At 49.4% G+C, this 140,886-nt stretch overlaps 4 protein-coding genes across 6 annotated transcripts in view; 2 read left to right on the top strand and 2 right to left on the bottom strand.

The window, feature by feature from the left end:
• Nucleotides 1–7,334: 7,334 nt before the first annotated feature.
• LOC101607795 (sodium/potassium-transporting ATPase subunit alpha-2) lies at nucleotides 7,335–41,734 on the bottom strand. The gene is made up of 23 exons (XM_004671109.2): nucleotides 41,602–41,734; nucleotides 37,142–37,246; nucleotides 36,885–36,944; nucleotides 30,859–31,062; nucleotides 30,287–30,400; nucleotides 29,887–30,021; nucleotides 28,542–28,659; nucleotides 26,600–26,868; nucleotides 25,093–25,291; nucleotides 24,887–24,996; nucleotides 24,565–24,699; nucleotides 21,865–22,054; nucleotides 21,554–21,729; nucleotides 16,523–16,659; nucleotides 15,885–16,035; nucleotides 15,622–15,790; nucleotides 15,251–15,405; nucleotides 14,755–14,878; nucleotides 14,406–14,551; nucleotides 14,083–14,213; nucleotides 10,676–10,777; nucleotides 10,447–10,538; nucleotides 7,335–9,290 (listed from the first exon to the last, which is right to left on the bottom strand). The coding sequence occupies exons 1-23, from the start codon at nucleotides 41,611–41,613 to the stop codon at nucleotides 9,262–9,264; spliced, it is 3,063 nt and encodes a 1,020-aa protein (XP_004671166.1). The 5' UTR covers nucleotides 41,614–41,734; the 3' UTR covers nucleotides 7,335–9,261.
• Nucleotides 41,735–57,903: 16,169 nt separating this feature from the next.
• On the top strand, nucleotides 57,904–76,891 carry Igsf8 (immunoglobulin superfamily member 8). The gene is made up of 7 exons (XM_045137754.1): nucleotides 57,904–58,006; nucleotides 72,306–72,683; nucleotides 74,395–74,856; nucleotides 75,202–75,609; nucleotides 75,717–76,130; nucleotides 76,376–76,515; nucleotides 76,645–76,891. The coding sequence occupies exons 1-6, from the start codon at nucleotides 57,946–57,948 to the stop codon at nucleotides 76,498–76,500; spliced, it is 1,848 nt and encodes a 615-aa protein (XP_044993689.1). The 5' UTR covers nucleotides 57,904–57,945; the 3' UTR covers nucleotides 76,501–76,515; nucleotides 76,645–76,891.
• A 632-nt stretch (nucleotides 76,892–77,523) lies between these two features.
• On the bottom strand, nucleotides 77,524–86,400 carry Kcnj9 (potassium inwardly rectifying channel subfamily J member 9). Of its 3 annotated transcripts, none has more exons than XM_045137766.1 (5): nucleotides 86,258–86,400; nucleotides 85,169–85,268; nucleotides 84,324–84,615; nucleotides 82,537–83,409; nucleotides 77,524–80,066 (listed from the first exon to the last, which is right to left on the bottom strand). In XM_045137766.1, the coding sequence occupies exons 4-5, from the start codon at nucleotides 83,384–83,386 to the stop codon at nucleotides 79,735–79,737; spliced, it is 1,182 nt and encodes a 393-aa protein (XP_044993701.1). In that variant the 5' UTR covers nucleotides 83,387–83,409; nucleotides 84,324–84,615; nucleotides 85,169–85,268; nucleotides 86,258–86,400; the 3' UTR covers nucleotides 77,524–79,734. The 3 variants fall into 3 exon arrangements, with proteins under 3 accessions (XP_044993701.1, XP_044993695.1, XP_012807309.1); XM_045137760.1 differs by having other exon boundaries at nucleotides 84,324–84,893; XM_012951855.2 differs by lacking the exon at nucleotides 84,324–84,615.
• A 21,506-nt stretch (nucleotides 86,401–107,906) lies between these two features.
• Kcnj10 (potassium inwardly rectifying channel subfamily J member 10) overlaps nucleotides 107,907–140,886 on the top strand; it is a 35,512-nt gene continuing 2,532 nt past the window's right edge. Inside the window, exons 1-2 of the mRNA XM_004671108.2 lie at nucleotides 107,907–108,097; nucleotides 138,541–140,886. The exon at nucleotides 138,541–140,886 is cut by the window's right edge and continues 2,532 nt beyond it. Coding sequence (XP_004671165.1) covers nucleotides 138,541–139,680 — 1,140 coding nt within the window. The 5' untranslated portion in view covers nucleotides 107,907–108,097 and the 3' untranslated portion in view covers nucleotides 139,681–140,886. The remainder of the gene's footprint in view (nucleotides 108,098–138,540) is intronic.

Below are 140,886 nucleotides of genomic sequence, written 5' to 3' on the forward strand. Positions count from 1 at the left end.
CCAGCCCTGTTTTTTTTTTTTTAAATATATTTTGTTTGTGGGGGGAGAGAGAGGGAAAAATGGGTACTTCAGGTCCTCTTGCTTCTGGGAGCAAATACATGCACCATTTTGTGGCTTTCTGTGGGTACCAGAGAAACAACTCTGGCTGGCAGACTTTGTGATGAAGCACATTATCCATTGAGCCATTCCTGAGCCCTGAATTGTTACCATGTGTTCAATTTCCCATTGTTTCTCTCTCTCTCTCTTCTAGGTAGGGTCTCACTGTAGCCCAGGCTGACCTGGAATTCAGCATGTAGTCTCAGGCCGGCCTCAAACTTGCAATGATCCTTCTACCTTGGTCTCCCAAGTGCTGGAACTAAATTCCTATGCCATCATGCTGTTTTCTCTTTTAATTGACTCGTAGGAACCTCTTGTCATATACATTGCGCATGTTGTGTTTAATGTTGCTCCTAAGAACTTAAAGAGCAAGGTTAGAAATAAAATTACAGACTTTATGTATCATCGCTGTGACACTACTTAGCCTTGTCAATGGGAGGTCCCCAGAAGAGAATCTGTGGAGTCATAATCAAGTGGAATTGTTTTTGGAAATCTCATTAAAAATTTTTTTTTGTTCATTATTTATTTGTTTATTTGAGAGCAACAGACACAAAGACAAATAGAGAGAGAGAGAGAGAGAGAGAGAGAATGGGCGCTCCAGGCCTCCAGCTACTGCAAACGAACTCCAGATGTATGCGCCTCCTTGTGCATCTGGCTAATGTGGGTCCTGGCGAATCGAGCCTCAAACCGGGGTCCTTAGGCTTCACCGGCAAGCGCTTAACCGCTAAGCCATCTCTCCAGCCCTGGAAATCTCATTTTAATGCACAGTTCTTATCTCAAAAGCTCAATTTTTCAGAGAGACTTTCTCTGATGGCCAAGTGCAAACTACTGCCTCTGGCTAACTCTATCCATTGCTTCGCTACATTTTCCACCTTCTGAAATTATCCTGTCCATTCATCTGCCACCTTGCCCATCATCTCATTCCCCGTGACCTTTCTTGGCTTATCATGGCTAAATACCCAGCTCCTGGAATGGTGCCTGACACACAGCAGCTGGGCCCCAAATAGTTCCTTAAATCAATGTCAAGTGAATGATGAGTTTTCAGATTTTCTCTTAATGTTACAAGGCTTTGATAATAAAGTCATTTGGCTCTAAAGTGTTTTAAAATCTATTAGGATAAATAGGCTAGCATCACAGTTATCCATTTATTTCACAATTACCTATTTTGAAAATTCAGATTCTGTTTTTTTTTTTTGGTTTTTCGAGGTAGGGTCTCACTTTGGCTCAGGCTGACCTGGAATTCACTATGTAGTCTCAGGGTGGCCTCGAACTCACGGCGATCCTCCTACCTCTGCCTCCCGAGTGCTGGGATTAAAGGCGTGCGCCACCACTCCTGGCTGAAAATTCAGAATCTTGTCTGATTACCCTTACAGATGAATACCACAACCAACATATGCTTTCTAAAAATGTAATAGCTGGGCATGGTGGCACATACCTTTAATCTCAGCACTTGGAAGGAAGAGGTAGAAAGGTCACTATAAGTTTGAGGCCGCCCTGAGTCTACATAGTGAATTCTAGGTCAGCCTGTTAGCCTAGGCCTAACAAAACAAAAACAAAAAGCAAATAAGCAAGCAAACAAAAAATATATATGGAGAGAGAAAGGCTGGAGAGATTGCTCAGTTAAAGGTACTTGCTTGCAAAGACTGAAGGCCTGGGTTTGATTCCTCAGTACCTACATAAAGCCAGATGCACAAAGTGGTGCATGTGTCTAGAGTTGCAGTGGCAGGAGGCCCGTCATGTCCATTCTCTCTCTCTGTTTCATAAACAAATAAATATTTAAAAATATTTAATAAAGATTTTGATTGAAACTGGATTGATTTTTACAATAACTTACTTTTATCTTTTCTTACATTCTGTCTTCCCAACAGCAGTCAAGTTTAGCTATGTACTTATGATTTTATTTCTCTTTTCCTGTTGTTCAATTTTCCTTAATTTCATACACTCAAGTGAATTTGTTTTGATTCTGATGCAAATGGAAGCCCTTTGTGTTCTATTTTCTTCCTTTTGTTTTTTTGAGGTAGGGTCTCACTTTAGTCCAGGCTAACCTGGAATTCACTATGTAGTCTCAGGCTGGCCTTGAATTTACAGCGATCCTACTACCTCTGTCTCCCAAGTGCTGGGATTAAAGGCATGTGCCACCCATGAACACGCCCAGCCTGTGTTCTATTTTCTGTCACTAATATTTAGGAATATATTTGATTGTTTAAACTGTATGTTTGTATCCTGTAATGTTGACATTATTTTTTCCAGGACTTTTGTGGTTGCTGTTCATTTGTTTTGGATGTCATATTTTTATTTTACAGGGCAGTTGTGTCTCTTTATTTCAACATTTTTTCTTCAAAGGAGGGTCTCACTCTAGCCTAGGCTGACTGGAATTCACTATGTAGTTTCAGGCTGGCTTTGAACTCACAGCCATCCTCCTACCTCTGCCTCCCAGTGAGTGCTGGGATTAAAGATGTTTGCCACAACGTGGACCTTTTTTTTTTTTTTTGAGAATCTTACTATGTGGCTTCAAACTTGTGGTCCAACCTCCTCAGCCTCCTGAATGCTAGGGTTTACAGGCATGTGTCACCACTCCTGGCTTATTTCAGCTCTTTAAATGTTAACTCCTGATTTAAAATTTTGAATGTTGTTAGTATTTTTTTCCTCTGTGTGTGTGTGTGCACATGCATGTGTGTGAACGTGCATGAGAAGCCAGAGGTCTGTGTTGGGTGCCTTCCTCAATTGCTCACTACTGTGTTTTATTATTATTATTATTACCATCATTTTAATTTATGACAGAGAGAGAATGGGCATGCCAGGGCCTTAGGCACCGCAAATGAACTGCAGACACATGCGCCAGTTTGCGTGCACGCACCTGCTGCACACATGCACGTGGGTTCTGGGGAGTCAAACTTGGGTCCTTAACCATCTCTTCAGCCCCTGTAGTTTTTAGACAGGGTCTCTCACTGAACCTGGACCTCACCAATTCACCTAGACTAGCTAGCCATCGAGCCCCGGGCATCCTCCTGTCCACCTCCAGCACTTGGGTAACAGGTGCCCGCCACCACACCCAGCATTTTGTGCGGTCTTTGGGGATTTAACTCGGGTCCTCAGGCTTGTGTGGCAGGTGCTTTTTCTCATGGAGCCATCTCCCTGATTCCTTTGCTATTGTTTCTGTTGTAGCTCCTCTTATTATGTGTTTCTAGCCAGCATCCCTTCCTTTCTTCTCTGAATGCGATTACATTTTCATGTGTTTTTTTCCTCCAAAATTTAACCAGAAATAAATGAGCTTTACTTATAGTCTTCTCAACACTGTTTACAATGATCAATCATTTTTCTAATCAATGTTACTAATATTTTTCTTATAATAAATTTTCCTTATATTCTGTGCAGTTATATGTATTATAAAATTTTATTATACTGGTACTTGTGTCTATACTATATTCTAGTAGAGTTTAAATAATATCAGGATGTCCTTTGAGGAATCTGGGAAAACAATGTTCATTAAATTTGCTGGAGCTAAGGATATTTGAGTTATTTATTTATTTATTTATTTATTTATTATTTGAGAGAGAGAGAGAGAATATGGGTGCCCCAGGGCCTTCTGATGCTACAGACAAACCTTGTGTGTCTGGCTTTATGGCTTTATGTGGGTACTGGATAATCAAACCCACGTTAGCAGGCTTTGCAAGCAAGTACCTTTAACCACTGTTTGTTTATTTATTTATTTATTTTTCTTTTTATTAATGTCTTTTTATTTATTTATTTGAGAAAGAGAAACAGGAAGATAGAGAAAGAGATAACAGGCATGCCATGGCCTCCAGCCACTGTAAACAAACTCCACATGTAGGCACTGCCTCATGCATCCGGCTTTGTTTGTTTATTTTTGAAGCTGGCTTTGAACTCATATCCTCCTGCTTCAGCCTTCCAAATGCTGGCATTACTGGCATATGCCATCAGGGCTCACCCAAGGATGGTGAAAGACTCACTTTGTGCTCGAAGTCTTCCTTTGAGATTGATCTAATAATTCTCACCTACTTGTTGTTGCATTCATCGTAGTTGAATCTGAAGCTTATCATTGTGGCTGGTGAATTATCACATGTGCAGAATGTGCTGCGCTTTTCCCAGGGGAGAGGTTGGCTGGCTTCACTTTTAGCATCACACCCGGTCCATTCTCTTATCTGCTGGCAGGACCCTCAAGCAGGAAGTTGAGTCTTTACATGTTTTTTTTTTAAATCCTCCCACCCCAACAGAGAAAGAGAAAGAGGGAGAGAGAGAGAGAGGCACCCAACAGGGTCTCTTGCCACTGCAAACAAACTGCAGATGCATGCACTGCTTTGCACAGCTGGTTTAGTGCTGAAGATTCGAATCTGGGCCAGGAGGTTCTGCAAGGAAGTGCCTTTAACCATTGAGCTATCTCCCCAGTCCCCTTTAAAAAAATCTTATGTTGTGTGTGTATGTATGTATGTTGTGTGTATATGTATGCATGCTGTGTGTGTATGTATGCATGTGTTAGTGTGAGTGTAGGTACATCCAAGCCACAGTGCACATGTGGAGGTCAAAGGACAACGCTGGGCATTGGTCCTCGCCTCCCATCTTGTTTGAGACAGGGTCTCTTGTCCATTGCTGTAATCACCAGCTGAGCTGGCCCGTGAGCTTCTGGGGAATCTCTGTCTCTGCCTCCCATCTCACCTGAGGAGGGCTGGGATTACAGATGCATGCACACTACCATGTCTGGTTTAACATGGGTTCTGGGGATCTGAATTCAGGTCTTCAGGCTTGCGCAGCACATGCCTTCCCAATGGAGTCATCGCCCAGGCCTACTCCTTTTAACGGCTTCCTGCATTGGTAAGTCTAGATGTTCTCTCTCCTTTGGTTCTAATTGCCCATATGCCCAGCTCCTGCGGCTCAGACGGTCTTTGTCCACGCATTCCTCACTTCCTTGCAGCTGCCATACTTCACTAAGCCACGTGGCTGGTCAGACCCCTCACCGCCCAGGGCCTTCTACGCCTGCTGGTGGAGAAGAGTGTGGCATGATGGCTCACTGGGCTGGCCCGGGGAACCACACTAGCCTGGGCTACATCCTGCTTCTGATGCTTGCTACCTTTGAGACTCTGAGCACATGATTTGGCCTTTCTGAGGCAGAGGGAGAGAGAGAGAATGGGCGCGCCAGGGCTTCCAGCCTCTGCAAACAAACTCCAGACGCGTGCGCCCCCTTGTGCATCTGGCTAACGTGGGTCCTGGGGAATCGAACCTCGAACCGGGGTCCTTAGGCTTCATAGGCAAGCACTGAACCACTAAACCATCTCTCCAGCCCCCTTTTTTTTCTTTTTTTTTGAGGCAGGGTCTTACTCTAGCCCAGGCTGACCTGGAATGCACTATGTAGTCTCAGGATGGCCTTGAACTCACGGCGATCCTCCTACCTCTGCCTCCTGAGTGCTGAGATTAAAGGTGTGCGCCACCACGCCTGGCTTTGTATTCTTATCTCTCAGTGGGAGATAATAACCATCATTATACTGTATGGCTGTGAGCATTCTTTCAGTCACCTAGCAAATCTTTACCAACGCCTAGTATGTGTCAGACATCGCCTTTGGTGTAAAGGATAAAGGCGGCGAACGAAAGAGAAGGACAGCGGCAGTGGTGGCATGCATCTGTACATGTCAGCTCTTGGGAAGCCAGCCAGAGCAGCAGAGTGAGACCCTGCAGCCAAAACAACAGCAAGCGACACCAAGGCAAGAGAACCGTGGAATTGACTCTGGAAGGCTCAAAGAGTAAACAAATCAAGTGGGGCTAGACATGTTCAAGGCCAGTGTTTCAGCACGGAGGTGCGCCCCCAGCCCTCACGACTATATTTTAGTATATTCCAGCTATCTATTCATCTGCATATCTGAATTAGGACTTAGGAATAAAAAGTGCCTGGCATGATCTGTGGGCTGTGAAGTGTTTCTGAAGGAAGGTACCATTTAAGCAGGGATCCGAGGAAAGGGAGAAGCGAGTGGGGGGGGGGGGGGAGGGAAGTGTTCTTGAAAGAGGATCTAACAGGATCAAAGGATACCTTTTGGTTTGGTTTGTTTTTTCCAAGGTAGGGTCTCGTTCTAGCCCAGGCTGACCAGGAATTCACTACGTAGTCTCAGGGAGGCCTTGAACTCAAAGGCGATCCTCCTACCTCTGCCTCCTGAGTGCTGGGATTAAAGGCGTGTGCCACCACACCCGGCTCAAAGGGTATCTTTATGGTTCAAAGTACACTGCAGTTACTGCTGCAACCTCTGGGATGATATCTACCGACACCATCACCATGAGAGGTGCAATAAAGGGGTCAGAATACGGCATGGGCAGGAACTGGCTTCTCCTGTTAATGTGAGATGCTGGTATAGGTGGTAAGAGTTGAGGTCTCCCTGTCTTCCATTCCCAGGAGGAATGCGTACCACCCAACTCCTCAGCCATCTCCAGTACCTAATGTCTCTTCCTACTGCCCATCACATAAAATTCTTTTTAGGAAGGTTCCAACATCACCTGCTATGTAGATATCAAGGCTTTCATGCCCTTTGCCCTCATACCCTAAAGATGCCCAGAGCAAAGCTCTGTATACCATCTACACTGTTCCGTGATGCCCACTGACTGTTGTGGGCCTCAGCCCACCAGCTCCACTTGCCACTCCTCAGACTAAGAGTGACCGATTTTGGTCTTGAACAGTCCAAGCGGAAATGGTCATGAAGTTCAAGACCTCACTCAGGCCCTTCACAGTGGACAAACCCTTCTGGCTCTCAGTGGACTGGCTATGGGGAAGGGAGCACCTCCTATATTTTCCTCTAGGTTATGTTTAAACCTAACTTCTTCCCCTCTAGCTTTCTCCACCAGCACCATCGGCTGCCAGATCACCTCTGGCCTGTTCCTGACACTTGCCCTCTCTGTTGTTCCTCTACAAGTCCAGTCCTGCCTCAGCAGCAATCAATACCACAGTTTAAGGGAGAGGTTAGTATGAAAGTGTAGAAATCAAATATGGGAGTCTAGAAGGTGGCTCAGTGGTTAAAGGCACTTGCTTGCAAAACCTGATGGCCCTGGTTCAATTTCCCAGTATCCATGTAAAGTTAGATGCACAAAGTGACACATGTATCTGGAATTTGTTTTGCAGTGTCAAGAGGCCCTGGTATGCCCACACTCACTCTCTTTCTGTCTGCTTCTTTCTCTCTTTCAAGTAAATAAATAAAAATATTTTTAAAATAATTAAAAAAGAAATCAATTATGGGAGAAATTTCTCTTTTTTCAAAAAGAAATGCAACTTTATTATTTTCAAGTACATATGTAGTACCTCAAGCTAATGTCTTACAGAAAGTCACCAGTAAAGAGTCTGGAGCCGTTTCTTTAACACGTACGTCAGGACTGATGATACTAGCCTATGCATCTGCTGTTCTAAGGGGATGTTCTTAGAGCACCTGGGAAGAACCATTTGAGATAGACTAAATATGCAACCCTTAGCAATATCGCCTATGCTCTTGATTTACTAATCAAATGCCATTTTCATTGACTGTGTAAAGATAAACTTTTTGTCTACAATTAATGATCTCTATTGAGGCGCAAATAAATATGGTATCCCATTTAGATTTCCACCCTGAAGGCCATGACTCACATATTTCAAAGTACTTCTGATGAAGCAAAATTCCAGGGCAGTGAAATAATTAATAGCCACTGGAATGCTGTTTATGGCCTGACCTAAGGCTTGACTTTTGTCCTTCCTTCTCTCTGCCTTAAGCCTCCCATTTCCCTTAGGTGTCTCCCTCACGTGTGTGACTCATCGAGGTCCATCTGGGCAATGAAGCTGAGAGAATGGGTAGTGCTATCTGCAGAGCAAAAACGTGAAGTGAGGGGGGAGTAGGGAAGACACATATTCCATAGGAACCTGAAGCCACTCCCCACGTCAAGGAAAGTGGACATGGCTGTCAAGAGCATGCAGGGAACTCTCTGGGGAGGAGTGGACTTCACATTTGAGAGGTCAAAGGCAGGGCTTAGGATTTTCCTACTTGTCCACAGTTTCCGAGCATGTCATGACCTAAGCTCACTTTGCAAGGCCTTGGAAGGCAGGAATGTCTGGGAACTTCTCCATCCTAATTCCTGCCCATGGTTAGGAACTCCTTTTTCCAGGGCCAGCTTGGGGGAATGGCATAAGTTCATCAGGATGGGCATGAAGGGGAGGGAACTGGGGAGTTGGGTGAGAAATGGCAGCTGACTGGGGTCTCAGAATAACACAGAGCACCAGAGGATATTCTAGTGTGTGTGTGTGTGTGGGGTTGTGTTCCCAAGAGCATGTGCTGAGATGCAGTTTCTGTGACATGTAGGTCTTGTGGAACCAGACGGCAACTAGCCAAGAGCCAGTGGGATACTTGGTGGCACACTGTGGCACTGGTGGAGTCCCCACACATTGCCTGCTGGTCTTGCCTCTGCTGCTAGTCTAATGAGAGATGGATTTAGTCAGCTAGTAGGCTATTCTAAAAAGGCATGAGAGAGTTGAACCTATCCCATGTACCTGGAGACTCAAGACATTTCAAACTTCAGGTCAGCGCCTGCCTCTCTTCTTTCATTATCTCTAGCAAGCAAACGTCAACTTCCCACCTGCCGGCCCAGCTCTTCTCTCTTGGTCCCTAACTGGCCTTGACTAGGGGACAGGCCTAACCTCTCCAACCAGTTTCCGTTTCTGGCCTTAGGCTCTTGCATTCCTGGAAGGAGCCTTTGTGATTTCAAGGTCTGAAGGGGAACAGAGGGGCCAGAGCCAGGCAGGCAGTCAGGGGGGTAAAAGCAGGAAGAGCGAGGCTGGAGACAAAGGGTCACTTGTGACCAGAGAGGACTTTCTTCTGGATTACACAGGTGCCTTTGATGTTGATCTATGTGAGCAGAAGGTGGGGGTGAAAGGCTAGGCACGGCGAGGGCAACCCTCAATTCCTCAGGCAAGGCAGACAACATGGTGGAGTGGGGTGGAAAAGGGGATGGGGAGGGGACCCTAACATTCAGTGTCTGAGTCAGATGGGCCTATGGCACAGTCACCCCAAGCTTACTTATCTATTCCTACCAACTTAACCCGCTCAGTTGCATCTAAAATATCACCCCAGTTTTTTCCATCCCTTCCCGCCACCATCCTTGTAACACCTCCAGAGCACCCCGTCTCTCCCACGCTCTCTTCTTCCAGTGCGCTCAGTAGTATGTCTCCTTCTCCACCCAGCCTGTGGGAGAGATGGAGGTTAGGGTTGCAGCAGGAGCTCAAGGGAAGGCAAGAGATCAGCGCCCTTGAATAGCTGGAGTCGGGTGGAAGAGGCCCCGGGCAAAGGGCTGAGGGAGGCAGCCAGCCGCTGGGGGTGAGAGGCGGGGAAGGGAGGGTCCTGGGCCTGGTGGGGGGCTGTAGCTTAGAGGTTAGGAGAGGGCCGCCGGCCCCCGGGAGGCCAGTGTGCAGCACGGTGGAGGCCGAAGGTGCAAACGCCTGCAGGACCTGAAGAGCAGCCAGAGGGTGTTGAGTGTCTAAGGGAGCAGCTGCCCCACTGGTGCTGGGAAGAAATGCGGCCTGAGGAGTAACAACTCTGAGTCTTTTTTAAGGTCAGAAATTCAGATTACATGTGAATACTCCAAAGTTTTAGATATTGGGTCAATTACACACACACACACTCACACACACACACACACACACACACACACACACACGAGTATCGGGCACATTAACCATATACTTGTTTATGGACCATATTCGGTTTGTAGGTAATTTTTAACCTAGCAAGTGATCAAAAATGCTTGTTGAGGGGCTGGAGGGACGGCTTAGCAGTTAAGGCATTTGCCTGCAAAGCCAAAGGACCTAGGTTCGATTCCCCAGGACCCACGTTAGCCAGATACACAAGGGGGCGCCTGTGTCTGAAGTTAGTTTGCAGTGGCTGGAGGCCCTGGCATGCCCATTCGCTCTCTGTCAAATAAATAAATAAAAATAAAATATTAAAAAAAAGAAAAAAATGCTGTTGGAAAAGTAAGCTCTTGATTATTGCCTGGGAATTAGAAAACCCAGGTTCTGGTACTAGGTTGACTCCTTATGTAAAATTCACCTATGCCTTTCCTTGTCTACAAAATATGGACTCTCAAAGGACCCACTTATCCTCATTTGGTGATTCCAGGGGACTGCAGAGATCTCAGAGAACTCTGGAGGGCTGGGAGGATGTAGAATCTTAGAGGAAGAGGCCAGGGAAGGCTTCTGGGGCTTGGGACCTCAGCAGGGGAAGACAGGAGGTGGGGGGGGGGGAAGGGGCTGAAGAGCTGGCTGGGGGGTTAAAGAAGGTGGCAGTGGAGTGTGGGGGTGCAATCCCGGAGGGGCTGCCTGCCTGGGCGGGTGGAGGTGCTTACCCCCGGGATAGCGCCGCAGGATGAGCTTCCGGACTTCATCGTAGATGAAGATGAGGAGGCTGTAGGGGAAGGCGCAGAACCACCACGTGACCCTGAAAGCAGCGGAAGGGACTGTCAGAAGCCTCGGTGGCTGCCGTGGAGTCACAGAAAGCAGGAGTCAGGTGGCTCTTAGAGGCTGAGCCAAGGGCCATCTGAGCTACTCACTCGCCCCCCCTGAATAGACACTCACTTTAGTGGGTACATGCGGAGAGCCACCCCCATGCCCGGACAGTAGGACAGAAAGGCAGCCAAGGCCGTCTCCTCCAGGAGTCCAAAAATCAGGATCTTGTTCCTGGAAAGGAAAGAAAGGATGGTACATGGCATTGGAAGGGGGATCAGAAGGGACAAGACCAGGGACACCTCTGGGGGGCAGAAAGGGAGGGAGGAGAGGGGAGCGCGGTGAGAGGAGGGTATCCTCCAGCTTCCTTATGCTGTAGGTATTTAGAAAAGCAGTTTCTTTTTTCCTACTCACTGAGTTTACATCTCATTATTATCTATCACACACATACATTCATTATCAAATAACTCTTCCTGGGCTAGAGAGATAGCTTAGTGGTTAAGGCACTTGCCTGTGAAGTTTAAGGACCCACGTTTGGTTCCCCAGTTCCCACATAAGCCAGATGCACAAGGTGGTGCATGCTTCTGGAGTTCATTTGCAGTGGCTGGAGCACCCCCCTTAATATAAATAAATAAATAAATAAGATATTTTAAAATAATAGTAATAGTTCTTCCTTGTATACTCTGTGTGGAGATGCTCTGGTCAACAGGAGCCAGCCCTCCTATAATCCTATTTCTCTAGCCATCATTTTCCCATAAAGGTGCTTTGAAAGCGCCTTCAGCGCAGAACCTACGATGCCTTCTGCTCACAGACCCCGGGGGCTGCTGTGCACAGGTAGGGAATGAAGGGAAGGGTGTTTGCAGAGTTCTTGGCTGGGGGCGCTCCCTCTGTGTCACTGCATAGCAGGTGGTTAATGTATATTCACCGGACCAGAACTGAAAAGCTGGACAGAGCAAGGTCCTGAGGAGAGTTATGGGACAGAACTAGTGAGGTCTATTCCCAGCGCAGCCGCTTCCTGGCCTTGAGTGGTAAATAATGCTTAGCTTCTTGGGTCCTCATGTTCCTTCTCTATAAAGCAGATATTTGTGCCTATTATGGGGTTGCTGCAGAAATTTCAGGAGATTGTGCATGGAAAGTTCTGGATCATTGAAAGTGCTCAATCATATTATGACTCCATCTTTTGTAATCTTAGCACAGTACCTCTTATGCTTAAGCAGGTGGTTCCCCAACTTTTCACTCTCTAAAAGCCTAGTTAGTCTTTCATAAAGTCTACATTTGAATTATTTTTGTCTTTCAAGCCATACTTGTTAATAAGTGATGAATATATTCCCCATTTAAGCCAGGAATGGTGGTGAATGCCTTTAAGCCCAGGACTTGGGAGGCAGAGGTAGGAGGATCACTGTGAATATGAGGCCAGTCTGGGACTACAGAGTGAGTGCCAGATCAGCCTGGGCTAAGGTGAAACCCGACCTCAAAAAACCCAATATATGGGGCTGGAGAAATGGCTTAGTGGTTAAGCACTTGCCTGTGAAGCCTAAGGACCCTGGTTTGAGGCTCAATTCTCCAGGACCCACATTAGCCAGATGCACAAGAGGGCGCACATGTCTGGAGTTCATTTGCAGTGGCTGGAAGCCCTGGCGCGCCCATTCTCTCTCTCTCTCTCTGTCTGCCTCTTTCTGTCTCTGTCACTCTCAAATAAATAAAAAAAATGAACAAAAAAATTTTAAAACCCCCTATATATATTTTTTTCCCATTTAAAGTCTATTAGAAACATTCCTGGTTTCCAAGCGGAACTGTGGGGCAATATAACACCACTGTGCATTATATTTTCTTGGGTTTTGCCTAAGAATGGCTTGTTGGCAAACCTAGTGGCTTTCTTGCGGGCAAGTGCTAGATTTCATACAGCTTTTTAGAACTATTGCTGATAGTATCACTGAGTACTCTCAATGGCTTGGGGACCAAAGGTGAGGCCCAGGGGCAGCAGGGCTGCCTCTGGCCAGGTTTTTCATTGGCATTGGTACGTCTTTCCTGTACCCAGCTGGACCTGTTTTCTTTCTTTCCAGTTTATCCCTCAGGTGGGCTGGGCTTAGCCAGTGGCTATATTTCCACCATCTTGTCAGTCACACAGTGTTGTAAGTGCCTGGTTCTAGGATTGTGCCCAACTCTTGAAGTTCTCTGGGACAAAACTCTGTTGGGAAATAGCAGCCACTGTTCATGGCAGGAGGAAATAAAAGGAACCAGCCTGCCGTCTTCGACACCCCGTTCCCATCCAGAGTAGACTGTGGAGCTTGGTGGATGGCAGGTGAGGCACCACAGCGTGGAGTGGGAGCCAGAGCTCAGACTTCAGAGGCCTGCTGGACCCTGACTGCTAGCTGACCCGAGGCAGACAGTTAACCTCTGAGTGGCTTCCCCCTTACCACCAGGTGGGGTGTCATGTTAGCCCAGGCTGACCTGGAGCTCACTCTGTAGCCCTAAGTTGGCCTCCGACTTAGGGTCATCCTCCTACCTCGGCTTCTCCAGTGCTGGAGTTAAAGGCATGTATCACCACACCCAGCCAGTTCCAGGCTTCTTAATTGTTTTTTTTTTTTCAATTTATTTGAGAAATCGGGTGTGGTGGCACATGCCTTTAATCCCAGCACTTGGGAGGCAGAGGTAGGGGGATCACCATGAGTTCAAGGCCACTCTGAGACTCCATAGTTAATTGCAGGTCAGTCTGGGCTAGAGCAAGACTCTACTTCCAAAAACCAAATAAATAAATAAATAAAATTTATTTGAGAGAGATAACAATAGAGGGAGAGAAAGAGAGAGAGAGAGAAAGAGGATGGATGGCACACAAGAGCCTCCTACCTCTGCAAATGAACTCCAGATGCTGGCAACACTCCGTATCTGGCTTTATGTGGGTGCTGGAGAGTTGAACCTAGACCATCAGGCTTTACAAGCAAGTGCCTTTAACCACTGAGCCCCTCAGTTCCAGGCTTCCTGTTCACACCATATGCAATGCTACCCATGTAGTACAGCTATTGTGAGGTGAGAGTGTCTGTGGGCACTTAGATTAGTGCCTACCATGTGGTGCCATACTATAGGAAGTCCTGAATTATGCCCATGGGCAGATGTAGACACAGGGCAAGTGCAGGGCTACCTATTGAACATAGGAGATTCTGGATTTAGGAGTTAGGGGATAAGTGACATGAGTAAAAGATGGAAGAGGAAAGAAGAAAGGAAAGGAAGGAGGAAGGAAGGAAGGAAGGAAGGAAGGAAGGAAGGAAGGGGAAATGGAAGCTAGGAGACCATACAAAGACCACGTTAGGAGCTGTGTAGAGCTAACTCATTAGGAAGAGTCCTACCATTCCTTCCCTATCCTTTGTCTGTGTCAAACCTGGCTATGGACGGACAACTGCCTAAGTGCAATCAGATGCCTCCTGGCAGACCTGAGCCAAGTGGTTGAGTTGCTCTGGTAGGAAGCCTGGCCCGTGTGGGACGGTGACCACATCCAGAGGACTCGGCCTGGGTGGCAGTTGCTGGTAAGGGTGAGTGCTCACTTCATGCCCTGCTGGAAGACTGAGTTGCGGCGGGTCTTGCAGATGATGAGGTCAGCCCACTGCACTACCACGATGCTGGCAAAGAAGGCCGTGTGGCACGTGAACTCCACCACCTTGCGCTGCTCATAGGTCTGGGGAGAGGGTAGGTAGAGAGGCGTGAAGAGTGTCAGAAGAAGGGGTGGCACCATCATACAGCATGATTTGGGCCAGGTGTTACACCTGGCACCTAATCCACACTCCGTCCCCAATCCCCGTGGGCCCCTCCTGTCAGGCCTTGAGCCCCCACCCTGCTCACGTGCCCACACCTACAGAACCCCACTCACCCACTCCTGCCCGTAGCTGTCCTCTAGATCGTTCGTGGTGCGGTCATCCCAGTCAAGGCGGATTCCCAGCAGCCGTGATGGCAGGAAACCATTCTCTGCCAGGATCACAAAGTAGGTGAAAAAGCCACCCAGAGCCTGGATCATACCTGGAAGCGGTTGGCAAAAGGGCAAGGCCCGGTCAAAGAGGGAAGCAGAAGGGGGCCCGTCCACAGGTGCTAGAGATGGCAGTCCCTGACTCTTGGAGACTTGGCCCCCGCCATGGCATTTAGCTTGGGGGCTCATCTCTCCCAAGCACTAGAAGAAGCAGCGTTTGGGGGTTCCCCTCCCCCGAGACCCCGGCATGGCGCACCGATCTGTCCGTAAGCCATGCTGATCAGCCGCTCATTCACCAGCTTGTCCGTCTGTGAGTTTCGTGGCTGCCGCTTCATGATGTCACTCTCAGCTGCTTCATAGGCCAAGGAGATGGCAGGGACCTGGGTGCATAGGACATGGAGAAAGAGAGAGAGAGAGAGCATTGGAGGGGGTGTGGGAGGTGACAGGAGCAACAGCTGATCAGTGGTGAAGACTCTGGCACAATTCAATGCATGCACCAAGATCCATTACCGCTGGGGATCGAGCTCAGGGCTAGAATGTCTGCCTGGCATGAACGAGGCCTGGGTTCGATCCTTAGCATCACACAATAAAGGGGAAAATTTTTAAGAAAATAGTTTTCCAGGCCTATGTTTGTCTATTCTCCAATGACCATGATCTGCTCTGCCACCCTGGTGAGGCCCGTCACCTACTGCCCATGCCGCCCAGTCTCCATGACTGCCTCGCCTGCCCCTCACTCCACCCTCTGGCCTCACCATATCTGTGCCCAGGTCAATGCAGAGGATGGTCACGGTGCCCAGAGGCAGAGGGATGTTGGCGATGATGAAGAGCAGGAAGGGGGTGATCTCGGGGATGTTGCTGGTCAGAGTGTATGCGATGGACTTCTTCAAGTTGTCAAAGATCAGGCGGCCTGTGGGGAGGTTCTGAGGGCATCAGCGAGATTGGAGGGACCCTCCCCACCCCTAGTCCTTGAGATGTGGCTGCCAGTTTTTTTCTTTTTCTTTTGTGGTGAGAAGGAAGATTTTATGTCTGTCTGTGGGAAGCTAATGGTGGGCTCTTCCACTGGGGGTAAAAATCATAAGAAGTGGGGTGCTGATTCCAGACCCAAACGTTGCAGCCCCCTCACCCTCCTCCACGCCCGTCACGATGGAGGCAAAGTTGTCATCCAGCAGGATCATGTCCGCTGCCTGCTTAGAGACATCAGAGCCAGAGATGCCCATGGCAATGCCGATGTCAGCCTTCTTCAGGGCGGGGGAGTCGTTCACCCCATCACCTGTCACTGCCACGATGGCTCCCTGGGGAGAAGACACCGCACGTGCTTGAGGACCAAGGCCCTGCCCGTTGGGCCCGGACTCTGCCCCGCCCCTGCCTCCCCGCTGCCCTGCTCACCTGCCTCTGGCACCCCTCCACTATGATGAGCTTCTGCTGAGGGGACGTCCGGGCGAACACGATCTCCGTGTGGTCTCTCAGGATGTCATCCAGCTGCTCTGACGTCATGTCCTTCAGGTCTGAGCCATGCACCACGCATGCCTTGGCTTCCCTGGAGGATAGAGGCGGCAGCAGCTGACTACCTACTTCGCTGCCAGCTCCACAGCCACTCCTCAGCACCTGTGGGTCTCAGTCCATGTATTTAGTGGGGCCTCCCCATTGTTTCAGTGCCCCCTTCCTTGATGCCCAGCTCCTCATTTCTCTGTGAGGAAGCACCACTGTATTTCCATCATGTGACATCACCACAGGGGTAAATACAGTTCACGTCCTTCATGCACGCCCCGTGTTTAGCGGCATCTCTGCTACCCGACAGCTTCTTCATGTCACAGCTGAGAAAACAGAGGTCCAGGAAGCTCAAGTGACATCTCCAAGATTACACAGCTCATTCGTGGCACAGTCTGGGCACAAACTCAGGACTGAGGAACCAGTCACGGAGGTGTCTGAGACCCCAAAAATGAAAAAAATAAAACATCCCCAGGGGACACTCGGAGCCTCTATGGGAGAGGATGTGTTGGTCAGGGGTCCTGCAAAGGCCTCACCTGGGGTTGACTTGACTCACTGGAATGTTGAGCCGGGCTGCAATGTCCTCCACAGTCTCGTTACCCTCTGATATAATGCCCACACCTTTAGCAATGGCCTTGGCAGTGATAGGGTGATCCCCAGTCACCATGATCACCTGATGGAAGAAGAGAGAGAAGACAAGCAGCATTGAGATATTCTTTTATTCCCCTCCTACAATTTTCTTTAAATTGGGTAAGGCTACACCACTAAATGCTTGAGGCTGGTGTGTGTGTGTGTGTGTGTGTGTGTGTGTGTGTGTGTGTGTAAGGGGAAAGACAGTGACGCTGTGTTCAAAGTGCGGTGGCTCAGAGATGGCGGAAAGGATCAATGACAGAATGACAAGCTAGTCTTAGCAGAGAAGCTTAGATTCTTTAGGACTGTTTGGATTTCTCTTTTCTCCTTTTCTCATCTCCTTTCTTCTTTTTTTATGAGAGAGAGAGGGAGAATTGGTATGCTGGGGCCTCCACCTGTGACAAGTGAACTCTAGACATGTGCACCATCTTGTGCACATGTGCAACCTTGCATCACGTTGTGCTGGCTTAAGCAGGACCTGGAGAATCAAACATGCATCCTTGGGCTTCGCAGGCAGGCACCTTAACCATTAAGCCATCTCTTTAGCCCCCTTTCTTTGTTTCTTTCTTTCCTTCTTTCTTAAAATATATTTTATTTAAGAGAGAGCAAGAGGCGAGGGAGAGAGAGAGAGAAAGAGAGACAGAGAGAGAGAGAGACACAGAGAGAGACTGGGCATGCCAGGGCCTCCAGCCACTGCAAATGAACTCCAGATGCATGCGCCCCCAGTGCCTCTGGCTTACATGGGTCCTGAAGAGTCAAACTGGGATCCTTTGGCTTTGCACACAAACACTTTAACCACTAAGCTATCTCTCCAGACCTCCTTTCTTTCTTTCTTTCTTTCTTTCTTTCTTTCTTTCTTTCTTTCTTTCTTTCTTTTTTTCTTTCTTTCCTTCTTTCTTCCTTCCTTCCTTCCTTCCTTCCTTCCTTCCTTCCTTCCTTCCTTCCTTTCTTTCTTTCCTTCCTTCCTTCCTTCCTACCTTCTTTCCTTCCTTCCTTCCTTCCTTCCTTCCTTCCTTCCTTCCTTCCTTCTTTCCTTCCTTCCTTCCTTCCTTCCTCTCTCTTTTGTAGCTCAGGCTGTCCTCAAACTCATGATTCTTCTACTGTCTGTCAAGTGCTGAGATTCTGGGCACATGCCAGTGAACCTTCATACTCAGCTTGTCTAGGGGTTTGGATATCTCGGGATATGAGGCAGTCAGAGGTAGAAGGGGACTTCCTTCAACAACTCCTTTTTTATATAGACAAGAAAACCAAGAAGTCGCAGGGATCTAGCAGGAGGGTGTGATTGTCTTGGTGGCACATGTGGTCACAATCTAACTAGGCAGAGTGACAATAAGATGGAGACAGTTTCCTACTGCTGCCAGCCCACTCTCTCATCTGCATCCAACAGCCTTACGCAGTGTGGGAAGAAAGTGATCACTGGCTTCTCTGGGACAGTGTTCCTTGCTATTGCAGAATGGATAGAAGGGAATGGAATGGGCAGAAGGTCGGTCTGGGAAGGGGCTATAGTCACCATTAAATGACCAACTGTGGGTTAGGACACCATTTGCCTATGGGGAAATCTCACAGATACTGAGAAGGAAGCCCCTTTGGGCCCACTGCCTTCTTCCTACCCCAGCACTCCACTGAAACGATCCCCCAAGGCCATTTGGGCCTTCCAATTGAGAAACAAAAGCATCTTTGCAAACCTCACTGTTCTTGATCCTCTGAGGAGCTGAAAGCTTACACTGGCCTGGTTTCTGCACCGTCTTTACCCCTGGCGCCCTCCACCCCCCTGCATGCTCTTCCCATCCTCCCCTGGGTGGCAGCTTAGCAGAATGGAGCGAGCACTGCCTTTGAACTTGAACAGGAGCCGGAGCTTCAACACTGACCTTCTCCAGCTGCCGGTCTTAGACAAGTCAGTCAAGTCCATGTCTCAGCCCAGTGGAGGGGGGATCCCCACCTTTCTGTATTGGCATGGAGGCTAATGCACTAGGTGGGTGCTCAGTAGATTTTGCCTGGGTCCTACCACCCTCTCTCCCCTCAGTGCTTCATTCCCCACTTGCCCAGAAATGGTGTGGCCCAGGGCTTCATTCCCCTCCTTTCTTTTCTCTTAATTAATTAATTAATTAATTAATTTTTTGTTTGTTTGTTTTGCTTTTTGAGGTAGGGTCTCACTCTAGCCCAGGCTGACCTGGAATTCACTCTGTAGTCTCAGGGTGGCCTCAATCTCAGTGATCCTCCTACCTCTGCCTCTGAGTGATGAGATTAAAGGCGTGGATTGTTTATGTGGGTGCTAATGATTGAGCTCAGGCTCTCTTACTTGCATAGTAAGTGCTCTTAAGCACTGATCTATCCCTCCAGCTCCCTGGGTTTCTTTTTTTTTTTTAATTTTTATTAACATTTTCCATGATTATAAAATATATCCCATGGTAATTCCCTCCCTCCCCACCCCCACACTTTCCCATTTGAAACCTGGGTTTCTTATATAGGCTTTAAGCTTAAGGTCTAAGATGAACCCTTATTTCTACTCTCTTCATCTGCCAAGGCTGCTCCTCTGTTCCTTCCCTTCGACACCATTTACTCTCTTCGTTTGTATTGTCCTCTCCTCTGGCTTTGTCATACTTCGCATCCAGTTTTGTCGTGAAGTTCTAAAAACATTTCCCAAATGCAGCCATGTCTGTCCACTCCTTTTGCTGCTGTCCTGCAGCTCACCCCCCCTTGCCTGGACTATTGCATAGCCTCTTGTCTCGTGGACTTCAGCTCTTCCCTACATCCAGCTTCTCCTCTGTCCAGCTAGCCTTAAAGCTAAACGGTGACATCTGGGGTCCTCTGTGACATGCAGGATAAAGCCCAAGCCTGGCACTTGAGTGAAATCTTTCCAGCTGGCCCTGACCCAACATTCCAGTTTCAATCACAGTGTCCCCTGCCCCCTGCTACCATCTATCCCCTGCTGACCCACACACCCTGGTCCAGGGTGGCTTTGTCTGGGGACATGCTGTTCCCTGAGTTTTCCATGCCTTCCCTGATCACTGGCCCTTCAAGGCCCAGATCAACTACCATCCCGTGTGTCAAGCCGTGCCCAGTTTCCTGAGGCAGAATTAACTGCTCCCTGCTGATTCCCAGAGCCCTGGCCCAGCCTCTGTGCTAGTTCCATGACGCCAAGAGGCACATCCTCCCGAGAGGCACATCCCCACGCCTGCGGACAGCCAGCTGCGCTTCCCGTTCCCACCCGCCTCTCACCAGCACTTCTGTCCTGGGGAAGCTCTGACCCACTCTTGAGTTTCCATTTGTTTTACTTTTCAGTGGGGGTAATGATGCCTACCTTACAGACTGAGTGCTTTAAAATTCATACACAGGGCTGGAGAGATGGCTTAGTGGTTAAGGTGCTTGCTGGCAAAGCCAAAGGAATCAGGTTCGATTCCCCAGGACCCACGTAAAGCCAGATACACAAGGAGGTGCATGCGTCTGGTGTTCATTTGCAGTGGCTAGAGGCCCCAAGATGACCATGCTCTTTCTCTCTGTCCCTCTCATAAATAAATAAATAAAATTAAATATTTTAAAAAATTGTACACACACAGGGCACCAAGTCCTCTGGAGTAATGGTTAAGAAGCCAAACTGCCTTGGCTCAAATACTGGTTATGTGGTCTTGAGTATGTTACTTCGAGCCTTAGTTTCTCTCTCTGCAGAAATGGGGAAAGACTGATGCTTACTCTGAAAGCAGCTGAAAGGGTAAAAGAGACCACACAGGCTTGGTGCCTCAGAGTGCTGCTGCCTGGTTCGTGTGAAAGGGGTTGGAAATGGTGAGTGCTGGGCAGCTCATGCAGCTCAGCGCTGGAGTGGGTCTAGTCTGCACGAAGCCCTGGGTTTGGCCCAGGTACCGCATCAAACTGGGCACCGTGGGGAGCTCCTGTGACTGCGGCAGGAAGGTCAAAACTCAGTGTCATCCTTAGCTACCTATCAACTTCCAGCCCTTTCCCCCCAAAAGGAAAAGAATAAAAGATCAATTACTAGAGTATCTGTCTGATAGTAGGTACTTGATGACTCTAACTATAATGTAATGGATTTAGAGCTTTTTTTTTTTTTTTTTTCTCAAGGTAGGGTCTCACTCTAGCCCAGGCTGACCTGGAATTCACTATGTTATCAGGGTGGCCTCGAACTCACGGTGATCCTTTTACCTCTGCCTCCCAGTGCTGGGATTAAAGGTAAGTGCCACCACGCCTGGCTACAGCATTTTTTTTTTTTTCTGAAAGACCATGAGATGTAAAGGTAAGGCCCAGTGTCTCATTCATCTTTGTATGCCCAGAGCCTAACACAAGACACGGACAAGCTGCACGGCTTTGGGAGTAGGTGAGATGCTGGAAGGAAGAGCAGGCGATGGCGCCGGAACTGGTGACCAAGAAAGGAGGCCGGCAGAGAGCTGTTCTGGAAATAGGAGCGTGAGGTCCAAGAGAATTGATTTGTTTGCTAATGTCAGCACCGTACACAGTGCCTGACACACAGTTGTAAGCAATAAATATTTGTTGAATGCTAACAAACCTAGCAAAGAGGAGAGAGTGGTCAGTGAGAAGTGATAGCAACTGGACAAGAGAGCCTCGGAGAGTTGTGCTTTCAGGGGGAGCAGTCTATGGGGGTGATGGAGTGGGCCAGTAGAGGCAGACCAGAGCTTGCAATCCCATTCCAAATGGAGAGAGAGGGTGGGCAGAGGTTGGGCATAGTCAGCTAACCAAGCCTGCAGCTGGTGTGGAAGGGAAGGTGGCATGCGCAGATGAGACAAAGAGCTGGGTCAGGGAGGGTGAGCAGAGGTGAGAGCTCTCGGCTGGCATCCATTTCCCCCTGCAGATGGACAGCTCATCTGAGTCAGTGGGAAGGAGTCTCCTCAGGACAGCAGCTGCTGCTGCAGTCCCCTGACCTCTGGCATGGGGGATCAAGGGCAGAGGGATGGGTGGGAGGCCCGTACCTTGATGCCCGCACTTCGGCACTTGCCCACAGCATCTGGCACAGCTGCCCGGGGTGGGTCAATCATCGACATGAGCCCCACAAAGCAGAGCTTCTCAGTGGGAAAGTTCAGCTCATCTGTGTCGAATTTGAAGCCCCGGGGAAACTTTGCGGGCGGCAGGTTCAGTTGACAGAACCCTGAGGAGGAGCAGGAGGGAGGGGTGAGAGCCGCAGAGAGGCTGCCTGGTCGCCCCCACAGCCTTCCACTCCAGGGGTGCCAGCCAGGCTGAGGAGTCCCTCCTCCAGCCCCACTCTCTGGTTCTGTCTCCTCACCCAGCACGCGCTCTCCAAGCCCTCCCAGCTCCATGTAGGCATTCTGGAAGGCGTCCTGCATCTCCTTGTCCAGGGGGATCTCCTTGCCCTGTACCAGAATGGTGGAGCACCGATCCAAGATGCGCTCGGGGGCCCCTTTCATCACCAGCACATGGCTCTGGGGGCTGTCTTCTCTCTCGTGGATGGATAACTGAGATGGAGAAAGGCAGTTACAGAGGGGACCATACTTGTTTTGGTGGCTCTATGCCCAACACAGGGTCTGATAGAAGGCAGCTGAGGGTAATAAAAATTTCCTGAATAAAGTAATCCTGGGGCCTGAGGAGATGGCTCAGTGAGTCAAGTGCTTACCATACAAGCATGAGGACCTGAGTTTGGATGTCCAGTAATCATGTAAAAACCAGGTATGGTGGCACACGCCTGTGATCCCAGCATGGGGGAGGCTGTGGGCTCAGTGGATGGCTAGTCTGCCTGAGTCAGTGAGCTCTAGGCCCAATGTCAGACCCTGTCTTGAAAATTAAGGCAATGAGTGACTGAGAAAAAACACCTGATGTGGACCCTGGCCTCCACATGCATGTGCATACATGTGCATGTGAATCTGCACACACGTATGAACACACATCATATACATATACACATGCAAAAAATAAAGTATGGGGGCTGGAGAAATGGCTTACTGGCTAAGATGCTTGCCTGTGAAACCTAAGGACCCCGGTTCGATTCCCTAGGACCAGAGCACAAGGTAGTGCAAGCATCTGGAGGTCGTCTGCAGTAACCAGAGGCCCTGGCACACCCATTTTTTCTCTCTCTCTCAAATAAATAAAAATAAAATATATAAAAAATAAAGTATAGGGCTGGAGAGATGGTTTAGATGGATAACTGAGATGGAGAAAGGCAGTTACAGAGGGGACCATACTTGTTTTGGTGGCTCTATGCCCAACACAGGGTCTGATAGAAGGCAGCTGAGGATAATAAAAATTTCCTGAATAAAGTAATCCTGGGGCCTGAGGAGATGGCTCAGTGAGTCAAGTGCTTACCATACAAGCATGAGGACCTGAGTTTGGATGTCCAGTAATCATGTAAAAACCAGGTATGGTGGCACACGCCTGTGATCCCAGCATGGGGGAGGCTGTGGGCTCAGTGGATGGCTAGTCTGCCTGAGTCAGTGAGCTCTAGGCCCAATGTCAGACCCTGTCTTGAAAATTAAGGCAATGAGTGACTGAGAAAAAACACCTGATGTGGACCCTGGCCTCCACATGCATGTGCATACATGTGCATGTGAATCTGCACACACGTATGAACACACATCATATACATATACACATGCAAAAAATAAAGTATGGGGGCTGGAGAAATGGCTTACTGGCTAAGATGCTTGCCTGTGAAACCTAAGGACCCCGGTTCGATTCCCTAGGACCAGAGCACAAGGTAGTGCAAGCATCTGGAGGTCGTCTGCAGTAACCAGAGGCCCTGGCACACCCATTTTTTCTCTCTCTCTCAAATAAATAAAAATAAAATATATAAAAAATAAAGTATAGGGCTGGAGAGATGGTTTAGTGGTTAAGGCATTTGCCTATGAAGCCTGAGGACCCAGGTTTGGTTCTCCAGTGCCCATGTAAGCCAGATGCACAGGGTGGCACTATGTGACTGGTACGCCCATTCTCTCTATATCTGCTTCTTTCTCTCTCTCAAATATGTAAATAAGTAAATAAAATATTTTAAAAGTAAAATAAAAAAGTATAAAATAACCCCAGTTTCCATAAAAAAAAAAAAAAAACCCAGTCTAGGCTAAGTGAGCTTGCTTGCAAAGCTACAGTCTGGGTTTGATTCCTCAGTACCCACATAAAGCCAGATGCGAGAAATGGCACATGAATCTGGAGTGCATATGCAGTGGCAAGAGGCCTTTGTGTGAACATTCTCTCTCTCCTCACAAATAAATAATGAATAATAAAAAAAGGAAAAAATATAACCAAGGCAGGTGTGGTGGCACTTGCCTTTGAGTCCAGCACTCAGGAGGCAAAGGAAGAAGGATCGCTGTGAGTTTGAGGCCAGCCTGAGACTGCATAGTGAATTCCAGGTCAGCCTCTGCTGTCCCTGTCTCGAAAAACAAACTATACATTATATATATCCCAAACCCACGGAAGCCTGTGGATGAAGGAAGAATCTCTATTTGTGCATTTATTTATAGTTCCCCAAATCTTACAATCCGAGAGTCTCTTCCATAGGACAGGAATTCATTCAATAAACGGCTATTGAAATTGGGGGGGGGGCAGGCCTTGTGTTAGGGAGTATACGGTCTTTACAGCGTTCCCTGCCCGACACTGGCCCAGAGAATTTACCTCCGTGGTTCACACAGGATAGAGCTGAGCCTATTCTTGGCATTTAACAGGTGCCTAGAGGCTGAGGGCTATGATAAGAGAATTAGGGAAGTGTAATCCCATTAAACAGGATGGCACAGTTGGAGGGCCGTGACCAGTGGCTGGGGAGCTATGGAAAGAAGATCGTTTTTATGCAGTAAGGTTTGCAAGTTCGGGGGGTGACGAGGAGCACACATGCATTTGGGCCAGTTGTCCTGAGGGTGAGGCAGGTGAGCACAGGACCCTTGGACGCCCAGTTCATCCCCTCTCTCCAGTCCTCTTTGGCTTCCTCCACTTCCCCTGCCTTTGTCCTTTGCTCTTCCCCGTCTCGGCGACCCAAGCACACCTGATACTTGTTGGTAGAGTTGAAGGGAATCTCGGCCACCTTGGGGTTCCTGTCCCTCATCTTCCTCACTGAGCCACATGACAACTCGATGCACTTGAGCAGAGCTGACTCAGAGGCGTCGCCAGCTGTGTCCCGCTGCCGGAAGAGCAGAGAATTCAGTGTCACAGAGGGGGAGGGCCGGGAGCCAAGGGCCAGGCCGTGAGGGGATTGAGGTCACCCAGTCAGCACAGGGTGTGAGGGAAAGCTGGGCATTAGCAAGGGGACTTTGGAGACATCCCCCAAACACACACGGGTCTGCATGCACTCACGGGCTGTCCCCTACCTTCGACACAGAGATGTTCTCTTGCCCAGCCTTGAAGACGGCACGATTGCAGAGACCAGCGATCCGAGACAGGGCTGTCCACGTGGGCGATCGTTTGTCGAAAGTGGCCCCTGGGAGGAGATGAGGGAGAAGCAGGGGCTCCCTATTAGAGCCTTATCCCCCCGCAACCCCACCTGCCCTTCACCTGCTCTGGATCACCCACTCACCTGACTGATCTTCCGTGGTGTCCGCCTCGTGGATCTGGTTGTCGAACCACATGTGGGCCACGGTCATGCGGTTCTGGGTGAGGGTGCCCGTCTTGTCAGAGCAGATGGTGGACGTGGAGCCCAGTGTCTCCACCGCCTCCAGGTTCTTAACCAGGCAGTTCTTGCGCGCCATGCGCTTGGCTGTAAGGGTCAGGCACACCTGGTAGAGGGAGAGGGGCATGGAAAAGAGTTAAGTCTAGAGAGACTCAGAGATGCCCAGGAGCTTCCCAACAGCGAAGCTCTATCCTCATTCCTGCCTCACAAAAACGGAATGGGTGGTAAACTGAGTGTTCAACCGCAGTCTTGTGGAATTGGGGCTGTAGGCCTATGTTACAGTACACACCCAGCGGGGAGTTGAAGAAACGGAAGGTACTTGACTCAAACGACAAAGAAGGCACAGGGACGGGAGAGGCCGCCACACAGAGGGAGCAATAGGAACTGAAGGAGGAAATGCGCTCTCCCGAAGGTTACCAAGAGGAGAGCAGAAAGCCGACCTAACACATGCTGTGGAAGGAGTGCCAGGCGCACGTCTTTAATCCCAGCACTCGGGAGGCTGAGGCAGGTGGATTGCTGTGAGTTTGAGTCCAGTCTGAGGCTACAGAGTGAGATCCGGGTCAGATGGGGCTAGAGTAAAACCCTGCCTCAAAAATTAAATTAAATTAAAAATATAAGCAAGAAAGAAAAAGAAAACAAAATACTGTGAAAGTTGAAGGATCTGCTCTAGAGGACAGCGGCCGAGCGAACCAGGATGGTGACACATCACAGTAGCTGTTGAAGGACAAAAATTCCGGAGGGTGGACAACAGTATCCATTTCAGCAGCAGAGCTAAGGATGGCTGAGAAATGTCACTGGATTTGCTAGTTAGTCACTGGTGACCTTTGAGAGAGTCTTTACAGGCAAGTTGGACAGGACGGACCCTAGACTGCAGGGAGGAGACAAGCACGTGGATGGTAAAAAAGAGAACATGAGGGCTGGAGAGATGGCTTAGCGGTTAAGCGCTTGCCTGTGAAGCCTAAGGACCCTGGTTCGAGGCTCAGTTCCCCAGGTCCCACGTTAGCCAGATGCACAAGGGGGCGCATGCTTCTGGAGTTCGTTTGCAGAGGCTGGAAGCCCTGGCGCGCCCATTCTCTCTCTCTCCCTCTATCTGTCTTTCTCTCTGTGTCTGTCGCTCTCAAAATAAATAAATAAATTAATTAATTAAAAAAATTGTATTCACATTTATTAAAAAAAAAAGAGAGAGAACATGATCGTGATAAGCCGCAGAAGAGAAATCGAATGCCCGGATACAGGCCTGCCTGAGATATTTCAGAATCAAACTCTGAGTCACGCACTAAATAATTTCTGTGTGCAGCATCTGGTGGGTGACTTTAGGGACCTGAAGAGAAGGCAAGTGCTGGAAGGCAATAAGCAAGTGTGCCTGTATTGATTTGAGATCGTCCTCTGGAAGCCCCCAGCGAGGTCCACTCACAGTGACGGTGGCCAGAAGCCCCTCTGGCACGTTGGCCACAATGATGCCGATGAGGAAGATGACTGCCTCCAGCCAGCTGTAGCCCAGGATGAGGGACAGCACAAAGAAGGAGACCCCCAGGAACACTGCTACTCCCGTGATCAGCTGGATGAAGTGCTCAATCTCCATGGCTATGGGCGTCTGCCCGACCTCCAGGCCTGAGGCAAGAGTGGCTATGCGGCCCATCACCGTCCGGTCACCAGTGGCAATCACGATGCCCCTGGCAGTGCCTACAAAGAGGAAGGGACACTGGGCTAAGGGCAGAAAACTGTCACAGAGGAAAAAAGCCAGAAACTCAGCCCTGGGAACCCACTTGTAGTAGGCTTGCCTCATGTGAGCTAACCTTCTCGGCGGTAGATCACTAATCCCAGATTTAACACAAGAGCAAATTAGTTCTCTTATATTGGGGCCTGAGGAGACATACTGTAAGGAATCCTGAAGTTCAAATTGAGGAGATTCACTGAATTAAATGAAAATTAACCTATGACATTTCAGTAAATAAATACTTACACTTGATATTTTCTAAAAGCATATTATGAATACAAATAAAGCACTTGTCAACTTTTTTTTTTGGGGGGGGTTAGCCTTAAGAGTTTCTTTCTCAGAATTAGGCATGATTTTCTCTCTATAAAGGAAATGAGGTGGTCATTCACCCTGTGTGACATTACAGGGGTCTTTGGAAAAGGAAGTGTGGTACAGTGGAAAGAGCATGCGTGTTGGAGTCAGCCGAATCTAGGTTTGAATTCCTACTTGAACACATACCTAGGTGTTGTTTTAATATTTAAATGAACGGATGGAGTAATGCATCTAGACCAGTGCTGTCACAAAGAAGGCAAGCAACAAATGTAAGTTCCGTTCATTTTCTCCCCTCACTTCCAAGCCAACTGCAGAATAAGTGATAGGAATTATTTCTGGACAAATCAATCATGGAAAATGTAGAGTAAAGAGAAGTACATTAAAAATTTAGGAAACTTAATGTGAAATGATTTTCTTTATGATCCCCAACTTACTGAAAGACAGAAAAAAAAACCCTCAAAGAAACATATATACTGAGGAGAAATGAGTTGATGGCACTAGAAAGGTGTGGAGTTGGCGTACGGGGTCTTCTCTGGTCTACTTCCAGAGGTCTGGGGTCTAGTGAGGGCTCTCTCCCAGCATCCCTAATGCCCTGCGCTTTCCCTGAGTCAGCTCTGACTCAGCTTGTTGGCTTGGCTACAGAGGGCATGGAGTTCAGTTGTGCTTTGACCCCTGCTCGGAAGGGCCAGCGATTCTGGGAGTTCTCATTGGCCACTCTTGCTCATCGCTGGAACCCGGGGGAGATGGGGACAGCCTGGGCAGCCGGTGCATGGTGACAATTTTATTTTCATCATAGCCTAGGTCAGGGCTGTCCAACTGTTTGACATTGAGACATGACATCATCTATGTATGTGTTGGACAGCATTTCTAGCTCTCCTGGGATACACATGGCCCGTGGTTCCCTGAAGGAGAGCCCAAGTTTCCACCTGGCCTGAGAACTTTCCTGACCCTTCCCCAGAACCGCAGAACTGGAAGACATCAGACAGGACCAAAACCTCCTAAGAATCAGTGTTTTGCGTGTGTGCGTGTGTGTGTGTCTTGGTACACATTCTGAAGGTTCTGGGGTCCACTCAGTCCAGGGATGGCCAAAAAACAGAGGTCTTCGTAGGGAGATCACTTTCTCATGGAGTCATGCTGCCCTGGCCAATGTTCTGCTCCTTCAAAGGGACTATTTCATTTCTGCACTATACAGGACCCTGGCTCCTCAGTGGCTTCTGTGCAGAGCTTCTGCCATCACAGGCTCCAGGCCTGACAGAGGCTTCAGGATTGAGACCCTTCCCTCTGTGGTACTGGGATGAGGAGCTCCCCCTGTGGGCTGGCTTCTCACCTTCCACGCAGTTGGTAGAGAAGAAACAGATATTCCGGGTCTCCAGCGGGTTCTCGTGGGTGAACTCAGGGGAGCGGGTCTGGGGCTCCGACTCCCCTGTCAGGGATGAATTATCCACCTGAGGAGGAAGGGGTGCATAGTTGTCACACTGGCAGAAGCACCCGGGTGCAAGCAGCTGTCTCCTGAGCCGGCTCCAACTATCCTCAATCTTCATGACACGAGGGACAAAATTACCCTTGCCCTCATCACATATTTATGGCATTACTCAGCTATTGCTCCTGCTTTGGTTTGGAATCCTGGCTCTTGCTTACTTCTCATGTGACTGGGTTTTTACTTAACCCACAGAACCTCCATCTGCACACCTGTAGGAGGGGGAACGTAAACAAAACCGCTGCGTCCTTAACTCTAACCCCAGAGGCATCCCTTACCAGTAGGCTATGAAAACGCCACCTCCTGGGGCTTTTTGGGCCACAACGTAGTGCATCGTTCATGTAGCCCAGGATGAGCTTGAACTCTCCATCCTCCACCCACCTCCAGAGAGCTGAGGTTATTGGGACGTGCTACCACGCCCAGCCATACCATTCATTTGTGTGTGTGTGTGTGTGTGTGTACATGTGTGCCATGGCACACATGTGGAGGCTGAGGGTGACTTGTCCTCTCTGTGTACTCTGTTTGAGTCAGGGTCTCCCTTGTTTTGTTTGTGCTGCTTTGTACTAGCTTCTGCATTCTTCTGTTTCCACCTCCCATTGCCACGGGGGTCACAGACATGTGTGTCCTTTGCATCTGATTTTATGTGAGTGCTAGGGAGCTAAATTGAGGCGGGCAGGCTTGCAGGAAAGTGCCTTTAATAGCTGACCCATTTTCCCAGTGCCTCCCACCCCCGCCTTTTTTTTTTTTTTTTTTTTTTTTTGAGGTAAGGTCTCACTCTAGCTCAGGCTGATCTGGAATTCACTATGTAGTCTCAGGCTGGCCTTGAACTCACAGCGATCCTCCTACCTCTGCCTCCCAGAGTGCTGAGACAAAAGGTGTGCGCCACCACGCCCAGCTTTTGTGGTTTTTTTTTTTTTTGACACAGGGTTTCAATCTTGTACCCATAGTGGCCTGGAACTTTCCGAGTGAAATTAGCACAAGCTTTTAGAAATGCCCAGGGGATAGAGTGGTCATAACATACAGATCCGTGGAAGCCACACATAGACACCACATGCTGAGGAGGTTCCACTGTGAGGCTTAGGGAAGACACTGACAGTTGTAGCTAGTTTTCCTACTTTTTAAACCTTTAGGTGTCATGGCTCTATGCAGCCTGCTGTTTTAGACTGAACCCCATGTCTCGGTGTGACCTCCTCACCTTACATCCGTGAGAAGAAATGATCCTGAGGTCAGCAGGGACTCGGTCTCCACCCTTCACCTCCACCAGGTCTCCAACCACCACCTCCTCAGCGTTGATCTGCATCTTCTCGCCCTCTCGGACAACCAGAGCTTGCTGCAAACAGTCCATGAGCAGCTCATGCCATGCTTGTCTCTAATGCCCTCCTCTCCTTCACGTCTCCCACCTCTCTTCCAACCCCAAGGGGGAAGAGAGACCCCCACGGCCTTAGTAACAAGACTAGACCCTCATGTAGAGAGCTGGAAGGTGTTTTCTGCCCATCTTTCTTCCATTTCATGGCACAGGACATTGAGGGGCTGAGCTGTATCATTCCAGAAAAAAATACGCCTCATAGTGGATGAGGCCAACTCCTCCCATCTACCTGAGGCACCATGTTCTTGAAGGAATCCATGATCTTGGAGCTCTTGGCCTCCTGGTAGTAGGAGAAGCAGCCAGTGACAATGACCACAGCGGCCAGCACCACACCTAGATATAGCTGGTAGGAAAACAAAGTTTGAAGCCTCTGCCCTTCCCCACCTAGAGAGTGTCTGCCCTCAGGACCGACACTCAGAGCTGTTCTATGAGACCCTCAGACCCTCACGGGTGTCAGGGAGTGACAATGGCAAGAGAAGTCCTTTTCTCCAATTTCCCTCAACCTCCAGTCTCCTAGGATGGAAGGGCATGGAAACTCTCGGGGGTGGGGGGTTCCTCTATGGGTGGAGACCCAGGGACACAACCCAGTGGGAGGGAGCAGGGAGGACTGTCACATTTGTGACTGACCCATGTGTGTTGGGGGGTGCTTTACAGATTTATACAGGAGCATCACCCCTCTTCAGACTGAGGTACTGGGACTGTGGTATGAGACTCTTGTTCTCTGGGACCTCCCCACTATATTTACGGCTGAGTTGGTGGGTAGAGTCATGGTCTGGTCCAAGGGCCGGGTGTGTGGCTCACATTGTCATTGGAGGGTTCGTCCTCCATGGCAGCCTGGATACCATAGGCCAGGAAGCAGAGGATGGCCCCAATCCATAGCAGAATAGAGAAGCCCCCAAAAAGCTGACGACAGAACTTGACCCATTCAGGAGTGGTAGGAGGTGGAGTGAGGGCATTTGGCCCATCCCGAGCCAGAATGTCCTGAGCTCGCTGGTTGGTGAGTCCCTAGGGAGTAAGGAAAGGTATCAATCAATGTGTGTGTGTGTGTGTGTGTGTGTAACCAACCTGCTCTCACCATGTTCTTTCAGCTCCCTGGAAGGCAAGCAATGTCCAGGTGGAGGGGAAACCCCCCATCTAGGTGGAAGGGGCAGGAGCATCAGCAACCATGCTGAGAGAGTGGCATCTGTGATGGACTTGGAGATCTTGAAAGTGGAGGAGGATTCTAGCTGTGGCTGCCCCTTTGGTTATTATCAGATGGAGAAAACTTTCAGTTGGGGCCTCAACATCTTCCCCAAGGAAGCACAGATAAGCATCCTGGAAAGATAGTCTGTCTGAACCTCTCTCCTTCTTTCTTCCTTCAACACTCTAAGGAGAGCCACATAACATTGATCACTAGGGTCACATGACTTTGGCAATCACCTGTTGCTTTCCAAGGAAAGCCTGGCCAGGCTCCATTCTTCTGGTCCAGGCTGGATCCACATAGCAGCCAGTGCTTGATTCTATAGCAGTGCTTACCATATCACATTGGAATTGTATGCTTATATATTTTGTTTTTTTAAAAATTTTTACTTTTGAGAGAGAGGGAGAGAATGGGCATGCCAGAGCCTTCAGCCACTGTAAATGAATTCCAGATGCATGCACCCCCTTGTGCGCATGTGTAACATTGCACACTTTACGTCACTGTGAGTCTGGCTATGTGGGACCTGAAGATTTGAACACGAGTTCTTAGGCAGGCAAGCACCTTAACTGCTAAGCCATCTCTCCAGCCCGTATTTTATTTTTAAACTTATCTATCAGACTTTGAGCAGGGACCACTTTTATTTATCATTCATTCACTCAATGTGTATTGAATACCTACAAAATGTCAGGCACTGAGGGGGATTCGACACCACCAAGAAATATGCTGCTTGTCTTCTAAGATGGTCATAAGCATAAAAGACAAATAGATAATAACGCCAGAGAATGAAAAATGTTGTTAAGGGAAATAAAGTAAGGCAAAGGAATGAGGGTATCATTGATGAAATAGTGGCATTACTGCTTTGGGTGTAACCAACTGCTTTATGATTGGGTTTGAGACCCACTGCACAAGAGGGAATTCATGTCTGGTACTGTAAACCTGGTTGAAGGCCCATGGTTGGGGAAGTCACAAGCCTTAATGAGAAATCTACTATTGTTTTGCTAAGTGGTCATAGTGTACCCATCAATCTGCCTTCTAAATATTTGTATTTGTGCCCATAGATCAGTGCTGCCCTTGGCTTTGGTCAGAGAAGCTTCTTTTTGTAGCAAATGGAGACAAAGAGACTCACAGCTGGTCAAAGACATAGAGCACAAGTGACTGTGGACTATTCAGCCCTAAATGGGACATCTGTATCACCTCCTCCAAGGCAAGGGGAGGCGGAGAGAACACAGGAGCCAGAGGAAAGGGGGGGGGGATGTGCTGGAGTGCTGTCTTCCAGACACGATATGGCCACTGAACTCATGATGCCTCTGAAGCTGTGATTACCTGCACATGACCTGACGAGATGGGGCCCTCAGCATCCTATCAAGGATGGAGGAGGAGTTTGTGAGGCTCCAGTCCTCTCCAAGGAGCTACTGGAAGTTGGTGGTTGCTGGTGGAGGGGGAGACATTTCTGTTCCTGGTATGGCCACAAGTAAGTTACCCATGCTGTGGTAGATAACTCCTCACCCATGTCCATGTAAGCAACCCTATTTAAACTGAGTGGGTCACAAAAAGGACGTGAAAATAGAGGGGAACTATTTGAGAAGATGAAGGGTTTCAATGGGAGTGGGAGGGAGGACAAAAAGTAGTAATGGGGTGAATATGATCAAATATATTATGTACATGCATGAAATGTAAAAGAAAAAAAAAAACAGGATGAAAGCTAGGTGTGGTGACTCACATCTATAATCCCAGCACTTGGGAGTCTGATGGAGGATTGCTTAAATTCGAGGCCAATATGGGGCTACAGAGTTCCAGGTTAATCTGGCTATAGTGAGACCCTATCCCAAAAGAGAAAGAAAGAGCCAGGCATGGTGGCACACGCCTTTGATCCTAGCACTTGGGAGGCAGAGGTAAGAGGATCACTATGAGTTCAAGGCCACCCTGAGACTACACAGTGGATTCCAGGTCAGCCAGCTACAGTGAGACCCTACCTTGAAAAACCAATAAAATAAAATAAAAAAATAATAGAGAAAGAAAGAGCCAGGCATGGTGGTGCATGCCTTTAATCCCAGTACTTGGGAGGCAGAGGTAAGAGGATCGCAGTGAGTTTGAGGCCACCCTGAGACTACATAGTGAATTCCAGGTCAGCCTGGGCTAGAGTGAGATCCTACCTCAAAAAAAAAAAGAAAAAAAAAGAAAAAAGAAAAAAGAAAAGAAAAAGGAGGGGGAGGGAGCCAAGAATGAAGACATACAATTTTAGGAAGGACAGTCCAATAAGAGTGGAGGTGGAAGTATTAGTGAACTAATTTTTTTAAACTTTTTTTTTTAATTTTTTTTAAAAGTATTTTTATTTATTTATTTATTTGAGAGTGACAGACACAGAGAGAAAGACAGATAGAGGGAGAGGGAGAGAATGGGCGCGCCAGGGCTTCCAGCCTCTGCAAACGAACTCCAGACGCGTGCGCCCCCTTGTGCATCTGGCTAACGTGGGTCCTGGGGAACCGAGCCTCGAACCGGGGTCCTTAGGCTTCACAGGCAAGCGCTTAACCGCTAAGCCATCTCTCCAGCCCTAAACTTTTTTTTTGAGGCAAGTCCAGCGGACTGGACTTTTTTGGCTTGTTAGGGTCTCCAGCCACTGCAATTGAACTCCAGACATATGTCACACCATGTGCACATGTGCGACCTTGCACACTTGCATTATCTTGAGTGTCTGGCCTGTGTGGGACCTGGAGAGTCAAACATGGGTCCTTAGTCTTCACAGGCAAGTGCCTTAACCACTTAAGCCGTCTCTCAAGCCATAGATTTTTTTGTTTGTTTGTTTTTGTTTTTTGAGGTAGGGTCTCACTCTAGCTCAGGCTGACCTGGAATTCACTATGGAGTCTCAGGGTGGCCTCGAACTCACGGCATTCCTCCTACCTCTGCCTCCCAAGTGCTGGGATTAAAGGCGTGCGCCACCACACACAGCTGGTTTTTTTTTTTTTTTTTTTTTTTTTTTTTGAAGTAGGGTTTCACTCTAGCTCAGGTTGACCTGAAATTCAATATGTAGCCTCAGGGTGGTCTTGGACTCATGGCAAGCCTCCTACCTCTATTTCCCAAGTGCTAGTATTAAAGGCATGCACCACTACACCCGGCTTAGCCCTAGACTTTTGGTTAACAATTGTTTTCACAAGACAGTGTCTCATTCTGTAACCTAAGCTGGCTTGGAACTCACTATGTAGCTCATGCTGACCTTGAACTTCAATGATTTTCCTGTCTCAGCCTGCCAAGTTCTAGGATTATAGGTGTTAGCCCCATGACTAGTGTTACTTGTATTTTTGTTTGAGGTGGGGTCTCATTATGTTTCTGAAGCCACTCTTGAACTCCTGGGCTCAAATGATCCCCTTTAGCCTCAAGTAGTTAATACTACTGCTGACCATAGCACCTGGAAGGTTAACTTTCTTAAAAAAATAAAATATATATATATATGTATATATATATTTGAGAGTGAGTGAGAAAGAGAGGCAGATAGAGAGAATAAGCATGCCAGGGTTTCTAGCCACTGCAAACAAAGTCCAGACACATGTGCCACCTTATGCATCTGGCTTTACATGGGTACTGGAGAATTGAACTTGGTTCCTTAGGTTTTACAGGCAAGTGTATTAACTGCAAAGCCATCATCTCTCCAGCCCTATCTTTCTTTTTTTTTTAAATTTTTTTGTTCACTTATTTATTTATTTATTTGAGAGCGACAGACACAGAGAGAAAGACAGATACAGAGAGAGAGAGAGAGAATGGGCTTGCCAGGGCTTCCAGCCACTGCAAACGAACTCCAGACACGTACGCCCCCTTGTGCATCTGGCTAACGTGGGTCCTGGGGAATCGAGCCTTGAACTGGGGTCCTTAGGCTTCACAGGCAGGCACTTAACTGCTAAGCCATCTCTCCAGCCCCAGACCTATCTTTCTATTTACTTTATTTTAGTTTAGTTTAGTTTTGGATTTTCAAGGTAGGGTCTCATTCTAGCCCAGACTGACCAGGAATTTGCTATGTAGTCTCAGGGTGGCCTCAAACTCATAGCAATCCTCCTACCTCTGCCTGCTGAGTGCTGGGATTAAAGGCATGCGCCACACTCCTGTCTACCTTTTTATTTAGGGTTTCACATATGATAGACAAGCTCTCCACCACTGAGCTACATTGGAAGCCTGTGTGTGTGTGTGTGTGTGTGTGTGTGTGTAAATTTTCAAGGAGGGAGGGAGAGAGAAGAATGATGCCAAGGCCTCTATCCATAGAAAACAAACTCCAGACACATGTGCCACTTTGTGCATCTGGCTCTATGTGAGTACTAGGGAATCAAACCTGGACAACTAGGTTTTGCAAGCAAATGCCTTTAACTGCTGAGCCATCTCTCAAGCCTCCAACTTCAACTCCAACTTTTGTAATTTTGGTTTTGAGAAAGGATTTCACTAAGTTTTCCAGGCTGGTCTTGAATTTGCAATCCTCCTGTTTTAGCATCCTGAGAAGCTGGGATTCTAGGTGTGTACTACCAGACCTGGCTTTGACTGATAATTTAAAAATATTTCTTTGTGTGTATGTGTGTGTGTGTTGTGCTTTTGTGGGACATGTGTGTATTTGTATGTGTGTGGGCACATGCACAGGTGTGTGTTAACATATGTTCATAATGTAGATGCCAGAGTTCTACACCTATTGCTTTTCCTCTTTATTTTTATCAGACAGGGTCTCTATCTGAACGCAGAGCTCACTGGTTTGGTTAGACAAGCTGGCCTGCAAGCCCCAGAGATCCTTCATCTCCCTCTTCCCTGAGCTGGGATTGGAGGCATGTGTCACTCACTGTGTCCAGCATTTTGCATGGGCACTGGCCATCTGAGCTTGTGTCCTCATGCTTGTGTGGCAAGTACTCTGCCCACTGAGCCTTCTTCCCAACCCCACTAAAAAAAATTTTTTTTTAGAGAGTCAGACAGAGAGAGAGAGAATGGGTATGCTAGGGCCTTTACCCACTGTGAACGAACTCCAGACACATGCACCACCCCCTTGTGCACATGTGTGATATTACATGTTTGCATCACTGTGCATCTGGCTGTGTGGGACCTGGAGATTTGAACATGAGTTCTTTCTTAGGTTTCACAGGCAAGCGCCTTAACAGCTAAGTCATCTCTCCAGTCCCCCAACCCTAATTTTTAAATGCTACCCTCAGCTATCTGACTATGCCACTGACTTGTTTATGTGACCTTAGTAAGTTACTCTCCTCTTCCAAGTCTCCTGGCTTTAATGAACAAGCAAATAACACCTGACAGAGTTATGGTGAGGATCAATGAACTGTATATAACTTGTCTATCACAGCCACTGACATAGCAGGAGCCCAGCAAATTACTGTAATAACAGGCTCGAGCCGCCTCACTGGTTTATGGATATCAGCTATGAGTGATGGCTGGAGGCAGAGCTCAGAGCTCTGCCAGGAAGCATCTGGACCTGGGATCTCAGGAGTCGTGGCTACCAGGTGTCCAGCGAAAGACCCTTGTAGGGAGCAGGGCTCCAAAGTCTGTTTATGGCTCTGCCACCAACTAGCCACATGACCATGGGTAAGTCCTTCGTCGTCCCCCCCCCCCACCATAGATATCTAGTTTGATGGCTTCCCACCTGGGTGGTTCTCTCACTTCCGGGTCTACTCACCTTGGACAAGTCTACTTGGTATTTGCGGCCCAGCTCATCCAAGGACAGCTTGTGGTCGTCCTGAGGAAGGGAAGCGGAGTTACTTGGGGGAAGGAGGCTGAGTGATCTTCAGGGCCCGGGGGTGAGGTGTGCCGCATGGGAGGAGGTGCCAAGCTTTTCTGGGTGGCCAGCAGCTGGGACGTGTCCCCCCCCCCCCCCCCCCCCCCCCGCAAGAGGTCCCTCCTCTGCAGCCCTTGTGAGAGAGCTTTAGGTCTCACCATGGCCACCTCCTTCTTCAGCTCATCCAGCTCCTTCTCTTTCTGCTTCTTCTTGCCACCCCCATTGTCGGCCGTGGTGGCGGCAGGGGAGTACTCGCGGCCAGCCTGCGGGGGGTAAGGGAGGGTGCGGGGAGTCAGGCTGGAGTCTGTGCCCACAGCGAGCCCCCCCGGGAGCAGTGCAGGAGACCCTTCCAAGGCACTGATGGGTTTAGGGAGGCAGGAGGTAGAAAGGCCCGCACCCTGGACCTCACACTCCTGGGAGAGCTGTGAGGACCCACCCTTGACCGTCCAGGAAGGCTGGGGGGCTGAAGTCTAGGAAGCTGCACCCAGGGCATGGCCGAGGATCGGTGGGGACGGCATGTTCGTGGCTGGTGGCCTGAGAGGAGTCAGGAGCAGAGGGTCCCGGGAATGGAAGCCTGGAGGGTGCTGGGAACTCTTGCCAGCCTGCTGAACAGGCCTGCTCAAGACTGGGCAGAGGTAACTCACACGACCTGAAACCCCTAAGTGTGACTGGATGAGAAGGGAACTGGGCTCCATTTGCCCAAAAATTCAAGAATGCATCTGAGACTGTATCTAGAGCGAAAGTTATGTCTCATCTAGTAAGATCGGATGGCATTTAAATGGTAGCTTGCTGAGCCCCTATTTGCCCTTCTTCTTGGGCCACTGCAGGCTTCCAGGTCCTCACAGGGAGCTTCTGGGGATTTATTCTCTCAGACAGAGGCTGCCTTGGAGTGACAGGACAGGCAGGACTGAGGAAGGCCAAGATCCTCCCCTCCCCGACCCTCTCTCAGTATAGAGTGTCTTTGTCACAGAGGGGCTGCTCAGCATCTGCTTGGTGCCTCTGGCTCTTCTCTGGACCCTAGACTTTCAGGAATGAGTTTTTCTGTACCATGAGTGTGATTTGGTTATTTCCCACAGAGAATGGGTACCTGGTTGAAGCAAGAGCCAGTATGTTTGCTGTTTTCAAGATTATGCAAGGGCGGTGTTTAAAACAGAACAGGCATTACTTTGGGAGCAAATTTTTGCTGTTTGGAAGTCAATTAGAAAGTGGAGAAAAGACCGGGTGTGGTGGCGCACGCCTTTAATCCCAACACTTGGGAGGCAGAGGTAGGAGGATCACCGTGAGTTCGAGGCCACCCTGAGACTCCATAGTGAATTCCAGGTCAGCCTGAGCTAGAGTGAGACCCTACCTCAGGAAAAAAAAAAAAAAGAAAGTGGAGAAAATTCTCAGGTACCTCCCGTCCCTACACAGGGACGGCCTCCCACACTGCCAACACGTGGCCTTAGACTGGCTCATTGTTGGACACATGGCTATCCCCTCACCACAATAGTGTACGTCAGACACCCTAGGGAAGTCATATGCTCCATGGATTTGGACAAAGGGATACGGGTGTGGAGCCACTATTGTGTCTACATATGGTTTTGCTGCCCCAAATCCTATGTGCTCTAGGACATGCATTTGTCACCCAGGGAGAGGAGCAATCTGTGGCAGCTGCCCTGGTCACAAGAGGTCACCCTGCAGCACCTTGAGAAGTATAGTTCTGTCCAGTGCAATTGGGAGCAAGGGTGGGCATGGGGCGCACAACGTAAGGCGCACAGTTGTCCCCTAGATGGAATGACCTAAAAGGGTCTACGCTCTTGGAGGTTATGCGCTTCCTCCCCCCACCCTGAGAAAAGGTGACCAGTAAATCACACATTTGTTTGCAGCTGAAGAATTTTACAAATTCAGTCTGTTTTTAGCCATCTGGAGATCTGATGATCTTGGGGCGGCTGAACCCGGCTCATCTGAATGTGTGGGAAGGGGCTTGGGTATAGCTCCGTGGCTCCCTTCCCCAGGTGATCTCAGAGCTTCATGGACCTCGATGGACTGGACTACTCTGTTCGCTCACTCCTCCTTGCTGAGGCAGGGCTGAGCAAAGCCACGAAGGCACCAGAGGCAAGAAAGCAATCTGGACAAACTTCACTGTGACCCTGAGGCATGGGGTCCTGGCATACATCAAGGAAGGATGGGACTGGGGGCTGGGGGCAGAGCCCAGAGGAATGTCTGCACATTCAATGCAAAATAAAATACACGACAATGAAAATCAGATGCGTGCTTCTAGAATTCTGTGGTGGTGTACATTCGCAGTCCTAGCCCTGGAGGCTGAGGCAGAAGGATTGAGAGCTCAAGGTCAGCTTGGGCTACTTAGTGAGACCCTGTCCAAACAAAAATGCCCACTTCTGAAAAACTTGCTGGCCCATGCACACTGGCATGTTGGATTGTGGCTGGCTGAGGGAAGCAGCTCCATGGCCCCCTTCCCTAGCGCCCACCCTGTTCTCCCACACACCCAGAGTCCGGGACACACTGCCCATCCCCTCCTCTTGTCCTGGCAAGGATCTCTGGCTCCACAGCCAGGAGCCTGTGGAGATTTGGGGCCAGTGGCTACCCAGGCAAGAAAGAAAGAGGAAGCAGGGACCCCCCCCCCTTCTCCCTTCTGCCCTCCCTCCCCTTCCCCAACACAAGTCCGTCTCTGGGTCTTGAATGCTGAAGGAGAACAGAGAGTTCTTTTTGAGAAAGCCAGAGGCTGGGACAGAGTGGGGGTAGCTGGGAATCAGCCAGCACTCCCCCCACCTCAGCCTCTGGAGCAGACTGGGCTCCCTCCCACCACAGTGGTCCCTCCCCCCAACTCCCAGCTGCCCACATGGCCATGGACTTAGAGTTGTCCTTGCTCTGGAGTGAAGAGGCCAGGAAGAAGTGGGGGGAGGTGACACAGGATGGCACGCGGGCACTGGGGCTTCCCCTTGTCAGGCTGCTCCTGGTAGGTGGAACTTTGCTCTCCAGGCTCTAAACTCCTTGGTTTGGTTTAGCCCCTTATGCCAAGCACACTGGGAAAGCTCCTTCTGCTTCCTTCTTGCTATTGTCACCACAGTTACTGGGCATGGAGGTTAGGGGGCGCGGGGGTGCTGGGGGAGGAGTACAGCATCGGGAAATCAAGGTCAAACTGTTCCCCAGATATAGAGCTCTACGGTGGAGGCCAGCCAGCTGGAGGCTCTGCACCACTGCAGGAGATTTCCCTCTTTGTAGGGAGCAAGAAATGTCTAAGGTCCCATCTTCCCATGGTTGTAACTTCTTCCTTAACAAGACCTGCTCCCCATAGATGGTTCCTAAGATTGTTCTGTCCGATCATGAAAGCTAAGCAGGGTCAGGCAGGGTTAGTGCTTGGAAGGCAGACAGTCCCTAAGGGTGGCTTCACAGACCTCCCCTCTCCCCCGCCACTCCCAGTGACCTCTGTGCTCCTCCTGCAAGCTCAGAAGTTGTACATTGACATGTTCACCTGGTGAGACCCAGGGCAGGAGTTCATCCATGAGTGTCTGTAACATGCCCCGCTTTTAATGGTTGTAGGGTTTTGGACACACACACACACACACTTGCACACCGGTTCTATTTCTAGCTCCTGTCTTAGCTCAGGATCTCTGGTGTTCAGGCTCAGAGTTTTTCCAGCTGCTCAACTTAGTGAAATAACATGCCATTGCCCGACTCCTCCTGCGCCCAGAAGTTGGCCCACTGCACCCCATGGGCACCCTCTTCCTCACACCCTCCGGTGGCTTGTCATGCCCTCTTCCCTCCATGCCCTCTTTTTACCAGCACTCCACAAAAGGAAAGCAGCCTGGCACAGTATGTAAAGGGATTGGGTCACTTTTCTCCATATGGGAATTTCATTTCCAAGAACTGGAAGCCTTGTCCCTGCCTGCCCTGACGATGTGCTTGTTAATCTTCCCCTTGGCAAAGCCGTCGCTGCCGAATGCCATGGGCAGAATAGACTGAGGCAGGGGCAGCTCTTACCAGCCTTTGGGAAAGCCCAGGGCCCTGAGCAGAGGACAGTGCTGTTGGTGACATCCGGAGGGGTGCAGCCCCGGGTGCTGGGGACACATCCCTCCTCCCCATCCCTCCCAGCTGACTCTGGCACAAGGGCCCTTGGAGCTTGTGTAGGGAGCTGCCTGATGGTTCTGGGAGCCGAGAGCTCCTCTGCTCCACTCCAGCCTCGGACGGGCCCTTTCCTCCTGGGCTGGGACTCCCAGAGGAGTGGATATTTTCAGGAGGGTAGCAAAGGAGGGAGAACTAACAATGCCAAACAGCCCTTCAGCTGGGAGGCCAGGAAACACAGTGAGAAAGGAGGCAAGAGATGTGTGGAGAGGAGATGTGGGAGTGGAGTGCAGGGAGAGTTGGAGGGGTGCCTGGTGAGTTTCAGGGCTATTTGTGGGAGGGGAGGAGGGCAGGGCGGCTACAGAAGAGCCAGAGCTCACGGGCGGGCGCTGTGCAATCCACATGTGTGTGCAGTCGGGAGACTCGTCCTAAGTTCAAATTATCCCACTCAGCTTCTCCCCCCCTCCTTCCATGTCCCATCCCCACTCCATCCTTTCTGGACAGGCTGCCTCCCTTACCCTCTGGAGAGAGGTCCCTGGGCTTTGGGGATACTCACCCCACGACCCATCTTGGGGCAGAGTGGCTGAGGGGACCTAGGCTGGAAAGGTTAGCAGAAGGATCCCAAGAGCACAGCGCCGGCTTCCCCGGGGCAGCCCGAGACCCTGGCAGACAGACAGACAGACAGAGACAGCCGGAGCAACAGGGTAGCTTTAAATAGGCCCCTCTCCCCCTCGCCCCCGCCTTCCCCTCCGCGGGAAAGAAACGTTTGTTGAAACAGGATCCCTGAGGACTCCTCCCCTCCCGCCCCTTTAGTAACTGGCCGCCGATGGTCCACTTTCTTTTCTTTTTGATTTTTTTGGTCTCATGGTGTGCCCCCCCCTCCCTTGGTTCCTTCCCACCATGACAGCTACAACTGAGGGAGGCCAGGGAAGAGAGACCAGGCTGACCGTGGCAGGAGAGTTGGGGGGGAGGGGGTGTGTGGCCCATAGGGAGTCATCAGCTCCAGATCGCAGGATGCCAGAGACCCTGGGACCTCCTAACCCTGCCTGATTCCAGGTGGGAAAACACTCAGAGGAATTCAGCCATCTGAGTCTCACTGACGGAACCAGAACTCTGGTCTCCCGAAAGGGAGACTGTCCCCTCTGCCCTGGAGGCTTCAGGGGCCTACAGAAAGTTAGAACTGGAGCCCAAGGGTGACCCGTGCGTGTGGGGCAGGTCAGAGGAGGACTCTGGTGGGTGGCTCTGGAGGCAGCACAAGGTTTGCAGATGGAGGGGAGGGGACCCCTGAAGTGCCCCCTCATGTAACTCCTTACCAGTTTTCAGGATAATCAAGACTGCCCCGAGGCAGGTGGAGAGGTGAGGGATAGAGAGGACCCGAGGAGACCGGGTGGGCAGTCCCCTGGGCCGGGCACAACAGTTGGTGACGTTGCCGTCATCCTGTGTGGGAGTGGGTGTACCTGTCCCTCCATTATTGAGGGGTCCTGGGTGTCTCTGAGTCTGAGGCTGGGGAGCCGCGTGGAAAAAGGTCAAAGTGGGAAGGTGTGGAGTTCCACATCACCTCAAGCTCCGCATCCACCAACTAGAAAGCAGGGTAACCACTTGCCCCCTTGCTCGCTTCGTTGGGGAGGGAAAGGAAGGCATCACGGTCGCCGTGAGCTCAGCATGAGCTACATTGACAAGAAGCCCGTGAGGTCCTGGAAGCCTGGGCATGTGGGGCGGGGCGGGCCGGGGAGGGGGTTTTGCCTCCAGCTGGAAGAGGGAGCAGAGCCGATGACCCAGGACAGGGCCAGCTTGTATTGGGGTGTCGTTGCCACTCATTTGGTGAAGGGGCGAAGAATAGAGTTGGGGCTGGGCGTGGTGGCGCAGTCCTTTGATCCCAGCTCTTGGGAGGCAGAGGTAGGAGGGTATTGAGTTCAAGGCCACACCCCAAGACTATACAGTGAATTCCAGGTCAGCCTGGGCTAGAGAGAGGCCCTACCTCAAGAAAAAATAAATAAATAAAAAGAAAAGAAAAAAAGAATAGGGCTCGGGACAAAGTGAGAAAGTGGGGGGAGGGGGCAGAGAGAACAGAAATTCCTGTCTCCATCTTCTGGAGCAGTGAGAGGACACGGTTGTCCCGGAGAGTCCCCATTTCTCTGGGCACAGAGATGGACGAAAGGGACACCAACAAAGCATGGCAGGGCTGAGCACCCTGTGACGGGGCGCAGAGGTGGGCTGTGGGGCTTTGGCAGGAGGCCCAAGGTACCTGCTGGCTAGGCCAAGGCCCCCTCTGCTCCCAGAGAGAACTCTCTGCACAGGGATTAGGGACGTCCCCTGCAGGAAATCCACTCTCAGCCGACAGGGCTCGCATCTGAATTCCCTAAAATAACTGCTCCGGGCTGAGATTTTCCATTACAGGAATCAGAAGGTCACATCCTACCTGCCCCATCTGGCCTACCCCCACCCCACCAGGCAGGCGGGCAGGATGGGCAGACACGAGCTTTCTCACAGTCCAAGGCGCCCTCCAGGTCTCTCACTTGGGCCCCGAGAGGGCAAATAACTCCCGAGGAGACGCAGCTGAAGATACAGCAGGAACGCTTGTGGTTAGACATCGGGAAAAACTGCCTAGGCGAGAAGACAGTAGAGGGGCAGCCCAGTGGCCGGTGGCCCATTTTCCATGGGGCAGCCTTGCTGGGGGACAGGGGTGAGTGTGGTGACAACTTGGAGCTTAGGTGGTACTTGTGCCCCGGGTTCCTGGGTGATCTTCTGCTCAGCCCAGTTTCAGATATAAGGTGAGACAGCAGAGACATCAGTCCCAGACCAACAGGCATGCACACTTCAGGCGCTGAGCGCCAACTGTTTTCATTCTCTTACCACCACCCTCGTCCCTGCTGGCACCTCCCAGTGCTGCCCAGCCCTTCCCACGCCCTGGCTCTGGTCCCTGTAGCCAGGCTCAGTAACGGAAAGGGCTGTGTCCCGTCCTCCACCAGCACAGCCTGCTGGGGCACCCTGCCATGCCCTGCATTTGGTGAGCACAGCCCCAAGGGCATTCAGCTCACACACGTGGGGCTCCAACAAATGAAGGGTGGCCCGGATGCCCACGTCTGCTGTTCACCCATGCCTCCCTGGTCACCCCTTCTGCTGAGAGTATAGGTCCTAGGCATCTACCTGAGACGCCAGCTCACAGGTGGGAGTAGACACCCGGGCTCCCATGATCTGAGGTGCTTGCGACCTGCCAGCTAGCCAGTGGTGCCCAGCTGAGTCAGGTCCTGTCGACAGAGCAGTGGAGGAGGAAGACAGAAAGACCTGAAGGCAGGAGTGGACTCCAGAGAAAGTCACAGATCAGAAAGGGACCAAAGGGGACGGGATGGAGAGGTCCCCAGCCAAGTGTTTTGTCGGTAGGCAGTGGATCTGGGAAGTAGGGCTGTTGGGGGTTGGAAAGAGAGACAGGAACGTGTACTTGCCTAGGTGGGAGTGCTCGTTACGATGGGGACACAAGTGTGTGGGATCGTGTGGGTGCATCAGGTAGTAATTCCAAAGGAGTTACAGCCCCGAAGACGGCAGGGCAGCTCTCACTTAGATGTGTGGCGCGTCCGTTACAGATTGGTTGCCTTGCTTATGAGTGTGTGATTTGCACAGGTGTGTGTACGTGTGTGGGCTGCAGGGAGGGCTGCGCAACCCTGTGGGTGTACGTGAGAGTCCATGGGAGAGAGTGTGCGCACAAGGCAGGGTGAGTGCGCTCAGCTGCAGATGGACTCCCGAGGTCTCCAGGAAACAGTTTTGTTTCCTAAGTGACTGGCCTCCTGGGGCCTCCAGCCCAGACTTGAAGGTTGTTTCAAGATCATGAAAGAGAGAGTGGGAGGGACAGAGGGAGGAAAGCAGAGCTGGGAGGCTCCGTCACCCCCACAGTCCCTCCTCCCGCCCCCTCACCCCATTCCTTTCCCCAGCCTCGCTAGCTCACCCCTCTAGCAGCCAGCCCTCTGGGCGGTCTCTCCTTTGCTCCCCTCTCCCTTCCCTTTCTTCTGTGGTCTTGTCACTGCTGCCAGGCTTCCGGGGCCTTTTGGGGTGTGGGTGAGAATTTTATACTTCCAAGGGGAGGCCATCTTGGGGTGATTGGTTGCTGGGAGATAGAAGTCCTAGGGTGACTGTCACTAGCATTAAGAAAGGGGTCATCTTGGGCTGGAGAGATGGCTTAGCGGTTAAGCGCTTGCCTGTGAAGCCTAAGGACCCCGGTTGGAGGCTCGGTTCCCCAGGTCCCACGTTAGCCAGATGCACAAGGGGGCGCACGCGTCTGGAGTTCGTTTGCAGAGGCTGGAAGCCCTGGCGCGCCCATTCTCTCTCTCTCCTTCTATCTGTCTTTCTCTCTGTGTCTGTCGCTCTCAAATAAATTAAAAAAAAAAAAGAAAGAAAGGGGTCATCTCATCCCCTCCACCCCTCCATCCTCTCTTCTCCCACCCCTCAGATTGTTCTGACAGTGGGGATACTGGGCTTGAGGCCACAGCCTGCTGCTGCCTCAGTTTCCCAATGGACGAGGATAGTGTGGGTTCTCCTCTTATTTCTTCCTTGACACCTGTTCCTCTCTTTTCTTCCTGGTCTTTCTTTTCAGTTTACTCAGTCAAGTGTACATTCTAAAAATTCTCTTCCTCTGTCTCTCCCCAGTTCTGCCACCTCTCATCATTCCCCCAGATGGTTGTTATTGTCTTTTTTTTGGATCATTCAAACCATATTGTATAGAATATAGCAAACAGAAGGAAACAGCACGGGGAGGATTTATGTCACTCTTTCAGGCCCCGACTCACTCCCTTTGTGCCCCCCCCTTGCTTCTCCCCGGATTTGGAGAGCCCTGTGTTGGGTTCCCACCTAGGCACACATGTGGAAGTGTGAGAGAAGAGAAGAAAATATCCACGTGTCTGTCTGCCCAGTCCTGCCCCGGTGATGGCACAGGCTTGCCGTGTCTCTGCTTCCTGCCTGCCCTCCCTGGGGTCCCTACCATGGTCCAGGGCGGTGGGAGCTTGCCTGAAAGTCAGGTCAGCTGGGCCAGTTCCTGTGGATCCACTAACCACCTGTATGGCCATAAACACAAGGCTGCTCTGTGCCAGCCCTGGAATCTCCTGTCGCAGTAATGAGGGGCACTCGAAAGCCCCCTCTGACACTGCCGCATTCTGGACCATCCCCTCTGTAGCTGGTGGCTCCGCGGTCCTGTCCATTTGAGCTCTGGGCTGGGAGGAGATGAGGCGTACATGCTTCTGTTTATTCTGCCAACCAGCATGGGGGCAGGTATGCACACTTTGTTCAGAAATGAGCCTGGGCTCTTGAACTCTTGACCTAGAAATGAGGAAGGGCCCAGAGATTTTTGTTTTTGGCAAAGATGACCTTGGCTTCTTAGAGAGAGCCCCAGTAAGAGGTGGGGTAGGGTCTGAGTATCCTTTGGGCCAGGGAACCTGGCATCTCTTGGCTGGTAGTCAGTGAGCAAATACCAGGTGAATCTGTTTCCAGAGGTTCTTTGGGCTGGAAAGCATGTGAGGGGCCAAGAGAGGATGGGGTTAATGGGCCTTGCTGAGTTTGGGGCCAGGGGTCACAGCTGGGCCCTGCAGGGTTCCTGTTTGCCTTTGATTCCATCTGTGATGGGGAAGGAAGGGCCCCCTCAGACCCCTGAGGCAGGTTTGCTTTGGCCGAGGATCTGACCCAGCCACTGGCCCCAAGCACCCCCTCCCTCCTCTCCCCATCCAGAGGCAGCAGAGCTTGGCTCCTAGCCTCTTCCTTCCTGCCTCCTTCTTCCCTTACTAGGCCCTTCTACTTGACCCAGGATATAGCTCCATTTGTCCGTTTGTCTGTCTGTCTCCCTTGGCACTTTAGATGCCCAACTAGAACAGGATGCCCTGCAAACATCTGTCACTCAGAACCATAGCCTTTCTCTTACATAACAGACTCTCCTAATGCCAGGGAGCTTGGCCTCCTCTGGGCCTCAGTTTCTATGAAAGTGCAAGGTCCTTTCTCTCTCCTGTTCCCATCTGCATGTGACAATTAGCGGTACATGCTCCTGATGCCACTGCATGACTCTGGCATTCACCCTGCACTTGTTGAGCCCTTACTGCAGGCCATGTCCTGCGCCAGTTTTGGAGAGACAGTTAGTTACAACCCACACAGGCACGGTTCCGGCTCCCATGGTCCTGTTGCCTAGAACCTGGTGCCATTTAGTCTCTTGACTCTGTCTTCCCAGAGGAAGCTTCTGGACTCTCTGGGAGTCACCCTCCCCAGTTCCTCCAGCTGCCTGCCACTTCCCCAGCTTCATTTCTGGAGACTGTTGTTCTGCTGTCCAAAGTCCGGGCCATCGCTGAGGTCTGGCTGTGGGAGAGAGGCTGCTTATTTGTTCATTTGTTTGTTTGTTTACCGGGGACTATTGCCTCTGCAAATGCACACCAGATGCTTGTGTCCCCTTTTGTGTCCAGCTTAAGAGGGGGCTTGGGAACTGAACCCTAGGTTGGCAGGCAAAACAAGCTGGGTGTGGTGGCGCATGCCTTTAATCCCAGCACTAGGGTGGCAGAGGTAGGAGGATTGTTGTGAGTTTGAGGCCACCCTGAGACTACATAGTGAATTCCAGTTCAGCCTGAGCTAGAGTGAGACCCTACCTTGAAAAACCAAACCAAAACAAAACAAAAAATACAAGCCCCTCTAACTTCCCACCCCATGGGGAGAGGATTTGATGCAGAATTTGCTCTTGAATAGGTCCTTTGCCTCTTACAGTAAAGTAGGGGACCCTCATCTTTGCTGCCTGTTAACGTGCCGTGCCAAGCCTGAGCCTCACCCCAGAGATTGTTTTCATTGATCCGAGGAGGGCTCAAGTGTCAGGATCATTCAGAGCTCCCCAGATGACTTACTGGGCAGACAAGGTTGAGAGTCACTGAGCCAGGTTGTCCCCAAGATCTCTAGCTCATCCCAACCAATGGAGAACGAGTGTTGCTGTATCCTGCATTGGGCGGGTGGGGGGAGCCTCCAGCGTGAGCTTATTAGGATGTGAGGTCCCTGAGAGAAGATTAGTGATGAGCAGGGAACCCACATGATGGGAATGCTTGTTGATTTGTTTACTCATTCATCTGTCCATTTCTTCATTTATCGACACAGAGTCTCACTGTGTATTCTAGGCCGGCAAAAAACTTGCAACTGTCCTGCCTTAGCCACCAGAGTGCTGGATTCTAAGCGTCATCATGACTCAGATCAGCACCCCCTGTGAGAAGAGACAAAAGAGAGCCTGTTTCCTCTCCCTCTGCTCAGTACCTTGGGGAGGTGCAGTAAGAACACAGCCACCTGCAGACCAGGAATAGGCTTCACTAGATATAGAATTTGCTGGCACCTGGATATTGGACGTCTCCATCTCTAGTACCGACAAAGACAGCATGTGTGACTTTAGTCCTCAGACCAACTCCGTTGTGTATAGGTGGAGAAATTAAGGCGCTTAGTTCCCAAGTAGCAAAGCCAAGTGGGGATCTGGGATTCAAACCCAGTCAGCTGGGCCGGAGGCCGAGCGTTTAACTCCCTGGCCTTGAAAAGGATCCACGGTGGGCCTTGGTCTTCAGGAGCTCAGGAGCAGAACTCCGGGCTGCAGTGGTGACGGAGGCATCTCTGAGCTCAGCTCTGGTGGCTACTGGCTGCATTTAGAAGGGGATGGAAAATCCACGAAGGAGGAGTCGATTCTCAGCTGGAAGACTGAGGAAGGTCTTCATGGAAGGGCTGGATTCTCACTGGGCCTTGACAGGCCACCGTAGGCTCCATGTGGCTCAGAGAGAAGGAGCAACAGACATAGGCACAGAAGGCTTGAACTCCCCAAGCACAGAGGAGCATGGAGGCAGTCATGGAAAGTGGGCACTTGGGCTGTTTGACAGAGGGCCTTGAAAGCCAGGCCAAGTGTTGTTCTGCATGCTGGTGTTCCTCAAAACCCTGTGATGATAGAAGTCACCTGGGTGCTTGTTAAAAATATGAGCAGCAGGCACATCGCTGAGAGGCTCTGATACATGAGGGCGGAGGTGGGGAGTGGGAGTCAGTATTTTTACCACCGAGAAAGTTTGAGAAATGTTGCTGTAAACAGCATGGAGCCATTTAAAGTTTTGAGCAGGGGAGTGTTCTCATTCAGACTAGGCCCTAGGAAAGCTCATCTGAGTGCAGGGTGAGTGCCTGTGTACGTGGCCGGGGTGTCAGGCTGGAAGGCAGGGGCATGTGGGGGGCTATATGGATGAGGGTGTGAGGCGGAGATGCAGGTGGTTGAAAACGGTTTCTAGGAGGGGGAGTTTCAGGGTTTGCTAACTGCTTGGATGCCAGGGTAAGGGAGAAAGGGACCAGAGGGATGGGGAGAGGTCGGTGCAAAGGTTACTAAAATAAGGTAGGAGGTTGTTGGGAGACATGCTGCAACTTTCCGTTTGGGGTGTATGAAGGTTAAGGTGGAAATGACAGGATTGCAAGTGAAGTGTCCGTGAGTGACAGAGATGGGGACTGGAGCCTAGCAGAGAGCACGGGCTGCGGATGTCACCTGCACAGAGATGACCGTGAAGTGTCCGTGAGTGACAGACATGGGGACTGGAGCCTAGCAGAGAGCACGGGCTGCAGACGTCACCTGCACAGAGGTGACCGCTGAACCTTGATTGCCAAGGTGGAGGATCTGGAGGACAGATTACTATAAGGGTCTTGGGAAGATTGAGAGGCAGAGAACCCAGAGTGATGGAGAGCTAGCCCAAGCCAAAGGGAACTGGCAGCTGAGAGATGTTATTATTTTTTATTTATTTATCTGCAAGCAGAGAGGTGTGTGTGTGTGTGTGTGTGTGTGTGTGTGTGTGTGTGTGTGTGTGTGTCAGAGAAAGAGAGAGGGAATGGGTGCTCCAGGGCTGGTGCAAACAAACTCCAGATACATGTGTCACTGTGCATCTGGCTTTATATGGGTAACGGGGAATTGAACCCTGGTCATTAGGCTTTGCAGGCAAATCTTAACTGCTGAGCCATCTCTCCAGCCTGAGAGGAGATGTTTTAAGAGGCAAAACAAACAATCCACCCCCCCCCAATCCTAACAGTTTCAGATGGCAAGGGAAGAGAAAACTGGCTACCCTTTTTGTCAGCTCAGAGGTGATTGGTGTGACCTTCAGGAACGCCATCTCCATAGTAGGTTAAGTTTGGAAACAGAACTATGAGACAATGAGGAGTGAATGTGTGATGAGAAAGGAAGCGGAGGGACTGAGCTGGGGGCAGAGTGGGTGGGAGCTAGGCGACAAGAGTGGCCCATTTAGAAGGCTCTCCTTGGTAGGCCTCTGGGCCCACCCTGCTTATAAGGCCCGGTGTTGATCGTAAGTTATCTTGCCGACAATCCTCAGCAAACAGTGAGCTCAGAACTGTAACGATTCCATTTCAGAGAACAAAACTAAAGCTAGGGAAAGTAGCAGGTTGAAGGCTACATAGTTTTGAAAGTCAGGTCTTCCTAAAGCTTTGCGGTCAAGTTTAAGTTAGATATCCTAACTCCACAGTTTTTCATTTAGTTAGCCACAAAGAATTACTTCCTGTGTCTAAGCTTCTAATGGGTAAGTGCCTCAACTCTTAACTTAAAAAATATATATTTTATTTTTATTTATTTGAGAGATAGAGACACAGAGAGAGAGAGATTGAGGAATGAATGGACATGTCAGGGCTGCCAGCTGTTGCAAACGAACTCCAGACACATGCACCACCTTGGGCATTTGGCTTATGTGGGTCCTGGGGAATTGAATCTGAATCCTTTGGCTTTGCAGGCAAGTGCCTTAACCACAAAGCCATCTCTCCAGCCTCAACTCTTAACTTTTAGATTTGCTCTGTCCGGTGCTCTCTCCCCAGGGCTTAGTTCAGGAGCTGGGGCCCTCAGTGCTCACGTGGAGTGGTCAGTGCTGCGTGCTAGGGTTCCCCATCACCCTAGCCTGACAGCTAGTTGGACTCCCACGCCCATGTTGTCCCTCAGACACCAGCTCCTTGTCCCCGTGATGTTTGAACCACACAGATGCAGCATGGGTGACTTGGGATGGGGAGCTGGCTCAGTGGTTAGAGGTGCTTGCTTGCAAAGCCTGCTGGTCCCAGTTTGATTCCTCAGTACCAACTAAAGCTAGATGCACAAAGTGGCACATGCATCTAGAGTTTGCAGCGGCATGAGGTACCAGCATACTCATGCTCTCTCTGCTCACAAATAAATTAAAAAAATTTTTTTAGAAAGAGAGAAAAGAAATCCTAGATTGACCGTGAATTGGATACAATGTTTTAGCTTTTCTGAACTCATTTCCTTGGTAGCTCTAACTCACAGCATAAACAATGATATAGCTCAATTAATATTAGCTATTATTTTATGCCCCTGATTCCCAAAGTCATGGCCTCTGGATTACAAATTCTCAGCTGGATATGATGTCCAGCACCTTCCCTCCTCAGAGAACAGAGCCTGGCCCTTCTGAGACTGTCTAGGAAGACTTTTGGTTTGTTTTTTGAGGGACAGAAGGTTTGAGTTTTGAAATAAGAGAAACTTTCAACTGTGAATGGAAGTAGCCAGTGTAAGATGGACACAGGTGGAATAGCAGTGTCCACCATGGAGGTCATGTGGCCACCAGAGAGAAAGGACACAGAGCCCCCCTCTTGTCCCCCTGCTGCCCACTTATTTGTTTAGTTGCCTCTGCAAATGTCTGCTGAACTTCTAGCTCTTGCCTGGCTATTGTGCCAGGCAGGGGGCAGAGCAAAAAAGAGTTGCCAGTGGTCTTGAGCAGCTCACAACCAAGATGGACAGGGAGACAGGAACAAGCCCTGTAATTACAGTACAGTGTTGGGAATTACCACCAGAGCACCAGGGCAGGGGGCTGTGAGCGTGTGAGCGAGTGTGTGTGGGGGGAGACATAAGGGTCTTCATCTTAGTATCAGGACCCAACTCATACTCACTCCCATGGTCAGCTCGTTCACCCCCACTGCTCCATCTGTTTCTTTGTTTTTGCAATTTTTATTTCTGGCTTTGTTTTCTCTTTACTTTCCTAATAGAGAGCCTTTGGAAAAATTCCACCCTTGTTTCAGTTGGACTAGGGACAAAGGGAATTGTCCACTTTTCTGCCAGAATAGCCAAGGGGTGCCGACCTCCTTCGGAGTCCAGGTGGACAAGTGGATGCGGCAAGGGACTGGCAGGAGAGAGGCTCAGGAAGTGCCCGAGACCTGGGCAGGGATTGGTAAGAACACAAGAGGGGTGCCTGGCTGAGAGTGCTAGGCTGGCCATGCACCCCATCTCACACCTCCCTTCACGTGATTTTGCCCTCTGTTCCGGTGGGAGGAAGGAGGGTAGTACCCCTTCTACCTGAGTCTTGTGAAGTCAGGTCTATGGCTCTTTTTTCTCCCAGGGGGCTTTGAAGGGTTGGGACCTCAGAGTCAGAAGTGAGTCTTCAGTGTGTGTGTGTGTGTGTGTGTGTGTGTGTGTGTACGAATCACCCTGGTCCCTCCCTTTCCTGTCCCTCAAAGTCACTACACACAGAGCTTTCCTGATTTCCCTTGTCCTGGGCCTCCGGCACTGCGTTCATCCATTCATTCAACAAATATTTACAGCACACCCACTACGTGCTAGACACTAGAGCTACGGTAGTGGGGAAGCACAGCTAGTTCAAAGGCTGCTTAGGCACTAGAAGTGTGTGTGTGTGTGTGTGTGTGTGTGTGTGTGCGCGCGCGCATGCATGCGAGGAAACAATTGCGTGCAGGTTACCAGACCAGCGGGGAGGGGAAGACTGCTGAGCAAATATGCTCAGAAGTCAGTTTGCGTTTGTCTCTGGATGCTGCAAGCTGCTAGCTATGTGAGCCTGGGTAAATTACGTAAGGATTGCTGCCTGTTTCCAATATGTAAAGTAGAGGTAAACACAGCTCTTATCTCCTCAGGCTGTGTGTACCCAGGGCCCAGCACAAAGCACCCTTTCAGCAGCGTTAGCTGTCACTACTTCCTTCTCTCCTCACTCAGAGATGACAAACCCCTAAATGACCTGTTCTCCAAATTTGCCTCTTGCTCAACCTGATGACTCAGAGGCAGTCACTTGGTGCTAACCACCTCGTGCCCCCAGAGGCTTCTCTTTAGCACTCAGCCGCGCCCCGCAGACCTCTGTCAACCCAGGCTCCTGTATTACCCCGCCAGTGATATCACACAGTGGGGGGGGCCTCAGCCCCTCGCTGCCCTCCATGGCTGCATGGTCTTGCACCAGAAATTCCCTCTCAGCTGGCTGGTGACTGAGGCCAGGTGCAGGGAGCCTCTGCGGTGGAGCCCAGGCACCCACCCTACGGGACTGGGGAACAAAAGACTTGTCTTGGAAGAAGGCTGAGGGGATCCCGGCCCAAAGGGAACCGTGTGTGGCATTCTGGAGTGGGAGACAGTTGGCACTCACTGAGGGCAGAAATAGCCAGGCCCCCTCAAGGGTCAGGCCAGGTCATGTCACAGCCCCAGTGGCATAGTGCCTCCCCTATTCTTGAACAGCTGTGGCCACCCCTTGGCATAGAGCTTGAGAACTGGCGCAGGAGGGTAGGCTCAGCCAGGGCAAAAGGAGGGTACAGGGAACACACACACACACACACACACACACACACACACACACACACGCATTCTCTCTCTTCCCTCTCTCCCTCCTTCCTTGAGCCAGGACTGTGTACCTGCACAGTGGGTTCTGTGTCGGTGTGTGTGTGGGCACGTGTACATGCGAGACATTTTTATGGGTCTGTGAGTGGGTTTGAGCTTGTGCCAATACTTGTGTGTTCATCTTTGCTTGTGCACCTGTTTCTTTAGGTCTCTGCCTGAACTTGTCATCCAGGTGAGGGCAAGGGTTTGTCTTTCTTCTGACTCTGAGCCTTCGTGGAGGCTCGCAGCAACTCAGCAGAGAACTTCCCCTTGGGGAGGATGGGAAACTGGAGTTCTTCAGTGCAGTTGGGGTCAAGGCTTTCCAAACACATACAAGCACAGGACATTCTTGTGTGCAAACCTTAGCTCCCCACGAAGCTGAAGTTTGTACCTAATTAAGGAAGAGAGCTGAATACACGTGTATTTGTGTCATCTCCATCTATCTTGGTGACTAGTGTGCTTGTTGCTTTGTTTTAGTGGTAGTGCCTGTGTCTATAAGTGTGTGTGTGTGCGCGTGTGTGCACACTGGGCTCATGTTTCATCTTCTCTAGAGATGTTTGCATTTATACAGTACCAGGGGTTCCACACTGCTAGGTTCAAATCTGAATTTGGACAGTAACTCGCCCATTAACCTTGGGCAATTTCCTTAGCTTCCCCCATGCCTCCGTTTTCCCAAGGGGATAATAATAGCTCTACCCTCACAAGGTTCTGTGGGGGTGAGATGAGATCTTGTTACGCACACCTGGTCTGGACAGGAGGACATGGCTCCGGGGGCCATGTCTCCTTGGTTGTGATTACGGTATGTGGCATGTCAGCCAGATTACAAACCGTCTTGGGGCAGAGCGTGGGTCTTAATTACCTTTAATGATACTCACGACACCTCAGTGCCACCTAGGTGCCTTGCACATATGCCATCTGGAGGCAAAACGAGTTAAATAAGCACATGAAACAAGACTGTTGTTGGATGAATGCCCACAGCTGGTAGTGCATAGAAATGTGGGTGAGAGGCTGGGGTGGCATCAGTGACAGCTCAGCCCAGCCACGTGCCATGGTCCTGATGGCCACCATGGCACCCAGGCTCCATCTTCTTCCTCCTCCATACCTCAGTCTGGCCTAGAATCCCTTCCTTCTCTGTTCACATCACCCCAGAACACCAGCTTAGTGCTGTGTGAGCTTGTGTTGTCGAATAGTGTGTTGCTTGGGCAGAGGAGTGCCCTCCAATCCAATGAGCGATTTGGTACTCTTTGCAGTGAGTGTGTGCATGCGTGTGTGTGTGTGTGTGTGTGTGTGTGACGCGCATCACCCTACTGGGTGTGTGTGTATCATGCTTATTGCTCTGCTGGGTATGTGCGTAATGCCCTTCTGTGTAAAGCCCCTTGGTTTCAGTGGTGACGTGTGTGTGTGTGTGTGTGTGTGTGTGTGTGTGTGTGTCACGCTCATTGCTCTGCTGGGTGTGTGCATAACGCCTGTCTATGTGAAGCCCCTTGGTTTCAGCGGAGACATGTGTCTGTGTGTGACGCGCCTCGTGCCTGGCAGTTGCTCTCCTCCCCCAACTTTCCCAGTTACATAAGCAGCTGAGGGGTCGTTCAGTCCTGGACTCTGGGCTCCCTCTGCTGGTCACTACTGGAAGCCACAGCTCCAGAGGGACCTATGGAGGAATTTTCCTTAGGCCTCAACTGCTCTGTGCACTCTAGCCAAGTCCTCAAGCCCTATCTACTGGTAGCTTCTTCCCAGACACAAGCCACAGAGTAAGGAATGCTCCTTCAGCTCCAGAAAGATCCCCCCTAATGCTTGTATTGAGGGTTTGACCGTTACATGTTTGCCAGATGTCATGCCCACATAATGACTACCTTCCCAAGGTTAGGCGCCCATGGCAGTCTTATTTACTCGGGCATAGCCAATACCCAGCACAAGGCCTGGCCCAATCAGTGTTGGCTGCATGACTGAGATTGCAGGCTAGAGATACTGCGGAGGAGAGACAGTAGAGAATAGGAAGATTTGGGAACAGGCAGACCTTGGCTTGAGTCACATCTTGTGTGATGTGTGGCCTTGGGCAAGATACTTAAGCCACTTGAAGCTCAGATTTGTCTTATGTCAAATGACATCATCTCGTAAAACAGACTGTAAAGGCTAGAAGTAATGTCCAGGCAAGCGCCTTAACCTCTAGGCCATCTCTCCAGCCCACTAGAAATAATATCCAAAGGGGACAGACTATGTAACCATCCCGTAAGTGGCTGCTCTTTATGGAGATGGTGACCATTAACTCTCAAACCTCAGGAAGGTTAGAGTAAATCCTCTCAACGTCTAACTCAAGGGAGTGTGCTCTTCCTCCCAAAGCCACCCCCTGTGACTTTCAGTTCTCATTTGGGCCAACATGGCCTGAGGATAATCTATAACCAGGCTGGGATAGGTCAGGGTGGGAAGCGGCAGGCTTCCTCCACCCTGTTCCTGGAGCCCAGGGCTGCATCCCTGACAGAGTCCCAAACATTCTCAGTGTTTCCCTGTCTTCTCTGTGGTTAGTGAACATGGCGTCTACTGGCAACTCTGCGAATATCTCCTCAGAGAATGGGACTTGAGAGTGGATCTGGTCTGGCCTTCACCACTCCCCTCTCTGGACATCACTTTTCTCCATGCGAGAGGGTAAGTGGAAGGGGGGAGGGGTGGACAAAGTAGGTGGGGAAGGTGGAGGTGAAAGGGCTAGGGGTGCTCTAGGCAACTTCCAAAAGATGGCCACTTTGACAGCCTTAGCTTTGCAGGCCTGGCCTCACCCTTCCTTCTGGCCTCCCCACCTACCTTCTTCAATGCAGAGGGAAAGGCAGAGATGCCTAGAAACTTCCCTCTTCCACGTTCCCATCTCCAGGTCAGCCCCAACCTTCACAGCAGAGAGCTGTGCTCATCTCTTTTCACTGGGCCACAGACCTCTTTACCCATCCCCTAGTTATATCTAAACTAAAGCTTAACTTCATAGAAAACAGTGTAAGAACTCAAAACTAAAACAGCCCTCATCTGTCACTTCCCATTTCGTGTTGGTTTCGCGGTGTGCTAGACGCCCTGTGAAGGAGACCTCACTCAGTTAATCATGAAAATAACCTTTTTTAAAATTTTAAAATTAATTTTAATTTCATTTTTTGAGGTAGGGTTTCACTGTAGCTCAGGTTGCTGGGACTAAAGGCGTGCGCCACCATGCCTGGCTAATTTTATTTTTTGTTTATTTTTATTTATTTATTTATTTATTTGACCGCAACAGAGAGAGAGAGAGAGAGAGAGAGAGAGACAGAGAGATCGAGAGAAAGAGAGAGAGAGAGAGAGAATGGGCACGCCAGGGCCTCCAGGCCCTGCAAACGAACTCCAGATGCGAGCGCCCCCTTGTGCATCTGGCTAACGTGGGTCCTGGGGAATCGAGCCTCGAACCGGGGTCCTTAGGCAAGCGCTTAACCGCTAAGCCATCTCTCCAGCCCTAATTTTAGTTCTTTACAGTAACCCTTAAGTGAGTGTCGACAATCTCAGTTTGTGGAGGAAACAAGTGAGGTTGGAGGGGGTTGAGCCACTGATCAAGATCACCCAGCCAGGAAGTGACCGCGCCTGGACAGCTTACACTTTTCTAACTCGTTTTCTTTTTGCCTTTGCCCTCTGATTGGGGTGTAAACAGATCTCCGGTGACTTTCCAGGGGGGGTAGCCCTGAGAACCCCTGGAGTCCAAACCCTGCACATCCAGGAAGTCCTGGGCCCTCCCCCCCCAACCCCACCTCCACTTAAGTCAGCAGGGCTTGCGGTGAGGACCGAGCGGCGCCCCGGATCACCCAACTGGATTCTGAGTGCGTGGCCACGGCCATCGGGTCGTCGCCGGGGCCGGCACCCCGCTCTCGGGGAAGGACCGGCAGGTGCCGGGCGGGGTTAGCTCGCCGCCAGGCTGGGCGGAGGTTAGAGGAGCCGGGGTGTCGCCAGTTCACGGAGCCCCGAGGCCAGAGGCGGAGCCACCGCCAGGGTCGGGGGCTGGGGCCGAGGAGGAGGGGGGGGGGGCCCGGGCGGAGTCCGCGGAGGGCGGGGCGGGGCGGGGCGGGGCCCGGGCCCGGGGCGCGGCGCGAATGGTCCCCGAGCCGCGGAGGGCGGGAGCGAGAGCCGCGCGGGGAGGGGAGGAGGGCGGGGAGTTGGCGGTTCCCGCTCGGCCGGGTTCTGCGCACCCACGCCCGCCTCGCCGCTCCGCTTCCTGACCCCCCTCCAGCCGGGCATGCGCCCCCCGCGCCCCTGGACCCCCAGAGCCCGCGCCGCCCCCCGGAGCCTCCCCCGAGCCCGCTGCGCAGGATGGGCGCCCTCCGCCCCACGCCGCCGCCGCCGCTGCCGCTGCTGCTGCTGCTAATGCTGGGTAAGCCGGGTCCCCGCCCTGGCCCCCGCCCCGCCGGGCAGGTGCCCGCCAACCCGAGCCCGGCCCGCCCGCCCTCGGCCGTCTCGGAGCTCCTCGAGCCCCTCACCCCGACACTTCTTCCATCAGGTGGCTCGAGTCTGCCCCTTCGTCATGGGACGGGCGGGGGCGCTGCATTTCTAGGCCCCGAGCTGGGACCCAGAGAGCCCCCGCCGAGGTGTCGTCCGAGGCATCCTCCGGCCTCCAGAGGGCAGGCCCCGGGTCCTGGGATCGCTGCGCCCCCCCCCCCAATAAAAACCACCGTCTCCTTTCGGGCCCCCCCCACCCCCCAGCTCCAGGCCTGGCCTTGGGTGTCTGCCCTGCGTAGGCAGTGCCTGCCGGTCTTCGTAATTGCCCCAGAGTTGGCTGGAAGCCCAGAGGCTGGGTCTACCCACGGTCTTTGAAGTAACTCTCCCCTAATTGTTCCCCGCACACCTCACCATCTGAGGCTCCCTCCGTCACCTCTGTCAACACCCTGGACCCTTTCTTGCACTCCCAACTGGTTGTCACACGCTCTCCGCTAGGATCAGCTTCCCTGCCACGGGAGAAACCTGGCTCCATGGAAACTGATCCTGGCATCTCCAAGCACCCAGTGTCCTCCCCGGTGGGTGTTCTGGGCCAGCCTCGCATGCATGTGAGGTGGCACTGGAGTTGTTTGTGGACTGGAGGGCTCCGTATCGGAGGTAGTCTAGGGAGGAGTAATGACATGGAGCAGATGTCTTGACACACCATTGAAATCACAGGGGTTTTTTTTGGGGGGGGGATTTAGAGCTAACATAGTCAAGGCTGAGGCCCTTGCACCCCAGCTGCGTTCTCTGTTTCTGGACCAGCACTCCGCTGTGCCACGCAGTCTCGCCCCAGTGCAGGTCTTTGAGCTTCTTGGGCCAGGATGAACGCTCCCCTTGGGACCCCGGGCAAGAGGCAGAGGGAGGTATGAAGACGGGAGCCAGCCTTGGGTCCTGGTTGCCTCTTGCTTGCTCCGTTCCCCCAGTGGATATTGTGGAGCAGAGAAGAGCCCAGGGGAGGTGGAGAGTGGTGGGAGGCGCACAGAGGTGGAAGAGGAGCCTGCTGGGATCTGAGCTCGCTGTGTTTTGCACTAACACTCATTTTTGCAGATGAGAAAAATGAAGTCATCTGCTTCAGAGACCATATATTTGTTGGGGCTAAGATTTGAACTCAAAGCTGACTCTAAAGCAGGTCTTTGCTCCTTCAGCACACAGATGAGGGACCTTGCCTGAGGGTAGAATCATGTGGTGAGGGATGTCTTTAAAAAAATTTTATTTTAGCAGGTGGTGCAGGCCTTTAATCCAGCGCTCAGGAGGCAGAGGTAGGAGGATCGCCGTGAGTTCGAGGCCACCCTGAGACTACATAGTGAATTCCAGGTCAGCCTGGGCTACCGTGAGAGCCTACCTTGAAAAACAAAAAAACAAAAAAATTTTTTTTGTTTGTATTTTTGAGGTAGTGTCTCACTCTAGCCCAGGCTGACCTGGAATTCTCTATGTAGTCTCAGGGTGGCCTCGAACTCACAGCGATCCTCCTACCTCTGCCTGGGATTAAAGGCCTGTGCCACCACACCAGACTTAAAATTTTATTTATTTACTTATTTGAGAGAGAGAGAAAGAAGAAGAAGATGAAGAGAGACAGAGAGAGATAATGGGCATGCTAGGGCCTCTAGCCACTACAAAGGAACTCCAGATACATGCTCCACTTTATGCATCTGGCTTTACCTGGGTACTGGGGAATTGAACCTGGGTCCTTAGGCTTTGTAGGTAAGTGCTTTCTTTCTTTCTCCCCTTTTTGGTTTTTCAAGGTAGGGTCTTGCTGTAGCCCAGGCTGACCTGGAATTCACTATGTAGTCTGAGCGTGGCCTTGAATTCATGATGATCTTACTACCTCTGCCTCCCAAGTGCTGGGATTAAAGGCTTGCACCACCATGCCTGGCTCTTTTTATACATACATACATATATATCTAAATTATTTTCAAGGTGATAGAGCCAGAGAAAGAATGAGATAAATGGGCATACCAGGGCCTCTTGCTACTGCAAACAAACTCCAGACATATTTGCGTATTTGCAACATTGTGCATCTGGCTCTGTGTATTGGGGATTTGAACCTGGTCCATTTGGCTTTGCAAGCAAGCACCTTTAAATGTGGAACCATCTCTCTAGCTCTAGAGACAGATTTCTTGTTTTGGTCTTTTGAGGTATGGTTTCACTTCAGCCTAGGTTCACCTGGAATTCACTGTGTAGTCTCAGGATGGCCTTGAATTCACAGCAATCCTTCTACCGCAGCCTCCCTAGTGCTGGGATTAAAGGCATGCGCCACCACACCTGGCTCTGGGGACAGGTTTCTTAAGGCTATGGGAGTGACTTTCCCATGGGGATGTCCAAGTCCCAGCAGCTGTGGAGCCAGGAAGAAAGGAGGCCACCTTCTGAGCAGTCTGAAACAGTTCTTGGGCCCAGGTTCCTATTTTTATTAAATATTATTTATTTGAGAGAGAGCGAGATACATAGATAGATAAATGGACATGCCAGGGCCCCCTGGCCACTGTAAATAAACCCCAGACACATGCACCTCCTTGTGCATCTGGCTTTACGTGAGTACTGGGGATTGAACCTGGGTCCTTTGGCTTTGCAAGCCAGCACCTTAACGGCTAAGCCATCTCTCTAGCTCCAGGGTCCTATTTAATGCCAGGAAAGGCTGGCGTGATCTGAAGTGAAAAGGAAGAGAAGCTTTGGGATAGAAGACTGACATAGTTTCTTGGTTTAAGACTATTTTATGAGAAACAGTGAGGGGGCAGGGAAAAGAAGGTGAATGGGGAAAAGAAGGGAGAGAAAGGGGTTGCATGCACTAGGGAGAGAGAGGGGAGGGAGTGGGAGGGAAAGGGGAGACAGAGAAAAAGGGTGGAGGTAAACCTACCTGGAGCAGGAAAGCCGAAAGAGAGCAAGTGCAGGCCAGGGAGAGAGGAGAGAAACTGCCCTGTGAGAGAGGGACTGGGGGGGATGGTCTTCTCTCTTCGCCCTCAGTTACTACCAGGAGGTGGTCCAGAGCCCCAAGCCTGGCATGGCCTGGGGGTGCGGAGAAGAGAGGATGGGTAGAGAGCTCTGGGATTTAAACAGTGTATAAAAAGATAGATAAATAAAAAGAAGAAAAGATGAGCTGTGGAATGGCTCAGTAGTTACAGGTCTTTGCTTGCAAAGCCTGCTGGCTCCAGTTTGATTCCCTAGTACCCCTGTAGAGCCAGATAGAGAAAGTGGTGCTTGTGTCTAGAGTTCGTTCTCTTGCTACTGCAGGAGACTCTGGCACTCCCCATACTCACTCTCTCAAATATTTTTTTCTTTTTTAAAAAGGAAAGAATTTCATAGCAAAAGGGGATGTGGGAGGCCTCATGGGGTGATAGGGAGGTGTGATCATTTTTTTTTTTTTTTTTTGGAGGTAGGGTCTCACTGTAGCCCAGGCTGAAGGTTGACCTAGAACTCGCTCACTGTGTAGTCTCAGGGTGGCCTTGAACTCATGGCGCTCCTTCTACCTCTGCCTCCGGAGTGCTGGGATTAAAGACGTGTGCCATCACACCCAGTTTGCATTCCTTTTTTAAATAGAAACTTTTATTATTATTATTTATTGATTTGAGAGGGAAAGAAAGAGGCAGAGGAGAGGAGAAGAGAATGGGCGCACCAGGGCCTCCAGCCACTGCACATAAACTCCAGATGCATGCATCCCCTTGTGCATCTGGCTTACGTGGGTCCTGGAGAGATGAACCAGAATCCTTTGGCTTTGCAGGCAAATGCCTTAACCACCAAGCCGTCTCTCCAGCTTCCCACATATGCATTCTTGTTTTAGGGAGATGTAACCCATGTTGAGTCCACGTGGCATGCTGGACTGTGGTCTGGATGAATCAGATTAACAGCCAGTTTAGAGACAGGACTATGGAAATAAGAGTCAACAGTAATTAGAGGGGTGACAACAGGTATTAACCAAGAGACCCAGGATGAGTTTTGGAACAATTTGGAATTGGAGCTGCTGAAATGCATTGTATAGATTAAGTGTATAGGTTAAGTTCAGGATGAAGGTGGCATCATCAGACATGTGTCCATATTCCTGATGTTGGAAAGCAGAAAAGTCTCAGTAAATGTGAGGGAGCTCTGGCATACAAGAAAACGAGTTTTACCTCAGGAAGTGAGTATGCATTGGTCTAGCTTAATAGGAAAATGTCTAGCAGAGCTGCCATCCACAGCAAAGGGTCCCAGAGATGTCAAGTCATATACAGGAAAAGATGATAAGCTGGCCATTTAAAAGGCTAATACTAGCTCATATTAGCCAGGTGTGGTGGCGCATGCCTTTAATCCCAGCCCCTGGGGGAGGCTGAGTGACGTAGGAGGGTCACTGTGAGTTTTGAGGCCAGCCTGCAACTATCTAGTGACTTCCAGGTCAGCCTGGGCTAGAGGGAGACCCTAGCTTGAAAAACAAAACAAAACGCAAAAAGGCTAATACAGCCCCAAATAATTTTAGCTCTGGATCTGTAACATTTAACTCTCCACAGTTACTGGAGTGAGTTGTTGAAGTTTTAGTAACAAAAGGGTTGCTTCCAGGATCCTCAGCGCTTGGCCTTGTGGACTGGCTCGTGCACCCCGCACTGCGCATGGCAACTGCCGGTGACCTGAGGTGCTAGGAGGCTTACTCCTGGATCAGCCACGTGAGGCTGACCAGGAAGCTCTTCGGGACAGAAATAATCAACAGAGCCATTAGGAAAGATATGCCGGGATCACTTTAATCTGGGTCTTATCTATTTTTCATCATCATCATCATCATTATTATTATTATTATTTTTTTTTTGAGGTAGGGTTTCACTCTAGTGCAGACTGACCTGGAATTCACTATGTAGCCTCAAGGTGGCATCGAATTTATGGTGATCCTCCTACCTCTGCCTCCCAAGTGCTGGGATTAAAGGTGTGCGCCACCATGCCTGGCGGTCTTATCTATTTCTATGTATGACATTGGCATGTGACACCCAATAGGTGTATTATATTTAACATTGAAAATAGTAACCAATTTAGGTGGTTGATAAGGGAAGGAGGATTGTCTAGAGAATGGAAGAAGGCATTCTTAATTTGGGTAAGAAGAGTTAATTGAAATCTTTGCACATATGGAGGTAAGGTGGAAGTATAAGAAACTAAAATGGACTGGAGAGATGGCTCTGTGCTTAAAGGCACTTACATGCAAAGCCTGATGGCCAAGGTTCAATTCCCCCATAGTCACAAAGTGGTGCATACTTCTGGAGTTTGTTTGCAATGGCAAGAGTCCCCCGCACATTCATTTTTTCTGCTTGCAAATAAATGATATAATAAAATATTTAAAAAAGAAACTAATATTATTTTCATTGGTAGTTTAATTAGAATTGAGATTAGCCTCATTTTTTTTTTTTTTTTTTTGTGAGGTAGGGTTTCACTGTAGGGTTTCAGGCTGACCTGGAATTCACTATGTAGTTTCAGATTGGCCTTGAACAAGTGGTGATCTTCCTACCTCTACCTCCCGAGTGCTGGGATTAAAGGCATGCACCATCACGCCCAGCTCATTTTAATTTTTTTTTTTTGTTTTGGTTTTTCAAGGTAGGGTTTCACTCTAGCCCAGGCTGGCCTGGAATTCACTATGAAGTCTCAGGGTGGCCTTGAATTTACGACGATCCTCCTGCCTCTACCTCCCGAGTGCTGGGATTAAAGGCATGCGCCACCACGCCCGGCATCATTTTTAATTTTTAAAAAATATTTACTTAATTATTTTGGAGAGAGAGGCAGATAGAGAGAGAGAATGGGCATGTCAAGGCCTCCAGCCACTGCAAATGAACTCCAGACACATGCGCCACACAGGTACTGGGGAATCAAACCTGGGTCCTTAGGCTTTGCAGGCAAGAGCCTTAATCGCTAAACCATCTCTCTAGCCCTAGCCCCATTTTTAAAAATCAAACAACATTTGAAATATCTTAGACAATTTAAACGTACTTAAACATAGGGCTGGAGAGGTAACTCAGTGGTTACTGAAGGCACTTGCTTGCAAAGTCTGATTGCTGGGATTCAAGTCCCCAGTCCCAGGTGAAGCCAGATGCACAGAATGGGCATGCAGTGGCAAGAGGCTCTAGCACACCCATTCACTCTCTCTCCATCTCTCTTTTTTAAATATTTTATTTATATTTATTTATTTGAGAGAGAGGGAGAGATATACAGAAATGGGCATGTAGAGAGAGAGAATGGACACACCAGGGCCACCAGGCACTGCAAACGAACTCCAGATACCTGTGCCCCCTTGTGCTTCTGGCTTATGTGGGTCCTGGGGAGTTGAACCTGGGTCCTTTGGCTTTGCAGGCAAGTGCCTTAACTGTTAATCCATCTTTCCAGCCCTTTCTCTTTATCTCTACTTGAAAATAAATAAAAGAAATAATTTAAACATGAAAGATTTTTTTTGGTTTTCGAGGCAGGGTCTCACTCTAGCCCAGGCTGACCTGAAATTCACTGTGTAGTCTCCGGGTGGCCTTGAACTCATGGCGATCCTCTACCTCTGCCTCCTGAGTGCTGGGATTAAAGGTGTGCACTACCACGCCCGGCAACATGAAAGAATTTAAGAACTTTACTAATTTGGAAGTTTTTCAGTTATCACGGTTAAAAGTTCTTTATAATAGTCTTTAAAATAGATGGCTCATAGTGTTTTACTTGTACAGAGTTCAGAAGAATAAGGTATTAGAGCAACTAATGAAAATGTGCCAGCCTAAAATAGCTAAAAGGTTTGGTTAAGTCTAACAGTTTATCTGTGTCATTTTTTATTTCACCACTATCTAGAAGATTAAAGATCACAGAACAAACATTTGTCTATTAGAATAAGTCCTTCCCCCGCCTCACATCAAATACAGGTTTTGCCCAAGGGGAAAACATATAAATCCAGCATTTTGAGAGGACCCAACCATAGGCTTAACTGTGTTCTTTAGTAAAAAGAGCTTTGTTTTAAAGTCATTCTTGTAAACATTAGTAGGAGCAGAACACCATTTAAGAAGACCTCATTGTTATAAATGGAGAATTCAGTATTAAAACAAATAAAGGCTTTATCCAATGGGAAAACATATCAACTTAGCATTTGTATAAAACCTAATCATAGCAGGGCATGGTGGCGGGGGCCTTTAATCCCATCATAGGTTTTAAGTATTTCATTTAGTAAAAGCTAAGATATAAAAATTCCTGTTTGTAAGCCATTCTGTAAACATTAGGAAGAACAGAACTATATTTAAGAAAACCTTATTGTAAACAGAGCTGGCCACTAGTTTTATTTTAAAGTATTGGAATTCTGACCTTAGGAATTTAATAACCCTTAATAATAACCAATTTAGTTATATGTCATCTTTCTTTCAGTTCAACTCTCGTAATTGTTTATCACATATTTTCCCCTTCTAGTTTTGGTTCATCTCTATTTCTCTTTGGAGCAATATATATATTACATATATACATACATTTATTTATTTATTTTTTATTTTTATTTTTCGAGATAGGGTCTCACTACCTGGAATTTACTATGTAGTCTCAGAGTGGCCTTGAACTCATGGTGATCCTCCTACCCCTGCATTCTGAGTGCTGGGATGAAAGGTGTGCGCCACCATGCCTGGCTCCCTAGAGCAATATATATTTTTTTAATAAAGTCCTTTCTCATCTAAAATCGTGTCCTTTTCTTTACCAAAAATATGCTTTTTTTCTTCTCTCTCTCTCCTTCCCTTCCTTCCTCTTTTTTTTTTTTTTTTTTTGGTTTTTCGAGGTAGGGTCTCACTCTAGCCCAGGCTGACCTGGAATTCACTATGGAGTCTCAGGGTGGCCTTGAACTCATGGTGATCCTCCTACCTTTTCCTCCCTAGTGCTGGGATTAAAGGCATGTGCCACCAAACCTGGCTGCTTTTTATTTATAACTATTGTTATAGTTGTCATTACAAACTTTAGAAAACATTTTGTTTCGAGGTAGGGTCTCACTCTCGCTAGGCTGAACTGGAATTCACAGTGATCCTCCTACCTCTGCCTCCTGAGTGCTGGGATCAAAGGCATGCGCCACCACACCCAGCTAGAAAACACATTAAGATGAAAACTCAGGAGGTTGTATTTCAAACACAGAAAGCATACATATTGTATCTTAAGCATTTAACATGTATAGCAGCTACAAGTAAAACATTTTAACAGTCTTGTGTTTTATTAATAAATCCAAATTAGTTTATTAAAGATTTAAATTATTGTAATAAGCATTTGGAAATCATCTAAAGTCGTGACCTTTTAATTAAATATGTAAAGCGGTTTAAAAGCAGGTTTGGGGGCTGGAGAGATGACTGTGGTTAAGCTGCAAAAACACTATATGAAGAGAACCTTCACGCTTGACAGTGGTTGGCAAGTTTTAGACATATGACAACGAATGTGTAATGTTAGGAGGAAGAGAGATGTCTGTCTTTTTAAAACATATTTTTATCTATTGGAAATAAAAAGAGAGCGAGATGGGTGTGCCAGGACCGCTTACCATTGCAAACAATCCCCACTTTGTGCATCAGGCTTTATGTGGGTGCTGGGAAATTGAACCCTGAGCTGTCAGGCATTGTAAGCAAGCACCTTTAACTGCTGAGCAACCTCTCCAGTTTGTTTGTGTATGTTTTTGTATGGTGGGGTCTCCCTGTAGTCCCAGGCTGGCCTTGAACTCAGAGCTATAATCCTACCTTTCTCTCCCAAGTGCTATGATTAAAGACATGCACCACTGTGCCAGGCCTTTTTTTTTTTTTTTTTTTTTTTAAATTTATTTGAGAGAGAGAGAGAAAGAGGCAGATGAGAGAATGGGCACACCAGAGCCTCCAGCGGCTTTGAGTAAACTCCAGATGCATGTGCTACCTTGTGCATCTGGTGTACGTGGCTTCCTGGGGAATCGAACTTGAGTCTTTCGGCTTTGCAGACAAGTGCCTTAACTGCTAAAACATCTCTCCAGCCCCCCCCCCTTTTAAAATTTTTAGTTACACTATAAACTGAGAGGGACTTTAATTATTTTGATAATATAATTAACATTATTTGTTTATTTCGTGAGTGAGGGGAGACCATGGCCTCTTGCCCCTGCGAATAAATGTCAGATGCTTCTGACACTTTTTGTGCCTGGCTCTATGTGAGTAGCTTGGGAGTTAACTTCGGGCTAGCAGGCTTTGCAAGCAAGCATCTTTTTCTAAAAATTTTATTTATTTATTATTTATTTGAGAGTGTGAGTATGAGAAAGAGGGGGGGAGAGAGAGAGAGAGGAGACGGAGGGAGAATGGGCACAGCAGGGCCTCCAGTTGCTGCAAACAAACTCCAGATGCATGCACCACTTGTGCTTCTGGCTTTATGTAGGTACTGGGGAATTGAACTCGGTTTGTTAGGCTTTGTAGGCAAGCACCTTCACCACTAAGCCATCTCTCCAGCCCTAATTTTATGTTTTTAGTTTATATGCATACTCATTTATGTACATATAAATTATATCAGACTCACTAATAGCAGCAACATAGACAGTATATATACCCTTAGTTATAAACATTCAATGACTTTAAATTTATCATTTGTCAGTTTTAAAGCCAAACTGCCACCTTAATTGTTTCTTCCTTAGCAATAGGCAATCTTTACTCTATAATCTGTTTTTAAAAATCTTTTTCTGGGCGTGGTGGCGCATGCCTTTAATCCCAGCACTCGGGAGGCAGAGGTAGGAGAATTGCTGTGAGTTCAAGGCCACTCTGAGACTACAGAGTTAATTCCAGGTCAGCCTGGACCAGAGTGAGACCCTACCTCAAAAAACCAAAAAAAAAAAAAAAATCTTTTAAAATTTATTTTATTTTTTATTTTTGTAATGATGCTGGGGATCAAACCCAGGGTTTATGCATGCTAGGCAAGTGTGCTACCACTGAGCTATATCCTCAGCCCTTAAAATGTGCATTTTCATAGGTATTTATCTTTTTATTTTTTCATTTATTTATTTATTTATGAGTGACAGAGAAAGAGGCAGATAGAGAACGGGCACGCCAGGGTCTCCAGACGCATGTGCTACCTTGTGCATCTGGCTAACGTGGGTCCTGGTTGGAATCGAGCCTTGAACTGGGGTCATTAGGCTTCATAGGCAAGCGCTTAACCGCTAAACCATCTCTCCAGCCCAAAAACTTATGTTTTAAAGACAAGGCAACTACTTGCAGTTTTTCCCCCCTGTAAGACTTCGTGCCTGTGGGGAAGGTGCGCACCATGAAGTAACTTCACTGGATGCCATAAAGAACTATCCAGGTAGCTGTTGCCACCATGAGTTACAAATGTGGACTCACCCCGGGGTCACCCCGGGACAGAACAGAGTCCTCATCCTACCATGTGGCCGTTGTCACAGGTCAAGTACGGCGTGCCCCTTAGGGAAGTGGGGACAGCTTAGGATGAGGAAGGAGGCCTGAGTCTCCTTGGAAGTCTTGAAGGCAGAGCTCTAGAGGCGCAGAAGAGGGAACCCGAGGGAGAATGGCCTGAAGACCTGTCTTGGATGCCAGTTTTAAAATATATTTTTATATTTATATTTGAGAGAGAAAGAGGTGGGGAGAGAGGCAGATAGAGACAATGGGTGTGCCAGGGCCTTCAGCCACTACAGACGAACTCCAGAAGCATGCGCCGCCTGTGCATCGGCTTACATGGGTCCTGGGGAATCGAGCCTTGGTCCTTTAGCTTTGCAGGCTAGCACCTTAACTTCTGAGCCATCCCTCCAGCCCAGAAGCCAGTTTTGGAACTGCTCTTCGAGCAGAAGCAGGTTAAGTGAACCTGGCTGTGAGTGCACCCTGACTGGAGTTGTCCAGGGATCCTAGCTCCAGGGGGGCAAGCGCCGGGTGAGGATGATGAGAAAGGAGGGTGAGGGAGGGCACGTGGTAAGGCCAGGCAATGAATTAGGCAGAAAGAAATAAAAGGGCATGGCATCCTAGTATCTCTTCAGGGCCACACAGAAACCATGAAGTAGAGAACAAAAGTCTCTCCACCTCTCCTGCGTTTGGAGCAATGGGGTTCTGGACCCCACTGGAGGGAGTCACCTGATTTTCGGCCACAGGTTCTCAAAGGCCCTGCTCACCAGAAAATGCAGCTGGGATGGAATGCAGGAAAAGCCATGGTGAAGTCAGGAGGAAACAAAGGGCGGAGGAATATGGGGTTTGGGGTCGGCAGTAAGAGGACTGGGGCGGACGGTTTCTTGGGTCTAGGGTCTGAACACCAAGAAAGACTGATGTGACCTGAAGCGTAGAGAGAGAGAAGCTTTGGAACAGCGAACTGAGACAGTTCTTGCTTTTAAAACTTTATTTACTGGGAGAGAGAGGAGGGAAGAAGAGAGACAGAGAAAGAGAGAGAGGGGAAAGATAGGGAAGGAAAGGGAACACAGCTGGAAAGCTAGGTGAGTGGGGATCGGGGAGGGTTTTGTGGAGTAGAGTAGAGAGAAACTGTCGTGTGTGGAAGGGGCCTTTGGGCTGGAGCTGGTGGCCTTCCCTCCTCTTAACTCAAAGGTACCTCAATTCCCAGGAGGCAGTCCCAGATTCCCAGGGCAAACTTGGCCAGCTGTTGGGGAGGGGGGGGGGCTGGGTAGAGAGCTCTGGGAAAGTATAGGTTTGGCTATCTTCACCCTCACCTTGATTATGAAATGCCCCTGGAGCTGGGCCATCCTGAGTCACACACTCCCTGTCAGAACTGCAAGCTCTTAGTTCTCTAAGGTGGAAACTGAGACCCAGGAGAGGAAGAGAATGGCTCTAGGCCAAAAAGTCAGGCTAGGCTGGGGCTAAGGCCAGCTTCCGGACTCTAACCTCTTGCTTCAACAAACAGCCCATGGGTTCTCCTCGTGACTCAGCCAGAGGAAGGGAGGGAGTGAGAGCTGGAGGGTAGGGTCTCACTCGGACTTGTAGGGATTTTTTAAAAATATGATTTATTTATTTATTAGAGAAAGAGAAAAGGAGCGGGGGCGGGGGGAGAGAATGGGCAGGCCAGGGCCTCTAACCACTGCAAACAAACTCCAGATGCATGTGCCCCCTTGTACATCTGGCTTGTGTGGGTCCAGGAAAATCGAACCGGGATCCTTTGGCTTTGCAGGCAAAACACCTTAACTGCTTAGCCATCTCTCCAGCTCTTGTAGGGATTTTTCTACAAAGCCAGCACCAAGGCTTTGGTCTTCCCCTGGGAAGCCTGGAAGTGACACAGCTTGGCGAAGCCAGTCCCTTGGGCCTCCTCTGTTTTCGTCTCTCTTCAGAGATGTGTGGAGGCCTCTCAGAGATGATATCATCCTAGCCATAAACACAGATTCAGATTTCTCATCTGTAAGACGACGGGGGAGAGGACGGACCCAGCACTCCTTGTGTTTTGGAGTTCTGTGATCGTCCAGCAGAAGCGGGAGGTCGGAGGGAAGGAAGAAGCTGAGCTCTCCCAGTTTCAGGCCTGCGGGGATAGGGGTGTGGTAGTGGTTGGGTGAAGGGGGAGACCCGGAAGGGGCAGCTGGGGTGCTTAGTGCCTCCTCACTGAAAGAGAGTCATACGTAAATGAGGCACACCATATGCAAATGAAGGCTTTTGTTTGGGAGTTGGGGGAGCATTGTGCATCAGCTGGGCCAGAAGGTTGGCAGGCTCTGGGGGAGGGGATCTTCTGCCTCAGGCCTGGGCAAGAGACTGGTTCTTGCCCCAGGAGCTGCAGCTGCCCCGTGGGATGGGAGAAGCAATGAGCTCATGGCATGGCTGGAGAGGAGAAGGCATTGTGTGATGAGAACTGACTGGGCCCCGTACCCTGACCAGCACGGGCCGCCGGCTCCATTGTCTGGCTCAGGTGACCCAGCTAAGCAGTCCTTCTGCTTAGACGTGAGACGTGCCAGCTCCCTGCTGGCAGAAGAGGTCTCTGAATCCCTCCTTCCCCGGAGCGAGCCCCAGGAGAGGCAGTCAGGAGCCAGTGCTCGTCTTCCTGCGCCAGGGCCGCTGCTTCTGACTGGCCGGAAATGGACCGTTTCTTAGGCCAACCTGGACCCAGGCTGCCTCTTTGAGGTCCAGGTGTCTTGTGCCCCAGCCATCCTTCCCTGTTCTCACCTGTCTGATGTTCCAGTTGTGCTCCAACCTTCCCTGGGCTTCCCTTCATTTCACAGGCAGTGGCCAAGACTACTCCCGGAGGGGCTGGGAAGATGGCTCAGCGGTTAAAAGAGCTTGCTTGCAAAGCCTGCTGGCCTGGGTTCCATTCCTTAGTAACCATGTAAAGCCAGATGTGGTGCATGTATCTGGGATTTGTTGCAGCGGCAAGAGACCCTGGCACATCTATTTTCTTTCTCTCTGTCAACACACACACACACATATGTAGTTTGTTTGTTTGTTTTTCTCATTTTTTTAAAATTTATTTATTTGTAAACAGAGAAAGAAAGAGAGAGAGAGTATATGGGTGCACTGGGGCCTCTAGCCACTGCAAATCAACTCCAGATGCATGCTCCACTTTACATGGGTACTGCCGAATCAAACCCAGTACTTAGGCTTTGCATGCAAGCACCTTAAAGTTTAGGCCATCTCTCCAGCCCCTGTTTTTATTTTTTTATTTATTTTTATTTATTTTTTTAATTTTTATTAACATTTTCCATGATTATAAAATATATCCCATGGTAATTCCCTCCCTCCCCACCCCCACACTTTACCATTTGAAATTCCATTCTCCATCTTATTACCTCCCCATTACAATCAATGTAATTACATATATACAATATCAACCTATTAAGTATCCTCCCTCCTTCCTTTCTCTATGTTTGTTTGTTTTTGAAGTAGGGTCTCACTCTAGCCCAGGCTGACCTGGAATTCACTATGTAGTTTCAGGGTGGCCTCAAACTCACTGTGATCCTCCTACCTCTGCCTCTGGAGTACTGGGATTAAAGGCATGCACCACCACTCCTGGCTTCTCTCAATATATTTTTAAAACTTTATTATTTATTTGAGAGAGAGAAAGAGGTGGGGGGGGGGTTGGAGAATGGACGTGTCAGGGCCTCCAGCCACTGCAAACGAGCTCCTGATACATGTGCCCCCTTGTGTATCTTGCTTACATGGGTCCTGGAGAGTCGAACCGGGATCCTTTGGCTTTGCAGGCAAATGCCTTAGCTGCCAAGCCATCTCTCTAGCCCTTCTCTCAATTTTTTTTTTTTTTTTTTTTTTTTTTTTTTAAAGAATACTGCTGGAGGTTCTGGGTGTGGAATGGAGGTCTCGGGCATCTCTGACTTCTGCCTTTCCTTATAGGAGTCACTTCCTATGCCCGGGAGGTGTTCGTTCCCCAGGGACCTCTGTACCGTGTGGTTGGCACAGCTGTTTCCATCTCCTGCAACGTGAGTGGCTATGAAGGCCCTGCCCAGCAGAACTTCGAGTGGTCCATGTACAGGCCCGAGGCCCCGGACACCGCGCTGGGCATCATCAGTACCAAGGACAGCCGGTACTCGTACGCCGTGTTTGCGGCCCGAGTGGCGTCTGGCGAGGTGCAGGTTCAGCGTCTGCAGGGAGACGCCGTGATGCTCAAGATCGCCCGGCTGCAGACCCAGGATGCTGGCGTCTATGAGTGCTACACTCCGTCCACCGATACCCGGTACCTGGGCAGCTACAGTGCCAAGGTGGAGCTGAGAGGTACCGGAACCTGGGCTAGGTCGGGGTCACACCCATTCCCAAAGGATAAAAGTCAGGGCCTGGGGGTACCTGTCTACTCGTGAGGTTTTGCATTTGGGGAATTTGAGGCCCAAAGTCTTGCCTCTGTCATCCAGCAAGTCATTGCTGGGGTGAATAGATGCTTCCTGCAGTGCTCAGGACTCCTGTGGAGGGGAGAGAGGCAGAGGTGGGGTAAGAAGGGAGACTGTGCGGGTGACATTCTTGTCTTAAGTTTCTTTGTCTCTATTGTTTATTTATCTTGGTTTTTTGAGGCAGTGTCTCGTTCTAGCCCAGGCTGACCTGGAATTCACTCTGTAGTCTCAGGGTGGCCTCAGACTGATGGTGATCCTCCTACCTCTGCCTCCCAAGTGCTGGGATTAAAGGCATGCGCCACCAGGCTAGGAGCTATTTGAATTTACAGTAGTCTTCCTGTCTCCACCTACCAAGTGCCACCATGCCTGTTGTTTTTTGGTATGCACATGTGTGTAATAATTGTGACGTGATGTGTGTAGAGTACATGTACACCCATGCAGAGGCCAGAGGAGAATCAGGTGTCCTTCTCTGTAGCTCTCCCTCATCGTCTGCCTGAGACAGAATCTCTCGCTGAACCTGGAGCTGCCAATCTCCATTGGCTGACCAGCAAGTCCCAGTGATTCTCCAGTCACTGTCACCCCCAGGACTGGAGTTTCAGACATGCATGGCCTTGCCCAGAATTTTTATGTGGGTGCCAGGGATTTAGCCCAGATAGGCTTTCTCCCTCTCAGACCCATGTGTTTGTCTGGCAAGTGCTTTTTCCCACTGATCTCTTTTTCCAACACTGTATTTTTTAACATATTTTAAAAAATATTTTTATTTATTTATTTGAGACAGAGAGAGATAGAGACAATGGTGCACCAGGACCTCCAGCCACTGCAAATGACCTCCAGACACGTGTACCACCTTATGCATCTAGCTTACGGGGGTCCTGGGGAATCGAATCTGAGTGCCTTAACCACTAAGCCATCCTTCCAGTCCTTTTTATGTATTTTAAAAATATTTTACTTTTATTTATTTATTTGAAAGAGAGAAAGAGGCAGATAGAGAATGGACACACCATGGTCTCTAGCTGCTGCAAATGAACTCCAGAAGCATATTCCACCTTGTGCATCTGGCTCTATGTGGGTACTGGGGAATTGAACCTTGGTCCTTTGGTTTTGCCAGCAAGTGCCTTAACCACTAAGCCATCTCTCTAGCCCCCTGTTTTTAAATTTTATTTTTTGGAGACAAGGTCCCAGGAAGTTGATAAGTTGCCCTGGTTGGCCTTAAATCTATTCTACAGTCCAGTCAGGCCTTGCACTTTCACTCTTCCTGCCTCAGCCTCCAGAGTAGATGGGATTGCAGCCTTCACCACCGGGCCTGGCTTCTTCATCTTTTGCAAAGACAGAGCTTCCTTCCTGAGGATTCTTAAGGGCCCACCTTCAAATGTCAAAGTGAGAGGCAATCAGCTGGTCTGTGAAATTCAACAAGTATTTATTGAGCACCTTGGTGTGCCCAGCACTGTGCTTGGTACCACTGAGTTACAGAAGACATGAACCAGCACGCAGTTCTTGCCCTGTGGCGCTCGCAGTCTATGTGGGGACACGGGTCGCACACAGGAGGCAGTGGTGAGGGCTCCCGTCTTCCGGCCCTCCCTTACTCCAGCTGTTCTCTCTAGTGCTTCCAGATTTGCTGCAGGTATCTGCTGCCCCTCCGGGACCCCGAGGCCGCCAGGCTGCAACTTCTCCCTCACGCCTGACAGTGCATGAGGGGCAGGAGCTGGCACTGGGCTGCCTGGCACAGACCAGCACACAGAAGCACACGCACCTGGCGGTGTCCTTTGGGCGAGCCGTGCCCGAGGCGCCGGTGGGGCGAGCCACTCTCCAGGAAGTGGTGGGCCTGCGGACCGACCTGTCCGTGGAAGCTGGAGCTCCCTATGCCGAGCGGCTGGCTGCCGGCGAGCTGCGGCTGGGCAAGGAGGGGACGGATCGCTACCGCATGGTGGTCGGGGGTGTCCAGGCCGGGGACTCAGGAACCTACCACTGCACTGCTGCTGAATGGATTCAGGATCCTGATGGCAGCTGGGCCCAGATCGCAGAGAAAAGGGCCGTCCTAGCCCACGTGGATGTGCAGACACTGTGTGAGTTACAGACATCCCACTGTGTGTGTGTGTGTGTGGGGGGGAAATCTCAGAGGGAACTGGGGACACTAGATGGATATCACCTGACTGCAGAGCTCACCTAACAAATGGAGCGGTCTGTTGTCCTCCTTCCCTCTCCACCTGTGCCCGTGACTGCTTTACTCTTCCTAGAAATTGGATGTGGAGATAGAAGGGCCATGGAGGGCAGGTGAGATTAAGGCCCCAGGGTGGGGGAGATGGTCACCACCGGTGAGAGGCCAACAGGAGGCTTCAAATTTCTGCAGTCAAGGAATAACAGGTGAGGAGTCACCTCTGTGACACCAACTGTCCCTTGTTGTGTTTCAGCCAGCCAGCTGGCAGTGACCGTGGGGCCTGGTGAACAGCGGATTGGCCCTGGGGAACCCTTGGAACTTATGTGCAATGTGTCAGGGGCACTGCCTCCAGCGGGCCGTCATGCTGCGTACTCCGTGGGCTGGGAGATGGCACCTGCAGGGGCTCCTGGGCCTGGCCGTCTGGTGGCTCAGCTGGACACAGAGGGTGTGGGCAGCCTGGGCCCTGGCTATGAGGGCCGGCACATTGCCATGGAGAAGGTAGCATCTAGAACCTACCGTCTGCGGCTAGAGGCTTCCAGGCCTGGCGATGCCGGCACCTACCGATGCCTTGCCAAAGCCTACGTACGAGGGTCTGGGACCCGGCTTCGTGAAGCAGCCAGTGCCCGCTCCCGCCCTCTGCCTGTGCACGTGAGGGAGGAAGGTGAGGTTGGGCCCTTGACGGGGCACATGGCTTCTAGAACTCTTTTTCCTAATCCCTTTACAAACCCTGACCTCTCGCCCTCTCGCTCCACATCTGTTGCTCTGCAGGTGTGGTACTGGAGGCCGTGGCGTGGCTAGCTGGGGGCGCTGTGTACCGGGGTGAGACCGCTTCTCTGTTGTGCAACATCTCTGTGCGAGGCGGCCCCCCAGGGCTGAGGCTGGCTGCCAGCTGGTGGGTGGAGCGACCAGAGGAGGGGGAGCTGAGCTCCGACTCTGCCCAGCTAGTGGGTGGAGTGGGCCAGGATGGTGTGGCAGAGCTGGGGGTCCGGCCTGGAGGAAAACCCATCAGTGTGGAGCTGGTGGCACCCCGAAGTCATCGATTGAGGCTGCACAGCCTGGGGCCCGAGGATGAAGGCGTGTATCACTGCGCCCCCAGTGCCTGGGTGCAGCATGCGGATTACAGCTGGTACCAGGCCGGCAGTGCCCGCTCAGGGCCCGTCACAGTCTACCCCTACATGCATGGTGAGTGACTCCCACTCTTCCGTCCCCACGCATCTTGTTAGCTCCTTTTCGTCTTCCCGTCCTCCCACCGCTACCCTTTCTGGATTCCTTCGCACAAGGAGCCCCGCGCTGACCCGTGTGCTGAGAGGGAAGGGGGTGGGTGGCAGGCGAGGAGGACTCTGAACTGTGGAGGGGAGTACTACTGGCCAGTGCGATAGCGGGGAGACCGCCGCACTCCCTAAGCAGAGCCCTCCTCCCTCCCTCAGCTCTGGACACCCTGCTGGTGCCCCTGCTGGTGGGTACTGGAGTAGCTCTCGTCACTGGCGCCAGTGTCCTTGCCACCATCACCTGCTGCTTCATGAAACGGATGCGGAAAATGCGGAAACGGTGATCCCTGGTTCCCCAGGTGAGGGACAAGTACCCCACAGCCCCGTCTTTCTCAGGAGCTGCTAGCCGCTGGCTCGGTCCTGTAGCAAGACGAAGGCCCACGGGATCTCATTCCTCAACCCACCGCGCACGTTTCGTTTCTTTCCAGTTCTTGCAGGTGTCAACTGTCTTCCAGCCAGCGCCACGCCCTGCTCTGGTTGTCTGGAATCCCTCTCCCTGTGCCCAGCCTTTAATTTATGTGACCTCCCCTACCCAGAGCGGGAGATGTGGCCCCCTGCCCCAGGCCTTCCCCTCAAGTTCCTCCCTCTGGCCTTCTGTTCATACTTATTCTGTAGGAAGGCTATTCCTGTCCTCAAACTAGTTTTCTAAAATGTGAATAAACTGGTTTTATAAAATTCAGGCCTGGTTGTGTCTTCCCCTGCCACGAGGCTGTAAAATGGCTGGGGGTACAGTAGGGTGGTTGTTGGGGGCTGACAACCTATTCTGGACAACTTAGGCCTCTCTACCCACCATAAACACCATCTGGCTTCCGTGGGCTTTGCCACCACCCACTGCAGGAGGGGATGCCTGGGTCCCATCTGCTGCCCGAACTGTCAGTGCTAAGCCAACTCCTAATGGGGCTCCTGTTTCTCGGAAGGAGGGAATGGAAAGGGAGGGAGAGTTCCAGGTGAGCACCGCCCCCCTCTCAGGGGTTTCCGGAGCATGACCACATCCTCCTCCAGTCTCACTTGGTCGGGCTAGTCTTGGATCTGACTCCTCCCACCAGAGCCTGGGGCCTCAGTCTTTTTTTCCCTCTTGACCTTAATTACTTGGTGTGACCGCCGCAGAATAGGAGCGAGCATGAGCACAGCTGCCTGGGTGGCTGAGGGCAGCTGGGAGGGAGGGCCTGTGTTCTGTGTTCACTGCGCCTGCTTACACCTGCCCTCAGGGCTCCCCCAGCCCTGCAAGCTGCACCCCTTTGCCTAAGGAGTCCTTGACCCTAAAGGTCTTAGCTGTTCTGTACCTTAAGTGACATCCAGTCTGCCTCTGTGGTTCAGTTAACATTTATTGAGCATGATTAGTTTGCTGAATGTGAGTTTTACAAATGAGGAAACTGAAACCCAAAGAAGTGATCTGATTTGCTGAGCTAATTAGTGACAGTCAGTGTTGGCTTTAGAACACAGGTCTCTTGACTGCACTGAACAGTCATGCCCTGAGTGGTGACAGTGATGTGACTTCCAGGGACAGCCTCAGTTTCTCTGTTCCAGTGCTGTGTATATACACACCAGGCAGGCCTCCACCCCGTCCTGTTTTGCCAGATTAAACCCAGATCATTCCCAGCGCTCCAGCCTGGCATCTGTTCTTGGGAGAATAACAAACGGCAGGATTCACAAGGACATCATCTTTGACTGAAGGGGACCTCCGAGGCCCTGGGACAGGAGGCAAAGACATCCATTCCTATCTGAAGGGGAGGGGCTAGGCTCTCTCTAAGTGAACGCAAGTTAGGACCTGGACTCTCCAGCCTGGAACAGATGAGCAGACTTCCACATGGACAGGAGGGGGTGTAGCCAGGCCCGGGGTTTGAGCCAACCCCACCCAAGTGCATGCTTGCCTGAGAGGCCAGCCCTGAGTCTCTGCACTGACTCAACTTCCCATCCCCGGGATGGGTGACTGGGATAAGAACTGGGACGGCATGGAGGCCAGATGGGGCTCTGCGTCTCTTGTATCCCCTATCCCAACACAGCAGGCAGCACACACGCAGAAGTTTGGGCTCCTGCTTTGTCGTCTGTGAACTCTGCCTCTTTGGTCCTAACAAGATCTGATCTCTCGTCATTGAAGCCCTTCTTGTGTAAGCACCCCAGTCAGTGCCTCCTCAGGACTCCCCAAAGGCCTTTCTGCTTCCACCAATCTGTTGCCCACTCATCTTCCCAAATGCCACCCCAGCTTGTCATTGGCCAGTTTCCACACACAGTTGAGTTCCTGGACTTACAGTTACAATCTTCAGCCTGGGCCCAGGTCCCTTCTCACATGCCGTACTGTCTCCTCAGCTACTCCCTAACTTCGTTGGCCCATCCAAGTGTGGCCCCAGTCCAGCAACGTCAGCATGACCTGAGAACTTGTTAGACATGAAAATTTTTAATTCCATCCCAGACCTACTGAGTCAGAACCTTGGGAGTGGGGCCCAGCAGTCTGGGTTTTCGCGGCCCTCCAGGTGATTCTGATGCCAGCGAAGCATTTTAACTGCCGCTTTCGTCATTCCCTCTTGCCTCACCCAATCCCTAGCTTCCTGATTACCAATCCCTTCCCGCTCCTTGCTCCGAGAGGTTGTGCAGGCTTTCTGTGTGAACCACCCTCTGTTTAGTTGCCGTGGGGGAAGTCCTGATCGTCCTCTGGGCCTCGTGCTTGGAAGACAGGCACCAGGTCTTTGAATGCCACACCTGGCACCAAATCAGTGGCTCGTCTGACCCTCTGCTGTGTTTTCCCCAGGGACCCGGTGGTGTCCCCACTCTCATTAACACCACTCTCTGGATCCCCCCCTTGCCCTTCTGCTCCTTTCTGCCTTCACCATTCCACCTTCAAGTTCTCACTCAGCTGCCACAAAACAGCCATCCTTGGTCCTCTTCCTCCAGGGCCCCAGCTCTGGCGTCTGCCTCTCCTGCCTGTTGGCCTGAACGCTGAGGGGTAAAGCCATTGATACCTTGCTGGGCTCCCTCACCTCCCTCATCACCCTGACCACCTCCATCCACTGTTCTCTCTGGCTCAACTGGAGCCAGTTAGGCACGCGTGCCACACACAGGAGGGCTGACTGAGGGGGTGCATAGAGACGGTAGTCCATCCCACACTCTGCTCCCCGAGTCATGCACCCTGGTTTGGGGCTGCCTCTGTCTGGAGGAAAATGGTGGCTGTCGGTTTTGCCCAAAGGCGTGCTATAGGTAGTGGCAATGCTGAGAGCAATGTGTCAGTCCACTGCCACAGAAGTGATCCATCCACTGTCTCTCACCTTCCCATCCTTCTGTCCCTCCATCCACCCACCCGTGAAAGACGTGAAGGTCAAACACAGACAGTTTTCTCCCATCCCCACCCTCCATTCTCTTGAAACTAGGGCCCCTCCCTTCCCTACTGGATCCTGGACTCAAAGAGCCTTTCCAGCCGGAGCTGCTCTCGGGCCTTGCTGGCCTCTCCTCTGCCACCTTCACTCTGCAGCTCCTCATGCACCTACGTCTGGCTCCCGGTCTGCCACAGGGGTTGAGAAAACTGGTCACACCTTAGACTCACTCTCTGGGGGTGGCAGACAGCCATTCTGCTCCTTGTCAGCTCCATCTCCTCCACCTGCCCCCTCCCCTGCTCCCTCCTCCTCCACCTTCTCATCCAACCGGCTTGGGATGGACCAGTAAAGATGGGCGTCGAGGCGGGCTGCCGCCTCCGCCAGCTCCCGGGCACTGCAGGAGGGGGTGGGCACCTCAAAGGTCTGGTGGAAGCTGGCATAGTCCACCTCGTAGAAGCCGTCTTCCAGGGTCAGCACTGATGTGAAGCGGTGGCCCCACAGCACCTCATCTACCAGGTAGGAACTCCGAGCTTGGCATGTCATTCCTGGGGGAAAGGAAAGAGGCATGGGTCTTGGGGAACTCCCAGCCCCGGGCTTCCCTCTCCTGCCTCTCACCCCGCTGCTCTCTTCCCTGTACTTTTCTCCATAGCGCCCCAAAGGCCCCACTTCCCTTTGGCCATCCCTCTCCTAAATCTCCAGCCACACTTCCCCTCTTCTCCTTTGGGAGATTTAATTTAGGTGTCATCTAATCCCGCTTCCCACTCTACAGAGGGGTCTCACCATAGTATTCCAAAACAATGGGCATTTAGCTGGGATTGATTCCTTCCCAAGATGAAGTCTCACCACCTCATAAAAAGCCCACTCCTGGGCTGGAAAGATGGCTTGGTGGTTAAGGCACTTGCCTGTAAAGTCTAAACTCAGGTTCAATTCCCTAGTATCCACATAAGCCAGATGCACATGGTAGCATATGCATCTGGAGTTCATTTGCAGTGGCTACAGGCCCTGGCATGCCCATTCTCTAATAAATAAATTTAAAATATATATATATATATATATATTTTTTTTTTAAAAGAGGCCACTCCTGTGTGTGATGGCTGTAATAGTTGGGTTGTTCTTTATGCAATCTAAAATCTGTCTCAGATTTCTAACCCCTGGCTCCATTCCCTTCCTACGCGTGTGTCTGAAGACAGGAGCCTTGGGTTCTCTTACATCTTTTCTTCATACTGAACATCCCAACTATCTCCTGCTTGACCTGGCTTCCAAAATTTTTGTTTCCTTGATTGCAAATCAGAATGGCTAAGGAGGACCCCATAAGGGTCCCTTTGAGAGTGCTAAAAGTTCCAGCTGTGGTCTGTTATATACATAAAAGAGGGCTCGCCACTTCTCACTTCTGGCCAAGATGCTTTAGTGAAGAGGGCCCGTGATTGCATTACATAAACGCTTTTGGAAGTTGCATCACATTGCTACATCAAGCCTGTGGCCAACTAAAACCCCCACTTCTTTCTTTCACCAGAGCTCTTCCATGCTGTGCTTACATAAGTGATTTTTTTTTTTACAGACCTAAATGTAGGATTTTTATATTTATTCCTTTTAAAATGTCATCTTGTTGGGTTTGGGCTCATTATTCTTGCTTTTCAAAAACATTCTGAATCCCAAAATATTACCATCCTTTCCAGCTTTATCTTTAGAAAAATCAGACACGCTCCTGCCCCATCTTCCCTGGGCCCTCTCCAGCCCTCCTGCCCTGGGCCTGACTTCGCTGCACCTTCCCCCAGGGCACTTTTCATATTCCTCCTGCCCCAGAGTCTGATCCCAAACCACTGCCCATCCCAGAACAAAAGAGAAACAACAGTGGAAGGCTACTAAGCTGACTGGCTCCAACATTGAAAGTAAGTTCCAGAGACCTCTTGGGGACATTGGCACTGTTTGGTGAAGCTGTGATAAGAACTACTGAGTGGAGGAAGGGAAGAAGAGGCACCAGGGCCTCTCCTGAGAGAGGAGCTGCGAGGAAGAGGGAAGGGAAAGTTCTGGGACTTCCCTGTAAGGAAGGGTCTCTCAAGATGCGGGCACAAAAATGAGTGCCAACTGGAGAGAGTGAGGAAGTAGTAGGGCGAGGGAAAAGGCCAGGGCGAGTCCAGTCAGGGCGAAGGGGTGGTGGGAATTGAGGGGAAGAGGGCAGAACTGAAGTGGGGGTGAAGCACAGGCCCTGCTGAGGACCAGGCTCGGGGTTCAAAGTCGGAAGCCATCAGGGGAAGAGCTGCAGCGCCCTCTAGTGGGATTTGTGTTCGGTGCCTGCGTTTTCTTTAACGTCCCCCACCCCTAATTGCTCATCTTAAGGCACCTCGTTTTCTGCTCCTACACAGGTGTTTTCTACCTGCTCCCAAGCTCTTCGCTGCGTCGGCCTGCATGGAGGTGTCGCATCAACAGGGGAGTTGTCGGCTTTTCCTGAGAAACGTGTTGACGGATGGGGGCACAGCCAAGTATCAACCCTCCCATTTGAGGTTTCCTCCTAGGAATAACTCTAACCACGGCGAACCTTCACCATCCAATTCCAGGGAGCTGGGCCTCTGGGCATGGAGAGGAGCCCTGAACATAAAACCTTCATTCCAACCTCACAACACTAAGCACTAAAGCCAGACCTCTGCTGTCCAATGCAGGCTCTGCTAATTACTGCCTGATGACAGTGGACCATTGACCTGACCGCCCCAGCCTCCCCCCCCCCACTGTCTCCTCTCTGAAAAGCGAGCTCAAAAACGTCACCCCCAGAGAGTCCTTGCTAGGATTAAAGGCACTCGGAGGCATAAAGTGTTTTGGAACTAAGGCCCACACCTCGCCCTAGGTGACAATAACCAGGTCACCCAAGGTCCCATCTCGTAGAATTCTTTCTGGCTCTATCTCGCCCTTGCACTCTGTCCATGCCCCCCGCATCCTACCCCAGCCCCAGGTCCCCCCCCCGCCTCCCCTGCATCCGTCACTGCGCCCATCCTCCCGCGCCCCCCGCGGTCCCGCCCGCACCGGTGGCCTCCACCATGCCCTCGAGGATGACGACGATCTCGAAGTCGTCCCTCTCCAGGGCGCGGCGCGACGCTTCCCAGAAGGGGCTGGCGGCGTCGATCTCGTGGCTGATGACGAGCGGCGAGACGAGGAAGAGGCGGTCGTCGCCCGTGTCGAAGCCCACGCTGAGGTCGGTCTGGTGCAGCGGGATGAACTCGCCCTCGAGCGTCTGCCGCGAGCGGATGAGCTTGGCGCGGATGGAGGCCTCGACGATGTGCGAGGAGCGCAGGTCGCCCACGCGGAACATGAGGCAGAGGCGGCCGTCGCGCAGCGACACCACGGCGTGCGAGGAGAAGACGAGCGTGGCGGCGCGCTTGTTGGGCTGCGAGATCTTCACGAACATGCAGCCCACCATGAAGGCGTTCACCATGGAGCCCAGGATGGCCTGCAGCAGCAGCAGCACGATGCCCTCGGGGCACTGGTCGGTGATGACGCGGTGGCCGTAGCCGATGGTGGTCTCGGTCTCGATGGAGAAGAGGAAGGCGGCCACGAAGCCGTTGAGGTTGTTGACGCACGGCGTCCAGGCCGTGTCCTCCAGGTGCTCCAGGTCGCCGCGGCCGTACGCGATCAGCCACCAGATGGCGCCGAAGAAGAGCCAGGTGAGCGCGTAGGCGAGCACGAAGAAGAGCAGGCTGAGGCGCCACTGCAGGTCCACGAGCGTGGTGAACAGGTCGGTGAGGTAGCGGTACGTCTCGCGCACGTTGCCCTGCTGCACGTTGCAGCGCCCGTCCTTCTCCACGTAGCGCTGCCGGCCGCGGCGCCGCGGGGGCTCGTCGGGCCCCGGCGAGAAGGCGGCGTTCTCCTGCGCCATGGCCGCGCGCGCGCCGGCGCTTCCTGCGGACACGGGCAGCGGGGTCAGCGAGGATCCGCCGCCCAGGCGCGGACGCCCGAGCCCTGGGGCCACCGCCGACTTGACCCGGGCGGCGAATCTCTCTCCTGGAGGGGATAATCACTCACCCCAAAGCTGACCTAAACACAGATCTCTGGGCGGGAGACCCGATCACCCCCCACCACCACCACCACCGTCCTCACCCACTCCCCGGGCTGCCTGCAAAACAAGTCAGCAAAGGAGCCGACCCTGTTTACAATTGGAACGTCCCTCCCCGACCCCCCGCAACTTCCCCATGCTTCTTCTCCCTGTTTGCTTCTTTCCCCACCTCGGTTCCTTTGGAAAACCTAATCCAATGAGGGGTGGGGTGGGCAAGGTGTGGTAGGAGGATCGCTATGGGTTCGAGGCCAGCCTGAAACTAACACCAGGTTGACCTGGGCTAGAGCGAGACCCTACCTTGAAAAACAAACAAACAGGAAGAAAGAAGAAAGAAAGAAGGAAAGAAAGAGAACCTAATCCAGCTAAATCTGGACACAGCAGTCTCCCATGGGGTGGGGGGGTGGGAGAGACTGCAAATGAATAAAGGTCAATCTCATACAGGTCTTTTTCTCTTTTTTCTTCTCTTTTCTTTCTTTCTTTCTTTCTTTTCTTTTTTTTTTTGGTCTCACTCTAGCCCAGGCTGACCTGGAATTCACTCTGTAGTCTCAGGGTGGCCTCGGACTCACACAATCCTCCTGCCTCTGCTTCCCAAGTGCTGGGATTAAAGGCGTGCGCTACCACACCTGGCTTTCTTCTCTGTCTTTTGTTTCAACGTTGCCTCGGTTGGTCCCAGTCCTGGTTCTGATCTAACACTTCCTGTCTCTCAGCCTCGGTGTTTGCCTACCAGTAGAATGGGAGTGAGAATCTTCACTGCCCCTACCTAAGCTCACAGAGCGCCGAGAGTCCTATGAGGTCCTGAGCGCACAGCGACCAGCACGTGCGTGTTCCGTGGCTCTTTTCAGGGAAGGGAGGTACTGCAGGTCCTAGTGTCGCCTCCGCTAGCTGGACTGCACAGCACCTCACTGCTGGGCTGTCCCCAACCAAACACCTAGGCCGTGAGTGAGTTTCTGAAGCTAGGAGAGGTGGGCCCCTTGACAGCTGATGGTTCTCAATGGGTAGAGTCCTTTTGTCAGTGCTGGACCAGGGCAGGACTTCCTCATCCCACCTGAAGGCTATTTTGAAGTCCACGCTAAGTTTGTCCTGCATTCTCTGTCTTACTTCCTTCCCTGGACCTCACTGTCCGCACCCTCTCTTACATCTCTTCTCCACCACAAACTTACCAAGGAGGAAGAAATGCCAGCTGTGGAAAGAAAATGCCTCCCCCCCACACACACACATACACACTGGGCAAGGGTTGAATGTTCCCACTGGGAATCCTGGCGGCCTAACTATAGGCATTGCTGAGCTGGTGATAGCCCCACGTCCAGGGTTCTTTCCCAGAGGAGACAGCCTGAAAATGGTTGAGGAAAGGGGAGCTAGAGGACACACGAGAGCAATGAGAGCAATGCAGGTAGCAAGGACAAGTGAAATGTTGGGCCATCAGGAGTTAGGCCAGTGTCTCTTGGATATTCTATTCACAGGAAAGCACCCAACACCCGCGCGCCAGCTTCCCACTCTCCTCCTCCCTCCAGTCTCTGCTTCCCTTTTACTATCCAAACACCAGCCTCACGCCCACCTGACGTATGCCACATTCCAAGCAAAGCCCACATTCCCAGCGAAGCCCACCTGACTTGGCTTCAAATTCTTCCCCCTGAGAAGCTCTCTGAGCTGCAGTCTTTCCCGGGAGACAGATGTCCAGAGTCTTCCCCTAGGCACCCAGGGCACCCTAGGAGGTATGCACCACAAGCAGAAGTTCAGAACAAAGATTTCGGAGTCACCAACTTTTTCTTCCCTTTCCTAGGAATTGTCCTGTCCCCCACTCCAAGGAGACCCGGACTGGCTGGAGGGAGGGAAACAGGAATGTGGCATGAGGATCACAGATGACCTGAATGTTTGATCAGGTCCTGGGGAGAAACTGCCTGCATATGTAACTCCAAACCTAGGACTTCAGATTTTAAATTTTGGAGGGCTCTACAGCCAGACCTTTGGAAAGTGTGCATGTGTGTTTTGAAGTAAAGAGCAGGAGAAGAAACCATAGAGATGGTTTGGAACCCAAAGACAGCCCTAGCATTTCTTTTCCGTAGAGTCAGGGGTGCAGGAGCACCATGCCAAGAAGAGATTCGAGTCCTCCCCTCCCCCAACAGCAGACTTGCTTTTCCCTCCCTGCAGCTCAGGATGTCCTCTGGAAGTGATCTCCAAGTATTCAGTGCCTCAAGACCCCAGGTTGTGCAGCAAAGGTCTCATTCATTATAGCTCCAGCTTCCAGATCATCCTCAGGGTCTCAGATATTAACTATCTGACCTCTGCCTCTCTGCCCAAGGATGGGAAAAGGGCTCCCAGTGTCTGATATCCTCAGAACTCTTGTGCTCCCCTTTGCTTTAGGAATCTAGGTGAGCCTCTGAACGTGTCTTCCTGAATGAGGGGCTGTATTTATTCTCATGGGGAAGGAAAGGTGTGACATTATCACTGGCTCAAGATCAAGATTTAATTTCTCTTCCTCTTCCCTCCAATAACCCTAGTTCCTCCCACCTCTTTCTCCTCACATGTGCATGCTGTGACCCCCTTCGAGCATCTTAGAGAGTGCTGGGCAGTGAGGGGGCTTATCTTTAGGAGAAAAATCTGTTGAAAACTCCCCAGGAGCCAGTTCCACCCAATGCACCCCCCTTGCCTTAGAAATTGGGGCCCAAACCCCAAGTCCCCCACAACTCAACTCACAGCTTATGAAGAAGAGAGGAGCTGGCAGCAGAGACCCTTGGGGGGTGGTGTCCATGCCTGTGACACCGTCCCCCCCATGGGTCCCCTGGAGACTGGGAGCCGCAGGCACTGCTGTTTCTCCTAAATGTAGCGGCAGCTCAGACTAGGACTTGGTATCTGTGTCATCCCCACTTCCCAGGCTCCCCTGCTCCTTTCTCGTTTCTATGGCAACCAGTCTGGCGACAGCGCCACATCACCCCCCCCCTCCCTTTCCCAGTCCTGGGTACCACTCGGGCTGATCCACACGCCTTAGCTATTTTTAGACTAAGTCCCTCCTCCTGGACAACTCACATTCGCCTCCTCACCCCTTCATAAGGGGGGAGGGGGAGGGAAGCTGGCACGTTGGCCCTTTCCAAAGATGCTCCTTGCTCTGGAAGATGCAGGCTTAGAGGTGCTTGGGAATAAAGTGCTAGGTTCCTGTGGGGGTTTTAGAGAGCCATCTTGGAGGTGGCCCCTCACCATAGGGACCTGTGGGTGACGATACTGCTGAGCCGGTCTGCCACCACAGTGCCACTTTTTGGAAGAGGCTTCGGATCCAGAGGAAAAGCAGCTAGAGAGAAACAGGTGCACCCAGGGCAGGGACCAAAGACAGGCTGGAGGTTCCAGGCTTAGTCACCGATACGGGGGTGACCCACAGAAGTCACTTCACGCCTCTTAGTCATGGTTGTCCTGCCTGTCCCGGGGCGTGGGCATGGGCAAGCAGCCCCTTCCTGCCTACTTCTGGTATGCAGAGCTAACATTAGGCAGTGCACGTAGAGGGGCTTAGAGATGTACTTTGCTAATAGCAAAAAGTCAAGCGAGAACTCAGATGTTCAATGCAGAGAAAAGTTTAGGTTGGAGCTCACGACCTATCCACCCAACAGACGTCTGGGAGCCATATGTCAGGCAGCGTCAACGTGCTAAGTGGTTGGAGAGTGAATAAGGTTCTGTCCAGGAAGAGCTTATGATACCACAGGGGAGAAAGACAAAAATCTATAATTCCCATGACAGTCCAATGAGAAAGGTAATTTTTTCCCACTTTTGGATGAGGAAAGTGGAAGAAGGTTCAGTAGTATAACAGATTCCATAGGATTGGAGATAGGTGCTAAACTCATATATCTTGTCAGTACTCTCATGCTTTCCTTTTAAAATCCTTTAAAGATGTAAAGGGTCTTGTGGGCAGGGGATCTGCTCAGTAGTGAAGAGTGCTTGCTGTGTGAACATGAGGGCCTCACTTTGATCCCCAGTATCCACAGAAAAAGCCAAGTGAGGCCACACGTCTGTAACCTCAGTAATGAGAGGGGAGGGGCAGGGAAACAGGAGGATTACTGGGGATTGTTGGTGTCTGAAATATTAACAGAAGAGCGATAGAGGAGGACACCCAGTGTTCTCAGCCTTCACACGTGTGCGGGGGGGGGGGGCGCGCGCACACACACACACACACACACACACACACACACACTAAAAAAATAATAAAATGAGATCTTACTCTACAGTCCAAGCTGGCTTCAGCCCTGAGTGCTGAGCCTACAGGCATGTAAACAACCTTATTTATTTTATCTTAAAAATTATTTAGAGCCGGGTGTGGTGGTGCACGCCTTTAATCCTAGCACTCGGGAGGCAGAGGTAGGAGGATCGCTGTGAGTTCGAGGCCACCCTGAGACTCCATAGTGAATTCCAGGTCAGCCTAGGCTAGAGTGAGACCCTACCTCAAAAAACATAAAAAAAATTAATTATGCATTAGTATACACATACATACATATATATTTGTATGTGTGTGCATGCACCACAGTGCACATGTGGTGGTCAAGGACACCTTTGGGCTGGTCCTCACCCATTCATCTCATTGGAGGCACGCTTCTCACTGGATGCTTTGTCTCTTTTCTTTGTGGTGCTCTCCATGAGCTTCTGGAGTCTTCTGTCTCCACCTTCATCTTGACAGCGTGCTGGGATCACAGGTGCCCACCATGGCCTCTGGGTTTTTTTTTTTTTTTTTTGTTTTTTTTTAATTTTTACATGATGTCTGAGGATCAGATTCAGACACTTCAGCTTGAGCACTTTATCTGCTGGTCCATGTCCCCAGCCCAGACCCTTAAGAGCAGTTTTTGTTGCACAGCAAGAGTCGAGAGAAAGGTACAGAGATTTCCCATATGCCATGGGCCCCAGTCATGCCTAGCTTCCCTCATGAGCAACACCCGACCCCCCAGAGGTACTTTGGTTGCACATGGTGAACCTGCACGATTCAGCGGTAGTTCCCAGTAGAGTTCACTCTTGGCTTGTACACTCCATGAGTTTAGGCAAGTGCATATGGCACGAATCCACCACTGCAGTATGAATTAGAGCGCTGCCACTTCTCTGCGCTCTGCTTAGTCATCCCTCCATCCCCCAGCCCCGAGCAATCTCTGATCCCTTTACTTTGTCCATCACTCTTCCTTTTCCAGAATTCCACAGAGGTGGAACCAGACGATACTGAGCTTCTCAGGTAAACTTTCACCTGTGTCCATGTGGTTGCTCTGTGTCGTTTTATAGCCTGATAGCTCAGCCCTGCTTGGCGCTGGATAATATTCCACTGGCAGGATGTATTACAGTTCATTCGTTCACCTACTTAAGTACATCTTGCTTCCAAATTTTGGCAACTGTGAATAAAGTTGGTATAAACATCTGTGTGTAAGTTTTGGGGTAGACAAGTTTTCAGTTCCTTGGGTAAATACCAAGGAGTACTGTGGTAGGATCACATGATAAGAGCATGTTTAGTTTCGTAGGAAATTGCCAAACTGCCTTCCAAAGTGGTCCTACGGTTTTGCATTCTCACCAGCAGCACATTCCTGCTCCTGCCCTTCCACATTCTCACCAGCGTTTGCCAGCTCTGTGCTCTGCGCAGGTCTCCCCGGCTCAGGAGCACGAGGTTGATCCTGCAGCATAAGCGGTTACTGAGAAGCCTTAGTCTTTGCTGCATTCATGTATGTGGATGTACACATAGATACGCTATCACAAACAAAAGTAGTGCATAAGCCAAGAATGGTGGCACATACATGTAATTCCATCACTTGGGAGGTGAAGGCAAGAGACCAGGTGTCCAAGGCCAGCCTGGGCTATATATGACTCTTTCTCAAATCATAAAAACAGGCCTCATGAGATGGCTTGGCAGCTAAAGGTGCTTGCTTGCAAAGCCTGATGGCCTGGGTTTGAATCCCCAGTATACACATAAAGCCAGATGCTCAAAGTGGCACATGAGTCTGGAGTTTATTTGCAGTGCCAAGAGTTCCTTCCCTTACTCTGTCTATCTTTCTCTCTCAGATAAATAAATAAACAATATTTTAGGGATGGAAAGATAGCTTAGTGATTAAGGCATTGGCCTGCAAAGCCTGAGGACCTAGGTTTGCTTCCCCAGTACCCACGTAAAGGCAGATGCACAAGTTGGTGGCATTCATCTGGAGTTTGCTTGCACTGGCTAGAGGCCCTGGCATGCCCATTCTCTCTCTGTCTCCTCTCTTTTTCTCTCTCCCTCTTTCTTTCTGTCTGTCTCTCTCAAATAAATAAAAAAATATTTTTGAAATTTTTGTTGTTGTTGTTTTTGATTTTGTTTTTCGAGGTAAGGTTTCACTCTAGCCCAGGCTGACCTGGAATTCACTATGGAGTCTCAGGGTGGCCTCGAACTCACAGCGATCCTCCTACCTCTGCCTCCCAAGTGCTGGGATTAAAGGCGTGTGCCACCACGCCCGGCTTTTTAAAAATATTTTTAAGGCTGGAGCAGTGGCTTAGCAGTTAAGGCACTTACCTACCAAGGCTAAGGATTCATGTTAGACTCTCCAGGTCCCACACAAGCCAGATGTGCAAGGTTGAACATGTGCCCTAGGTGGCACATGTGTCTGCAGTTCGATGACAGTGGCTGGAGGGCCCTGGTGTGCCAATTTTCTCTCTCTTTCTCGCTCTCATAAAAAAGAGGGGAAGTCTGTTGGGCTTGCCTAAGTTTTTTATTTATTTATTTATTTATGTTTTATTTATTTATTTTTAATTTTAATTTTTTTTTCTTTTCACATTTTATTAACATTTTCCATGATTATAAAAAATATCCCATGGTAATACCCTCCCTCCCTCCCCCCACCGCACGTTTCCCTTTGAAATTCCATTCTCCATCATATTACCTTCCCATCTCAATCATTGTACTTACATATATACAATACCAACCTATTAAGTACCCTCCTCCCTTCCTTTCTCTTCCCTTTATATCTCCTTTTTAACTTACTGGCCTCTGCTACTAAGTATTTTCCTTCTCATGCAGAAGCCCAATCATCTGTAGCTAGGATCCACATATGAGGGAGAACATGTGGCGCTTGGCTTTCTGGGCCTGGGTTACTTCACTTAGTATAATCCTTTCCAGATCCATCCATTTTTCTGCAAATTTCATAACTTCATTTTTCTTTTCCACTGAGTAGAACTCCATTGTATAAATTTGCCACATCTTCATTATCCACTCATCAGTTGAGGAACATCTAGGCTGGTTCCATTTCCCAGCTATTATAAATTGAGCAGCAATAAACATGGTTGAGCATGTACTTCTAAGGAAATGAGATGAGTCCTTAGGATATATGACTAGGAATGCTATAGCTGGGTCATATGGTAGATCAATCTTTAGTTGTTTTAGGAACCTCCACAGTGATTTCCACAATGGCTGGACCAGATTGCATTCCCACCAGCAGTGTAGGAGGGTTCCTCTTTTTCCACATCCCCACCAACATTTATGATCATTTGTTTTCATGATGGTAGCCAATCTGACAGGAGTGAGATGGAATCTCAATGTAGTTTTAATCTGCATTTCCCTGATAACTAGTGACGTAGAACATTTTTTTAGATGCTTATATGCCATTCGTATTTCTTCCTTTGAGAACTCTCTATTTAGCTCCATAGCCCATTTTTTGACTGGTTTGTTTGATTCCTTATTATTTTTGAGTTCGTTGTATATCCTAGATATTAATCCTCTATCAGAAAGCCTCTTTGCTTTGTTCACTGTATCATTTGAAGTGCAAAATCTTTGTAATTTCATGAGGTCCCAGTGATTAATCTGTGGTTTTATTGCCTGAGCAATTGGGGTTATATTCAGAAAGTCTTTGCCAAGACCAATATGTTGAAGGGTTTCCCCTATTTTTTCCTCTAGCAGTTTCAGAGTTTCAGGTCTGATGTTAGGTCTTTAATCCATTTGGACTTAATTCTTGTGCATGGAGAGAGAGAAGAATCTATTTTCATCCTTCTGCAGATATATATCCAGTTTTCAAAACACCATTTGCTGAAGAGGCTGTCTTTTCTCCAATGAGTATTTTTGGCATTTTTTAATTTTTTTTTTTTTTTTTTTTTTTGGTTTTTCGAGGTAGTGTCTCACTCTGGTCCAGGCTGACCTGGAATTAACTCTGTAGTCTCAGGGTGGCCTCGAACTCATGGCGATCCTCCTACCTCTGCCTCCCGAGTGCTGGGATTAAAGGCGTGCGCCACCACGCCCGGCTTAAATTTATTTTTTATTTTTTTATTTTTTGGTTTTTCGAGGTAGTGTCTCATTCTAGCCCAGGTTGACCTGGAATTCACTATGGAGTCTCAGGGTGGTCTCGAACTCATAGCGATCCTCCTACCTCAGCCTCCCGAGTGCTGGGATTAAAGGCGTGCGTGACCACGCCTGGCTTATTTTTGGCATTTTTATCGAATATCAGGTGGCTATAGCTACCTGGACTTACATCTGGGTCCTCTCTTCTGTTCCACTGATCTACATGTCTGTTTTTGTACCAGTACCACACTGTTTTTGTTACTATGGCTCTGTAGTATAGGTTAAAATCAGGTATGGTGATACCACCAGCCTTATTTTTGTTGCTCAGTATTATTTTAGATATTCAAGGTTTTTTTTTGTGATTCCAAATGAATTTTTGGATTGTTTTTTCTAATTCCATGAAGAAAGCCTTTGGAATTTTGATAGGGATTGCATTGAATGTGTAGATTGCTTTAGGTAAGATTGCCATTTTCACAATATTGATTCTTCCAATCCAGGAACAAGGGATGTTTCTCCACTTTATAGTGTCTTCTGCAATTTCTCACTTGAGTGTTTTAAAGTTCTCATTGTAGGGATTCTTTACTTCCTTGGTTAGGTTTATTCCAAGGTACTTTATTTTTTTGTGATGCAATTGTGAATGGGAGTGATTCTCTGATTTCATCCTCTGTGTGTTTGTTGTTAGCATATATGAAGGCTACTGATTTCTGTGTATTTATTTTGTATCCTGCTACATGGCTGTAGGTTTTTATCAGCTCTAACAGTTTGCTAGTAGAGTCTTTAGGGTCCTTTATGTATAGAATCATGTCATCTGCTAATAATGATAACTTGATCTCTTCCTTTCCAATTTGTATCCCTTTTATGTGTGTCTCTTGCCTTATTGCTGTGGCTAAGACTTCCAAAACTATATTAAATAAAAGTGGGGACAGTGGACACCCTTGTCTTGTTCCTGATTTTAGTGGAAAAGCTTCCAGTTTTTCCCCATTTAGTAATATGTTGGCTGTAGGCTTGTCATAAATAGCTTTTATTAGGGCTGGAGAGATGGCTTAGCGGTTAAGCACTTGCCTGTGAAGCCTAAGGACCCCGGTTTGAGGCTCGACTCCCCAGGACCCACGTTATCCAGATGCACAAGGGGGCGCATGCGTCTGGAGTTCGTTTGCAGTGGCTGGAGGCCCTGACGTGCCCATTCTCTCTCCCTCTCCTTATCTGCCTCTTTCTGTCCCTCTCTGTCTCTCTCAAATAAATAAACAAAAATTACAAAAAAAATAGCTTTTATTATATTGAGATATGTTCCTTATATTCCCAGTCTCTGTAGGACTTTTACCATGAAGGGATGTTGGATTTTTTCTAACACTCTCTCAGCATCTAATGAGATGATCATGTGATTTTTGTCCTTCAACCCATTTATATAATGTATTACATTTATAGATTTGCATATATTGAACCATCCCTGCATCTCTGGAATAAAGCCTACTTGGTCAGGGTGAATGATCTTTTTGATATATTCTTGTATTCTGTTTGCCAATATTTTGTTGAGAATTTTTGCAGCTATGTTCATGAGGGAAATGGTCTTATTTTGTTCTATCTTTGCCTGGTTTTGGTATCAGGGTGATGCTGGCTTCATAGAAGGAGTTTGGTAGAATTCCTTCTTTTTCTATTTCCTGGAAAAGCTTAAGAAGCAATGGTGTTAGCTCTTCCTTGAAGGTCTGGCAAAATTCAGCAGTGAATCCATCTGGGCCTGGGCTTTTTCTAGTTGGGAGATTATTGATAACTGTTCAGATCTCCATGATTGTTATAGGTCTATTTAAATGATTAACCTAGTCTTGATTTAATTTAGGTAGGTCATATAAATCAAAGAACTCATCCATTTCTTTCAGATTTTCATACTTTGTGGAGTATATGCTTTTATAGTATGTCCCTATGATTTTTTGAATTTCTCTGGAATCTGTTGTGATATTACCTTGTTCATCTCTGATTTTATTAATTTGTGTCTCTTCTCTCTTTCTTTTGGTCAGATTTGCTAAGGGTTTATCAATCTTGTTTATCCTTTCAAAGAACCAACTCTTTGTTTCATTAATTCTTTGGATTTTTTTTTTTTGTTTCTATTTCATTAATTTCTGCCCTAATCTTTATTATTTCTTTCCGTCTACTGAATTTTGGTTTGCCTTCTTCTTCTTTTTCAAAGGCTTTAAGGTGAAGCATTAGGTCGTTTACTTGTGACCTTTCTAATTTCTTAATATAGGCACTTAAGGCTATAAATTTACCTCTTAGAACTGCCTTCATTGTGTTCCAGAGATTTTGGTATGTTGTGTTCTCATTATCATTTGACTCTATAAGTTTTTTGATTTCCTTCTTGATTTCTTCATTGACCCATTCATCATTTAGTAGTGTACTGTTTAGTTTCCATGATTTTGTGTATGCTCTATAGCCTTTCTTGCTACTGATTTGTAGTTTAATTCCATTGTGGTCAGATAGAATGCAAGGAACTATTTCAATTTTCCTGAATTTGTTAAGATTGTTAAGAGATATTATTGAAAGGTGTGTATTTATGTTTGACTTTTGTGTGTGTGTGTGGTTCCGGTTCTACCTTTGTTCTCTTGTGTTAACTAGTATTTGAGTATTGCTTGTTTTTTCCAGGTTCCTTATATGTGTGCTTTTCCTTTTCTTCAGCATGGAGGATTCTATCAAGTATTTTCTGTAGAGCTGGTTTTGTCTTCAAATACTCCTTTAACCTGCTTTTGTCATGGAATGTCCTTATTTCTCCGTCTATTTGAATGGATAGCTTTGCAGGATAAAGTAACCTTGGTTGACAGTTGTTATCTTTCAGAACTTGGAATATGTCACTCCAAGCCCTTCTGGCTTTTACAGTTTGTGTTGAATAATCTGCTGTAATCCTGATGGGCTTGCCTTTGTAGGTAACTTGATTTTTCTCTCTAACTGCTTTCAATATTTTTTCTTTGGTTTGTGTGTTTGGTAGTTTGATTATAATATGGCGAGGAGAGGTTCTTTCCAGGTTTTGTCTGGCTGGGGTTCTAAAGTCTTCCTGTATCTGCATTGGCACCTCTTTCCCAATTTGGGGGAAGTTTTCTTCTATGATTTTGTTGAAGACACCTACTATGCCTTTGGAGTGGAATTCTTCTCCTTCTACTATGCCCTGAATTCTTATATTGGATCTTTTCATAGTGTCCCGAATACCTTGAAATTCCCACTCATATTTTTCTATAAGTTTGTCTTTCTCTTTGTTGGACTGTATTAGATCTGCCACCTGGTCTTCTAGCTTAGATATTCTGTCCTCTCCTTCATCCATTCTACTGGTGAGATTTTCTACAGAGTTTTTTATTTCATTAACTGTGTTCTTCATTGCTAGAAAGTCTGACTGGTTTTTCATTATTATTTCTATTTCCTTATTTATGTCTTATATTGCTTTCTTTATTTCATGAAATTGGTGTCCTGCATCTTCTTTGATTCCTTTGATTTCCTGTTTGAGTTCCTCTTTGACTCCTTTGATTTGTTCTCTGACTTCTTTGAACATATTTACAATCATTCTTTTGAAATCTTTCTCAGGCATTTCCTCTAACTTGTTCTTACTGGAGGTCATTTCTGATGCATTAATATTTTTAGGTGGATTTATATTGTCTTGCTTTTTAGTGTTTCTTGTGTTATAATGTATATATTTTTGTATCTTGGATTAAGTTAATGCTTGGATTTTCTAGCTAGCTGGGTATTCTTAGCTGTATCAATTGATTTGATGTTATATATCTTCAGAGTAGGAGCTTAAGGTGTTAGGTGTGGCTCTTAAGACTCTCAGAGTATCTACAAAGGTGTTCCTAGGGGTTGAGTTTCCCTGCTATGGGAGTATTCAAGTAGGCTGAGTGGAATAAAATACAGGTAGATTCTAAAATTTAACTAAACACTGTACACATTCAATCAAAAAAAGCACCGAGTATTTATGCAAGAGTGTTATTATAACAACCAGATCCTCTATCAACAAAGAGGTTAAGATTTTTGGTCTGTTGAGGGATCCAAGTCAGCTTGTGACCAAGTGAGACCCTTCCCTGGTACAATGCCAGTTACCTTTTTGGATGGTTTTGGTCTAAGTCAAGTTGCTGGCTGGGTCATTGGGCTGCTGTTCTGATTTCTGGAGCTGGGCACTGGCTTTTCCTGTGGGGCAAACCAAGCCTGGCAACTGTGGCCCTGCAGATCAGCACCCCTGCTGCTGGAACCGCTACTGCTGCTGCTGAAGCTGCTGCTGCTGGATCCACTGCTGCTGCTATAGCTGCCGCTGCTGGAACCACCGCTGCTACCGCTGAAGCTACTGCTGTTGGATCTGCCACTGCTGCCACTGCTGGATCTGCTGCTGCTGGTGTCAGAGCTGCAGATGTTGCTGTGGGACCCTGCTCCTGCTTGGGTCCCGCTGTCGGCTCAAGCTGGCGTGGCCTTGTCCCGGGTCGCTGCTCTGTTCGCTGGAGCTGGGCTCAGGCGGTGGGGAGGGGAGGGAGCCGCAGCTGCTCTGGTTCTCTCTGCTCCATGTGTGCTTCTACCTCGGGGTCTGCCCCTCGGTTGCTCACAGCTGCTCTCCCTTCACGTTTCCTGAGTTGCGGAGAGCGCGGTGTGAGGGGAAGCTCCCTGCATGGTGTGCTGCCGCCTCCGTGGTCGCTGTGCGGGCTCTGGATGCTCTGGATCTCTTCTACTTCTCCACTACTTGTTCAATTTCCTATACACGTCACTTTTTAGTAAAAGTGTGTATTTTGCTGAGTTTTTTTGGTCTTTTTTTCCTCCCTAGGCTGCTTTGGCATGATACCTACGCCGCCATCTTAACCGGAAGTCTGGTCTAATTTTTTTTTTAAGTAAAGCAGAACATAAAATAATCTTACAAGCTGATAATGACTATATGTAAATATCTGTAGGAACACTGACAAAAATCAGGAGAAAGTTTGGAGAAATGAAAATACTTCAATGCTCCTTTTTCCCTGAAGATTATTTATTTATTGATTTTCAGGGCTGAGGAAGAAACCCAGGACCTTGTGCAGGCAAGGCAAGCGCTCTCCCACCGAGCTACAGCCTCAGCCTTCAGCCCTTGGCCCCAGGGGGATAACTCAGAGCAGAGAGTCATTTGCAAAAGTGAGGCGGTGTGGTTATTATCAATATTATATTCCCAACATATCGACCTGTATATTCTCCACACTGGAAGCCGGAAGCAAGTATGACTAGAGGCATGTGAAGAAACAGGTGCCCGTACATTATAGCTGCTCTCACCTTTGGTCAGAGACGTTTCTATTTTTGCAGTTGGTGGTGATTACTGGCGAGACTCAGAACTTATCAAAGTGCTGAAAATAAGTGACTGCTGAGCGGTCAGTGCTAAATGAGACATCGCTATTCCCTCCCCCAAGCTCAGGAAGCTTTGCAGAAAAGGGATCAGAAAGAATTTGAGGCAGAGGCTGGGGAGCAGTGCTGTAGAACTCTGTCTTGCAGACATGACATGGCCGCTGCATTCATGGCCTCACAGTGACTGTCTGCACCTGCTATAGACCTGCCGAGTATGGGGCCCATCCATGGACATTGCATCGTGGTCAGGGGAGGAGGGGATGAAGCCCTCCTCCTTGCCTGAGGAGCGAGCTGCTGACAGTGCACAGGGTGTCGTCACTGGCGAATTGCATGTGCTCTGGTGAAACCGCTGCTCACCCAGGCTCATGCACCAACTCTAGTTAGATTCAGTGGGTCTCACGCACCCAGTCAGAAAAAGATACCAATGCAGAAGAAGAAAAGAGTTGGGAAGAAGGGGTTCAGTGAGAGGGAATGGGGAAAGTGGGGAAACTAAGGTAATAGGAGGGGATTATGATCAAAATGTGCACATACATAAAAATTGTCTATATATATTTTGTTTGTTTGTTTGTTTGTTTTTTGAGGTAGGGTCTTGCTCTGGCCCAGGCTGACCTGGAATTCACTGCAATAAATAAAATTTGGTGGCCCATGCCTTTAATCCCAGCCCTTGGGAGGCAGAGGTAGGAGGATCACTGTAAGTTCGAGGCCACCCTGAGACTCTACCACGCCTGGCTCATTTCTGTCTTTTAAAATTTTATTTATTGCAGTGAATTCCAGGTCAGCCTGGGCCAGAGCGAGACCCTACCTCAAAACCAAAACAAAACGAAACAAAAAAGACAGAAATGGACACTAGCGGGGGTAGAAGTTCCTGGGATGAATTGGCAAAGTCTGATAAGGGGTTCAGAGTAATATAAGCTCTAGAGGCTATGATTTGATTCCAGTCTCTATTCTTCTACTAGCTAGCTTACTTGAGGCAAGTGACTTAACCTTGATGAATGTCTGGTTTGTTTTCTTTTCGGCTGTGTGTTTATTTAGGCCTATGCATGTGTGTGAGTTCATGTGTGTGGAGGCAAGAGGTCAATGTTAGTCTTTCTCAACTGCTCTCCACCTTATTTTTTGAAACAAGGTCTCTCACTGAACCTCGTGATTCAGCTAATCTAGCTAGTTAACTTGTCCTGAAGATCTTCCAGTCTCTGTCTCCCAAGTGCTGAGCTTATAGGCATATACTGCCACACTGCTTTTTTGTATTCATTTTTAAATTTTATTTTGATTTATTTATTTGAGAGAGAAAAAGAAAGAGGCAGAGAGAAGGAGAGAGAGAATGGGTGTGCCAGGGCCTCCAGCCACTGCAAATGAACTCCAGGCGCATGTGCCCCCTTGTGCATCTGCCTTTGTGGGTTCTGGGGAATCTAACCATACTTTGGCTTTGCAGGCAAATGCCTTAACTGCTAAGCCATCTCTCCAGCCCCTGTATTCATTTATTTATTGCAAGGAGAGAGAGAGAGAGAGAGGAAGAAGAAGGAGGAGAAGGAGGAAGAGTAAGAAGAGGAGAAGGAGAAAGGGAGGGACAGAAAGAGAGACAAGAGAAAGAATGGATCTACTAAGGCCTCCTGCAAATGAATTCTGGACACATGTGCATTTTGTACATGTGGCTTTACATGGATACTGGGGAATAGAATCTGGGCTGTTAGACTTTGCTAGCAAGCATCTTTAACTGTTGAGCCATCCCTCCAGGCCATTTTGGCATTTTAAAAAATATTTTTTGGGGGGCTAGAGAGATGGCTCAGTGATTAAGGCACTTGCCTGTGAAGCCTAAGGACCCATGCTCTACTCTCCAGATCCCACATAAGCCAGACACACAAGGTGACACAAGCATGCAAGGTTGCGCATGTGCACAAGATGGCGCAATGTCTGGAGTTTGATTGCAGTGGCTGGAGGCCCTGGAACACCAATTCTCCCTCTCTCATAAAAATAAAAAAAAATTAAAAAATGGAATTTGGGTGGCTGGAGAGATTGCTCAATGGTTAAGGCACTTGCCTGCAAAGCCTAATGACCTGGGTTTGATTTCCCAATACCCATGTTGAGCCAGATGCACAAAGTGGTGCATGAATCTGGAGTTTGTTTGCAGTTGCTACAGACCCTAGCATTCCTATTTTCTCTCCCCTCTTGCTTGTGGGGGAAACTAACTGCTCTCTAATGGGACTGGAGGCCTGCTCCATGGGAGGGGATACATGCCCGGAACTGAAAACCTAATCTAAAGCCTATGGCGGGGAGGTCATGGGCATTAGGAGTGTAATGCTTGCTCTTGTCTTACTAAATGCATATATTTTGTTCAACAAACTGCCCTGTAAGCACTTTACTTAATATTCAAACCCATATATTAATGCTACTCTTACTTTTGGGTAGAGAAGCTTCTCTTTTCAGATGGCAGTGACCACTGGGATAAACCCAAAAGGCACCATAATGCTGAGAAGTGACAGAAGAGTATTCCACACTGAAACTCTCCATAATGTCTTCCAAGGCTCAGGGTCATTGCAGAAGAGGTGGCGAAAAGAATGTTAAGAGCCAAAGGAAGGGTAGGACTGCTCACAATGCAATCATTCAGACAGAAATTGGCCTTGATATTCATGACCTCACAGTGCCTAACACCACCTTCACAAGATCCTCATAATAGGAGGAAAATATGACATCAAAATAAAAGAGAGAGAAATGGATAGAGGAAGAGGATATGATGGAGAGTGGATTTGTGAAGGGGAAGTGGGGGAGGGGAGGGAATTAGCATGGTTTATTGCCTGTAATTATGGAAGTTGTCAATAAAAAAGCTAAAATAAGGTAGTTAATATTAAATATATACATTTAAATTTATTTTCAAGGAGAGAGAGACATACACGAAGAGAACGGGCACACCAGGGCCTCTTGCCACTGCAAATGAACTCCACATGCATGTGCCACTTTGTGCATCTGGCTTTACATGGGTACTGGGGGATCAAACTTGGACTGTTAGGCTTTGCAGGCAAGTGCCTTAATTGCTGAGCCATCTCTCCAGTTTGTTTTTGGCTTTTTTGAGATAGGGCCTTATCATGCAGGCTGACTGGCTTGGAACTCATTATGTAGACCAAGCTAGCCTAGAATTTGGAATGGATCCTCCAGTATCTGCTCCCTAGTGCTGTGATTGCAGGTATGAGCCACCATGCCTGGCAAATGTTTTTTTTTTTTTTTTTTTTTTAACCTAAAACATGATAGTAACCATTTTGTGTTAATAATTTTTGTCCCTGTGATAAAACATAAGAGGAAGCAACTTAAAAGGAAGGAACGCATGTTTTGGGTGATGGTTTCAGATCTTTCAGTTCAGAATTGCTTGGCCATATTGTTCCTTTGCCATGGTGAGGCAGAGTATCATGGCGGGAGCGTGTAGAAGAGCAGAGCTCATGGAGCTGGGAAGGAGGGGGAGGGAAGAGAGGAAGAAAAGAAGGAGGAGGAAGAGGAGGAAGAAGGAAGAGAGGAGAGGGAAGAGAAAAAAAGAGAGAAGAGAGCCTGGGCTAGAGTGAGACCCTACCTCAAAAAAAACAAAAAAAACAACAACAACAAAAAAAAAAACGCGCCTTTAATCCCAGCACTCGGGAGGCAGAGGTAGGAGGATCGCTGTGAGTTCGACCACCCTGAGACTGTGTAGTGAATTCCAAGTCAGCCCAAGCTACAGTGAGACCCTACTGTGAAAAACCAAGAACAAAAAGGAGAGAGAGAGAGAGAGAGAGAGAGAGAGGGAGAGAGAATTAAGAGGAAGAAAGGAGGAAGAGGGGAAGGAGCAAGAGGAGGAGACAACTTTCCTTCTGCCCTGCCCCTAGTGACCCACTTCCTCCAGCCAGGCTCCCTCTCCTACCAGCCGGTCAGGTTAGCTCATCAGTGGATTGATGAGTTAGCACCCTCGTGATCTCAGCACCTCTAGCAACGCCACCCCTTGGGGCTCAAGCTTTCAACACCTGAGCCTTTTGGGGGGTGCTTTCATATGCAAGCCACACTATGTAGTACCTATTTCTTGTGGCTTTCTTGCAGCACAACAGCTGACGTAGAGTAAGTACCCAGTAAATGCTACTGACTGTCTTCCTCCTTCTCCTCTTCTTCATTTTTGCGGCCACCACCACCACCACCTCTGTCCTCATGGGGGCTTCTGAAAGCCCCCTCAAGCCTGTGCTGCCGTCCTTTGTGCTGGCACGGCAGGGGGAGACCTGCAGGGGGCTCTCCTGGTGCTGCCCTTCTCTCGCCAACCTTCTTGCCTGTGTTTCTTGTTCCAAGTGGAAATATCAGGTTTTCGGGCCGAGATTGGCATCAAGAGTGCTGTTAAAGCCCAGTCAACATCTCTGTCTCTTGGGCCTAGCCCTGTCACCTGAGCCTGGGGACTGCTAGCCTGCCCTTCTCTGTCCTGCCAAGTGGCCGCTCACATTGGTTCCACTGTGCCAGGAGCTAAGAGAAGAAACCAAACTCCTGGGCAAGAGCACATTTGCATAGAGCTGGCCCTCTTTGCTGAAGGGGGAATCACAGGGCTGGCAGTGCCCTCCAGAGGACGTTTTCAGCCCACCCCTTGCCTCCGCCCCGGCCACCCTGAACCTAGCCTAGCGGACAGAGGAAGTCACTCTCCCAGCTGGTTTACAGATCTTGCAGGTCCTAGACTTTATCAAACCTCAATTCTTTGTCACTGAGCTTGAACCGAAGTAAGAGAAAACACAACTTTCCCAGGTAGCAGCATACCGAGAAGCAGGCAAGTACCGGGAGAACAAAAACAACTTCGCAGGAAATCAGACCAAATAGAGTCAGCACAGTTGTGATGAAGAATATTGGACGTGAAGGATACTGGGGACAGGAGGGCCACAGCTGGGGCCACACTGGTGCTTTGTAAAGAACCTTGGCTTAGCGGTTAACCGCTTGCCTGTGAAGCCTAAGGACCCCGGTTCGAGGCTCATTTCCCCAGGACCCATGTTAGCCAGATGCACAAGGGGGCGCACGCATCTGGAGTTCATTTGCAGTGGCTGGAGGCCCTGGCGCACCCATTCTCTATCTGTCTCTTTCTATGTATGTCACTTTCAAAAATAAAAAGAAGCAGGCCACTTAGGGTATTTTGGTCCTGGGAGCATGCAGCTTGGAAGGAGGGCTTTGGGATTTTGGGGGGCTAGGAAGTGGAACACGCTCTTCTGTCACTAGCAGCTCTGAGTTTGGGTGCAAGGACGGGCAAGCTGAGGGTAGTGTGGCCCTCAGCTTACCCCGGCAGCCGTTGTTGCCTTTCTTGCCAGCTCTGGGGTTAGCCAATATGGGAAGGCTTCCTTGAGCAAGATCATGAGATTTCCTGGGCAAAAGCTCAGGGGTGGGGGAGGAAGCATGAAGGGGAAGACAGGAAATGATTGAGGATGTGAGTTTAATGGAGCGGAGAGGCTAAGCTAGTAGAATATAACAATTATATAACTCAAGGGAAACAGGGCCTGGAAGAATCCTGGAACAAAGGAAAGACTGGTAGAAACAGATGTGGCCACCTACCACAGCTAGATACCGGAGTGGAGGGGAGGACTCAGAGCGCAGTTCTGGCATAGAAGGAACCCAGCCCGGGCTCCTGAGGCTGAGGTGCCTCCTGCCCTTCTAGCTCGTTTCAGGACAGGGTAGAGAATAGACCAGGTCTTAGACATAATTTGAAATTTAGAGATGGTCTAGGAGTAGCCCTCACTTTTCAAGAGATATAGGACCCAAGAGTAAAACCAAGGTTAGGGCCAGCTTCTGGTGGTTTCTTAATTCCCAATTGCTTGCATCATAGTGTATTGGGTGTTGATGGAGCTTCTATGAATGAACCCAACTGGAAAGGTGCCAGAAGAATTAAACAGTTAAAGAACAAACCAATCTCTCTTGTTCACTCCCTCCCGTATCTCCCTCCGTTCCTGATCCTTCTGTAACATAGTTGGCATCCTTAGTTTGTCTTATAAATGTGGGCTTGTTTATATTGTATGTACTTACAGGGGTGATCTACCCAAATAGTGACGTGTTACTGACTGGGGACATGTAGCTGAGTCCCTCCCTTGGATCTTTCCAAACTGCTTCTAGGTGCCTCACTCTAAAGGAACCTGTTCAGTGCTACTGAGCCTAAGCACATGTCCCTTGGAATCATGTCTCTGTCTCCTTCTTTCCAGCCAGATTTCATAACTTGTTAAGAGTGGCCTGTTCTGAGGCTCCATTCATGCTTCTCAACTCAAACCTTCTGTGGTTCTCTGAGTCCTGCTTTTCACAGCTAAAGCCCCTCTCTGCAGAGTTTTTTTATATCAACATGTGGCCAGGGGTGATAGTCTCTAGTAGGAAAATAAGATTATGTTTATATCATGCAAATTCCCTCCACAACTAGACAAGCTTTGGAGTCGAGCATATGTGCATTCAAATATCAGATTGAACACTTACTTTTTTTAAAAAAATATTTTATTTATTTGAGAGAGAGAGAGAGAGAGAGAGAGAGAGAGAGAGAGATGCATATATAGAGAGAATGGGCACGCCAGGGCCTTCAGCTGTTGCGAATGAATTCCAGAAGCATGTGCCACCTTGTGCATGTGGCTTATGTGGGTCCTGGGGAATTGAACCCTGGTCCTTTGGTTTTGCAGGTGAATGCCTTAACTGCTAAGTCATCCCTTTTGCCCAACAGTTTTTTTTTAATTTATTTATTTATTTGAGAGTGACAGACACAGGGAGAAAGACAGATAGAGGGAGAGAGAGAGAATGGGCGTGCCAGGGCTTCCAGCCTCTGCAAACGAACTCCACACGCGTGCGCCCCCTTGTGCATCTGGCTAACGTGGGACCTGGGGAACCGAGCCTCAAACCGGGGTCCTTAGGCTTCACAGGCAAGCTCTTAACCGCTAAGCCATCTCTCCAGCCCTGCCCAACAGTTTTAACAGTTTATATGTGTGTGTGTATTTGCAAAGAGGGAGAGGGAGAATAAGAATGGGTGTGCCAGGGCCTCTTACCATTGCAAATGAGCTCCAGATGTATACTCCACTTATGGCTTTCCTGGGGTACTAGGGAATTGAACTCTAGGCCACTAGGCTTTGCAAGCCAGTGCCTTTAAGTGATGGCTGAGCCATCTCTCTAGCTCCCAGAGTGAACACTTTCTAACCATATCACCATATGTTTACCATAATAACATGGTAGCTTGTCTGAATCTGTGTTTTCCTATCTGAAGATCTACAATACACCACCAAGTGTGGAAGCACATGCCTGCAATCCAAGCACTTGGCTGAGGCGGGAGGATCTCAAGCTCATGCCAGCCTGGGCTATAAAATGAGGCTCAGTTTCAAACAAAACAAAACAGATTGTCATACATTGTAAACACTGACAAATATTAACTTCCTAAACCCTCATCACTAATTCTTTACAATTCCTTATTGTGGTCATTGTGACTGTTCTAAGATTTCTCTTTTGAAAAGATATTAAGGGATGACACTTGATGCATTCAGATATATATTGTAAGGGATATATATGGAAACTTAAATCACTTTTTTTTTCTTTTTTTCAAGGTAAGGTCTCACTCTAGCACAGGCTGACCTGGAATTCACTATGTAGTCTCAGGGTAGCCTCGAACTCTTGGCAATCCTCCTGCCTCTGCCTCCCGAATGCTGGGATTAAAGGCGTGCGCCACCACAGCCCGGCTTTAAAACAATCTTTTACTTGTATGTGGTCTGGGTACATATAGTGTACGCATATGAATACACACTCTGTATGCACACATCTGGATGCTCTATCACAATTCCACTTTATATGAGGGGGCTGGGGATCAAACTTAGGTCCTCAATAGCCTAGTTATAAGTGCTCTTACCCACTGAGCCATCCCATCTGCCCCTGTCACTGTTTTTTAAAAATATTTTATTTATTTGCAAAGAGAGAGAGAGAGAAGAGAGAGAACGAGGACACCAGGGCTTCCAGTCACTGCAGACAAACTCCAGACTCACGTGCCACTTTGTGCATCTGGCTTATGTGGGTACTAGGGAATTGAACTTGGGTCCTTAGGCTTCGGAGGCACATGCCCTAACCACTAGTCCATCTCTCCAGCCCTATGTCACTCTTAAAATTTAGCATATTACAGTACCATTGAAGCTGCATTTTTGTAGTCTCATGCCCTGCTGTTCTAGAATGTCTACACACTTTTTTCACATTTGAAATATTTTAACAATTTTCATACATAAAATAATGTAATTTGACCATAATCACCTACCATTACTTTCTTGTCCCCTCCCCCATCATTTTTCCTCTGAACTCAACCTTCTTTCCAACTAGTCCTTCTTCTATAAATATACATTTTTTTCATTATAAATCACAGAGTTTGTTTTATTGGATGCCTTTGCCAGTAGGGCACTGTCTCACATTTAGGAAACTTTCATCATACACATCCGAGAAGGCTTGAGAGAGACTACATGGGACACTAGTGTCCTTCTTGTATTTCTCAACAAAGGTGGGTTAAGACTTTCCCAGGGATCAGTCTTTGTTATGAATAAGTGAACTTGAAGGAAACCCCAAACAAACAGTTGGCCAAGGGAAGCTGCCCAAGTGATGTTCCCACTCACATTGGCAGGCAGAGATGGGTCCCGGGTGTCTGGCTGCATCCTCATCGTAAAGCCAGCCTGAGTCAGGGGCTGGCTTTTGACTTGCCTGGTGGTAAGAGGTCTGGCTCCATCATTCCTGGTCATGTCCAGTTGCCACTGCCTTGCCCTAAGTGGTCACACAATAGGGACTCACGTGCGCCCTGAGACTGTGACCCACCCCTCAGTGGTTCTAGATGAGTGTATGACGTGCACCTCAATGCAGAGAAAATATCTGTCTCCATGACCCAATATGCACTCCTGCTCCTCTTCAAGATAAAGACCCACTGGGCTGTCAAAGTGTTCAGGAATGTCACCAAGAGTGCTCGTTTTCATGGTGTCTAGGGTTCCTACTTGCTGAAGAACAGAGCAAGTCCAAACAAGTTGGTGGAGAAAGTCCCTTCCATTTTTATGTCATTTTTTTGGGTCCTTCATCATCCGAGATGACATGATCATGGGCCCAATATTGTGCAGGTCTCATGCAGGTAATGACAGTTGCTGTGAGGTCATGAGTGCAATGGCCACTTTGTGTTCAGAAGTCAGAGTACCAAAGTCTTCGAGGTATCTCAGAGAATTCCCATTTAGTGCTGAGTACCCAAGTGCCACTTCTTCTCAGGACTTGGTTGAGTTCTGAGTCTCCCCAGTGGTCACTGCAACCTGAAAAGTGAAGCTTCTCTAACCCAAAGTGAGAAGCATTACTAGCACGTGGGCATAAATGTAAATATTTAAGGGAACTGAGCTATATCCCCAGCCACAAAGAGAGCTTTAAAAAATCTCATTATTTGAGAGATAGAGAGAGAGAGAAAGAGGATGAGAATGGGCATGCCAGTGCCTTTAGCTACTGCAAACGAACTCCAGACTCATGTTCCACCGGCTTTGTGTGGGTAATGGCGAATTCAAACCTGGGTTCTTAGGCTTTGCAGGCAAGTGCCATAACCACTGAACCATCTCTCCAGCACCAAAGAGGGCTTTTTTGAAAGGCACATTTACTCATCTTAAATTTTAGAGACTGAAGGTAAAGATTTCTAATTTCTTTGCTTTTATCCTTGGATTCATACCAATTAAATATGTAACACAAAGATATTGATCATTGATAACATATTTATCATTGATAGTATATTGTTCATTGACAGTGAAATGTTTGTGATGACCAAAATGGGAAAGCGATTGTTTTCTTCTTTAATGAATGACATGAGTGGAGATCGTGGATACACACCTCTCAAAACATGGTTCAGGGCCGGAGAGATGGCTGCTTAGCGGTTAAGCGATTGCCTGTGTCGCCTACGGACCCCAGTTCGAGGCGCAATCCCCCAGGACCCACGTAAGTCAGGTGCACAAGGGGGCGCACGTGTCTGGAGTTTGTTTGCAGTGGCTGGAGGCCCTGATGCGCCCATTCTCTCTCTCTCCCTCTCTCTCTCTCTTCCTCTATCTGTCGCTCTCAAACAAATAAACACAACAAAATAAATAAGTCTTAAAAAAAATGGTTCAGGTAATGGAGGAAGTGTTTGGTGAGAAGATTAGTGGATGGGAACAACAGCTTGATGCTGTTTGCCAAGCCAACTTGTACTTTTCTGTGCCCTCAGCACTTCACTGTACGCTGTTCCTTTGCCATGACGCGTCCTCCACCCTGCCACCTCCCAGGCCCGGGGGGAAGTCTCTGCTCACACATCTGCTGGGGACCCCCCTCCCCACCTCCCAAGTGGAGTGACCTTTCCCCTCCCGCAGCCTTCGGCGCCTCGCCCACTTCGGTCCCGGTTCCAGCTCCGTCTCTCCGAAGCTGCGGCTGGCGGCGATGCATTCATTTCCACTCCACTGGCTGCGCCCCAGGGCGGTCCCCGCCGCTCGCGCTCTCGTCCCCGGCGGGACGCGGCCGCCTCGCTTTTCTTCTGCCCCTGTCACCCTGCCAGCTCGGCTTCTATCGCTTGGCCGATCGTCTCCTCATCTCTTTCTACCCCGACTCCGTCTGGGTCTCGGTCTCTGGGTGTTTCTGCGCCTCCTCCATCTGTCTGCGGCTCGGCTCCCTCGCGCCCTGCGCCCCGCCCCTTGGGCGAAGCCCTCCAATCCCCGCCGCCCGGGCCTGGCGCTCCGCTCTGCCATTGGCCGGCCCGGAGCCCCCCCGCCCCCGCCGCCCGGCCCCTCCATTCACACGAAGTTTGGCTCCGGCACTGCGGAGGGAGGGGGCGGCCCGGCCCGGCCCAGCTCTGCCCCCGGCGGGCCCGACCCCGGCCCCGGCCCCCGGACAAGCCCTTATCTGATCGCGGCTCGGGGCTTAAGAGTCCTGGCCCTGCCCGTCGCACAGCTCCGCTCCTCACTCCTGCCCACCCCGTCCCGCTGGCCCGCGGTCCATCCGAGTGGCCACTTCACCTCGGACCCAAGGTAAGACCCTGGCCCTGAGGAAGGCTTGCTGCTGCCTTGGCCGGGGTCCTCGTTCACTTAGCTCTCCAGAGACATCGGGGACCCCCTAGACTTTGGGTCCTTATAGAGGCTGGCCTCAGCGGGCCACCCCTGTGCCAGCTCCTTTGAGCCTTGGCCAGCCCCCAGAGAACCCTCCAAGGAAGGGCTCCCCACCAAAGGTACTCCAGGCTGGTCACCTCAGCCCTTTCACATAAGGAAGGGGCTTCCCCGATGCTCCTGGGCACACCTGCAGTTACATCCCTGCCCCTCCAAACTCTGGAGCCTCCGAGACACACGCTTCTGCATCCACTCCCTAGGCACAGAGACAGTGCCGCCTGCCCCAGGTAGGGACAGGTTACCCCTGTTCTCAGCTCCCTCTCCCCCTACTTAGAGTGACATTCACATAGTGACACCCGCTGATCACCATTTTACACATGGGGAAGAAAAACAGGTTAGATTAGGGAGACATTGGTGGCCTGCTGTGTCTGGACACCCCCTCCTCCCAGTCTTTTCCTTGCATTCCAACTTGGCTCCTACTTCAAGACACCCCTCCCTATCCAATCCCACTGCTGAATCCCAGAAGAGGACAGGGTTGATATTGTGCAGTAAGAGGCTGTATGGGGCTCTAGAAATTCATCTTCCAAACACAGACACTTTCCCACTCCATCCCTTCCTCCACCAGGAACTGTCCAGGGCACCCGTGTTAGGAAAGGTGACTGGTGGAACTTCCTGATGAGGAGAAGATCTGAGCCTCAGGGCCGGTAGAAGGACAGAGGTGGGGATGAGGCATTGGTATCTTGGAAATTTCATTCCAGTAAATGAAGTGCTGGGGGCAGCCTGAGGCTATGGAGAAGTTGGGGTGATGAAGTGCCAAGTACAAATTTAGACCCAGAGGGGAGCTGAACTTAAATCCTAATTAGATTGCTTATCAATACTAATTCGGACTAGAGATTTCTGGCCAGTCTGCCTTTGCCTCGGTATTTTGATTGCTTCTCCTGACGGGGGCTGCATTAGGTAGTCTAGCTGGGTGGGAAACGATGGATAGTCCTCAGTAGGGGGTGCCCAGGAAGACGTAGAATGAATATTAAGAGCCCCAAGGGGGCCTGCAGCCACTAGTGAGCTTAATTTAGTTTCATCCTGAAACCCTTTCATTGATCTCCAAGGAGTTTTGAACATGTTCCTGGCATGATGGTGGGCACCATCCTGTGCCAAAGGGTAGGGCTTGTCAATTCTCCAGGGTGTAGACTGGGCACAGGGGACTAAGTACAGGAGGAACCAGGTGTCCTGGCTCATAGCTGCTTCTTTAGGGAGGAGGACCAGAGGAAGAGGCTGAAGGAAGGCATCACGCCCAGGGAGAGGGTCCAGAGCTAGACTGCGGAGGCAGTCGGCTTGGCCCAGGCAGTGCCAATCCCCCTCCCTCCAGCCAGTCCTTTGGTGGCGGTGGCAGTGGTGGTGGTGATGAGGGAGGGAGAGAAGGAAGGAGGGGGAGTTGGGGTGATCTGGGCCAGTCCAGCCTCCCAAAGCCTTTGCCAACCTGGGTCCTGAAAGGAGCTGCTGTTTTCTGAGCCATACCCCCAGCCCCCACCCAGAGCCCAGAGCAGCCAAGTTGTCTCAGCGGATATCAAATGGCAATGACTCCACTGACTGGGGGTGGCGGTGGGGGGGGGGGCAGGGATATGGTCCCATTCGTTTTGCACCTCTAATGTAGAATTCACCACTGCCTTCTACCCCAAGGTGGGGGGAAATGTCTCTTTAATATCCGTCCCCCATATGTCTTTGAGGGCAAACGTTTATGCGGAGGGGTCAGCGGGCATCCTGTGTCCTCTCTGTGGACCCCACCTGCACCACTCCGCATGAGCTCATTTATACCCCAGCTTTGTTGGAGTAGGCTAGTGACTGGCAGAAGACCCAGGGGCCTTCCTTTCCCCTGTCCTCCCTAAGGACTAGGGAGGCTGGTATGCTTAGATCTGGGTGGGCTCAGCTGAAGTTCTCGGAAGTCATCCTGGGATTGGAAGGAGAAGGGATTCAGAGCTGTTGGGAGGGAGTCATGGAGCCAAGACCCAGGATTCCTGGGCCTCCTAACAAGATGATGGGTTGCCACACACATGATGGAAAGGCAGGTGGAGGCGACCCCTGGCGCTGGTGAGGAGGGAAAGAGACATGGGTTGACGGAGCACCTAACTTTTTCTGCCAAAGGTTATTTAGGACAGAAGAAAAAAACCCTCTATTCTTCCTCCACTCCCTGGCCTACATTCTTCTCTTGCCTGACTAGTCCCTGCTACTGTCCAGGCTGAGGCCAAGTTGCCCAGGCCAGTAGTGAGGCCCTGGAAGGGGCAGAAAGGAGGGATAACACGAGGCACTCCATTGAGATGGAACTGCAGAGAGGAACTGGAGAGGAAGGGGCAGTTCAGACTCAAATGTCTCAGCACAGAGTGAAGGGCAGTGGGCTGGGGCCGGTGTGGGAATGGGGAGCTTTTCGCATTCACCCCACCACCTCAGGCTTAAGCCAGGGCTTTTCTTTCCTCATTGAAGTCTAGTGTCCATGCTGCCACTGTTCTTCATAGAGAGAGTAGTCCATCCTGGGTGGCCCCTCACCACCCCTTCCCTCCCACCCAGAACCTTGAAAGGGCAAAGAGAAAGGAATTGTGGGAGCAGCCCTTCCGTGGGTGTCTGCCAGCCTGGAGCCTGGGTTTGAGGTGGTGGGAAAGGGAGGGGCTGCCTCTGGAATGTGGGAGAGAAGTCAGAGTTGAGCTGTGTGGGGAGGACTAGAAGCATGGAGAGGGCTCCAGAGGACTGCATTGGCACATGCCTCTTCTGTGGATCTTCCCTCTTCCGGTGGCAGAACACCTCGGGAAAGAGTTGAGGCTGCAGCTGGAAGGACGAAGGTTACATTTCAGGAAGCACATCACTAAGAGGCATTTGAATGATGGCTGAGAAAGAAAGGGAGATACATTTCTGGTTTTTTGTTTTGTTTTTTTTTAAAGCCAGGGTGGGAGGTGACTTAGCAGTTAAGGTGCTTGCCTGCAAAGCCAAAGGGCCTAGGTTCGATTTCCCAGGACCCACATAAGCCAGATGCACAAGGTGGCACATGCTTCTGGAGTTTGTTTGCAGTGGCTGGAGGCCCTGGTGCACCCATTCTCTCTATCTGCTTCTTTCTTGCTCTCTTTCCTTCTGAAATAAATAAATAGAAATAAAAAGGCAAAACAAAATGAAAAAGTCCATCATTAAAGCTTCTGAGACGAGCTATGGAACTCCGAGATATAGAGATTATGTGACAACTGTCAAAAGGCCTCTCATAGATGGTGATGTCACCTTACATTGCTGTCGCAGGTCTCCTTTCTGCTTTGAGAGACAGGGATAGTGGCTAAGGGCACAACCTTGGACTCCACCTTTCTGAGTTTAAATCCTGGTCTTACCACCTAGTAACCATACAACTCCCCTCATTCTTACAACAGGGCTAATAATAGTTGTGAGGATTTAAAGAGTCAATATTTATAAAGGGTTTAGAAAGTGTTTAGCCTGTTTAAAAAAAATGTACAGTTGGCTTTTAGGGTTCTTAAGCCTCTCTGACTCTTTCTACTCTGTCATTTTCCTGGCTCCTGGGCCTGGTCCCAGCCCTCCATCACAGTTTTTCTGTGACTATCCTAAGGTCACTGTCCTTTGCCTTTCTGGGAGACAGGAGAATTATTAAGTCATTTAAGATGAAGTTACTGTTTTACACCAACAGGCTGGCTGTGACTGAATCTGGGCTTTCACATCTGCAGCCCTTCTTTCCCTAAGTTTGTGCCGTGTGGATGTCTTCAATTCTAGCTCACTACCTATTAACTGAGATGTTCAGCACCCCTCCGAATGGCCTCTCTCCATTCTTAGCGGTGCTGAGTGTCAGCCAAGGAGACCAGCTATTCTCTACATCTATGTCCAGAGTATCGCTGTCTATTCGGCTCCCCCACATGGTCCTGCTTATCTCATCTCCTCATTTGGCCTGTACCCAACCCTGCCCAGGATGGCCCGAAGTTCTGTCAGGTTGATATGCCCTCCTCTTCATCTGTCTTCTGGTGAGCCTATCTACCCCATCCGTTTGGTTACCCACAGTCTCCCTGACCCTGCCTTCTCTCTCTTTGATTCCTTCCCTTCATTCCAGCATGGAGTGATCAGTGGAATCATCACGAAGCATCAGTTTTATCTTCCCCTTTCCCTACCTAGACACTCCTGTTGTCACCGAATGAAGAGTTCCCAGTCGTAGCATTCAGGAGACTTTCTGTCCTTTCTAGTGGGTGCTACCTCCCTCCAGCACCCCCATCTCCTGGGACTGTGCTCTTCAGACTCTGTCCTGAAGTACTGCATCCAAGGATGGACTCTGGGCCACACTCTTCTTCCCTCTCTTGGCCGTTACAAGCTATTCCAAGGTCTACCTACCTGGAAACCACCATCCTCACCTTGCTTTTCCCTTTCATCCATGACGGTGACCAGGACGTCCCAAGTGTGTTAAATGTCAGAGGGCGCACCCTGCCTTCCTCAGGGCAGGTCCCATGTCCCTGTCATGTTGAAGACTCCCTGAATAAAGACATGACTTCTGTCCCTGGACCCCTGGGCACCCAGCAGAGGGCTTGGTTCCCAGGATGCGGAAATGCTACTGCCCATCTTGACTCTGGGCAGGAAACCGTTTTGCTTGTTCATTTGGAAAAAGCACCCTAACTTCAGAGGTTTAAGTGGACATTCTGTTGTAGGATGTGTATAAGAGCTCATTATCAAACTCTCTAGGGAGCTTCAAGAGTGACTCTCTCTTCCCAGCTTTACCCTACGACACCTTCGCTCTCAAAGCACAGGCAGTAGGCCCTAGAACTTCCAATAGCATCGTTGGTTCCAACCAGCCTTTTCCTCTTTGCCTGGGAAGTCTGACTGCAGCCCGATGCTGGACTTGTCAACCGGCATCTGGAGATGAAACATGTGGTAGAGGTCAGAGTCCAGCCTGGAACAGTCCCATTGTCTTGTGCCTACCTCTGAGCAGGGGCTTTCAAGATGGGAGATGAGAGGATACCTTCCAAGAGGGGTGTAGGCCTGGCCTGTTAGTGTTATATTCTCTGTGGACTGGTCCCCTCAGCTCAATGCTTCTTCCCAGTCCCAGTTCCTAGACCCAAACATACACCCATGTCCAAACCCCTGGCTAACCCTCTGATAAAAAAGACATGTGCGGCTGGTAGGATGAGAAGGTGAGTGTCTGATGCTAACTTAGGGCAGCATCTCTCAAGCTTTATGATCTGAGGACTCCAAAGAGCTTTGTTTGTGTGGGTTATATCTGTACATGTATCATGTTAGAAATGAATCTGGGGAGACATAAAATCATTCACAATTAATTTTAAAATAATCCTGTTGATGTGAATGATATTAAAAACATTTATCTTATTTATTTATTTACGTGTGTATGAGAGAAAAAGAGAGTGAGAGAGAGAGAGGGGGGGGGAGGATAGACATGCTAGGGTTTCTCATCACTATAAAGAACTCCAGACATATGTGCTGCTTTGTTTATCTGGCTTTACATAGGTAATGGGTAATTAAACCTGGGCTGGAAGCTTTTGCATGCAAGTGCCTTTAACTGCTGAGCCATCTCCCCAGCCCATGATTGAGATTTTTGATGAAATATAGCTCTATATTTTTATAAAACAAAAAGTTTAATAGGAGTGACATTGTCTTAATTTTCACAAATCTCTTTACTGTCCGGCTTGTTTCTTCCATGTGCTTCTTGGTTCAGCATGTTGCAATGCCATATATCTTGTAGCCTCTGGAAAACATCACTGAACACTTTTTTTTTTTTTTTTAAATATTTATTTATTTATTTGAGAGTGACAGACACAGAGAGAAAGACAGATAGAGGGAGAGAGAGGGAATGGGCGCGCCAGGGCTTCCAGCCTCTGCAAATGAACTCCAGACGCGTGCGCCCCCTTGTGCATCTGGCTAACGTGGGACCTGGGGAACCGAGCCTCGAACCGGGGTCCTTAGGCTTCACAGGCAAGCGCTTAACCGCTAAGCCATCTCTCCAGCCCACTGAACACTTTTTAATTTTTTGGATTTTGTAATTTTTTTTATGAGAGGGCGAGGGAGAGAATTGGTGCACCAGGGCCTCCAGCCACTGCAATTGAACTCCAGAAGCGTGTGCCACCTTGTGCACATTTGTGACCTTGCATGCTTGTATCACCTTGTGCATCTGGCTTATGTGGGATCTGGAAAGTCAAACATGGCTCCATAGGTTTTTCAGGCAAGTGTCTTAACCGCTGAGACATCTCTCCAGCCCTGATCACCTCTTTTTTTTTTTTTTTTTTTTTTTAATGAAGAAGACCCGCTTTTATTTTAAACTAAGGAGATGTTGAAGGGACTTCTAAATTTCATGCATTTGGTTGTGTGTGTGTGTGTGTGTGTGTGTGTGTGTGTGTGTGTGTGTGACATGCATGTGGAGGTTGGTCCTCACCTTCTATCTTGTTTAAGGAGGGGTCTTCTCTGTTGTTTGATGTTCCATTTGAGGGTTTCTGGGAAATTTCCCTGTCTCTGCTTTTCTTCTTGCTGTAGGCACACTGGCATTGCAGAGGCATGGCACAGCTTTCAGATTTGTAATAAAGTTTAATTTATTTGCAGGTGCAAGTGTGTGTGTGTACATGAGTGCATGCATGGGGGCACATACCAGGGTCTCTTGCCAATGCAAATGAATGTAATATGTTTGTGCCATTTTTTTGCATGTGGATTTATGTGGGTGCTGAATTTATGTGGGAATTGAATCTGTGCTGGCAGGCTGTGTAAGCATGTGCCTTTAACTGTTGAGCCATCTTCACAGCCCAGCTTTCATATTTTTTAAAATATTTATTTATTTATTTGAGAGAGAGAGAGAGAGAAAATATGCCAAGGTCTCCAGCCACTGTAAACAAACTTCAGAAGCATGCGCCACCTTGTGCATCTGGCTTATGTGAGTACTGGGGAGCCAAACCTAGGTTCTTAGGCTTCTCAGGCAAGTGCCTTCACCACTAAGCTATCTCCCCAGCCCCTGATATGTTCTTTGCTTGGAGTCAGTGGATCTGAACTTAGGTACTCAGCAGCGCAGTAGGTGCTTTATCCACTGAACCATCTCCCCAGCTGAGCACTCCTGGCATAAGGAAAGCGGAAAGAATAAACAATGTCTTATTAACATTATAGTGAAGATAGGTTTGACCCATAAAGCCTTTCAAAGAATCTCAGGCACTTCCATGGGTCTCTGGGCCACCCTTTGAGAATTGCTAGTCTGAGAAACCTCAGCAGACATTTTCAAAGAACTCAGACCAGTCTGAGCATTTGGCTGATTTTACTCAGTCTGGTTTTCTGAATGTTTCCACTGGGGAGAAGGATGGGCACAATGGTTAATCACATGGGTTCTGGAGCACTTTAAAAAATTATTTTATTTATTTGCAAGTGGGGATAGAGAGAGAAGAGAGACAGATAGAGAGAGAATGGGCACGCCAGGGCCTCCAGCTACTGCAAATGAACTCCAGACGCATGTGCCTCCTTGTGTATATGGCTTACATGGTTCCTAGGGAAACGAACCTGGGTCCTTTGGCTTCACAGGCAGTCATCTTAACCACTAAGCCATCTCTCCAGCCCAAGATCACTTTTTGAAAGCATGATGGCCTGAGAAGACCTGGAACTGCCTGAGTCTGGCTTCCCAGTACCCACATAGACAGCTGGGTATGGCCATGCCTATTGTACTGTCAGGGAGCAGACACCCTAGAATTGCTCTGGCTGGTGAGAACCCCAGCTCAGTGTTCAGAGAGCGACTTTGTCTCTAGGAAATATGAAGATGAGAGATAAAGGGCACCTGACATTCGTATCTGGCCCCTATGTGCCTATGGGTGCATTTGCACATATGTCTGCATACACCACACATATGCTACCACACCACACATGCAAAAAGAAAAAAAAATAGGTGGACTGGAGTGATGAATTAACAGTTAAGGTGCTTTCCTGCCAAGCCAAAGGACCTTGGTTTGACTCCCCAGGACCCACATAAGCCAGATGCACAAGGTGGTACATGCATCTAGAGTTTGATTGCAGTGGCTGGAGGCCCTGGTGCGCCATTCTCTCCCTCCCCCTCTCTCTGCCTTTCTTTCTGTCAAATAAATAAATAAATAAAAGTAACATATTTAAAAAAAAAGTGCTTAGCACAGTTCTTAGTATTGTACGCTGTTATGAAAATTTATAGCCTTGTGCCTGAGCCCAGAAGGCAGGAAAACAGAGGTGATGCTTCCATGCTACAAGAAGCAGCTCTTAGGCCAGAGGGCAAGTAACTTGTGCAAGGTCTCAGGGAGACTCCAGTTGTCTGGCCCTCAACCAGGATGATACTCCTAGCCCTGTGCTCTGCCCACCACACGACACAGGGGATGGTTCTCAATGTGGGAGGAAGCTCATCTTCTCCCAGCCACCCCAACAGAGCCACCCAGGATCCGCAGAAGATAAATAAATAAAATATTGGGAAGCCTTGAGGGTAGACAGCAACTGAAAAGATAGAAGAAAGTGGGAAGCTGTTCATAACTGGAGAACTTTTCCTGTCTTGCCTATAGAGGGCAGCTCTGCCGAGTGCCCCCTGGCCCCTCTCCCCTGGGAGTTGCTAGGTCAAGACGGAGGAAGTGAGTGCGTGACTGAGCCCTGCTACCGCTCAGGTGATGGTGTTTGCTCGCCCCGAGCAGTGCCTCTCCACTCAGACCTCCCACCACTTCATATTCCAGAACCATGCAATTTAATGCTGTGGCGGGAGTCTTGGAAAAGGCAGGGGGGGCTCCCTGGGCAGGAGAGAGGTCTCCTCTTGCAGTGGGAAGGGAACAGGTGGATGGAGGGTAGATGCACAAACCAAGGAAGAGGGCCCTGGCTCACTGGCTGTGCGTTGGGTTCCTCGGAGCTGGCTGACTGCTCCTCCCTTGTCATTTCGGGCTGACCGCTATGGGAGAACTCAGAGAACGGGGGCTCTTGTCTGTAGTCTCTGGCCTGCTTCCTGTGCAGCCGCCACCACAGCAGTGGAGCGCCTATGAGGGAAGCACGCAGGATGAGAGAGCTCAGGGGCCCCAGACCCCGAGCACGGATTCCTTCTGACTCTTGGAGGTTCAGGCCTCGCCCCACCACCTGCCGCTGAGAAAGCCCCACTGTTCTGACACGCGGCCCTGCAGCTGTGGCTCTGGGCTGTGGCCCGAGGCTCCGCTCTCTGGCGCTGGCGTTCACCCTGCTGCCCACACAGTCCCTGTGCATAGATTGCAACGCGGAGGAATGGAGTTGGGTGGGCTCATTGTGCCCACCCACTTCTTTCAAGAGTCACCTGGGACTCAGGCTTGGCTTCCCACATTCCCTCTCTCCAACCCCTGTCCCCGATGGCTTTCTCCATAGGGAAAGACCTCTTTGGCCAGTGGCATGTTTGGGGGGGAGTTCCTCCTAGTCAAATCTCCCTTCCTAGATTCTTGGACAGTGCCCACAAGGGAGCCACTGGGCAGGGCTAAGATCTCCTCAGGGCCAGCCTCGCCCCACCCTGTCTCTTCCACTGCCAGTAGCCCCCAGCTCCTGCCCCTGGGCTGCAGGGACAGCTAGAGGGCTGAGGGGCTGGCTCTGCATACTAATGTCCTGTCCATTGTCAAAGCCCCTTTGTGCCAGAGAGCTCCATTGAGGCGGCTCTGGGGCGGGCACAATGGGGGCTCTGTCCCCAGTTCCCCCAAACAGTCACCTGCTTTCAGAGCCTCCCCACACCACCCCCACCCGCCCTGGTGTCCAGAGGGCTCGGAGAGCACGGGGGAGTGGACCCAGGGCTAGGGGGGATGGGCAGGGTGACTGCCCGCCCCCCCCCACACTCTCTGGGCAGGCTGGGGAGATGGGCATCTGACAGGGTTGACTGAGGAGGGCATAGAAGTGGACAGGCGTGTACTACAGAATTGAGAGGGCTGTCTGCGGAGGGAGTTGGAATGCAGATCCTTGAGGCCCAAGACAGGGCAGGGGCACACACAGCCTGCCCACACTTTCTTCCATATGCTCAGCCTGGGTCTATGGCTGCCCAGCCCCCTCTTCGTCTCTGCGCCTGGACACACTTGGGTTCATATATATGCATGGACACACAGCCACACACTCATCCATGCAGCCCCACACCCAGCCCCTCCCGCGTCCAAGCCAATGCGCTCAGACACAACACACCCAGCCAGGCTTGCTGCCCACGTGTCCATGTCACCTTCCGTCGGCATATGCGCCCGCACACCTCCTCTGCCCACCTCACCCCTTTCCCTGTCAGCCCCCTCCAGCAGCCACGGGCACCTCAGCAGCACCCCCCTCCCTGCCCCTCGCTGCCCTCTGCTGCTCTGACACAGGTTATAACAAGTTTGCGCTTGTTGTGACCTCAAGAATGTGGCCCTGGGGCAGGGAATGTCCTGCCGCCCCAGACTGTACCTGCTTACACGTTAACCCTGGACACAGCCTCCCCTGAAGACTGAGCACAGTTCCCCCCCCCCACACCAGCCTCCCCATTCCCACCCCAGCCACTGAGAGAGGCTGGACCAGGAGCCCCACCCCAGAGCTGAAGCAAACACATAAGACAGAAGCATTTGTGATGTGAATAACCACCATGCCCTGACCCAAGGTGACCGTCCTTATTTTCCTAGTTCACACTGATACATCCCACCCCCTCATGGCCCTGGGAGACAGATGTGACCAGTGCCATTTTCCAGCAAGGCTCTGTGAGTGAGATGTGTTGTCCAGGTAGTTGGTGAGGAGAAAGCTGGGGCTGGAATAAAGGTCTCTTCCTCTAGCTTAAAACTTAATTTTTTTTTTTTTAATTTGGGTCTGGAAAGATGGTTTAGTAGTTAAGGTGCTTGCCTGCAAAGCCAAAGGACCCAGGTTTGATTCCCCAGGATCCACATAAAGCCAGATGGTGCATGCATCTGGAGTTCAATTACAGTGGCTGGAGGCCCTGGCGCACCCATTCTCCCTCACCCCCCTCTCTCTTCCTCTTTCTCTCTCTCTCTCTCTTACACATACACACACATACACGCCAATGCCTCTTGCCACTGCAAAGAGAACACCAAGCGCTTATGCCACTTTATGTGAGTAGCTGGAGAATTGCAAGCAAGTGCCTCTAACTGCATCTCCCCTCCTAGGATTTTTGTTGTTGCTGTTCTTTGGTTTTGGTTTTTGGTACTAGCTTTATTCAGTTGATTCCCTGTTCCTGTAGAAACTATCACTCGCCTGGATTCGACTGGCAGTGCCAACCCCCTTAGCAACCCTCCTGGGCGAGTCAGCCAACTCTCAAAGTCTAGTTTCCACACCATTAACACAAAGCAGTGCCGTCAGCAGCCTCCCGCGGAGCACAGGAACATGCACCACACTGTAGGGAATACTGGCACATGGAAAGGCTGGCACGGGGCGTTTGTGGAACACAGAGGAGGGGACAGCCCACCTAGGGGCTGTGGGCTTTTTCAAAGGTTTTCCCCAGGAAGCGGCAAGGAAGCTGAAGCTTGAAGGAGGAGTAGAATTAAACAGCTCAGTGGGAACGGAACAGCCCCATTCTTTGCAAAAAATAAAAAAATGTCGGTAGGAGAAAGTGAAGTATGTTCTAGAAGCTTGATGTGTCTGCTACAGAACATGTGAGGGTGGGTAGAGGAGAGAGGATGGTGCTGCTCGGGAGGTCAGCCGAAGTCAGAGCGGGATGGGTTCTGTTCCGCCCATCCTCGGGTCTCTGGAGATGAGTCCCTCGACTCCCCCTCAGTCCTTCTTTTCCAACTTCTCTCTCTGTCTCCCAAATTCATCCTTCTCACCTTGGTCACCCACGTCGTGAGACCCTGGGATACCCAGGCATATTTGCTGGTCTGGGGATGAAGCTTCAGAACCGTTACTGCCTGGCTCTTAAAGAAGTTTTGGGCCCAGGCCAAGGATTTTCTTCCCTTTTCCACAGCAAAAGAGGAGTCTACCTCTCATGGAAGACTCTGGATTTCTGGCAGTAAGCCATTCTTGCCCTTCCTGAAGTCCTTGGTTTCTCCATGCGGCCCCCCACCCACCCACTCTGAGAGCAAGGGAAGTGCTGCTGAGCAGGTGAGGTGAGAGCCAGGCAGGCAGGCAGGACTCAGCTGCTTAGACCGCAGGAAAGGCTGAGGGGGACTGAGTTGGCATCCACAAGTACCCAGAAGTTCAATGGGAGGCTCAAGAGAAGGACATGCCAGGATGAAATATGGGATGTACTCTACAATGCCAGGGGTGGGGCAGGGGGATGAAAAAGTAATATAGAACATCAGTTTTCCTGGCTCGTTCAAATTCAGAAATACCAGGTGCCGAGGAGGACACCAAAGCTAGTAATACAGGTTACAGAGCAAAGCTTCTCTTTTTGGGAAAGAGGGGCTGGAACGTGATGCAAGGAGGGGAGCGATGAATTGGCCCTTTAGGAGCTGCCCCCAGGGCGCTTCCACACTGGCAAGTGGCTCCTCTGCCTCCTGGGCTGTGTGGACCATCCACCAAGCTGGTCAAGCCCTTCCCTGTCATGAACGGGCACAACTTCTAGATGGCAGATGGACAAGGACATAGTGATGGGGCCTTCGGCTAGATGTTGTCAGTCTCCCTCTCTTCTCTGAGGTGGGAATCCCCGCCAGTGGCCTTGGACTCCCCACGGAGAAAGTTCTGCCAGCCTGGATCCTCTCTAGTGTCCAGGCTCTGGTGACAGATCATGTGCCAGGACCCAGCTCTGGGAGGCCTGTCCATTCTTGGCCTGGAGATGACTTTCAGCTGCCTGCAACCCTTGAGTTTGGAAACCGGTTAGCATTTCTCCCTGCAGACTTCCCCTAGCTCCTGGCAGGCTGAGGGGCTTCTGGAAGAAACCTCATCTCAGAGATGGGAGGAGGCTGGGATAGAGCAGTGAACTGGAAGCCTCTGGAATGCTGGGGCTATAATCAACCCTGCTCCACACATGGCTGCTGCCCGAGGGAAGCAGTCGTAAGACGGTGGTTTAACGTGAGCACCGTAAGCGTTCTAGGGTATTGAGAAGCAATATGAGTAAAACCCCATGGGGCCTGGGGACAAGGTCTGGCTTGCTACTAAATAAATGTCAGCAAGTCACCTCAGCTTTTGGAGTCTTCATTTCATTGGTCAAGTAGGATAATAACAATATCCTTATTTGCATAAGGGCCTTACAGATTTCACAGGCTTTATTTATCACATGTAATCCTGAGCACACAGGGCAAAGTTTATTCCTTCTTAGAGAGGAAATTGAGCCCTAGCGAGATTAAGAGTTTGGTTGAAGTTCCCATAGCTTGTAAATGACAAAGACCAGGATGGCAAACAGTGGCAAAGGAGAAAAGACAGGGAGGGTCCTTTGGCTACAACCCAGACACGGAGGATAACCTCTAGGTTTCATTTGTTAGGCTAACTGCATTCATTTTTTTTTTCCACATCACCATGTTAAGAAAAATTTTGAGGCTCAGAAACAATGTACTGTGATGAATTAATGATATCTGCTAAATGCGTATGAGAGAGACTGATGACTCATATAGGCTTTAGGGTCAACATTCGTAGCCTAGGATAATTCTGATCAATCAAATCTAAGCCCTTCTGTACTAAACAATTTGGCACCACCTTAAAATACACCTGAGATATAGTCTCTGCTTTAAAAAAGTTCATCATCTCTTGAAAAGGACAAAGGATACTGTGGCAAAATGTCTTAGGAGCAAAGAGAAAGACGAGGTATTTCCTTAAAAAAAAAATTATAAAGCCGAGCATGGTGGCACACACCTTTAATCCCAACACTCGGGAGGCAGAGGTAGGAGGATTGCCGTGAGTTCGAGGCCACACTGAGACTCCATAGTGAATTCCAGGTCAGCCTGGGCTAGAGTGAGACCCTACCTTGAAAAACCAGAAAAAAAAAAAAAATTATAGCAAGAGAGAGAGAAAATGTATGAGTGCATCAGGGCCTCCTGCCACTGCAAAGGAATTCCAGACACATGCATCACTTTGTGCATATGATTTATGTGGGTATTGGAGAATCTAACCCAGGCTGTCAGGTTTTATAAGCAAGCATCTTTACTTCTGAACCATCTTTCCAGCCCTGTGACTAAGTATTTCTACTTGGGGGCCTGGGACAGCCTCCACAGCAGAGAGCACATGGAATATCACCTTAAAGGATGAAAACAAAAATTCTAGAGGAGCTGGACGTAGTGGCACATGCCTTTATCTTCAGCGCTCAGGAGGCAGGGGTGGGAGATTTGCCATGAGTTCGAGGCCACCCTGAGACTACATAGTAAATTTAAAAAAAATTCTAGAGAGAAAAGGTGCCTGGAAGGGTGTTGGGGTCTTTGGGAGATATTCCAGGCAAGGAGCTGCAGGAGCAAAGGTGTGAGGTCAGGCGAGGAAGTGCAAGCCACATTCTCCACGGCTGGAATATAGGATTATGGGAGAAGGAGGCACAGAGAGCAGCATGTGGGACAGTGGCGTCAGGTGGCCGGGGACAGAGAATTCAAGCAGCTTGGGTTTTGTCAGGGAAGCTGTGTGGCTTATTAAAGGTTCTCAAGCAGGGGTTGAATGATGGATTGAGAGCGTGATGTAGGCTCTCTGCAGCTGAAGGGTCAGGGTGAGGAAGCTGAGCCTGGGGCAGGCGGTCCACGGGGCTGGTGAGGCATTTCAAGGTGAGCCTGGGGCAGGAGGCCCAGGAAGCCATTGAAACATTTCATGTAAAGAGAGTAAGAGGATGAGTGATGGTGGACTCCAAGGACATGGGGACACACTTGCAAAGGCAGGATTGACAAGACCTGGTCATCAATGGGCCTGGGGGTGAGAGAGAGACCCTGCCTACCTCTAAAGTTCCCAGCTTGAACACTGAATAATGATAATCAGGCAAACAAGGAGGGAATATCAAGAAGACTCTTGAGAGGAGGACACGGGTCTGCGTGTTTTAAAGCTGTAGTGTTCCAGATAAAGGGACATTCTTAAGTGCATGGACATGTAGGGCAGAGGTAAAGTTGAACCCGTGGGTGTGGCTGAAACAGAAAAGTGGGGAAGGTCGTGTGGTTAGGGATGAAGACTAAGGGTGGATGCCAAAACTGCAAGGGTAGAGAGACCACAGCTAAGGAGATGGAGGAAAAGTAAACAGAGGCAGGAGAGAACCTAGAAAACATGATGTCAGGCGGTAACAAGATTTAGTACTCCCCACCCCACAAAGAGTGCATTTCAGTTCTCCCAACACCTCCACGCTAGCAGGCCCTTTTTGCAGATAAAGGCAATGGAAATGCAGAAGTTGGAAGTGATTTGCTCAGAATCCTAAACGTAGAAGGCCAGGCAAAATCAATGAAATCCCACTAGGCTGCAAGAGAAACCAAATGAAAGCACGTCAGGAGTGGACGGCTGCTCACCAGTCCCAAATGCTTCCGATTGATGGCTGTATTAGTCAGGGTTCTCTAGAGGAACAGAATTGCTAGAATGAATTATTTTAAAAGGGGAATTGAGGGCTGAGAAAATGCCCTTGAATTTAATGATTGGGAGGTCAGCCCTGACCTTGGATAGGACTTCCTGTGGCTTTCACTGCCACCTGGTGTGGCTGTGTGGGTCAAATAGAACTGTTCTGGGTTTGTATAGGTGCTTTGCAGCCTGTAAACCCTTACACTCTGAAGGTGGTTAGCATTGTCATTTGTGTTGTTAGTGTTAATAGATTGAACCATTTGATTTTGCCAATATGAGATCCATTTATTTTTAGCTTGTGATTTCATACAGCTCAGCCCAGTAGTAAAAGGCGTGGGTGGGGGCTGTGGTGAGGGTTGTGAGAAGTCTGGGGGCTGCAGGGCTGGAACGTCCTGCCCTCTGGCGGCCGGGAGGGAAATCTTAAGCAGAGGAGAGTGGCAGGTGGTGAAGCTTGGCTCTCTTCCCCTGCACCCATGGTAGACCTGTCAGCCCCCTCTACTGGTAACAGCATGGACTTTTCCTGAGGGAGGTTTGGAGGAATAGCTCTAATACCTAGTTTGAGTCCCTCAATCACTAGTGTTAGACAGAAGTTGGATGTAGAATCCTCCTATGGAGACTCCCAGGGGCCAAGGCCAGGCTGTGACCTGTTGGAGATTTGAAGTCAGAGCCAATGAAAGAGACATTCCGAATGGCAGTGTTGCTCGTTGTCCAGTTTCTTCCCAAACAAAAATCCTTGGGAACCTTTTCAGCATCTCATGTCTTACCAATAACAATAGAAAATGGGACTCACTCCTACCTAAGCCATTGCTTCCAGCTGCATCTTAGCACTAACCCCTGATTTTCCCAACTCTCCAGTCAAGCAGATGTTCTTCTGAGGTGAGGACCCAGACCGGGCGGGTTTGGAGGCTCTCTGGACTGCCGGAGCTGGGCACAGGAGGAGGCACTGGCACAGCTCTGTCCTCAGTTGAACTCTGCGCAGTGCCAAGCTCTTCACAAAGGACCAGCTTCCTGCAGAGACCAGGATGTGCAGCCCTGCGGCCCCAGATGACAACTGGGAGCAGATAGCATGGCTGGGACCCGACTCGGGGAGGAAGTACACGGGGGCTTGTGTGGACGGCTGGGAGGGCAGGTGCACAAGGTGGCAGCATGCCCCAGAGCCATCCTCCCTCTCCAGCCAGAGACGAGGTTCCTGAGATGCCACCCTCTGCAGTTCCCTAGAGGAATGTGGATCCCTTTCTGAAGGGGTCAGAAAGTGCTGCCTGGGGATGGGATGGAGGGATTGGTCCCGATCAGCCCATGCTGGCAAGCAATGGGGGTGTCTAAACAGAGGAGAACATCTGACATGGTCCCAGCTCTTTGTGCCTCCCTCTCTTGCCCGGAGAACACTCAGGGGCTCAGAAGGGCCAGGAAGAAGTCACAGGCTCCCAGGAAATGCTTTGAAGGCTTTTCTCCTTTCTTTTGATCAAACTATGAGAACTTTCCAAACGTTGACACAAGGGAAGAAAAGCCTATTCTTCCCCGGGCCAGGGCCTTGGTGTCAGGCTGGGGTTAGAGGATGGGATGGACCAGGGGAAGGAGGCTCCGCGTTGAGAGACAGAGGCAGCAGTGACTCAGCTGGAAGCCAGGCTCCTGGACACACACATTGCCTTCTTTTTCCCTCACCTCAAGATTTGGGTGCATCTGGCTCTGTTTCTATTGGTTTGTTTTCTTTGGGGAAGGACAGGAGGGAGATTAATGAATAAAGACATTAAGTTTTAAAAGAACCCCAAACTCAACTCCATTCTTATTTCAACCTCGAGGGCTTACATAACCCTCGGAGCCTTTCTTACTGCCCTTCCTCTTAGACAGCTGCTTCCTCTCTCCAGGGGAGGAATGAGACCAGGCCAGGTCAGCTGAAGGGATGGCTTCTGTTTGTGTTTGTTTCTTTAGATAGGGTCTCTCTCTACAATCCGCGTTGGCCTCAAAGTTGTCACCCTCCTGCATCAATCCTGGAGTGCTGGGATTACAGGTGTGTGCACCGTGCACTCCTGGGTGGGGAGCTTTTAAAGCAAGTCATGGCTTTAGGCTTCCTGCAGCACAGAGCCTCCAAACTGACCTAAGAGTGTGTCCAGCATGACAGAGGGACTTGTCCAGGGATGAGCCACCAGTGCCCTGCCCTGGACAGCCTCGAGATCTGTTTTGGTCATAATGTAAATGTTATATTATAATTATTTTTATTCCAAGTCTTAAAATTAATACCTGAAGAGCATCTGCTAACATAAATCCCGTGGCTCTGAGTGTCTCCTGATGTACAGGTGTGGGGTGGAATCGGAGCACTGCGGAGCCGATACAATCTCCTTCTTCCATGAAAGACATGAAAGTCTAGAAGGGTAGGGATTTGTCCAAGGTCCCAGGGAATCTGTGGCGAGTTGAGACTGGCGGTCTCTTGCTTTACTGTCCAGTGCATTTTCCACCAGGCAATGCTGCTGTTTTCTTTCCCGGCAGGGTCTCACCCGTCTTTGCACTGACTCTCTCCCTCCATCTTCAGAATGCTGTGTGCATGGACTTGCTTAGCTCAGGTATCTAATATGCACATAGGCACAAGACAGCCTGCCTGCAGATTCTATCTGAGGGCTTCTATTAGTTAATTGTCTTTATGCTGTGTCCAAATACCACAAGAAGCAATTTATGGAGCAAAGGTTTGTTTGGGCTCACAGTTTAAAAAGAAGATAAGAGTCCATCCTGGTAGAAAGGTACGGTAAAGGGATCGTGAGGTGACTGGCCACATTATGTCCATGACTAGGAAGCAGAGCAGGATGGATGCTGGGCTCAGCTGGCTTGAACTTCCTGGTTTACTCAGTCCTGTACTTTATCCCCTGGGATGGTGCTGCCTATAGCTCACAGGGTCGATCTTCCCTTCTCAGTTCAACCCTAACAAACATACTCAGAGGTGTGTCCTCTAGGTAGTTCTAAGTCCAGTCAAACTGGCAATGGAGATTGATCGGCCCAGGGCCCAGATTCCTTCTGCTTGTGTGCCTGTGCGTAGGGCTGCCCCCCACACATGGCACCTGAGTGTGGTAGACTGGTCCTAGGAGATAGTGAGCTGGTGCCATAATTCCCTGTTTCTATCCACTGACTCATTTATCTATATCCAACGGTGATTAGTTCACGAATACCTCTTAATCTAAAATAATTGGATTAATTAAAAGCTATCATGGAAATTACCTCCCTCTCCGACTACATTTTCATATCCCTAAATTAAGAGGTTCTTTCTCAGAAGGCACTAGGGGGAATACTCAAGATGTTTTAGGGCTTCAAATGTCTCTGTTAACACAGACACCTAGGTCTTGGGAAAGATATAAGAGAATTGGAGAGTAAAGTGTGATAGCGAACTTGAAGGTGAGAACTGTGACTAGGTAAGCATGCTGTACCTTCATGTCACCATCTTGCAAAGTCAGATTTCCAGGAGGAGGCACAGGAGAAACTATGAGAAGGAGGGTGATCCAGGTGGATGTGAGGGAACAGAAAGACAGTGAGGAAAGGGAAAAGGATATCAAAAGAGGGAAACATCTTATTTTTAAATTTTTCATACATGTATATAATGTATATTTTTACATAATGTAGTTCAATCATCCCCTTTCATTATTTTCCTTTGTCTCCCCTCCCCCATGCTTCTTCCACTGAACCCTTTTTCTTTTCCAATTTGTTCCTTTTCTATTTTTACTTATTTTTTGTTTTATTTTTATTTATTTATTTGAGAGCGACAAACAGAGAGAGAAAGAGGCAGAGAGAGAGAGAGAGAAAGAGAGAGAGAGAGGGAGGGAGAGAGAATGGGTGCGCCAGGACCTCCAGCCACTGCAAGTGAACTTCAGACACGTGCGCCCCTTGTGTGGTCCTGAGGAATTGAGCCTCAAACTGGGGTCCTTAGGCTTTACAGGCAAGTGCTTAACTGCTACGCCATCTCTCCACCCCTGTTCCTTTTCTATTTTGATGTCCTTTTGTTTTTTTTCGGCCTTCTTCCCTTATTCATGACGAATGTTGACCCAGTATGTTGCAGGTAAGTAACAGCCACTGTAAGGTCATAACTGCAACAGCCACTTCTTGTCCAAAGTGGTCCAGAGCGCTCCTTCCCACCCTCTGGCTCTTACATTCTTTCCACCACCTGTCCTGCAGTGGTTCTTGAGCCGGTGGTGTGACCAGCAGGTTTCATTTGGTGCTGAGAGCTTGCTTGTCACTTCTTCGCAGCACTTTGATAAGTCCTGAGTCTCCCCAGTCATTATTGCCATCTACAGAAAGAAGCTTCTCTGACCAAAAGTGAGGGTAGCACTCATCTGTGGACATAAACATAAACATTTAGAGGGCAATTTGATGAGCAAAATATTAGCAGTAGTAGCTTCCTTCTAGGAGCTATGACCTTCCAAACCATCAGCTTTTGGCTCGGTTTTCAGTACCAGGCATGAATTCCCTCCTGTGGAGCAGGCCTCAAATCCAGTCACATAGCAGGTACCCCCATAACAGACATACCACTATTGCACAGAAGAGGGAAACATTTTAGTAACAGCCAGCATGAGATGAAAGAGGAAGCGCTGCAGATAATAGAGAAGAGACTTTAGAGGACAGTCCGAGAGAAAACAATGGAGAGGATAAAGAGATGTTGTGCAGAGGTAGAATAAACAAGAGAAAACAATCAGGAGGAAGATCTCTCAACCACCAGACGTACCCTGGGCTTCATTACAAGGGAATTTATTATTATTGTTCTTGTTATTATTATTGGTTTTTCAAGGTAGGGTCTCACTGTAGCCCAGGCTGACCTGGAGTTTACTATGTAGTCTCAGGATGGCCTCCAAGTCATGGACATCCTCCTATCTCTGCTTCCTGAGTGCCGGGATTAAAGGTGTGCACTACCATGCCTGGCTTACAGGGAAATTTTTTATACCAGCCCATCCCTGGCCAACTTCTAGTACAATGTAGGTGTGGTCTGTGATTGTAAGGTGTTTGGTTTAATAGCAGAAGGCCAACTTACTATAGTAATACTCTGGAGCTACAGTGGAAAGCTTTAGAATACACAAAATCAAGTACAAATCTTTTTTTGTTGTTTTTGTTTTTTGTTTTTTTTGAGGTAGGGTCTCACTCTGGCCTAGGCTGACCTGGAATTCACTATGTAGTCTCATGGTGGCCTTGAACTCACGGCGATCCTCTGCCTCTGCCTCCCGAGTGCTGGGATTAAAAGGTGTCACCACCACACCCGGCTAAATCTTAATTCTGCCACTTACAAACTGTGTCAGCTCTTGAACTCTCTACTTTCTATTCAGGAATTATGGAGATAATAAAACCTCCTTTACAGAATTGTTGCAAAGTAAAATGTGAAGTACTAGTCTAAAGTGGACACCAAAAAATGACAGTGTAGCTCCTCTCTTCTATTTCTTTTTTTAAAATTTTTATTTATTTATTTGCAAGCAGAGAGCAAGAGAGATAGAGAGAAGAGAGACAGACAGAGGGAGAATGCGTATGCTTCCAGCCACTGCAGACAAGCTCCAGATGCATGTGCCCCTTGTGCATCTGGCTTAAGTGGGTCCTGGGGAATCAAACCTGGGCCCTTTGGCTTCGCAGGCAAATGCCTTAACCACTAAGCCATCTCTCCAGCCCACTCTCTTCTATTTCTTGAAATACCAGGGAGAGGAAGCACACTATAGTCAGATAAGGGAAGACCCCTAGTGTTCTGTGAAAGGATGCCCTGCATGCTGGAGTGCATGGGAACGTTGCCAGGGTTCTGCTACGGCTCCACAGCCTTCCGTAGTGGCTGCTCCTCATTCTTGCCACTCAACTGTTAGTGCTTAAAGCAAGTGGTTGTTGTGGGATCAGAGCACAATACTGGTTTTTCCATTATGTGCTGCTAGGATCTTCTCTGGGCTCCAATATTTGAAAATGAAATGAGTGGCTTATTTCCTGGCTGTCCCTGGCTTTAAAAAATATATATGTATACACACACACACACACACACTGGGGAATCAAACCCAGGTGGTCAGCCTTTGCAAGCAAGTACCTTTAACCTCTGAGCCATCTCTCCAGCCCTCAAGCCATAATTTCTGAGAGTTCAAACCTTGCCTATCCTTCAGGCCCAGTCCCCAAGTCATCTTTCTCTTTGCACTCAGGCATGGAAAGAAAAGCTCAGTTTCTGGTTGCTACTTACTAAATATGTTTTCTGGTCTGAATGGCAGTAATATTTTATGGGGTTGTTTGGGGAGTTATGTAGTTGTTAACATTTAAAAATATACAACTTAGTCCTATACTTAGCACAATAATAGGTGCTCAGTATTTGTTACCTTCCAACCCTCATCCCTTGAGGTGGGTGTCACCTTTCCCTGGACACTTGCTTCACTGGTTCCTCCTCTGTGGCACTTACAACTTCCACCTGCTTTATGTGTGCTTCCCTTGTCAGCTAGAAGGTCTTCCAGGAACTGCGACATCCGATTACTCTTCCTAAGTCTAGCACTTTGTTTAGAATCTGTTACCCAGGCACTCTTGTTACATATGGAAACATTTGGTTTATCTACAGATCTATTAGTGTTTCTAATTAGCTATCTGGGATTTCCATGTATGCCAGGAAACAGCAAACATTATAAGAAAAATCAAGAGAAGACATGAAGAAGGGGAAATGAAAAAGCCCTAAGCCAGAGTGAAATTCCATTCCTTCCACCTAAAACCAGAGCTTCCATCGCATCTCCGTCCTACTGACTGTGACAGTGAAGTCCCTTCCCATTCCTTAGATTGGTCTCTATGGCTGGAGAGGGTTGAGGCCCCTCCTGCTTATTAAATCACTCTGAGGTACTGCCTGAGGGCTGGAGAGATGGCTTAATGGTTAAGGCACTTGCTTGCAAAGCCTAAGGACCCAGGTTTTATTCTCCAGGTCTCACATAAGCCAGATGCACAAGGTGGTGCATGCATCTGGAGTTCATTTGCAGTGGATAGAGGCCCTGGCTCGCCCATTCTCTCTCTTTCTCCCTCTCCTCTCTCTCTTTTTCTCTCTCCCTTTCTCTCTGTCTCAAATACAAATAAATTAAAAAAATTGAAGTGCTGCCTGAGCACTTACTATGTGTCATATATTGTGCTATTATGTGTATTAGTTATGCGTTGCTATGACAAAAAACCTGAGTTAAGGGAAGAAAGGCTTATTTTGGCTTATGATTTGAGCTGTCAGTCTATGGTCAACTAACTCCATTGCTTTCAGGCCTATTGTGAGGCAAACACATCATGGTGGAAGGACATGGTGGAGGAAAATTGTTCACTTTAGGTCAGCCAGGAAATACAAAAGGGTTTGGGGCACAAGATATATCTTTTGGAGGGCAGGCTTCCAGTGACCTCTTGTTCTAGCTAGGCCCCCCTCCTAATAGCCCATTCATATGAATTCATCAGTGGGTTATTAATGCATTGACGAGGCCAGAGCTCTCATGACCCACTCACTCGCCTCTCAAGTCCTCACCTTTGAATACTGCTGTCTCAGCGACAAAAGCCTTCAATACACGAGTCTTTTGGGAGAGCACTTCATATCCAAGTCATAACCCTCAAGTAACTAAGATATAGTTAGCACACCTAGGCTCTTCTTTAGTTAGCTCGTTTGTAGAAGACAAATGATGTAGCTGGGTGTGAAGCACATTCCTGTAATCTCAGCACTCAGGAGGGGGCTCTGTCAGTTGAGGGACAGCCTGGGCTACAAAGTGAGGTGTAACCAGTCAGGTATACCAGGGAGGCTGTGGCTCAAAACAAAGCAAAATAACTGCCCCCCACAATAAAACAACCAACCAAACAAAAAACCCCAAACCAAACAAAAATGCCAAAAGCAAAACAAATGATGTTCCTTGTATCAAGAGATGTGCCCTAAGACATTGCTGTATACAGCGACCCTTGAGTGGGCCCTCAGAAGAAGGAGGTGTTAGGCTGTGGCTGTCAGAGAAGGCTTCATGGAGCAGTAGTCATCTGAGCTGGGTGCAGAAGGCTGGGAAGACAGATTAGCCTCTTTTTTATTTTATTATATTTTTCTAAATAATGGGGCATTAGTAGTTTTGAACTCGGGAAGGACCCGGACAGTTACACTGTGATGAAAAGTGGATGGGTTTGGAGACACAGGACCTGCTCATGAGTGTAGCTTCAAGATTTACTCGGTCATATCATCTTGCTGAGCTTCATTTTCCTCATAAATATGAAACCTGAGCATTAGGTCTATGACTTTCTTTCAGGCTAGGAATCAAACGCCGGGCCGTGGGTATGCTGGGCAAGTGCTTGATTACTACAGCTCCTAGGAACGACATGCGGATCAAAGGTGGAAGTGCTTTGTAAGATACTAGACTGATGTTCATCAACTCATGATCAGAGGTGTACTTGAGGAAGAGTAATCCAGGAGCCAGGTCGGTGGAGCGGCAGAGAGAAACGACGGCGTAGGAGATGAGTAGGAGTCGGACGCTGCAGTGATTTAAGGTCCTGGAAGGGAGGCAATGAAGGGAAAGGATGAGACACAAGACATACGCCTACAGCATCGAGAATTGGGCGAATGGTGAACTGAGGAGGGAGGGGACTTTAAGACAGCCCCAGGAGGTTGAGCATGACCCAGACAAGGGTAGCTGGGAGGACAGCGTTTTTTTTTTTTTTTTTTTCAATTTGAGAGAGAAAGAATGGGCGCACTAGGGCATCTAGCAGCTGTAAATACACTCCAGATGCATATGCCACCTTACGTTTGTCCTGGGGAATCAAATCTGGGTCCTTTGGTTTTGTAGGCAAATGCCTTAATGACTAAACCATCTCTCCAGCCTGACAATGGTCTTCTTAATGATTGAGGGAACTAAGGGGACAGCAAGGAGGAGAAGAGAGAAACCATCCACAATTGGAAGTGAATACATAAGTATTCATATCCCAAAGATCCTTTCACTTGAGTTGTTCTTGCTACATTAAAATATCTCTCAAAAAGCCGGGCATAGGAGGTAGGAAGATCGAGGCCATCCTGAGAATACACAGTGAATTCCAGGTTAGCCTGAGCTAGAGTGAGACCTTGCCTCAAAAAACAAACAAACAAAAAAATCTTTCTGGCTGGATGTGGTGGCACACGCCTGTAATCCCAGCACTCAGGAGGAAGAGGTAGGGTTGCTGTGAGTTTGAAGCCAGTCTGAGACTACATAGTGAATTCCAGGTCAATCTGGGCTAGAGTGAGACCCTACCTCAAAAAAAAAAAAAAAAAAAGTCTCAGTGGTTAAAGGCATTTGGTAAATCCCATGGGCCCGGGTCAATTCCCTAGTGCCCATATAAAGTCAGATGCACAAAGTGGTGACACATGCATCTGTTCATCTGAAGTGGCAAAAGGCTCTTGTGCACTCATTCTCTCCTTATAATAAAGATATTGAGAAGCTGGAGAGATAGGTCAGTGGTTAAGGCACTTTCCTGTAAAGCCCAAGGATCTGAGTTCAATTCCCCAGTACCCATGTAAAGCCAGCTGCACAAGGTGGTGCATGTGTCTGGAGTTCGTTTACAATGGCTAGTGGCCCTGGCACGCCCATTCATTCTCTGTCTAAGTTTCTTTTAAAAAATGTTGAGCCGGGCGTGGTGGCGCACGCCTTCAATCCCAGCACTCGGGAGGCAGAGGTAGGAGGATCGCTGAGAGTTCAAGGCCACCCTGAGACTACAGAGTGAATTTCAGGTCAGCCTGAGCCAGAGTGAGACCCTACCTTGAAAAGCCAAAAAAAAATATATATATATCGAAATTTAAAAAAAAATTATCTTCTTCAGTGTTCTTTCCTCCTACCTGATAGGGTTTGGGAGATGGTACATAGCTTTCCCTTGCCTTCCACCTGCTAGCCTTGACAGGAGTTGAAGCAGCCTATCTAGCTACTTAATGTAACATACCTTCAGTGCTTCATAGCAACTAATTATTATTATTATTGCTTTTCGAGGTAGGGCCTCACTGTAGCCCAGGCTGACCTGAAATTCACTATATAGCCTCAGGGTGGCCTCAGACTCACTGGGATGAAAGGCATGCACCACCACACTGGCAATTTTTTTTTTTTTTTTTTTTTTTTTGAGATGGGTTCTCATATATCCCAGGCTGGCCTCTAACTCCTTATGTATTAGAATGACCTTGAAATTCTCATCCTCCTGCCTCTACTTCTTGTGTGTCAGGATTATAGGCCTGAACGACCATGCCAAGTTTGTGCTGGGGGTCAAATCCAGGGGTTCATGAATGCTAGGCAAACACTGTACCAGCTGAGCTTCACTCCCTGCCCCCCGCCCATACCGACTTAAAAGGCTCGCTTTTTTACTACGTTCCTGCAGAAGATCAGCTGACCTAGACAAGGACTGGCACTGATGTCTCTGGCTGTCTTTCCCCCAACTTCTGAAAATAGTTGCAAGCCTCTGTGGCACTAGTGGGGCTGCATGTGGGCAATGAGGTCTCCTCTTGCTGTGCCACGCCTCTTCCAGAAGATACCGTGCACATCCCTGCAGCCTCACCTGGCCTGGCCTGTCCAGGTCAGCTTTCAATCATCCCTTCACTTACTTTAAAAAAAAAATTATTTATTTATTTGAGAAAGAGAAAGAGGCAGAGAAAGAGAGGGAGAGTGAATGGGTGCACCAGGGCCTCCAGCCATTGCAAATGAACTCCAGATGCATGCTTCACCTTGTGCATCTGGCTTACATGGTCCTGGAGAATCGAATCGGGATCCTTTGGCTTTGCAGGCAAGTGCCTTAACCACTAAGCCATCTCTCCAGCCCCCTTCACTTACTCTTAGTTGTACTTGTTTTCAGGAAACAGACCCCAAATATGGTCCATGGTCTTAAATCAAGAGCTCACAGATGGCAAACAATGGCACACAAACATTTCGAAGCTCTGTCACGTTATAAAATGATAGCATGGACAAGACCATGCTTCCAAAATCTATGTCGGTGTGTGACAAGAGGAATGAACTGTGTTATTGAAGACAAGGAATGTTTCCAAGGTCATCAACTCACACTTGAAACAGGCTTTGAAAAATGAGAAGAGTTAATCAGGAGGTCATATAGCTGGGCAGTGCTAAGAAGAATTAGGCAGTGAGGGTATTTACAGAGCAGAAGCCCAGGGATACGTGGGAGACTGTCATGAGGAAAGTCAAGAAATAGGCAGAGGGGGCTTGCAGCTTATCCTAATAATGGGGGACCTTGGCCAATTGAGTCACAAGAACTGTGTCTTGACTCATGAATGACTGTGCATTTGAGAAGGGCTCTGATAAATCCATTCCTTCTGGGGCATGAGAGACTGTCAGGTAAAATACAAGGAAACCCCCGCTCCAGGAGGACCTAACAATGTGAAACAAGGTAGGTGTTGTGTTTGCTGAAGGAGCGTGCTGGACATGCTGTAGGCATGACTGGCCTTTGCTTTAGGAAAAAACAAAGCAAAACAAAACAAAACAAAAAAAACCCTTAGCTCAGTTAAGAGGAAGACTGGATGGCCGTTTCTGTCTCTAACTACTCAGGCTTGTCTTTAGAATGCTGGCCCCAGTGCATGGCTGGGACTGTTTTGGGGAAATCACACCCTCTAGAGGAAGAAGGATGTGTGTTTGAGTGGGGAAGCAATAAACCACTTGGAGAATTTTGGCTTCCTTCCCCAGAGGCCTGGCCAGCTTGGGGGTGGAGGGTGCAGATTGTTGATCTGTTTCTGACTGGCCACCGCTGAGAACAAAGTGGCCTGGCTGTGAGGAGGTGGCACCACAGCTGGGAACTTCAGATCACAGCTGGAGGTGGCAGATATAAAGGCTGGCAACAGCAGACACAACAGTTGGAGGCGGTAAACACAACAGTCAAAGGCAACAAAGAGGCTAGCCAGCCAAAATCTCAAGGACCTCCGAGTCCATAGTCTCAACGTTAGGTTCTTGAAGCTCCATGTTCTGTCTCAGCTCTAGTCCTCAGTGCTGTGAATGCTCTGAGAATGTGAGACCCGTGACAACAAACCTGGTGGCCACAGGGACAGTTGCTATAGTTAAGCTCTGGCCCAGGGGTCAGATACCAGAGTCTGGCTTTCCACTCTACTACTAATTTACTTGGGAGAAATATTCTCTGAACTAGTCTCTAATAATATCTTTCCCAACTACTTGTGTTGTGAGGATCAGATTGTACATTTTAAAAAAAAATATTTATTTATTTGACAGTGACAGAGAAAAAGAGAGAGAATATTCATGAATGGGTGCACCAAGGCCTCCAGCCACTGCAAACAAACTCCAGATGCATGAGCCACCTTGTGTATCTGGCTTATGTGGGTCCTGGGGAATTGAGCCTTGAACCAGGGTCCTTAGACTTCACAGGCAAGCACTTAACCACTAAGCCATCTCTCCAGCCCCAGATTGTACATCTTTATAAACATTATAGTAATAATTATAGACTAGTGAGAATAGTAAGCAAGCTTTTATATATGGAATCTCTGATATTCATAATCTCACAACACAAAGCTAGGACAGAAAAATCCTCGAAAGTCAGCATAGAAAGGTAATGGGGGGGGAGAGGAGGAGGTAGCCTGACATTCCATAGATGTGGCAAGAAACTTAAAGACAATCTTTCCACACCCACCCAGAGCTTTCCTCTCCTGAGTAGCTCTCTGTATAGTGCTGTAGAGCTTGAACTTGCTGTCCTTGAACTTCTTCAGGGCAGGACACTCTCCACCTTTGAAGGGACCTTTCACAGTTGGCTTCTCCTGATTATACAGTGTTTGTTGTAATACTTCTCTGGAGTCTGTCTCCCTGTAGTTTGAACTGACTGGTCCCGGTTGCTCTTGCCTGAAAAGCCAAAATACCCAGGTTCAACTCCCCATTACCCACACAGGTCAGATGCACAGGTGGCACATGCATCTGGAGTTCATTTGCAGTGGCTAGAGGTCCTGGAGTGCTCTCTCTCCATGTATGTATGTATGTATGTATGTATGTATGTATGTATGTATGTATGTATATTTGCCTCTTTTTCTCTCTCAAATACACAAATAAATAAGTGAATAAAATATTTTTTTAAAAACTGTCCAGTCAGGCACAGTGCTGCACACCTTTAATCCCAGCACTCAGAAGGCAGAGGTAGGAGGATAGCCATGAGTTCAAGGCCAGCCTAGGACTACAGAGTGAGTTCCAGTTCCAGTTTCAGGTTAGCCTGAGCTAGAGTGAGATCCTACCTCAGAACACGGGCTGGAAAGATGGATTAGTGGTTAAGGTGCTTGCCTGTAAAGACTAAGGATCCAGGTTTGGTTTCCCAATACCCACATAAACCAGATACACAAGACAGCGCATGTGTCTGGAGTTTGTCTGCAGTGGATAGAGGCCCTGGCACACCCTCTGCCTCTCAAATAATGGATAAATAATTTTAAAAAAAGAATGTCTCAAAAAATAAAAAAGGAATGTCTCTCCTCTTGACTAAATTCTCTCATTTGCTTCAACCATTCCCCATGTGATCTGGCTTTGATTTTCTTTCCTTTTTTTTAAAAAAATTTTTTAAATTCAAGAGTGAGCCTGTCCCCTCTGGTTCATGGTTCAGTACCTACCTGGAGATGAATATATGGATGTGCTCATGTGACTTAAAATTTTCTAAGGGCAAGGTGAAAGGGAAAATAGGAAATTGAGGAAATAGAACAGTGATAAAATGCAATGAAATGGTTCAGACCTATGGAATGAAGAATGTAATGGAGCATTCTGATCTCCAAAGGACCCAACACCTCAGAAATCACCCTGATCCTTCTGAAGAGACCTCACCACCTGATCTGGAGTCCAAGGGCTCACCCGGTTAAAAAAAATTCTCTACTGGAAAAGTACAAAGTTACTCCTTGGGCTGGGGTGCCAGGAACCTTGTGTTACGTGTGTCTCTTATTTCACTGCCTTGTCCCACTTTCTACTATCAGGACAAATAGCAATCTTGAACTTGAGCCTGGGCAGACATAGCTACTAACACGGACACCTAACTCTCCTGCTTCACCTAGTCAAGGAAGTTTTGCTAGTTACAACCTGGCATTGCTGCCATGCCCTGGGACAGTGTGACAGCGCTGTCAGGAAGCTTTGTGCTGTCACCACTGCTTATTCATTTACCTCAGGTCCTGCCTGCCTTTCCTAACACCAACCTAGACCCCATCCCGAAATAATTTCCCCACATGGTGATGGTAATGAGTGAAGCGGGCTGAGTACTTGGGCGAGTTGGGACAATAGGGTAGAAAGATGGGCACGTTCTGCTATTTCCTCAGCCGGATGAATACCACCAGTGGATATTAAGTTGGGGCTAGGAGAGAAAACAGAGAAATGAAAGGTATGTGTATCTGAAGTGGGACTGCCTGAGCGGAATAGCCTTTCTTGCCTGATGATATTCATGAGAGCAGGAGGGAATCACGTTTCAAATTAGACATCTTCACAGAAGGGATGCTGTGATGAGTGGAGAAGAGCGGAGCCCTCATTAGTTTCATCCCTTCTCCCAAGAACTATGAACTCACCACTGTTCTGTCTCTCCTCTTCCAAAAATTACAAATATCCCACTGCATCACAGTCATCTGTCTGCATCTTCCTCACTAAGTACTGAGCTCTTAGAGAACAAGGATGCTGCCATTCTTTTTTTTTTAAATTAATTAATTAACTAATTAATTAATTTATTTATTTGAGAACGACAGACACAGAGAGAAAGACAGATAGAGGGAGAGAGAGGGAATGGGCGCGCCAGGGCTTCCAGCCTCTGCAAACGAACTCCAGATGCGTGCGCCCCCTTGTGCATCTGGCTAACGTGGGACCTGGGGAACCGAGCCTCGAACTGGGGTCCTTAGGCTTCACAGGCAAGCGCTTAACCGCTAAGCCATCTCTCCAGCCCGGATGCTGCCATTCTTATCAGTGACTTACCAGCACCCTTGCAGTGACTGGCACCTAGCAGTCGCCCCACAAATAATTGCTAGTAAGAGAACAAATACGTGGCATCAAAACGAATGTGAGTTCCTTATTCGCGTTGGGTGGTGTGTGAATGTCGGCTGGATTCTGGCAATAACCTCCTTGGTGCTGTCTTGCTCCCTCCAGATGACATCAGCTGCCAAGGTGTATTACAGCCAGACCACTCAGACAGAAAGCCGGCCTCTGGTGGGCCCGGGAATTCGTCGGCGGAGAGTCCTGACGAAAGACGGCCGCAGCAACGTGAGGATGGAGCATATCGCAGACAAGCGCTTCCTCTACCTCAAGGACCTGTGGACAACCTTCATTGACATGCAGTGGCGCTACAAGCTGCTGCTCTTCTCGGCCACCTTTGCAGGCACCTGGTTCCTCTTTGGCGTGGTGTGGTATCTGGTTGCTGTGGCCCATGGGGACCTGCTGGAGCTGGACCCCCCTGCCAACCACACCCCTTGCGTGGTACAGGTGCACACTCTGACTGGAGCCTTCCTCTTCTCCCTGGAGTCCCAGACCACCATTGGCTATGGCTTTCGCTATATTAGTGAAGAGTGCCCCCTGGCCATCGTGCTTCTTATTGCCCAGCTGGTGCTCACCACCATCCTGGAAATCTTCATTACAGGCACCTTCCTGGCCAAGATTGCCCGGCCCAAGAAGAGGGCCGAGACCATCCGCTTCAGCCAGCATGCAGTTGTAGCCTCCCACAACGGGAAGCCCTGCCTCATGATCCGAGTTGCCAATATGCGCAAGAGCCTCCTCATTGGCTGCCAGGTGACAGGCAAACTGCTTCAGACTCACCAGACCAAAGAGGGTGAGAACATCCGGCTCAACCAGGTCAATGTGACTTTCCAAGTAGACACCGCCTCCGACAGCCCCTTCCTCATCCTGCCCCTTACCTTCTACCATGTGGTAGACGAGACGAGTCCTTTGAAAGATCTTCCCCTTCGCAGTGGTGAAGGTGACTTTGAGCTGGTGCTGATCCTAAGTGGGACGGTGGAGTCTACAAGTGCCACCTGCCAGGTGCGCACTTCCTACCTGCCAGAGGAGATCCTTTGGGGCTATGAATTCACACCTGCCATCTCGCTGTCAGCCAGTGGCAAATACATAGCTGACTTCAGCCTCTTTGACCAAGTTGTGAAAGTGGCGCCACCTAGTGGCCTCCATGATAGCACTGTACGCTATGGAGACCCAGAAAAGCTCAAGCTGGAGGAGTCATTGAGAGAGCAAGCTGAAAAGGAGGGCAGTGCCCTTAGTGTGCGCATCAGCAATGTCTGATGTCCTGTTCTCACCTCCCTGGGCAGGGGTTACTATCCGGGGTCACTGCAGAGCCCCAGAAGCACCAATCCTCCACACCCCATTGCTTAAGCCAGCGGCCTGTCAGTAGTCTAGGCCGACTGGAGCCCCTGTTTTCTTCCCACAGTCCCCGTGCCCTTTCTCTGCTTCTACACAAACGCACGCAAGCTCTTGAGCCAGGACTGGGGAGGGAGAGGGAAGATTAGGCTGGAGAGGCTTGGAAGGCCTCAGCCATGCTTGGAGACTCCCATTAGGAGGGCCGTGTGATTGGATGGATAAGACTCCCCCCAACCTCTAGAAAGTTTGTTGACTTGAAACTGAAGCCTCCTCCATCTCCGTTTCTGTCTCCAACTGACCTAAGGCAAGTCACTCTCTGATGCTCCCCTTGTGGTCAGTGCCCTCAGTAATAGAAATTGGAAATCAGTTTATTTTGGGATCTCTACCAACCCCAGTTGAAAGAAGCCAGGGTTTGTCACAGTCTATCTCATTTTCGCTGGTAACTCCTGACCATAATTTAGACCCTTGGTCACAACCACTTCCCCTTTCTAGTTCTCCAGCAGATCCTCTCAGGATGCTAGGTCTCTCAGACCCTGTCCCACAGAACTGGTCACAGTCACCTTTGGTGTACCCATCCTGGGTTCTGAATGTGTCCATTTAGCTGTCTAAAACTTTGAACCTATCTCCAGGCAGTCCTGGGAAGACTTTTACTGTGTCCCATGACTGGAAGGACCCCAGCCAGCATGCCTCCTTGAATAAGCCCAGTGCGCAGGCCTCATGAAAAGGTTTGAACACAGTACTTCAGATCGCTGTGCACCAGGCTTCTCTTTTCCCTTCCTGCTTATCGCAGACCCCTCTTCCCTGATCCCAGCCCTTTGGAAAAAGAGGGAAATGTAATGCTTTCCTTCTTAACTCTGACGCTCAACTAAAACTAGCCTCACAAGGCAGATTTCCCAGGGAAGTTAAACCAATGTCTCACGTTTTCAGACTGCCGCACAAGCCTCTGGGACTTGGTGATATCTTGTTAAAGTCTGGACAGACACAGAACCCCGTGGCTGGCAGCCAGTATTTGGTTACACCTCCCAATGCCCTTCTAAAGAGTACCAGTTATTTTATGAGGTAATGCTGCAAGGGGAAGAAATTATACCTCCCGATCAAATAACCTGGGTCTCCCTTAGTTATTCCTTGGTA

This window comes from Jaculus jaculus, chromosome 1 (assembly GCF_020740685.1).
Source record: "Jaculus jaculus isolate mJacJac1 chromosome 1, mJacJac1.mat.Y.cur, whole genome shotgun sequence".
NCBI classification, from domain to species: Eukaryota; Metazoa; Chordata; class Mammalia; order Rodentia; family Dipodidae; genus Jaculus; species Jaculus jaculus.

Coding starts and splice junctions, on each gene's coding strand:
- LOC101607795 (XM_004671109.2), bottom strand. Junction 28,660..29,886: donor TTTCTTCTCACGGATGTAAG/GTGAGGAGGTCA, acceptor CTTCCTCCTCAG/GTGGATAATTCATCCCTGAC. Junction 15,406..15,621: donor CGTGACGGGCGTGGAGGAGG/GTGAGGGGGCTG, acceptor ACCTCCCCACAG/GCCGCCTGATCTTTGACAAC.
- Igsf8 (XM_045137754.1), top strand. CDS start 57,946: ATGGGCGCCCTCCGCCCCACGCCGCCGCCGCCGCTGCCGCTGCTGCTG. Junction 58,007..72,305: donor GCTGCTGCTGCTAATGCTGG/GTAAGCCGGGTC, acceptor CTTTCCTTATAG/GAGTCACTTCCTATGCCCGG. Junction 74,857..75,201: donor CGTGGATGTGCAGACACTGT/GTGAGTTACAGA, acceptor GTTGTGTTTCAG/CCAGCCAGCTGGCAGTGACC.
- Kcnj9 (XM_012951855.2), bottom strand. CDS start 83,386: ATGGCGCAGGAGAACGCCGCCTTCTCGCCGGGGCCCGACGAGCCCCCG. Junction 80,067..82,536: donor GGGCATGGTGGAGGCCACCG/GTGCGGGCGGGA, acceptor CCTTTCCCCCAG/GAATGACATGCCAAGCTCGG.